At 42.8% G+C, this 144179-nt stretch overlaps 1 protein-coding gene across 1 annotated transcript; it reads left to right on the top strand.

The window, feature by feature from the left end:
- Positions 1-13527: 13527 nt before the first annotated feature.
- Positions 13528-78962, top strand: SPTLC1 (serine palmitoyltransferase long chain base subunit 1). Its single transcript, XM_040416939.1, has 15 exons — positions 13528-13789; positions 21401-21508; positions 23134-23228; positions 31728-31821; positions 34508-34580; positions 43055-43187; positions 47020-47149; positions 55025-55114; positions 57246-57353; positions 62638-62733; positions 64476-64572; positions 67767-67821; positions 71156-71273; positions 73957-74030; positions 77629-78962. The coding sequence occupies exons 1-15, from the start codon at positions 13736-13738 to the stop codon at positions 77720-77722; spliced, it is 1419 nt and encodes a 472-aa protein (XP_040272873.1). The 5' UTR covers positions 13528-13735; the 3' UTR covers positions 77723-78962.
- The last annotated feature ends 65217 nt before the right edge of the window (positions 78963-144179 follow it).

Genomic DNA, 144179 nt, shown 5'->3' on the forward strand with positions numbered 1-144179 from the left:
TGTGGAGGTGATCGCTGCATGTAAATACAGAGGTCTTCTTCACTGAACGAGCAGCCGACTGTCAGGAAGGAACGCTTCCTTCCTGACTCTTGGCTGTAACATCGTGCGGTGTAAACCTGCCTTTAGGGTCCATTTACATGTGCTGATGATTCGCTGAATCAACGTTCATAAGGTCCGAATATATGGATGTGGTATGTGTTGCATCCGCATTTTTTGCAGACCCACTTACTCCAATAGATCCGCAGTCTGTATTTTGTGGAAAAGTATAGGATTTATAGATGTGGAAAACACACGGATCATCTGTGAACTGCAAAACGGATATGGTCGTGTGCACAGGGCCCTAGTCGGCAGCACATCTCCTTGTCTGTGAAACTACACTAAACGAGTGCCAGTCAGCTTCCTATATTGGCGTTTCTTGCAGCAATTCATCTGCCCATGTAAAAGGACCCTTATAAATAGGCAAATCTCCTCCAGTAACTTCTTGTCCTTTGTGTTACTAAAATTTCAGTGGGATCATACGAACTGGGAAGCTCTGTTAGCACTCAGCATAATCCGTTATATGACACAAGTGTCATTTACATGAACTTGTATCACTAAATGACAACAATTACTGTCACCGTAACTGACGAAGTAAGCATTTACTGTAACGCTGTGAAATAATAAATAGTCTGCTATCAAAGGCAGAAGGCCAATAACAATGACTCATGACTCGCGTTGTAAAATTAGAAATTCCAGCGCCCTGTCACATTTCTCCAGACACATCCACAAATAGCTTGGTGACTTTCTAAAAGTCAAAGAAAACAACAGACAAAATAATTTTTTTTACGAGATATGAAGTTCAACCAACGAAATCACATTTATCAGCTAGTGTATACTGATACCTATTGACCCCTTTAGGACCAAGCCAATTCTGGTCTTAAAGCGCTGCAGGGTACACTAAATATGATTAGAGATGAGCGAATTTTATATTTTGAAATTCGTTCACCCTTCGTTTACTGGTAAAAGGTGAACTGCGTTATAACGCAATTTTATGACGGAATGCATAACGGAATGCCTTTAGAAGGCCATAAACTTCTATTATGGCGATTGAATAACGGAATGCCTTTAGAGGCATTTCGTTATGCATTCCGTCATAGAATTGCGTTATGGTCCGTGGTAACGGAATTCATAACGCAATTCACCTTTTACCAGTAAGCGAAGAGTGAACCAATTTAATAACCTGAAATTTGCTCATCTGTAAATATGATATAAGTTCTGAATAGCTGTATTCAGTCCTGACATCCCTTTTTCAGTAGGATGGCGGTGGCAAATCTCTATAGCAGTCATAGTAGCCAATGCAGTAATTTCACGCTATCATTTCCCCACAATGGAAATATGGGGAAGCACTACTCTGTGCCGCTCCTTACATTGTGAAACACCGGTAGATGTCAGGAGTCAGGACACTCTAAAGGTGGCCATGCACATCAGACAGAAGTAGGTTGATGGATGATCTGTTCGCAGACACAGCCAATACACATTTTAGTCCATATGGGTCATTACAGTTCATCAAACTCGCCATATATGCTCAATAACGTCAGGAGATGGACGAGAGACCAACAACCTGAAAGGTCATCGGTCGGCTAAATCGATCGTTCATTGTCAAACTTCACACAATTAATTATTTTTTTGGGTTGAAATTGTCCATTTTGATTGACTTTAGACAATGTGTATGGATATTTTAAGGTAGCCACACACTTTCAATAGCTGTCAGCTCACGGTTATATATTTTGACCCCTCCCCCCATACATACACGTTCAGATTTGCCAAAACGTGTATGTGTATTCAAAGGCGAGTAAGGAGAAAGCTGCTGCCAGACACCTCTGACAGCGGTTTATCTCCTAGGAGAACAAAAGGATTGGGCAAAAATATTTACTTTGCCCTATCCTTCTCTGCCCCAACATTATCTGTCGAGGAAGAGTTGGGAGCTCCCCACACACAAGACTGTTGGCTGAACCAGCAGTTTTTGGTGGGTTCGGATAAAATGCTAATGTATATGGGGGACTTTCGGTGAGCAGAGCTGGCAGGCACAGCCAGTGCATTCACATACACTATATGGACAACAGTGGAAATGTGTCTGGTGGAGTGACCAATCACACTTTTCTATCTGGAAGTCTTATAGATAAGTCTGGCTTTGGCAAATACCAGGATGAACGTTACCTCTATATCTGCATTGCAACTGTAAAGTTTGGGATTGTTTTTCAGGGGTTGGCTGAGGCCCCTAAGTTCCGATGAAGGGAAATCTCGATGCTGTAACATGCCAACACATTTTGGACCATTGCATACTTCCAACTTTGTGGAAACAGTTTGGAGAAGACCCTTTTCCATTCTGGCATGGCTGTGTCTCAGTGAACAAGGCAAGATCCATAAAGGAGTGGTTGGGTGAGTTTTTTGTGGAAGAACTTAACATCAGTGTCTGACCTCACAAATGGGCTTTTGGATGAATGGGCAAAAAAAACTCAAATCTTACAGAAAGCCTTCCCAGAAGAGTGGAAGCTGTTTTAGCTGCAAAGGGAGAACCAACTCCATAGCTATGGATTTAGAATGGGATGTCATAAAAGCTCCTGTAGGTGTAATGTGTAGTTGTCCCGATACTTTTGTCCATACGGTGTACTCATATCTGCCCACTCCTTTCTGATTCTGGGACCTGAAAAGATAGAAATTGGGTAGTAATAAATATAATCAATGGGGAAGTGGGTGGGAATAAAGTGAATCCTGTACTTGGACTGGACAGTTTTCCTTTTTTAAGTATCACACCATTTTTTTTTGTTTTCTATTTAGCATTCCAGGCTTTTTTATGGCAATGCAGCTGTATCAGGTCTTGTACAGTCTATAAATACGATTGGTATTTGGTGTTTTCTTTATTTCATTTAGGTTATTTACATTTGTCAATTACCTAAAATAAGTATAATTATTTATATGATATGTTGTATAGGGATAAGTAATATGTAAATTTTATTTTATATTATTTATATCTAAATTTTTTATTAAAAAAAATAAGAATTTCTCTTACCAGTAATTGTTCGACCCATCCCAAGAAAGGAAACCGAAGGAGGTAAAAAAAAAAATGTTCACACACCCTCCACACCTCATTCATAAAAAAAGGAAAAGATCCCACGGGGGGTGAAACAGATGAAAGATGAATAAAAAACATAAAAAGATAGGCTACAACCAACAGAGGGAACCAATTTGGAAAATTACTTCCCTACTCTATAGTAGGTTAATAATTACTCTGCCTTATAGTCCCCTTCCTAAGAAAATCTATGTCTCAAAGTCTAGGCAGTGAAATGGAGCTGTGGTAGATGAGGATGAAATAGGGGAGACTGAGAGTGAGGATCCTCCTTGAGGAGCAGCATTCCAGGAGGTTCCAGAGATGGGCCTGAAGCCCTCCTTTGCCAAACTAAAGCAAAATTATCATTGCTTTTTCCTGCCTGACGTTTCTGAACACTCTGGAAATCAGTACTATCAGTGGGAATGCATACCAAATATCTGACTCCAGTTCTGCGCTAAAGTTGAGTACAAGAATTTCTTCAGCTTCGTCTTATTTCTTGTTGCAAACAGATCTACTGATGGCATGCCCTGTCTGTTCACCAGAGACAAAAACACCTCTTTGTCTAGTGCCTGACTCTGCTAAGAAAATCTGCTGTAGATTTGTCTTAACCTTTCAAATGAACTACAGAAAAAAATGGTTACATTTAATTCGGACCAATGAAAAATGTCCATCGTTAGGCCAAGAAGGAAGGGAGATCTTGTTCCCCCTTATGGTTGACATAAGAAACTGCTGTTATATTGTCAAAATAAATATGTACGTATTTGTCTGTCAGTAATGGACCTGCCGTCATTAAAGATGTTTTTCTGGCTAGGAGTTCTTTGAAGTTTGATGAAGATCCACTTATTCTGCCAAAGGTAAGACCCTGAATGAGCACCCTAACCCCCAAGAACTGGCATCTACCATTACAATGAATGGACCATGAGAGAATTGAAATCAGATAATCTTCTCTTGTCCACCGTAGGAGAGACCGTCTTGTTAGGGAAGACAGGTGAAACTGATGGTCCAGGAGGTTGAAGAACCATCCCATTTTGTCAGAACCTCTTTTTGCAGTGGTTTTGTGTGATACTTGGCCCATTTTACCACTTGAATATGCCACTAAGCCAAGAAGTGACATCACGTTCCTGAAGGAGTAGAAGTAGGAGAAGAAAAGGTCTTGTGCTCTGTTCCTTATCACCTGAACTTTTGATGCCAAGAGGAAACACTTCTGGCAGCTGGAACCCAGGCTACCCCAATGGTGAAGTTGAGCAAGATGGGGGAAAGATGATGAATTATGTTTTATCCATGTTAAGTTTTAGAAAGTGAGAGGAGAAGAAGGAGGATATGGATGTTAGGCATTGTGGGATTCTGCATAGTAAGGTGGTGATGTCTGGACCAGAGAGGTAGATTTGTGTGTTAAAAATGATACTGAAAGCCATGGGACTCTATGAGCTGTCCCAGGCCGAAAGTGTAGATTGAGAAGAGCAGGGGTCCTAGGACAGAGCCTTGCGGGACACCAACAGAGAGGAATGAGACGAGGAGGTGGTATGAGAGTGGGAGATGCTAAATGTCTGCTCTGTGAGGTATGATGTGATCCAGGAGAGGGCCAGGTCAGTGATGCCAAGAGATGAGAGAGTTTGTAACAGAAAGGAGTGGTCAACAGTGTCAAAGGCAGAGGACAGGTCAAGGAGAAGGAGGACAGAATAATGTTTTTTGGTTTAGGCTGTTAGTAGGTCATTGGTGACTTTGGTAAGGGCAGTCTCAGTTGAGTGGTGGGGTCGGAAGCCAGATTGTAGCAGGTCAAAGAGTAAACAGGAGGAGAGGTGAGAGGACAGTTCAGAATGGACATGTTGCTCAAGTAGCTTTGAGGCATATGGAATAAGTGATGTGGGGCGATAACTGGATAAAGATGGGTCAAGTGAAGGTTATTTGGGGATGGGTGTAATGGTAGTATGTTTAAAACCAGAGGGGAATTCAGGTAAAATGGTGCTTGTATAGAGAGCTCTATTCGGCAGAGCAAAACACAGATAAAACTTTACAGAAATTGATGTCCAGATGGAAGAGTTTTATAGTTAATGTTTTAGATTCTACTGGAATTAAGAGGCTAATAGATCCCTTGAAACAAACATCCTGGTACTTACTGGAGCAAATGAAAGGCACTTTAGGTAAATTGGAGCAATAGGACTCTTATTTAGCGCTATATTGGGGGACCTAGGGGAGATTTGGATAGATAGGGATAGTTGGTACCTGATCTTCTTGAAGCTAGGGGGGGAAGAGGGAGGGTGGGAATTTTATGGATTATCTCTTGTTATGTGTATAATGAATCTTTGAACATTGGAATTGTACAATGTAACTGACTGATGAAACAGATTGTATCCGATGGAAATATGAATACTGAAACTATGTGATAAATCAAAATGAATAAAAATGTGGTTTAAAAAAAAAAAAAAAAAACAGAGGGGAAGACACCAGAGGTTAGTGATAGGTTGAAGAGATGAGTTTGGGCTGGGATAAACACTGTTGGTGAGGTTAGGGATGAGGTGGGATGGGATTGGGTCAAGTGCACAGGTGGTGAGATGTGATCTGAAGAGTAGAGTGGAGAGTTTTTCTTCTGTAATGGTGGAGAAGCGGGTTTTGGGAGAAGAGGACTGAGCAGTTGTGTAGAGGGTCTGTGGGGACTGTGCACTGAAGCTTTCTCTGATGTTGACTATCTTTTGTTTGAAGTATGTGGCAAAGTCCTCAGCTGAGAGGAGAGGGTGGGGGCGCTGGGGGACAGAGAAAGGAGTTAAAAGTGTTAAAAAGTTGTTTAGGGCTGTGGGACAGGGAAGATATGAGAGATGAGAAGTAGGCCTGTTTTGCATCAGCGAGTGAGGATTTGAAAATGAAGAGGGATTACTTGTATGTGGTGAAGTGATCTTTAGTCTACATGCACACGACCGTTGTTTTGGTCCGCATCTGTTGCTCCGTTCCGTGGTCCGCAAAAAAAATATAACCTGTACTATTCTTATCCGTTTCGTGGACAAGAATAGGCAGTTATATTAATGGCTGTCCGTGCCGTTCTGCATATTGCAGAACACACAAGGACGCCATCCGTGTTTTGCGGATCTGCAATTTGCGGACCGCAAAACACACAACGGTCGTGTACATGTAACCTTAGAATGGTATTTCTTCCATCTCCGCTCAGCAGCCCTGGAAGCTTGTCTGAGTTTTTTGGTCAGGTTGGTGTGCCAGGGTTGTCTGTTGATTTTTCATGTTTTGTTGTGTGTGAGGGGGCAACAATGTCCAGAGCTATACTTATTGTGGTGTTATTTAGGGTGGTGGCAGTATCTGGGTCTTGGAGGTATGGCTGCTTTCATACATCAGTGTTTTCGTTAGCAATTTTCACCAGTGATTTAGAGCTATAATTAAAAATGGCACCTTCAAACATATCATTATATAATGAAAACATCTGTACCTTCTCTTTTTTTTAACTCGCAACTGGCTTTGGCTCACAATCTCTGATGGAAATCACTGACGAAACACTGATTTGTGAATAAGGTCTTTGCTTGTTCAACAGGTGATTCACAGCACCTTTAAAGAGTCACTGTACTTTCACATAGTTTCATTTTATTTAATAGAGAAAGGTGTAACTAGAAAATGTCTAAATCACTTCATTAAAAAATCTGCATTGAAAATCTGCATTTGAAAAAAAGCTGGCAAGTCATGGCCATTAAGTTGCATGTCCCTGGTAAGAGACAAAAAAGATGACCAGCAAGTGGGGATGTGTTAGGGCTAGTTGAGTCAGCTTGATAAAACTGCTTCTGAACATCACATGAGCCTCCTTTCTGTAAGTGATTTATCCCTCTTATCTGTTCTGTGAGCTCTGGAACCAAAAATAAACATAGTAGGAAGTAAGGGAAAGGATGACACAGAAGTACAGTGCTGGCAAAATACACAGATGTGAGATGCTCCCAGCTTCTGAGTGAAATACATCTATCTGTGCAGCTAAAACAGAGAATAATATGGTTGAAAAAAGCATTAGGAAAGCCTAAATATAACTGTTCCTACAAACACTCACCCCTGATAAATGTACCGATTCTCTATATTTTAAACAGGATTAGTAAATCCCCAATGATGATAGAGTTTAGGTAGAATACAGCTGAAGTCATAAATTTGCATCACCTAAGTTCCTTAAAGTTTTTTTTAAATGATGATCTATCCTCATCAGCATCTGATCGGCGAGGGTCCAACACCCAGGACCCCTGCCGGTCAGCTGTTTGAGAAGGCAGTGGCGCTGGCAGTAGCGCCGCGGACTTCTCACTGTTTACCGCAGGCCCAGTGATGTCACGACTAGTATCAATGGCCTGGGCGGGGCTAAGCTCTGTTCACTTGAATGGAGCTTAGCCTTGCCCAGGCCATTGATACTAGTCGTAACGTCACTGGTCCTGCGGTAAACAGCAAAACGACCGTGGCACTACTGCCAGCGCCGCTGCCTTCTCAAACAGCTGATCGGCAGGGGTCCCGGGTGTCGGACCCCTGCCGATCAGATGCTGATGATCTATCCAGAGGATAGATCAGTTTAAAAAAACTGCAGAACCCCTTTAAAATCCAAGTTATTCACAGTTCCTAATAATTAATCATAGTACACATTCCTTCTCTTATGTCAATTAGGGTCACTACCATATTTCAAGAATATGAAATATGTACAGCTATATCCTGCTCTCATTGTATTTATTGGAAGCCATTTGGCACCAGGAGAAGTATAGAGTGGACTCAGCATGCATGTTGGTACCTGCATCCCTGGATTTAATGGAGGCCGTTATGGCACCTAAAATGGTAAAAAGCAGAGTGGACCCAGCATGCATGTGGAACCTGCACTCCCTAAATTTTATGGTGGCCATTATGGCGCATAACAGGTAGTATTTAGTGTTAGGTTCCCATCTTATAGAGACCGCCTTGACGTTTGGCAGACAGGCCCAAATTATTTTGTACAAAATGTTTTTGCCAAGAATCTCAAATTTGCAAAATAAGCATAGCATTAGCACCAGAATGTTTTCTATAATTATGGCATTATTGTACTTTACCTAGTTTGCAGAGTGCTGTTACATTGTCTTTTTTTCCTTGTGTTTCTAGCCATGGCAGCGCGCACCTGCGCATTGGGATGTGCTGACTGACCCACTTTTTTGGCAGTATTGAAAGTATGATAGAACACTGCACCTGCATAAGTGGGATGCAGGAGTACTCCATTACCATCAAGGAATAATTAGAATATCCCAGTGAAGCAATACTGTTATTATTTTTCATAACAATACAATCACTACAGCACCATCCTTGTATATCACAGTGATTCTAATACTGTGAGAAGTACTCATTTCTCCACTCTCTAGACACTTTCTTGGAGAATAATATTAGCAATACTATTCCAATTGTTCACTTGGGCTACTCAGTCAAACACTCACTACAGCACCACTCCTTAAAGGGGTTGTCTGAGTTATATAAATATATTCCCATATGCCTTTAAACCTATCAAATAGTACCTTTCTAATGTAGTTCTTTTATCTATATTATCTTGTTTCTGCGGCGCTGATGTGACCCGCGATATCATCCACCAGGCTCCCTGCTGTGACGTTTCGTGTACAGGCTTTATCCCTGCCTGAGGGAGTGGCCCGACTCCGTACACAAAACGTCAGGGCCTGTGTGCCGCCCCTCTCTCTGTGATCTGGCTGCCGGCCGGCTCCTGTGAGGGATTGCGCATGCAAATTGCTATTACCCCACAGGCCAGTGAAGACTCAGGGCACAATGAAGGGGGTGACTGCGGATCAGCTGCGAGATCTGCCTCGGAAACACCTACCACCTGGGGATGAGGCCGGAAAGAAATGCAAGGAGAGAGCAGGAGTCTGAACTGCGGCATATGTTAGTGTCTGCTGTTCCAGTCCCAGTCAGGTTTTTTTTTACTGTTTATCTGTCAATGAACTACAACTCCCAGCATTAAGTACAGAACAGGGGGGCTCCAGCCTTGTATAATACATTTTTGTTTTTCAATCCCCTTCCCTCTGGACCTGTGGAGAGAAGAGCAATTACCTGCTCCTCACTGCTCGGCTCCTTTGCTCCATCCAATTGGTTGATATTTTAATGGTTTGGACTATTATCGGCACAGTGATAATTTTTTTTTTTTTTAACGTAATAAAAGGATAAAGGGCTTATTATGAGCTACATAAAATTTTTTTTTTAAATGTATTAAAGGGGTTCTCTGGTGTTAAAGATGCCCCCAATCAGGGCTATTTATGTTTGCTCTACTGCTCCAAATTAGTAGTAATGGTAGGATTTTACATGCATGGAAGAAATAACACTGACACCAGGCAAGGGTCAAAGCATTTCTCCTTTATTAGTAGATCAGAGGGGGCATCCTCCCTGAGGCTCGTGGCATTGTTCCATTGGCTAGAATACAAAAATAAGGCCTCTTTCACACTTGCGTTGTTGGGATCCGGCATGCACTTCCGTTGCCGGAGGTGCCTGCCGGATCCGGAAAAACGCAAGTGTACTGAAAGCATTTGAAGACGGAACCGTCTTACAAATGCTTTCAGTGTTACTATGGCACCCAGGACGCTATTAAAGTCCTGGTTGCCATAGTAGGAGCGGGGAGCGGGGGAGCGGTATACTTACAGTCCGTGCGGCTCCCGGGGCGCTCCAGAATGACGTCAGAGCGCCCCATGCGCATGGATGACGTGATCACATGGATCACGTGATCCATGCGCTTGGGGCGCCCTGACGTCACTCTGGAGCGCCCGGGGAGCCGCACGGACGGTAAGTACACTGCTCCCCCGCTCCCCACTACACTTACCATGGCTGTCAGGACTTTAGCGTCCCGGCAGCCATGGTAACCACTCTGAAAAAGCTAAATGTCGGCTCCGGCAATGCGCCGAAACGACGTTTAGCTTAAGGCCGGATCCGGATCAATGCCTTCCAATGGGCATTAATTCCGGATCCGGCCTTGCGGCAAGTGTTCCGGATTTTTGGCCGGAGCAAAAAGCGCAGCATGCTGCGGTATTTTCTCCGGCCAACAAACGTTCCGTACCGGAACTGAAGACATCCTGATGCATCCTGAACGGATTACTCTCCATTCAGAATGCATTAGGATAATCCTGATCAGGATTCTTCCGGCATAGAGCCCCGACGACGGAACTCTATGCCGGGAAGACAAGAACGCAGGTGTGAAAGAGCCCTAAGAAAAGAGATAACACTTGGCATCTCCATTATTTTACTAACTTTGATATGTAAACATCTGAGTGCAAGCGCCATATTGCAATGGCTTCACATTACCATCAGTACAGCATACGTCATATATGACACATCAGGGAGGAGGGTCCTCTTGGATAAGGTGAAGTCTTCGTGCTTTCAGTCCCAACTTGAGTGAATAGGGCGTTGTCTCAGAGCTGGAGGATATAGTTGATCAAGAATGATATCCACATCTCTATCACCGGGATTTTAATATTGCCGACCTATCCTCCGGGCACCCGGCACCCCCGCCTATCAGCTGTATGGAGTGAGGCGTGCGCAGTTGCTGTACTTTACTGTACGTGTACTGTCTGCACGTCCGTTCCGCGGCCCCGCCACAAAGACAGAACATGTCCTATTCTTGTCCATTTTGTGGACAAGAATAGGACTGTACTATTGAAGTGAAAAAGAAAATGCTGCGTGTTTTGCGGATGCACGATTTGTGGACCCCTAAAGCCATACATTGGTTGTGTGCACGCTCTAAAGCAAATGTACAATGGATGCTACTAATACTACTGCTCACCATCTTTTGTTCCTCTGCGGAAGGTCTTCTATATTTCTTGGACTAAGTTTATTTTTAAGAGAAATATAAAAATTCATGTTTTGAATCTAATAGTGTGAACTAATGGGATATATAACTCTAAGGTAACGGTTATAAATTAGGTGCATCTCCGGCAGTCTGTGTGCCTAAACTGATATCTATGCCGGCGTACATCCCAGTCTTCTTTACTGGTCTAAAAGAAGATAAAGGTGCTGGGCCAGTTCCCCATTTTTTGAGAAAATCGGGAGGGGAGCGGGGGAAACACCACTTACCCCAATATTTTGGCACAAGGGCAGGAGAAGAGTTGCAAACACTGTGTTTGCAACTTTTTCCCCACAAGAAAACTGGAGTGGGGGAAAGATAAATTCCGCCCAAGTTTTTCCTTTCAACCAAACAAAAATGTTTTAAACGTTTCTAAATGTGTTAGACAGGACATTAAATGGTGCCATGAAAACAAAATTCTGCCTGTAAAAAATGAGCCCTCGTATAGCTGTATCGACAGAAAAATAAAAACATTATGGCCCTTGTAACTCAGGGAAGAAAAAACAACAACCCCCTCCCCCAAAGCTAGCTACAGCACCAAGGGGTTAATCTCCTTGCCCTGTAATCTCTACAATTGCAGTGTGTACCCCAAAGAAGCTTTATGTAGTTGCTCATGCAGGGATCTCAAGTCTCCCGGAGGTTCAGGGAGTCTCCCGCTATTAGATAGCGGCTCCCTGACACCCCATGTGAAACAATATATCCCGGAAAGGTTTACTGATAGCAGAGCAGAGAGATAAGAGAAGTGACAGATGACACAGAGTTTAGATTACAGGTTGAATTAACCCTTTAGGGTCAAATTGGCTTCTCAAGGAGATATATATGTTAAAGGCATCTTCTTCTGTCTCATTCAGTAGCTATATAACTATTGAGAGAGATGTATTTTTTTAAAATACATTTACACATTTAACCCTCCATTTTAGGCTACTTTCACACTAGCGTTCGGAGCGGGTCCGTCTGATGTTTCATCAGACGGATCCGCTCCTATAATGCAGACGTTCGCATCCGTTCAGAACGGATCCGTCTGCATTATAACTTAGAAAATTTTCTAAGTCTGAAAGTAGCCTGAGCGGATCCGTTCAGACTTTACATTGAAAGTCAATGGGGGACGGATCCGCTTGAAGATTGAGCCATATAGTGTCATCTTCAAGCGGATCCGTCCCCATTGACTTACATTGTAAGTCTGGACGGATCCGCTCGCCTCCGCATGGCCAGGCGGACACCCGAACGCTGCAAGCCGCCAGACTGATGCATTCTCAGCGGATCCGCCTCCATTGAGAATGCATCAGGGCTGGACGGCTGCGTTCAGGACCGCTCGTGAGCCCCTTCAAACGGAGCTCACGAGCGGACACCTGAACGCAGGTGTGAAAGTAGCCTAAATTATATTATTTACCCCAGTGTTAAATTCACCCCCCCCCCCTGGATGCTTTTTTTCCCCCTACAGTGGGGTAGATAATTACACACAGGGTTTTAAAGAATAAACTTCCTGACTCAGACCAAGAGCCGACTCAGCGAGTCAGCAAGTGAATGGAAGCATCCCCGCATGTGCATTGCGCAACCTAAGCTTCGGTTCATATGTTTCTTGTCAGCTCAGCGAATGAACCGATTCATGTGAAAGATCCGAACTTCCCATCTCTAGTTTACTCGCAGTAAACCTTTCCGACAACCTGTAGCAGTGTCCCCTTCTCGGCGCGTGCGCACAGTGCAAGAGGAAGCCGATGCCAGCAGACTGCAACGGCGCATCAGGCTGAGCCTGTGCGCAGGCGCGGGATCTCAAAGCGGGAGGAGGGGGAGGGAGAGGCGGCGCTGGGCACCATGCATCCACAGACCTCCCCTGCTTGGGCACCTTAATTCAATGATTGACAGGTTAGTAAAACCAGTTTTTCCGCAGAATAAAGCCACAAATAGCTTTTATAAGGCCACCTTAGAAATCAGAATGCTACCCTGGACATGAGCATATGTTTAGCTCGCAGGGCTTCTAGGTGGTGACAGAATCCCTTTAATCATATACATAAATAGGATAATTTGGGGCAGGGTAATGAGCCCCGTCCTCCACACCATAGAGCAAAGTGTGCAGATACTGCATATGTCTGGAAAATGTAGTAAAAAGTTTGTGAAAGAAAAAAAAAAGAAAACCTCCCTGAAATGAGAAGTGCACCTCCCTGAAATGAGTTTTTGCAGGTTGGGATGTCTGCTCATATAAGGCCTTGTTCACACATCAGTACATCGTGGACATGTTCTCCACGGTCATTTCCATTGATTTCAATGTGTTTATTCACACCCCCTTGTTTTTCTAATGACCAGAGGTAGAACAACGGAGACATGAACATATAACTTGTGGACCAAACGCTCACTGAAGTCTATGGGTATGTGAAAACCACTGACAGAATACTGAGGGCCTCCATCTTTGCTCTAGAAATTCCTGTGGCATAGGGTCAGCACACAGAGACCCTTCACAGACGTCATCAGCGACTTGTGAAGAGGCCTAGCTCCTGCCTGCCTAGTGCCTATAGCAAAGATTTCTATCTAACCGCCTGAATACGTCCTCCAATCAGCGCCTATTTCTGCTTCTTTCCGTTACCACAGCAACAACACACCCGACTCTCACGTCTTCCACTTCCGGCCTCTCCTCACAGCCAGCAGCAGCAGAGGCCCCGCCCTATTTCCTTTGGATACTGGGATTGTTGCCTAGTTTCTTCCGTGTGATGACGTCACTTAGTAACCGCCAATGTCCACGAAGCTTCTCCCAGAGCCCCGCCCACCGACCTCTGTCACTTTCAGTCCAGGAAGCGTCCGGCTTCTCGTAGCTACGCTACGGCCTCGGCCTCTCCGGAATCATGGCGGCGAGTCAGCAGTGGGTGTTGGTGGAGATGGTGCAGGCGTTCTATGAGGTGAGTGGGTCCAGCTGAGGAGGGGAGGCCACTACTTCTGCGGGTCGGCGTGCCCTGCTCTCCTCCTCGGTCAGGGCGCTGGTGATACTGCAGTGACTTCCGTGTCAGGTGAGCAGGGTGACGGGCAGTACCACCCTGAGGCAGCATGCGGGTGGCCACGTCTACCTCCATAGGGTTTCATTCAGTTACTCTTTAGGGCTATTCCAGTAATGTCAAGTCAGCCCCTGTCCTAATGCTGGGGCAGTGGCAGGTAGAGCATTCACCTCTATGGGACCTGCTGGGACTAGCTGCCATCTATAGCTATCCCCTGTCCTAACTTTTATATTACCTGGCTGAGTACCCTTTAAAGGGAACCTGTCACCAGGATTTTGTGTACAGAGCTGAGGACATGGGTTGCTAGATGGCCGCTAGCACATCCGCAATACCCAGTCCCCATAGCTCTGTGTGCTTTAATTATGTAAAAAAAAAAGATTTGATACATAAGAGTCATATCTTACTTGTGTGACCAGAGAAGAGTCATATTTTCAAGCTCTGACTCATCTCAGGTTAATTTGCATATGTATCAAATCGTTGTTTTTTTTCACAATAAAAGCACACAGAGCTATGGGGACTGGATATTGCGGATGTGCTAGCGGCCATCTAGCAACCCATGTCCTCAGCTCTATACCCAAAATCCCGGTGACATGGCGTTTATTTATTTAAGTGAGTTAGGGTCCATTCACACGACCGCAAAATGGGTCCTCATCCGTCCCGCAATTTTGCTGAACAGGTGTGGACCCATTCATTTTCAATGGGGCTGGAATGTGCTGTCCACATCCGGATCCGCACTTCTGTTCCGCCAAAAAATAGAACATGCCCTATTCTTGTCCGCAATTGCGGACAAGAAAAGGCTTTTTCTATGAGAGTGCCGGCGATGTGCGGTCAGCAAAATGCGGAATGCACATTGCCGGTGTCCGTGTTTTGTGGATCCGCAATTTGCGGGTACTTTCACACTAGCGTTATTCTTTTCCGGTATTGAAATCCGGTAAAGGCTCTCAATACAAGAAACGCATCAGTTTTGTCCTAATGCATTCTGATTGGATCAGGATGTCTTCTGTTCCGTCCCTTGTACAGTATTTTTTCTGGCCCAAATCCCGGAACACTACCGCACTTGCCGGATCCGGCATTTATTTCCATTGAAATTTATTAATGCCACATCCGGTACCAAGTGTTCCGGAAATTGCCGGATCCAGTTCTCCGGTCTGACATGCGCAGTTCTTTCTAGCTTTGAAAAAATTAAATACCGGATCCATTATTTCAGTTAATACCGGAAAGACGGATCCGGTATTTCAATGAATAAGTTTAACAGATCCGGAAAAAAAGATATGCGTTTGTCTATGGATTTCCGGATCCGGCAGGCAGTTCCGGATTCTTCTAACGCTAGTGTGGAAGTACCCTTAGTGCGGTCCACCAGAGCAGACGGCGCCCTATGCAGCAGCTCCCCCTGTGTTATCTGTGTGGCCCATGTAGGACACCGGCAAAATTCCAGTGTCTCTGATCGGTCAAGCCCCTTAGGCCACCTGCGCACCTTTTTCTGCGTGGATTCCCGTGTGCACAAACCGCAGGCTATTACAGTACCAGCGAAGTGTATGAGTTTACACTAACTTCATGTACACTTTGCAGATTTTTTCAGTGTGAAAATTGACTAGTATTGCGTTTTTCAAATTAAATATCTTGTCAGTTATGCATCCGGTTTTAGCCGCAGATTTTACCCTCTTCGATGGAAGGGTGAGATCTGCGGCTAAATCGCATCAAATCCGCCCCAGAAACCGCTGTTTGACATTGCGGATTTAGGTTCGTATGTGCTGCAGAAATGCAAATAAATCCGCACGGAAATTTGTGTGGATCATATGAGCATTCGCCCGCACCCGTGTGCAGGCGGCCTTAAAGGGGTCGTCTCATCACAGATGTCCCTTTCTGGGAACTGTGACCACGTGGCTCTGTCCCCTCGGTGATCTGCGGCCACTCCTGCGGTGAATCTTCCCATTGACGTGTACTTTGGTCTGTATACGGCGCAGTACTGCTTCTAGCTGGAGTCGTAGTCCTAATGGCTCAGTATGAAGGAAGGTTGTCCTATTGATTGGTCTTCAGGAGGATCAGCTCTTCTTCCAGTTATGGTATGATTTGATGATTGATCTGAGGAGCCGTGTAAACCTTTCTTCCCCAGTGACAGGGCGTCTACGTTTCAGCTTCCTAAAGGGGGCGATTTATTAAAAGTGTTGTAAAGGAAAATAGGCTCAGCTGCCCAGAGCAGCCAATCGGATTCCACCTTCCGTTTTCTGGAGCTTCTTTGCAAAATGAAAGGTGGGTTCTGATTGGTTGCTATGGAAAACGGCACCAGTTTTCCTTTAGACCACTTTTGATAAGTCACCCACATGCTTACGACCATGTCCACGTTGCAGATACCTTCAGTGTGCAATCCGCAGTTTTCTCCCTGTCAGGGCGAGTTCACACGTCAGTGGTTGGGAGCCAAAACCAGGATTGGAGCCTAAAGAGGGAAGGTATAAGGGAAAGATCTGCTCCTGGTTTTGGCTCACAATCACTGATGGAAATCACTGATCAAACGCTGACGTGAACTAGGCCTCATAAGCCGAAATGTCCATTCTTGTCACCAAAGCGGACAAGAATAGGGCATAAGCAATAATGTGCAGAACAGTTATACGGATGCGGACAGCACACGGACGCCATCCATGTGCTGTCTGTTTTCTTTTTTGCAGCCCCGTATAAATGAATTGGTCCGTGTCCGATCATTTTGCGGACCACAGAATGCATACAGTTGTGTGCGTGAGGCCTCATACCTAGGACTGAGTCTCCCCAGAAAAGTAAAAGTCCTGTCAGTTTGGTCCCAGGAATAAAGCCCGTATTACACTGCCCGATGTTTCTGCAGATAATCGCTAATGAGTGCTCGCATGAATGCACGTTAGTGTAGTACTGCCGCCAATTGCCAGATAATCGAGCAAACTTTCGATCATCAAGCAATCCAAATCTTTTGACATTTTAAAAGATCGCTCCATGTATTAGCAGCAGTCTCCTCCACTAGAGAGCAGGCAATTGCCGGGACAGAACGCTTCCGTCCGGACAATCATCTGCCACATCGGGCTGTATAATACATCTTAAAGGGGATATCCAAAGTCTAAAATATCTCCCAGTGCCCAGGCCCCTCGTATTCTTTATACCTACCTGCTCCCCAGCACTCACGTCGCTCCGGATACCTGCATGGCCGCTGCTAGGTAGGCTCATACTCGTTGCGGTCTGCTATTCGCTGCAAGAAATCCCCCCGCCTCCAACCAGTGCTGCTTTTAAGATCTGCTGCCAGCGGCAGACTGGGAACTTAAAGTGGCGTTGGGAAAAAAAAGAAAAGTGGCGCCATGTTGTTGTAGGTGGGTCCAAAGTGACAGAAGGTGGGGCAACAGAAGTAGACAGGCCCACAATACCATACAGCAGAACAAAATACTGCCCCAGCACAACCAAATACCACAGTGCAGCACAAAATACTGCCCCAGTACAACCAAATACCACAGTGCAGCACAAAATACTGCCCCAGCACAACCAAATACCACAGTGCAGCACAAAATACTGCCCCAGCACAACCAAATACCACAGTGCAGCACAAAATACTGCCCCAGCACAACCAAATACCACAGTGCAGCACAAAATACTGCCCCAGCAGAACCAAATACCACAGTGCAGCACAAAATACTGCCCCAGCACAACCAAATACCACAGTGCAGCACAAAATACTGCCCCAGCACAACCAAATACCACAGTGCAGCACAAAATACTGCCCCAGCACAACCAAATACCACAGTGCAGCACAAAATACTGCCCCAGCAGACACAAATACGATAGTGCAGCACAAAATACTGACCCAGCAGACACAAATACGATAGTGCATACTACTACCACCACAGCAGAACCAAATACCACAGTGCAGCAAAAAATATTGCCCCAGCAGAACCAAATACCACAGTGCATACCACTGCCCCAGCAGAACCAGATACCACAGTGCAGCACAATGTACAGCTGCCCACGCCACAGTATGAAACTAAAGATGGCAATACAGTAGAGTTCAGGAGGGCACCTCCTCCCACTTTACAGCTACATAAGTACTTGTTGCTCCAAAATAATTTATTCTTACTGCTGAGAGCATCAGATTGTTATGTACCAGACTGGCGGCCATGAGGAGGCCTTGAGTGGGCATTGGCCAACTGAGAAACTTCCCTGTAGGGTCTATGGCAAGTCCGCCCCTGTTCTCGGCATGCCTTGAATCTGCAGTAGATTTTTTTACCCTGTGAGTGAATGGGGCCTGTAAAACCAAATTCACTATTATTTTAATGTACTTTCCGTGTGAAAAAGGAGTGGAGAGACTAAGGCCTCTTTCACACGGGCATTGTGGGAAAAGGTGCGGGTGCGTTGCGGGAACATGCACGATTTTTCCGCGCGAGTGCAAAACATTGTAATGCGTTTTTCACGCGCGTGAGAAAAATCGGCATGTTTGGTACCCAAACCCGAACTTCTTCACAGAAGTTCGGGTTAGGTGTTCTGTAGATTGTATTATTTTCCCTTATAACATGGTTATAAGGTAAAATAATAGCATTCTGAATACAGAATGCATAGTACAATAGCGCTGGAGGGGTTAAAAAAATAAATAATTTAACTCGCCTTAATCTAATTGATCGCGCAGTCGGCATCTCTTCTGTCTTCTTCTTTGCTGTGCACAGGAATAGGACCTTTGATGACGTCACTGTGCTCATCACATGGTCCAATCACATGGTTCATCACCATGGTGAGGGACCATGTGATTGGATCATGTGATGTGACGTCACCACAGGTCCTTAGCTGGCAGCTGAACATTACAGAAGAAGACAGAGAACCGCAACTACGCGATCAAGTGGACTCGGTGAGTTAATTTTTTTAATATATTTTTAACCCCTCCATCACTATTTTACTTTGCATTCTGTATTCAGAATGCTATTATTTTCCCTTATAACCATGTTATAAGGGAAAATAATACAGATCGGGTCCCCAGCCCCATTGTCACCTAGCAACCATGCGTGAAAATCACACCGCATCCGCACTTGCTTGCGGATGCTTGCGATTTTCACGCGGCCCCATTCACTTCTATGAGGCCTGCGTTGCGTGAAAAACGATGAATATAGAGCTTGCTGCGATTTCCATGCAACGCACAAGTGATGCATGAAAATCACCGCTCATGTGCACAGCCCCATAGAAATGAATGGGTCAGGATTCAGTGCGGGTGCAATGCGTTCAACTCACGCCTCGCATCCGCGTGGAATACTCGCCCGTGTGAAAGGGGCCTAAGGGTTAGATTACTTATCTCCCTTGTGCCTGAAAAGTGGTGTTAAAAAGTTGCAAACTATGTGTTTGCAACTTTTAAAAAAAATATAGCATCTCTCGTATTTTACGCCACCTCGCCACTTTCCTTGAAATGGGGTGTGGCAAGGGTGGGGAAGGGGCATGGTCAGTCTCTCCAAACAAGAATAGGCATTTCTATAATCGGGACCAAGAAAACTGGGGGATGCACATGGCTGGTATCCATATTTTGCAGATCTGTGGTTTGTGAACCGCAAAACAGCAATGGTCGTGTGCTGAGGCCTAAAATGAAGTCAATAAGGCCTCTTTCACACGAGCGTGACGGATGCGTTCAGGGTGCGTTCAGTGAAACTCGCACCATTTTGCAAGCAAGTTCAGTCAGTTTTGTCTGCGATTGCGTTCAGTTGTTTCCGCGTGGGTGCACAGCGTTTTGATGCTTTTTTCATCAGTGAAAAATGCATTGCATCCGCAGAATATAGAACATGCTGTGATTTTCACGTAACGCAGTACTGATGCGTGAAAAACAAATGCTCATGTACACAGACCCATTGAAATGAATGGGTCAGGATTCAGTGCGGGGGCTATGCGTTCACGTCACGCATTGCACCCGTGCGGAAAACTCGCTCGTCTGAAAGAGCCCTAATATGAGCGCTGTACATGAGCGCTGTTTTTCCACGCATCACTTTTGCGTTGTGTAAAAATCGCAGCATGTTCTATATTCTGCGTTTTTCACGCAGCCCTTGCCTCATAGAAGTGAATGGGGCTTCAGTGAAAAACGCATTGCATCCGTAAGGAAGTGCGGATGCAATGCGTTTTTCACTGATGGTTGCTAAGAGATGTTGTTTGTAAACCTTCGGTTTTTTTTATCCCGGGTGTGAAAAACGCATCAAAACGCCTTGCACCTGCGTGGAAAAAAACTAAATGCTGAACGCAATCGCAGACGAAACTGACTGAACTTGCTTGCAAAATGGTGCGAGTTTCAATGAACGCATCCGGACCTAATCCGTCACGCTCTTGTGAAAGGGGCCTAAGACTCGGCTAAATGCTGGACTCAGTGTACAGTGTCATATACTATCTAGGAGCCCATGCACCGCTAGCTCTGCTTCTTCGAGGAGTCATCTGAAGCTAACCTGCAGTAAAACCGCACGCTGGCTCATTGTTTCTCCACACTGCAGTCGTTCTGTACCGGTGTCCGTATCCTGTCTGTAGAGTGCGGGTCCTACAACATGTGGAGTACATTTTTGGAGTTTCTTTGGTGATCTCACTACACAACTGTCAGGTCCTAAGTCATAGTGAGACGGTCCATTCAGTCTCATTCAGTAAGCAGGGATTTACGTCAAAAAAAAATTCATCCAAATAATTTATACTGAGTCTTTTCCCATAAAAAGCTCAATCTGCTGAGCTCCTCTGTAGCGTGCTCATTATGACAGTTCACTGCCCTTTGCCCTCGATTACAGTGAATTGCTTTATTGCTGTAGAATTCTGTACTGGGCTGGAGAGAGATTTGCTGTCTTTGGGCCCAGTGTTCGAGAATAATAGTTGATTAGGAAATGGCCACAGTCGAAAATGAGCTCCTTTATTTTAAAAGGGAACCTGTCTTCTGCTCTCGCTGAGGGCAACATAGTATAGTGACAGACCTGATTTCAGCAGTCCTTTAAAGTACCGACAGGGCGAGCCTCGCAGCACACTCCAGCGCTGCGAGGGAGATGGCCCGCTCCTGAGTGTGAGGCCAAGTTCAGATGAGTGTGTTCACTGCGCGCAGAGCGTGAATTCTTGTAGTGAACTCTGCTCCTTTGACTGGATGCCATTATAATGATTTATTATGCTGTGTGTCTCTGCCCGACCTCCACTGTAATGATTTGTAATTGCACAATGCTGTCAGTACAGATTATTACAGCTGAGGGTCCGGCAGAGACACACAGCAATATAAATCATTATAATGGCGTCCGGTCAAAAGCAGAATTCACTGTGTGAACACACTGATCTGAGACTGGCCTAACGTGAAAGAAACCTGCCAGTCAGGGGGACGGCGGAGCCATGAGTCTCATCAGTGCGCGCTCCGAGGTTCGTCCTGTCAGTACTGTAAAAGTACTGAATTGTAGCCCACAAATTGGTGAGTCTGTCACTATAATATGCCCTCAGCAAGGGCACCATCGTAGAGGTGACATGTACAGATATGGCAGTACTGGTTCCTGAGATGTGCTATTAACACTGCTTTTGCATTTTGGATTCTTTCAGGCACCTGCATATCACCTGATACTTGAAGGGTTTCTTATCTTGTGGATTATTCGTCTCATATTTTCCAAGACTTATAAACTCCAGCAACGATCTGACCTTACAGAAAAGGTAATGAAAAAAAGATCATGGCTTGTTAAAGAGGTTATCCGATTTCAGAAATAACCCCCCCCCCCCCCATCGGTAATCTACTTACCCCGCTCCCCGCGCCTCTCCTGGTCTCCACACCGCCGCTTCTCCCTGCACACCGATGAAAACATCCGGTGTCGGGGGGGGAGCGTCCAATGGCAGGCAGGAATTGGGAAGAGTCTCCCTAGCATCGCGGATGATGTTAGGGAGGCTCATCCCCGCCTGCCATTGGCTGCTCCCCCCGACACCAGATGTTTTCATCAGTGTGCAGGGAGAAGCAGCAGCGGCGGTGCAGAGACCAGGAGTGGCACGGGGAGTAGGGTAAGTATATTACCGATGGGGGAGGGGTTGTTTCTGAAATCGGATAACCCCTTTGTTGTGTAGATCGTTGCATTAATAGTTGATGTGTAAAATCTAAATTAAGCTCTCCTTAAGGGGGTTCTCCGGGAAACAAAAACCTGAAAATATAAAGAAAATGTGTCATTGTCTGGGGGGCGATCAGTAGAGAAATTAAAATGGTCGGTGTCAGATTCCTTCACATGGAATTCGTCCTAATGACAGCAGGATGCCTGAGCTAGAATGCAGAGCAGAGAGCAGTTTCTGTATGGAAGCTCCTCACAGTTGTCATCCGTTCCTGCCTCGGAGCTCACCTATCGCCCGTACTCATTGGAATGAAGGACCAGGAAAATGCCTCAAAATGTTTCTAATCTTTCTTGTTGGCTGCAGAAGCTATGAAAAGATGCATCAGAGTGATGAGCGAAAAATTTGATTTGGCTGCTTTGCCAAACTTTGACTTTGTCAATTTGTTACGAAGTACTTCGGCAGGAATCACATTCCAATGTATGTAACGGGCGATATGATGGGGACAGCGATCGTGCCACCCCTGGTTAGTGAACCCCTCAGTTCAATGCCGATAGTGGCCTCAGAGTCACATTGAGTCCTTTCAAGTGTTAATCAGGGTTTAAAATAAAAAATACATACTCGCCTCATCCATTTGATCGCGGAGAGGCCGTTGCGGCCATCTTGATTGAAGAAAATGTGCCAAATCTTGTGCGCTGACATGATGACGTCGCCACATCCTCAAAAGAGATTTGGCACGCTTCCTTCAATCGAGATGGCCGTGCGCTGCCTCTCTGTGATCAAATGGATGAGGTGAGTATGTTTTGTTAACCTCTATTTCAGATAAAAAATTTTAGTTACCATGAAGCATGAGGAAATTTCCTGAAATTAAATTCGTATCTAAGTTCGCTCAAACTAATTAGAGCAGTGGGGTCAGCTTTACCAGGGTGTTTTTTTAATTTTTTTTTTTTTTTTTTTTATAAAGTATTCAGGTCACAACAAAAATTCCCATACATATCAATTCTGCCATTGGTCACCTGACCATTGAGATTTGTTCAACCCTGGAATAAGTGCCTATTCACACACAGCAGATTTGTTGACGAAAATGTTGCTACTGAAAATACGTTCCACTCATCTGAATGGGGTTGTTTCTACAGCACCTGCATGGATTTCTGCAAATGGCCTGTAGATGAATAGGACAATTAAAGCATTTTCTGCAAAAAATCAAATGAGATTTTATAGACATCATTTTGTTATTGGTTTTGCAGGAGAAGGAAGAGTTAATTGACGATTGGCATCCTGACCCTCTTGTCCCTCCTGTCTCTAAAGATCACCCAGCCCTCAATTATAACATTGTTTCAGGGTAAGTGGCTCCTTAGTCTGTATTTTGAGCACAGTGGGGGAGATTTATCAAAAATGGTGCAAAATAGATAAAGTGGAGTAGTTGTTTATTGGAATCAGTCAGTTTTCACCTATTCCTTTTTAGAGGCTCTATTTAAAATGAAAGCTGCAATCTAATTGGTTGCCAGAGCGACTGCCCCACTTTTCCCTTTCAACAGTTTGGATAGATGTCTCCAGAATTCCTCAACGGGCGAGATCTACACACACCCTACTGTCTTACAAACATCAGGCCTCGTTAACTTAGGGCATCTATATTTGTATTTATTTTATGCACTTATATAGCGCTACTATATTCAGCAGCGCTTTTACATACATTAGCATCCAACTGTCCCCAATGGGGCTAACACTCTAAGGTCCCTATCAGTATGTCTTTGGAGTGTGGGAGGAAACCGGAGAACCCGGAGGAAACCCACGCAAACACGGGGAGAACATACAAACTCCATGAAACAACACCGAAAAAGCTGACCATTCATGATACAGGCTTGATCAGTATTGGCAGTGCCAAAGCCTGAGACCACTATAATATCGAAGTAACCATAGGAAAGTGATAGCTACTGACTTGTGGCCATCTAATAATCTTTAGCTGTTTGTCAGAAGAGTGAGTAGAGCTGAGCCCCTTGACATTTTACCAAGTTTTAAACTTGAAGTCAAGAGGTAGAGAGAGGACAACTCAACCTTAGTGACTGTAAACCAGACTTCGAACAATTCAATACCAGCTGAGTATTTAAGATTTTCAAAATAACATTTCCATGGTGCGGAAATTTTGTGGGTGAAAATTGACCTGCCATGTGAATTTTGCTATCTGCAAAATTGTTTGTGCGGATTTAGAGTGCAGGTTTAAACTCCGCTTATGAGGGGGCACCATAGCAGTCTGTTTTACACAGCAGACACTCGTAGACAATGTTCATGATCGGCGATGATGTCGATCACACACATTTAACCCCTCAGATAATGTAGTCAATTGCGACTATGGCACCTGAGCGGTGAAACTCCAGATGCGCTGCACTCCTGAAGCCTGAATGGCTCCCCCGTGCCAAGAACAAGAGAGCCGTTAAGTTGCTATGGCAGCCTCAGGCCTGGAGTCTGAGACTTGTCATAGCTGCAAAGCTCCATAGGAATCTCCCACAGGTTGCAGTGTTAAGTCATTGCAGTCGTTATGCAGTGTTAAATTAACCACCTCAGCCCCCAGTGCTTAAACACCCTGAAAGACCAGGCCACTTTTTACACTTCTGACCTACACTACTTTCACCGTTTATTGCTCGGTCATGCAACTTACCACCCAAATGAATTTTACCTCCTTTTCTTCTCACTAATAGAGCTTTCATTTGGTGGTATTTCATTGCTGCTGACATTTTTACTTTTTTTGTTATTAATCGAAATTTAACGATTTTTTTGCAAAAAAATGACATTTTTCACTTTCAGTAGTAAAATTTTGCAAAAAAAACGACATCCATATAGAAATTTTGCTCTAAATTTATAGTTCTACATGTCTTTGATAAAAAAAAAAATGTTTGGGTAAAAAAAAAATGGTTTGGGTAAAAGTTATAGCGTTTACAAACTATGGTACAAAAATGTGAATTTCCGCTTTTTGAAGCAGCTCTGACTTTCTGAGCACCTGTCATGTTTCCTGAGGTTCTACAATGCCCAGACAGTACAAACACCCCACAAATGACCCCATTTCTGAAAGTACACACCCTAAGGTATTCGCTGATGGGCATAGTGAGTTCATAGAACTTTTTATTTTTTGTCACAAGTTAGCGGAAAATTATGATTTTTTTTTTTTTTTTTTTTTTCTTACAAAGTCTCATATTCCACTAACTTGTGACAAAAAATAAAAAGTTTTATGAACTCACTATGCCCATCAGCGAATACCTTGGGGTCTCTTCTTTCCAAAATGGGGTCACTTGTGGGGTAGTTATACTGCCCTGGCATTCTAGGGGCCCAAATGTGTGGTAAGGAGTTTGAAATCAAATTCTGTAAAAAATGACCTGTGAAATCCGAAAGGTGCTCTTTGGAATATGGGCCCCTTTGCCCACCTAGGCTGCAAAAAAGTGTCACACATCTGGTATCTCCGTACTCAGGAGAAGGTGGGGAATGTGTTTTGGGGTGTCATTTTATATATACCCATGCTGGGTGAGAGAAATATCTTGGCAAAAGACAACTTTTCCCATTTTTTTATACAAAGTTGTCATTTGACCAAGATATTTATCTCACCCAGCATGGGTATATGTAAAAAGACACCCCAAAACACATTCCTCAACTTCTCCTGAGTACGGGGATACCAGATGTGTGACACTTTTTTGCAGCCTAGGTGGGCAAAGGGGCCCATATTCCAAAGAGCACCTTTCGGATTTCACTCCTCATTTTTTCCTGAATTTGATTTCAAACTCCTTACCACACATTTGGGCCCCTAGAATACCAGGGCAGTATAACTACCCCACAAGTGACCCCATTTTGGAAAGAAGACACCCCAAGGTATTCCGTGAGGGGCATGGCGAGTTCCTAGAATTTTTTATTTTTTGTCACAAGTTAGTGGAAAATGATGATTTTTTTTTAAATTTTTTTTTTCATACAAAGTCTCATATTCCACAAACTTGTGACAAAAAATAAAAAGTTTTATGAACTCACTATGCCCATCAGCGAATACCTTGGGGTCTCTTCTTTCCAAAATGGGGTCACTTGTGGGGTAGTTATACTGCCCTGGCATTCTAGGGGCCCAAATGTGTGGTAAGTAGGTAAATGACCTGTGAAATCCGAAAGGTGCTCTTTGGAATGTGGGCCCCTTTGCCCACCTAGGCTGCAAAAAAGTGTCACACATCTGGTATCTCTGTATTCAGGAGAAGTTGAGGAATGTGTTTTGGGGTGTCTTTTTACATATACCCATGCTGGGTGAGATAAATATCTTGGTCAAATGCCAACTTTGTATAAAAAAATGGGAAAAGTTGTCTTTTGCCAAGATATTTCTCTCACCCAGCATGGGTATATGTAAAATGACACCCCAAAACACATTCCCCAACTTCTCCCGATTACGGAGATACCAGATGTGTGACACTTTTTTGCAGCCTAGGTGGGCAAAGGGGCCCATATTCAAAAGAGCACCTTTCGGATTTCACAGGTCATTTTTTACAGAATTTGATTTCAAACTCCTTACCACACATTTGGGCCCCTAGAATGCCAGGGCAGTATAACTACCCCACAAGTGACCCCATTTTGGAAAGAAGAGACCCCAAGGTATTCGCTGATGGGCATAGTGAGTTCATGGAACTTTTTATTTTTTGTCACAAGTTAGTGGAATATGAGACTTTGTATGAAAAAAAAAATAAAAAAAAAAATAAGCATTTTCCACTAACTTGTGACAAAAAATAAAAAATTCTAGGAACTCGCCATGCCCCTCACGGAATACCTTGGGGTGTCTTCTTTCCAAAATGGGGTCACTTGTGGGGTAGTTATTCTGCCCTGGCATTTTCCAGGGGCCCTAATGTGTGGTAAGTAGGTAAATGACCTGTGAAATCCTAAAGGTGCTCTTTGGAATATGGGCCCCTTTGCCCACCTAGGCTGCAAAAAAGTGTCACACATGTGGTATCGCCGTATTCAGGAGAAGTTGGGGAATGTGTTTTGGGGTGTCATTTTACATATACCCATGCTGGGTGAGAGAAATATCTTGGCAAAAGACAACTTTTCCCATTTTTTTATACAAAGTTGGCATTTGACCAAGATATTTCTCTCACCCAGCATGGGTATATGTAAAATGACACCCCAAAACACATTCCCCAACTTCTCCTGAGTACGGCGATACCAGATGTGTGACACTTTTTTGCAGCCTAGATGCGCAAAGGTGCCCAAATTCCTTTTAGGAGGGCATTTTTAGACATTTGGATACCAGACTTCTTCTCACGCTTTGGGGCCCCTAGAATGCCAGAGCAGTATAAATACCCCACATGTGACCCCATTTTGGAAAGAAGACACCCCAAGGTATTCAATGAGGGGCATGGCGAGTTCATAGAAATTTTTTTTTTTTGGCACAAGTTAGCGGAAATTGATATTTTTAATTTTTTTCTCACAAAGTCTCCCGTTCCGCTAACTTGGGACAAAAAATTCAATCTTTCATGGACTCAATATGCCCCTCACGGAATACCTGGGGGTGTCTTCTTTCCGAAATGGGGTCACATGTGGGGTATTTATACTGCCCTGGCATTCTAGGGGCCCTAAAGCGTGAGAAGAAGTCTGGAATATAAATGTCTAAAAAATTTTACGCATTTGGATTCCGTGAGGGGTATGGTGAGTTCATGTGAGATTTTATTTTTTGACACAAGTTAGTGGAATATGAGACTTTGTAAGAAAAAAAAAAAAAAATTCTGCTAACTTGGGCCAAAAAAATATCTGAATGGAGCCTTACAGAGGGGGGGGATCAATGACAGGGGGGGTGATCAATGACAGGGGGGGTGATCAATGACAGGGGGGTTGATCAATGACAGGGGGGTTGATCAATGACAGGGGGGTGATCAATGACAGGGGGGTGATCAGGGAGTCTATATGGGGTGATCACCACAGTCATTGATCACGCCCCTGTAAGGCTTCATTCAGACGTCCGGATGCGTTTTGCGGATCCGATCCATCTATCAGTGCATCCGTAAAAATCATGCGGACATCTGAATGGAGCTTTACAGGGGGGTAATCAATGACAGGGGGGTGATCAGGGAGTCTATATGGGGTGATCACCACAGTCATTGATCATGCCCCTGTAAGGCTTCATTCAGACGTCCGGATGCGTTTTGCGGATCGGATCCATCTATCAGTGCATCCGTAAAAATCATGCGGACATCTGAATGGAGCTTTACAGGGGGGTGATCAATGACAGGGGGGTGATCAGGGAGTCTATATGGGGTGATCACCACAGTCATTGATCATGCCCCTGTAAGGCTTCATTCAGACGTCCGGATGCGTTTTGCGGATCGGATCCATCTATCAGTGCATCCGTAAAAATCATGCGGACATCTGAATGGAGCTTTACAGGGGGGTGATCAATGACAGGGGGGTGATCAGGGAGTCTATATGGGGTGATCACCACAGTCATTGATCATGCCCCTGTAAGGCTTCATTCAGACGTCCGGATGCGTTTTGCGGATCGGATCCATCTATCAGTGCATCCGTAAAAATCATGCGGACATCTGAATGGAGCTTTACAGGGGGGTGATCAGGGAGTCTATATGGGGTGATCACCACAGTCATTGATCATGCCCCTGTAAGGCTTCATTCAGACGTCCGGATGCGTTTTGCGGATCGGATCCATCTATCAGTGCATCCGTAAAAATCATGCGGACATCTGAATGGAGCTTTACAGGGGGGTGATCAATGACAGGGGGGGTGATCAGGGAGTCTATATGGGGTGATCACCACAGTCATTGATCATGCCCCTGTAAGGCTTCATTCAGACGTCCGGATGCGTTTTGCGGATCGGATCCATCTATCAGTGCATCCGTAAAAATCATGCGGACGTCTGAATGGAGCTTTACAGGGGGTTGATCAATGACAGGGGTGTAATCAATGACAGGGGGGTGATCAGGGAGTCTATATGGGCTGATAACCACAGTCATTGATCATGCCCCTGTAAGGCTTCATTCAGACGTCCGGATGCGTTTTGCGGATCTGATCCATCTATCAGTGGATCCGTAAAAATCATGCGGACATCTGAATGGAGCTTTACAGGGGGGTAATCAATGACAGGGGGGTGATCAATGACAGGGGGGTGATCAGGGAGTCTATATGGGGTGATCAGGGGTGATCAGGGGCTAATAAGGAGTTAATAAGTGACGGGGGGGGGGTGTAGTGTAGTGTAGTGGTGCTTGGTGGGACTTTACTGAGCTACCTGTGTCCTCTGGTGGTCGATCCAAACAAAAGGGACCACCAGAGGACCAGGTAGCAGGTATATTAGACGCTGTTATCAAAACAGCGTCTAATATACCTGTTAGGGGTTAAAAAAAACACATCTCCAGCCTGCCAGCGAACGATCGCCGCTGGCAGGCTGGAGATCAACTCTCTTACCTTCCGTTCCTGTGTGCGCGCGTTCACAGGAAATCTCGCCCATCGCGAGATGACGCATATATGCGTGACTCTGCGCAGGGCTGCCACCTCCGGAACGCGATCCTGCGTTAGGCGGTCCGGAGGTGGTTAAGGTGACTTAAAAAAAAAAAAAAAAAAAAAAGATTTTAAAAATAAAAATCAACCCCTTTCCCCATATTAAAAATAAACAATAAAAAAATGCCTAAACTACCTAATATAAGGATATTTATCCTGTACTGTGAATGCTGCAACAGAAAAAAAACAAATGGCTTATTAGCTGTTTTTTCTTCTGTTCGCCTCCCCCTAAAAAATAAAAAGTGATCAGAGGGTCATAAACAATTCAAAATGGTGTCACTGAAAGCTACAGATCGCCCTGCAAAAATTACCCCTGTAGACACAAGTATAAAAAAAAGTTATAGCAAAATTTTAAGCATTAAAACTACCAAAAAAACAATATAAATGTGATGTTCTGACTTGGAGAATGAAGCTAACCGGTCAATTTTACCACATGGGGAACGCCATAAAAAATTAAATCCATAATACTATGGCAGAATTTAATTATCCCCCCCCATCCCCAATTCCACCCCATTTTAAAAAAAAATTCCAGCTTTCGACTACATCATATGAAATAGTAATTTGTGCCATTAGAAAATAGAACTTCTCAGCAAAAACAATCTCTTATATAGCTATTTGAATGGAAATGTATGGCTACGGCCATAAGGGGCACGGAGGGGGGCGCTGTTACCTTGACTTGAAGCTCAACTGGAAAATAGTGTGTGCAGGGGATCATTAGAAACACACAGCTGGCTACTTTAAGGTACTGCTTGCGTTTGGGATGGTTTTTGGTGGTGACGGGTTCGCTTTATGGAATCATAGGTTTCTCTGACACTCAATTATGTGTATTGACGTAATCAAAGATTTGTGAAGTTCCCTATAAAAAATAAATAAAATAAAAAAGTAACAATTTTCAGAAAAGCAATATATTCTCATAAAAGCGTTGTGGCAAAAAATGTTGCAAAAAATACATCTCTATGGTATTGTTGCAATGCGGACAAGAATAAACATTTTCTATTAAAGGGAACCTGTCACCTGGATTTTGTGTATAGAGCTGAGGACATGGGTTGCTAGATGACCGCTAGCACATCCGCAATACCCAGTCCCCATAGCTCTGTGTGCTTTTATTGTGTAAAAAGCGATTTGATACATATGCAAATTAACATAAAAGAGTCCTATCTTACTTGTGTGACCAGAGAAGAGTCATATTTTCAAGCTCTGACTCATCTCAGGGTAATTTGCATATGTATCAAATCGGTTTTTTGACACAATAAAAGCACACAGAGCTATGGGGACTGGGTATTGCGGATGTGCTAGTGGCGATCTAGCAACCCATGTCCTCAGCTCTATACCCAAAATCCTGGTGACAGGTTCCCTTTAAGTGCCGGCGATGTGCGGTCCGCAAAATGCGGAACGCACATCACAGATGTCCGTGTTTTGCGGCTCCGTGGATCCGCAAAACACACACGGACGTGTGAATGGAGCCTTAGAGTGTTTGAAGACGAGCTCATATTCAAATTAGATCCCAATTTTCTCCCTAAGGTGGTTTCTACTTTCCACAGGTCACAAGACATTATTATTCCCTCGTTTTGTGCCAACCCCAAAAACGAGCAGGAGACAAGATTTCATCATTTTGATGTTAGAAGAAGTGTACTTCATTATCTAAATGTCACCAGAGATTGGAGGATAGATAAAAACGTATTTATTCAGTTTTCCGGCCCAAATAGGTGTAAAAAAGCGGCAAAAAGCTCTATATCCCGCTGGATTAGGTGTGCCATTTCTGAGGCCTATAGAGCCTCTGGTAAAGAAGCTCCTCCATCCCTCAGAGCCCATTCAGTAAGATCTGTGTCTGCTTCCTGGGCCAAGAGAGCCTCTGCGTCTTTAGAACAAATTTGCAGAGCAACCACTTGGAAGAGGGCTCACACCTTCACCAAGCATTATAGGGTTGATGTATTTGCCAATGAGGACATGGCCTTTGGACGCAAGGTCCCCTGAAGTTTACTTTGTTAGTTCTCAGTATGTGCTGTCATGGAGACGTCTGGGGAAATGAATATTACACTCACCAGTAATCGGGTTTCCTGGAAGTCTCCATGACGGCACATATATTCCCACCCTTTTGTTGATCATTTTACTTTAATTTATTTTCTACCCCTTTTTCCTGGTTCCGTTAAAATACACTGGCGATGAGGGGAAGGGGTGGGGTTTTTAAACCTCTTTGTGTTTTTTCCTGTCCTATCGGAGGAAGTCAATCTCAGTGTGTGCTGTCATGGAGACTTCCAGGAAACCGGATTACCGGTGAGTGTAATGCTCATATCTGTATTATTAATTTTTATTTTTTTTCCTACAGCCCACCAAGCCACAAGATTGTTGTCAATGGAAAAGAATGCATCAATTTTTCATCCTTCAATTTCCTTGGCCTTCTTGATAATGATAGGGTTAAGGTTGGTAAAATCCATGTTATGCTTCTGCAGTGTGTAAGATAGCTTTAAAGGGAGTCTGTCACCTCCCTATGGCCATATACAGCGCTTACATGGCTCTGTAGCACACCTATACAGGATTGTAACGGTACCTTTGTTCTTTTCTTTAGACTTGCACAAGCAGGAAAAACGAAGTTTAATTCATATGCAAATGAGCACTCACAAGTGCCGAGGGGCGGCGTTCAGTGTGTAGGTGCCCAGGCTGCCCTGCCTTCTTTTCACTTTACTCCTTCCCAGCCTCTTCCTATGCCCGCCCTCCAAGTCCTTTACGTCATCGCTAGGTCCGGCCAAGATCCCACGCCTGTGCACTGCTTTGCGGGGCTGGGGCATGTGCACGGTGATGCCCATTGTGGGCACTGCATCGCTTCACCTAGTGCGCATGCCCTCGGCCGGACCTATCGATGAGGCAAGAGACTTGGAGGGCGGGCAAAGGCAGAGGCTGGAGAGGAGTAAAGTGAAAAGAAGGCAGAGCAGCCTGGGCACCTACACACTGAACGCCGCCCCTCGGCACTTGCGAGTGTTTATTTGCATATTAATTAAACTTCGTTTTTCCTGCTGGTGCAAGTCTAACGACAAAGACAAACGTACCGTTACAATCCTGTATAGGTGTGCTACAGAGCCATGTAAGCGCTGTATATGGCCATAGGGAGGTGACAGACTCCCTTGAACATTATTGTTGTACCCGTGTTATTTGAAGTCACATCAGTACAGCTATAGTTCTTATTATGCAGAGTTTGAAACAGTTTTTTTCTTTCTTTACTAATTCTGAATATTAGACATTTTTGCACTACATTTTTTCCAGAAGATTCAAAATACTTCTCTTACCATTTTTGAGGAGTATTTTTAGCTGAGGAGAAGAACGAAAATTGCAGTAATTCAAATACCTAATACGTAGGCCTACATAATGTTAATGGCTTGTTCTCATCTGCTTTGGAGGCTCCGTTCGGGGCCTCTGTCGCATATTTTATCAAAAAGACTGGACAAAAAGCCTTGCATGCAGGACTTTTTTGTCTGGTAAAAAGACAGGATCCCGAACGGAAACTAAACGGACTCCATCATGGTCAATGGAGTCTGTTCAATTCTGTTTGGGTCAGTTATGTGCCCGATCCAGCACCTCCATTATTTTCGTTGTTCTGTCTGATTTAACGGCGCAGAAGAACAGAAATAAATAGTGATGGTGTGAACGCAGAGTTTGGTATTTATGCTCCATACACTCAAACATACAGTCCCATGTAAATAACCTCTGTCTCCACCTATCAGCTTCTCCAACATACAGTCCCATGTAAATAACATTTCTCCCTGCCCTCCAGCATAGGGTTAATAAGCTCCTTGTTAGGGGTCTGGAGTGAAAGCACCGCAGGCAGTTATCCACTTCTCCAGCCAGAATCCACTTTAGCGCCACTGCCGACATGTTAATCAGTGTCCCCCGGGCACAGCTCACCGCTCCCTCCTACTCTCCTGTTTGTTAGCCTGGGAGCTAACCCCTCCTTCCTTGTGAAGTACAGCTATTATTCCCCCACCAGCTGCTCCCTTCTGCAGGGCACAATTTCGCTCCATATCCAGCACCCCTCCCAAACCGTCCAATAACAAAACTCCTCACTGTACGGAGCTTTCTTATTGGGCATTTCAGACACCTCCAGCTTCACTTCTCCTAAACCTTATTGGTATCACCACATCCAAATAGGCCATATATATTCAAATATAACAATATTTATCCTGCATGATAAATACTGTAGTGGAAAGAAAACGAAATGCATGATTCACTTTTTTTTTTTTTTTGTCATCTTGTTCCCCCCCCAAAAAAAAAATTGAAGAAAAGGTCGCAAAAAAATTGTACCGATTTAAAAACTATAGTTATCCCTGCAAAAAAAAAAAGTCCTCACACTGCTGTAAATTAAAACATAAAAACAGTTAAAATTTGAAGTTCTGCCCAGATGAGCTGATGCAGAGAAGAGAGGAAGGGTTTTGGGACAGAATTATGCAGTTTTTAGGGTACAGAGTGAAGCTAAAAAATTCATTGAGACAGGACTCATCTCAGGTTAATTTGCATATGTATCAAATCGTTTTTTTTACACAATAAAAGCACACAGAGCTATGGGGACTGGGTATTGCGGATGTGCTAGCGGCCATCTAGCAACCCATGTCCTCAGCTCTATACACAAAATCCCGGTGACAGGTTCCCTTTAAATATCTCCTGCTGAGAGATGTTAGAAGATGTGATTGGTGGTAGTCTATATCCTGTTATCCCCTGGGCTCTCAACCTTATAGCATTTAGGTTGTCTTTATACTACTCCATTTTTTTTATTTCAGCCGAAAGCATTCGTAACTTTTTAATTTTTGTATGTAATGATTGATTGTAATGGTTTATTGTGAATAGAGATGAGCGAATTTCATATTTTCCCCTGCTTAACGGAAATGGGACGGATCCGTTATACAGGCCATAGACTTCTATTATGACGGAATGAATAACGGAATTCCTCCAAAGGCATTCCGTTATGCATTCCGTCATAGAATTGCGCTATGGTCCGTGGTAACGGAATCCATAACGCAATTCAGCTTATACCAGTAAATGAAGAGTGAACGTATTTCAAAATATGAAATTCGCTCCTCTCTAATTGTGAACGTATCTTTTTCTGCCTGTATCTTGCAGAGTGCTGCATTGGCATCGCTTAAAAAGTATGGTGTTGGAACATGTGGCCCAAGAGGTTTCTACGGTACATTTGGTAAGTAAAAATGAAAATTTGTTAAAATAAAAATGATTAATAAACTCTAATTGTCCATAGCAAATGTATATGATCTGTGTGAGCAGTGAGTGTACTTGAAGCCTCTGGACCACGGGGCAAAATCTGTGCAGCTGAATATCATGACATGGTAGCACATATTACTTCTGTACATGCACCCTGAAGTACCCTGGCAGCTTCTGCAATAGGTATGGCAGGGAATTAGGGTTGCAGCATTGATAAAGACATCAATTTAAATAACATTTCTGCTGTCAGTTGCGGTGATGATCTGTAGCTTCCATGGTAATAAAGCATACATGTATGCAGGGGCAGTCTGGCCATAGACCCTACAGGAAATTTCCCCAGTGGGCTGATGTCCATAGGGCCACCTGAGCCCTTCTCACTGTTGCTGGCCAGGTACATACTATTAGAGGAACTAGACTAGGTAGAGCTGGCCTGGTGTTTTGGCTTACATCTCACTGCCTAAGCCCATATCCATATTAGAAAACTGGTGGGGGAGAACAGAACATGGCAGCTGTGGGACAGCTTCTGGGGAGATATTCTGTGCTTTATTGTGGTATTTGGTTCTGAGGGATGGTATTCTGTGCTGCAATATGGTATTACTGACCCTGCCAACTTGTATTGGCCCCATCTACTTGTGTTGCCCCCACCTTCCCTCAATTTAGATCCCTCTATAACATTGGGGCCACTTTTATTTATTTATTTTTTCCAGGGCCACCTTAAATTCCCAATCTGCCCCTGCATGTATGCATTCAGTCTAAAATGTGTCATATGGCTAAAGTTAGCCTTTAAAGGGCTTCTGTCACCCCCAAAACACTTTTTTTTTTTTTTTTTGGGGGCTTGTTAAAATCCTTATTTAACGACTATTCCCTATATAGGGCTCTTACCTTTTGGCTGTGGCTTCTTTTCCTTAAAAATCGATCTTTTAAAATATGCAAATCACTTCACTACCAACAAGTAGGGCGTCTACTTGCTGGTAGTCACTGCAAAAAACCGCCCCCCTCCTCCAGTTGATTGACAGGGCCAGGGAGCGCTCTCCTCCTCCGGCTGGCCCTGTCAGCATTTCAAATCCCGCGCCTGTCTTCATTCGGCGCAGGCGCAATGAGAGGAGGACGCTCGCCTCCTCAGCACTCCCTCAGTGCGCCGGTGACGTCATCGGCGCAGGCGCACTGAGGGAGTACTGAGGAGGCGAGCGTCCTCCTCTCAGTGTGCCTGTGCCGAATGAAGACAGGCGCGGGATTTGAAATGCTGACAGGGCCAGCCGGAGGAGGAGAGCGCTCGCTGTCCCTGTCAATCAACAGGAGGAGGTGGCGGTTTTTTATAGGGAATAGTCGTTAAATAAAGATTTTAACAAGCCCCCCCCCAAAAAAAATGTGTGCCCTTTAACCCCTTAGTGACCAGCCTGTTTTTGTCCTCTGACCAAGTGTTTTTCTTTCTTTTTTCATTGTTGCGTTCCAAGAGCTATAATCTTTTTTTTATTTTTCCCTCTATATAGCGATTTTGGGGTACACATAACTTTCTGATTAACTTTTATTAAAGGGAACCTGTCACCTGGATTTTGTGTATAGAGCTGAGGACATGGGCGGCTAGATGGCTGCTAGCACATCCGCAATACCCAGTCCCCATAGCTCTGTGTGCTTTTATTGTGTAAAAAAAACTATTTGATACATATGCAAATTAACCTGAGATGAGTCCTGTCCCTGACTCATCTCACATACAGGACTCATCCCAGGTTAATTTGCATATGTATCAAATCTGTTTTTTCACACAATAAAAGCACACAGAGCTATGGGGACTGAATATTGCGGATGTGCTAGAGGCCATCTAGCAGCCCATATCCTCAGCTCTATACACAAAATCCCGATGACAGGTTCCCTTTAACTCTTTCTGGGACGGAGATGGGAAAAACGGCAATTCTGCCACTGCGTTTTTACGTTTTAAATTTTAGCGGCGTTCATTTTTCGGTATAAATAACATAATATCTTTATTCTTTGGGTCAGTACGATTACAGTGATACCAAATGCATATATTTATTTTTTTACGTTTTATTCCTTTTTTTCAATGAAACCCCTTTTTTTAAAAGGGGGAAAAAAAGTTTTTTGCATCCCAAGACCCATAACTTTTTTATATTTCTTTCTATAGAGTTGTGTAAGGGCTTGATTTTTGCAGGACAACTTGTATTTTTCATTGGTATCATTTTGGAGTAAATGACACTTTTTGATCTTGTTATTAATTTTTTAAAAAATTTTGTATGGGATAATTTATGTGATGTTTATGTAGTCTGGGTCGTTACGGGCGCAGCAATACCAAATATATGGGGGAGATTTTTTTATTTTTTTATTTTTTTCATTGAAAAGCATATTTTCATATTTTTTTAAAGGAATTTTTTTAAATTTTATTATTTAATGTCTTTTTTTTTTTTTTTTATATAACCACTTAGTCCCACAAGGGGATTATAACAGACAGTATTTTGGTTGCTTCTAAAATGCAATGCACTATCCCTATAGTGCATTGCATTTTAATAGCAATGCTATTCTCACATTGACCAGCAGGAAATTACTCAAGGCTGGTCTGGGGCCTAAATGAGACCCCAGCCAGCATTCACACACATCGGCACCCCGTGATCACATTTGCGAGGTGCCGTTGGGAGACAGAGGGAGTCCACTCCCTCTGTCAGCTCTTTACATGCGGCGGGCGCCATTGCCATGTGAGAGTCGGGCCCCTGCTCCCCGCTGCATGCAGGGACCCGTGGAGCGCTTAGACTGAGCAGCTTTTTTTACGGCAGCCCAGCTTAAGGCCCCTTAGTGACCGCCGTAAAAACATGTATGGGTGGTCACTAAGGGGTTAAAGGAGTTTACAGCCTCTTCTTGCAATTAAGCTGGTTTGGCTTCTCTCACCTCCATACATATGTATCATTAATATTAATTTATACTAGTGTCCATCTTGCTTCTAAGTTTAAATTTTTCTGGTCTGTGATACCTCTCTTTCCAGTTAGAGGGCAGTCTTTACCCATTTTTCTGTGGGAACAACCTCATTTTAAATAGTTTACAAATTCTCACAAAGTTAACTGATCAGCTATAATTTCACTAAATAATGTGACTTAATTACACTGCAATGTTACATAGATGATATTTAGCATCTCATAGTACAGAGAGTAATGTGAGAGCGTATTACTTACATTGTGCAATGGTATATTGGTTGAACCGTACTAGTGGTCCGTTGGACACTGTATTATAGAAGTGTCCCTCCATAGAAGCTCTGCTTCTAGGGGAGGATGAATCCCATCACTGTTTCATTTTTCATTCTTCTGATCCATGAAACAGGAAAAAAAAAAAAAGATTATGCATATTTGGCATTCGTCGTTCGAGCCATTTCCTTCTAAGATCCGTTTTTATTTTTTAGATGGGGGGGGAGTAGTGCATGCAGGGGAATACTTTAGTTTTGTTTTTTTTAACTTTAACTGCAACTTTTAGCCCCCTTAAGGGTCCATTCACACATCCGCAAAATGGGTCCGCATCCGTTCCGCAATTTTGCGGAACAGGTGCGTACCAATTCATTTTCAATTGGGCTGGAATGTGCTGTCCGCATCCGCACTTTCGGATCCGCAAAAAAATAGAACATGTCCTATTCTTTTCCGCAATTGCGGACAAGAAAAGGCATTTTCTATGAGAGTGCCGGCGATGTGCGGTCCGCAAAATGCAGAACTCACATTGCCGGTGGCTGTGTTTTGCGGATTCGCTAAACACGTACAGACGTGTGAATGGACCCTAAGGGAACCTGGGGTCTTTTGATCCCTTATCCCATTTGTTACAGTGAATAGGATTTCGACACAGGGAGCCTACCATGGCAGGTCTGGGAAGCATTAGCAGCGATAGTAACCAATCTGGGACTCTGATCAGAAGCGAGCCGCTTCCCTCTGCCTTACCTCACAGATGTGGCGATCACTGTTGATCGTGGCATCTGAGGGGTAAAATGTGATAATGGAAATGGAACGGATCCGTTTTGCAGTCTATAGATTTCTATTATGACGGAATGAATAAAGGCATTCCGTTATGCATTCCATCATAGAATTGCGTTATGGTCCATGGTAACGGAATCCATAACGCAATTCTGCTTTTACCACCAAACGAAAGGTGAGCGAATCTCATAACATGAAATTCGCTTATCTCTACTTTAGAGTTCTGAGAACAGCCAAACAAGTGTACATCTTGGGAGTCGTAGTTTTACCACAGCTGGAGTGTCGGAGGTTAGAGTCACAGTCCTATACAGAAATTGCTATATTACAGTGCTGCCACCTGCTGGCCTGAATTTTAATATACAAGTAATGGAGCCTGGAAACCTAGTACAGGCTCATTACGTGCATAGAACGCTTTCCCTGATCTCTGATTCCCTATTCCCTCGGATGCCGTGGTCACATTTGACCATGGTATCTGAGGGGTTAAATGGCTGTGGTCGGCATTACCGCCGATTGCGGACATTAGCTGCAGGTGTCTTCTGTATGAAACTGGAGGCACCCGCTAGCTATGGCGCTCGCAGTGGACCGGGCGCCATTTTTAAACACCCGTATTTCACATACAAACAATAAAACTTAAAAATAAGGATCATTCTAACTTGGTGGTATTAGGCCCCTTTCACACGGGCGAGTATTCCGCGCGGATGCGATGCGTGAGGTGAACGCATTGCACTTGCACTGAATACCAACCCATTCATTTCTATGGGGCTGTTCACATGAGCGGTGATTTTCACGCATCACTTGTGCGTTGTGTGAAAATCGCAGCATGCTCTATATTCTGCGTTTTTTCACGCAACACAGGCCCCATAGAAGTGAATGGGGTTGCGTGAAAATCACAAGCATCCGCAAGCAAGTGCGGATGCGGTGCGATTTTCACGCATGGTTGCTAGGTGACAGTCTATTCACTGTATTATTTTCCCTTATAACATGGTTATAAGGGAAAATAATAGCATTCTGAATACAGAATGCTTAGTAGGTGATCAATTGAGGGTTAAAAAAATAAAATAAAAATTAACTCACCTTCTCCTCTTGTTCGCGTAGTTCCCGGTCTCTTCTTTACTTCTTTAATGATGAGCTGTGGGCTAAAGGACCTTTGGTGACGTCAGATCACATGCTCCAATCACATGGTCCATTACCGTGGTGATGGACCATGTGATTGGAGCATGTGATCTGACGTCACCACAGGTCCTAGCCGGTAGTTCATCTTTTAAGAAGTAAAGAAGAGACCGGGAACTACGCGAACAAGAGGAGAAGGTGAGTTAATTTTATTTATTTTTTTAACCCTCAATTGATCACCTACTAAGCATTCTGTATTCAGAATGCTATTTTCCCTTATAACCATGTTATAAGGGAAAATAATAACATCTACACTACAACTAACCCAAGCCCGAACTTCTGTGAAGAAGTTCAGGTTTGGGTACCAAACATGCACGATTTTTCTCACGCGAGTGCAAAACGCATTACAATGTTTTGCACTCTCGTGGAAAAATCACGGGTGTTCCTGCAACGCACCCGCACATTTTCCCGCAACGCCCGTGTGAAAGAGGCCTTATACCTACTATAAATGAAAAAATAGAAGCTCTTTGCGCACATTTTTGATCAAACGTGTGTTGGGCCCATCTACCAGGTATCAAGGTGGCTTCTGCAGATGGGCCCCTAACACTAACAGAACTGCCTCTCCTGGGCTTGACTACGCCTACAATAATCAGGGCAGTGTAGGAACCAGCTACATATATACTCTGCTCCGAAGCAGAGTATATACTCAAGCCCAGGAGAGGCAGTTCTGTTAGGCCTCTTTCACATGGCCGTTGCGAGAAAAGGTGCGGGTGCGTTGCGGGAACATGCACGGTTTTTCAGCGCGAGTGCAAAACATTGTAATGCGTTTTGCACTCGCGTGAGAAAAATCGTGCATGTTTGGTACCCAAACTTCCTCACAGAAGTTCGGGCTTGGGATCGGTGTTCTGTAGATTGCTATTATTTTCCCTTATAACATGGTTATAAGGGAAAATAATAGCAATCTACAGAACACCGATCCCAAGCCCGAACTTCTGTGAAGAAGTTCGGGTTTGGGTACCAAACATGCGCGATTTTTCTCACGAGTGCAAAACGCATTACAATGTTTCCATCCCGATCGTCTCCTAGCAACCGTGCGTGAAAATCGGACCGCATCTGCACTTGCTTGCGGATGCTTGCGATTTTCACGCAGCCCCATTCACTGCTATAGGGCCTGCGTTGCGTGAAAAACGCACAAAATAGAGCTTGCTGCGATTTTCATGCAACGCACAAGTGAAATAAATGGGTCCTGATTCAGTGCCAGTGCAATGCGTTCACTCACGCATTGCACCCGCGCGGAAAACTCGCCCGCGTGAAAGGGGCCTTAGTGTTAGGCACCCATCTGCAGAAGCCACCTTGACACCAGTAGATGGGCCCGACACACGTTTGATCACAAATGTGTGCAAAGAGCTTCTATTTTTTCATTTATAGTAGGCATAATACCACTTTAAGTTAGAATGATCCTTATTTCTCAGTTTTATTGTTTGTATGTGAAATATTGTGCTGCCATACCTTTTTTTTTTTTTGTTTGCTTCGTGCATTTTAGTTTTATGGATATGCATCTGCGATTATGAATGTGCTAGTCTAAATTTTCTTGTAGTAATCAACATCTGCCACATGTACAGCGTGTGTCTAGAAGGGGTTAATACTTCTTCCTCTGCTAACTTGTGTTTAAAGGGGTTATCCCACAAAAAAGTATTCTAAGTTTTTCAAACTGCAGCCTGTATCTGAATACTTTTGTAAATGTATTTAATTACATTTTTTATATCTATATAGAGCCACCTGCTTTTTTCTGTCCCTTTCCTTATTTTTTTCTGTCCTCCTTAACATTGCTGAAATGCTTTGTTTCATTCTTCAACTGCTACGAGCTGTATCTACTGTTAGAAGCTGTGACAGTTACAGAAAGGACGCACTCTCTGAGCTCCAAGCTTGAAATAAATCTAGCAAAGGTTGGAGAAGTGCATGGATAGAGCTCCGGCTTCATGTGAGGTACAGGGCTGGTTCTAGCTTTAGTAAGTTATTGTCATGTACAGGGCCGTCTCTAGGCCGCGATAAAGTCTCAGTGGGCCCCCTTACACAGTGACTCTCCGAGTACAGATAATATAGTAGATATCACCTGCAGTCCTATGTAAAACCACAGATAACACTAGTGCTGATAATGTGGTAGTGTTACCTACATCCTTAGTTTGCCTCCCAGTGTCTCTCCCACGGACTCCATGCTGGCGGCGCTGCCTCCTCTTCCTTCTTCTTCTTGCCCCGCACAGAATGTCCTGATGCAGCTGTGTCAAGGCATAGGAACACTGTGGGCATGGTGATGGTCACACACAGGGACACACACACACAGGGACAGACACATACATATGGACAGACACCTGTGCGATGGTGCGATTGTCAACCAACTTCTATCTAATGTATGTGGCCACTTTTAGCTATGCTCTAACCTTTTGTTACCTTCTAATATGACTCCCACTGATTCTCAGTACTGAGGGGACATGGACTGGGGTTTAATAAGAAATTATCAAGATGTACCAGAAGGTGGTCTAAACTGTAACCCATTAGGCACTGGCTAGACTGTGGTATAGAGTCTAAGCAATGCCTTAGACACATACACACACGGAAAGACAGACAGCTAGGCATCACCACATTCCAGCCAGGCTCCTGTCTGTAAAGGAACACAGCTCTCTGCTCCTTCGGCTCCTCCCCCACTGGTCACATGGCGGATGACATCAGAAAGGTCCTTTAGCCCGGTAGGAAACTCCACCTACCCTGTTCTGAGTCCTGGGGTCGCCCACCCCAGCAGTGCACATGGCAAAAATTGTCTCCATTGCTGTGGTAAGCTGCCCTTGAATTCAGAACAGGCAGTTTAATGAAGACGAGGACACATTTGCAGGAGTGAGCGGGCGCAGTGGGCCTTGGCACTTGTCTGGGTGTGCCGGGTGCTGATGCCGGCCCTGGTCATGTACTATATGATGTCTGATTTTCATTTTTTAAATTAATCATGGAATAACCCCTTTAAGGAATGAACCCCAACAGTCTGTGTAGTCATGAACTCTGGTAAGCTAGAAGACTTGCACTTTGCTTAATAATGGTTGGTTTTGGTCATGCACGGGAACTTTTCTCCTTTTTGGTTTGTTTGCTCTTGTATAAAACTGTAGACAGGGTAGTGGCTAGGAAGACATCAAATCTCTTACGTGCAGTGGTTTGTGAGATTGGCGTCCAAATGTTTGCTCTCAATCAAAGGGAAGATTCTGTATACACCCATTTCAAAGCTGCTTCATCAGACTTGTTTAGTCCAGGTAGCTTTATAGAAGACCAACAGATGTTTGCCACATTTTTCTGTTGAAGAAGCAGCTGACCACAGTGCTTAACCCCTTCACAACCTTTCTTGCAGATGTACATTTGGAGCTAGAAGAAAGACTTGCTAAGTTCATGAGGACAGAAGAAGCAATCATCTATTCTTACGGATTTGCCACCATTGCAAGTGCTATTCCAGCTTACTCAAAACGTGGAGACATAGTATTTGTGTAAGTAGAGTGTCTTTGTGGTCTTTTATAGCTGTTCTACGTTTTACAATAATTTGATAATAGTACTTTATACGTTAAAAAAAAAAAAGTATTGTTATAGCTCATTTTAGCTCTGGAATATTTCCTGTGCTGTATATAAAGACTGAAATGGCTTTGGGCAACCACTTCGATGATGTGGGCCTTAGTCATGGAAGTAGGTTTTTAGATACCCACTGCTAAAAGTCCCTTCAATCTTCAGATTACCCATTAATATGAATGAGTGTTCTTGTTATGCTTTTCTTATAACGAGCATCCCTGTAATCCTGTAGCTAGCAGGGTCCCCCTTTATCCATGGCTGAACAAAACATCTAACATAGCGTTGTCTTACAGCGCTCAGACCCTTAAAAGGGGGTTGTCTCATGATAGACATTGGTGGCGGATCGCTGGGATCATCAAGCCACTCAATAGTTCCATCAAAGGGAATCTGTCACTTGGTTTTACCCTTATAAACTACTCCCACCATGCATACCTTTACAGACGTGTGGACGCTTGAGGCCTATGCAGCACTTTACATAACTTGGTAGAAATGGTCTGTAGGAGTAAAACTTGGCTACAGGTTCTCTTTAATTTCTGTGAGTAGTGGTTGCTTAGCTGTGGTCAAATTTGTGGATGAGAATGGGGACTCATTCTGTGTAACACTGGAGGTCTACAAGCCACAAGAGTAATCTATTGTCTGACCTCAATATCTTCAAGAGTGGACATAGTGACAGAAATCAGTCAGGTGCCCAGGTGAGAATGGTAAAAGCTGGTAGACACCCTGGTTTTCTTTTTACTGTCTGCCTTGTTCCTGTTAGTATTATGTTTAGTGTTTGATTTACTGCTCCTGGAAGGATGGTATCACTGGGTGATCTGACTGATGGTGCTAACCTGCATTTTCACTTTGTAACTCAATACGTTTTCTCCTCTTTGCTAAATCATTTGGAGAGATCACGATTGCTCTTACGACATTTAATGCATCTTAAAGGATCATTTGAAGACTTCTGTGTTCCTCATCAGTATACTTCCAGACAATCCAAGTGATGTCATACTACTTTTTTTTAAATACAGTTGGTAATAAAATTCTAGGAATAGTGCCTTTCATTCCTTATTTCACTGCTATTAGAATATGTACAGTAATATGCGTACTTTGTATAATATTCAGTAGTTCTGTATTGTATGTGCATATTTATATATGTTCAGGTATAGCTATAAATATGTAATACACCCAAAGCCCCATTGATTTTCCATCCATACTCCATTATCACATGGCACACAGTCAAATCATTGCAGTCCACATAGCTGTAAAGTTGTGTTTGAAAAGAGCAGAGTTCAATGGGAAATACATTAAGTACGGTAAATGACCAGATATATTCGGACTCTGACTGTATAGAAAATGGATAGTTCTTGTTCCAGGATGGTGAGTGTAATCTATAGATAGAAAAGTCCATGCTCACAAAAAGTACTTAGGAGTCATGGTTGTAATGCAAAGGCATCAGCTATTTCAAATACACAACATACCCAGACAAAACCAAAGTCATGGTCCTTTGCGTGTTGCCCAAATGGTGGAACCCATATTTAATAGGCTTGGGCAGCAGGAACTGCTTGCAACCGGAACTACTTAGCATGGGACCCCTTGTGCTTGCTAGTGCCCACCTCATGCTGATTATTCCTATATAGCGCTTCAATTTGAACGCTGTTCACAGAAGCTGGTAAGCTTGGTGCCGCCACATCCCACTGGACATCCCTGTACAGCTCTTCCATGTGGGCGCTGAATGCAGATGGGTGTTACCAGTTGGGGGCGGTGTCCCTGCACAGTCTGAAACTATCCAGTCATTTCTCCCAGGGTCACACCCAGCTGAACCTTTAGGCCTCTTTCACACGAGCGTGTCCGGATGCGTTGCGGCAAGCCCGCGCGAGTAGGTACCCAATTGCAGTCAGTTTTGACTGATTGCGTTCCGTTGTTCAGTTTTTATCGCGCGGGTGCAATGTGTTTTGCACGCGCGTGATAAAAAACTGAATGTGGTACCCAGAAACAAACTTCTTCACAGAAGTTCAGGTTTGGGTTCAAGGTTGTGTAGATTGTATTATTTCCCCTTATAACATGGTTATAAGGGGAAATAATAGCATTCTGAATGCAGAATGCATAGTACAATAGGGCTGGAGGGGTTAAAAAACATTATAATTTAGCTCACCTTAATCCACTTGTTCGTGCAGCCGGCATCTCTTCTGTCTTCTTCTTTGAGGAATAGGACCCTTGATGACGTCACTGCGCTCATCACATGGTCCATCACAGGATCTTTTACCATGGTGATGGCTCATGTGACGGACCATGTGATGAGCGTAGTGACGTCATCAAAGGTTTCATTCCTCAAAGATGAAGACAGAAGAGATGCCGGCTGCGCGAACAAGTAGATTAAGGTGAGTTAAATTCTTTTTTTTTTTTTTTTTTTTTTTTTTTTTTTAACCCCTCCAGCCCTATTGTACTATGTATTCTGTATTCAGAATGCTATTATTTTCCCTTATAACCATGTTATAAAGGAAAATAATAAAGATCGGGTCCCCATCCCGATCGTCTCCTAGCAACCGTGCGTGAAAATCGCACCGCATCCGCACTTGCTTGCGGATGCTTGTGATTTTCATGCAGCCCCATTCACTTCTATGGGGCCTGCGTTGCGTGAAAAACGCACAATATAGAACATGCTGCGATTTTCACGTAACGCAAAAGTGATGCGTGAAAATCACCGCTCATGTGCACAGCCCCATAGAAATGAATGGGTCCGGATTCAGTGCAGGTGCAATGCGTTCACCTCACCCATTGCACCCGCGTGGAAATCTCGCCGGTGTGAAAGAGGCCTTATTGCTAACTTCTAGTCATTCATTCATGACCAGTTAAAGGTCCTTTTACAGATTTTGCATCAGGGCCCTATAGTTTGTTTCTCCGTTGTTGGTTTTTGGAGACTATATCCATTTAAATACAGATGCTGTGATGTTCATGGAATAAATGCAAAAGGGAAAAAAAATCCTAAGACTTTCACAAGAACTTGGTGGGGGTCAAGATAATTTGCTTGAACATAAAGTACGTTTCTCCAGTACTAAAGTGTTGCTGTGATGGACAAGGCTGAAGGGTGTCTGTCGCACGGTTAATGTTGAAGATCTGCTCGTTGCGTTTTTTGAAGATTTGTTTGAAGTCGATTCTACAAGTTCCTTTTCTCTGGAGTCAGGGTTGTAATTGTGCTGACTTTTCCCTTTGGTATTTCATGTTGGACAGACGGCTGGCTGTCTATGTCAGCATGTACTTGAGGTCATTGCTCAGAGCCTGCCTCCTCTTCCTCACGCTCCCTTCTCCCACTCTACCCCTTTAGAACTCATGTGCAGCTGTGTTGCTCTGGGGCAAAGTTATTATTTTATTTATACATGACTAAAACCATGTGTGCAGATCCGTTCAGCCTAAACCCCCAAATATATTTTAATATAGACTGATACTTATCCAGTGCAGAGAGAGAAGTGAATCAGGGGGAGCCGTAAGCTGCCAAAAAACGTTATATTCTAAAGCTTTAATATAGAGGTTTATTGGACTAGAAGAAGCGCAAGTTCCAGGTGTAAGTTTGGATCTCTGTGTTTTCAGATCACTTTGCACTTTTGTTTCTGACATCACCATTAGCATTGTTTATTGTAGGTTATACGAGGCTTGATTAATGAGTGACCTGATGAAAGTTACACAGGGGCAGTACTACGTTAGGATTTAAATGCATGGCAAGGTTGGGAAACCGTGGTACGGCCTAATCGTTAACAGCGTTCTGCTTTCTGTTCCCAGGGATGAAGCTGCATGTTTCGCCATTCAGAAGGGGCTACAAGCATCAAGAAGCAACATCAAGTACTTCAGACATAATGATATGTGTGACTTGGAGCGATTGTTAAAGGAACAGGAAGTAGAAGATCAAAAGGTGAATAATTCATTGAAATGAGCAACGATAAGTAGATCTGCTTGTGCTGCAATGTTTGTGTAATCATCCAAATGAATGAAAAAAACCTATTCCAATAAGTATTTCCCAATGGATAAGGGCCAACTTATTGGTCGAGGTCCCACCAATGAGACTCTGACAGATGCCAAGAACAGGGAGCCTCTCCCCCGTCCTGATTGAGTGGTAGCTCGCGCATGCGCCCTGCTGCTCCATTTATGCTCAGTGGGACTGCCAGAGGTAACTGAGTGCTGTACTCGGCTGTTTCTGGCAGTCCCATAGAAATGACACAGTATTAAGGGGTGAAATGCTGTTTATTTGACCCAAAGGATTAGCATGCGGCAAATTTACAGTACCAGCAGAGTGGATAAAATTTTAAGAAATGTCATCCACATGGTAAAAAAAAATAAAAATTGCAACCTAATTTAGTAAAATGCCAGTAGCAAAAAACATTTGTGTGGCCTGCATTTCTGATTTCCCATAGACCTTCTGGAACTAGTGCTTTTTACCGCAAATATCGCAACAAAAACCTGACTAATTATACCTTACAGCGCACCCTATGTGTCTAGATATGTTTAGCGCTTATTAGCATAGGTATTGACAGCAAAAATACTATGTTTGTCTGAAATCCATGACCTATAATGATAATAGCAAGCTGCTCTAAATAACTGAAAATAACGTTACCAATACTGTGGTCCACAATGTTGTGTTGTACATGGACATGTAAGGGCTCTTTCGCATGAGCGAGTTTTCCATTCGGATGCGATGTGTACCACACGCATTGCATCTTGACTGAATCCTGACCCATTTGTTTTCAATGAGTTTGTCACATGAGTGTTGTTTTTCACACATAGTCTCTGTTCTATAGTCTACTTTTTTCACACAGTCCTGGCTCCATAAAAGTGAATGGTGCTGAGGATAGGTCATCAACATTATTTCCAGGATAACCCCTTTAAATATGGTGCCTGGTTAGTTGGTGCCAAAGCCCCGGGTGCCTGCTGTTTTAACCCCTTAGAGACCCATGACGTACCGGTACGGCATGGTTCCCGAATCCTTAAGGACCCATGACGTACCGGTACATCATGTATAGTTCCGATCACCACCGCCCAGCAGGCGGTGATCGGAACCCGGTGCCTGCTCAAATCATTGAGCAGGCACCTCGGCTAAATGCGCGGGGGGGGGGGGGGAGACCCGATGGCATGGAAGGCAGCGCGATGCCTTCCTGAAGCATCGCGCTGCCTTCCGGTGAAGAGCCTGTGAGATCCAGCCCCCTGGATCTCACAGGCCGGAAGCTGTATGAGTAATACACACAGTATTACTCATACAGCCAATGCATTCCAATACAGAAGTATTGGAATGCATTGTAAAGGATTAGACCCCCAAAAGTTGAAGTCCCAAAGTGGAACAAAAAAAAAAGAAAAAAAAAAGTTTAAAAAATAAAGTTTCCCCCCAAAAATTTAAAGTTTCAAGTAAAAATAAACAAAAACTTCATTTTCCCCAAATAAAGTAAAAGAAAATTGGTAAAAAATAGGCGGTAAAAAAAAGTATACATATTAGGTATCGCCGCGTCCATATTGACTGGCTCTATAAACATATCACATGACCTAACCCCTCAGATGAACACCATAAAAAATAAAAACTGTGCTAAATAAACAATTTTTTTGTCACCTTACATCACAAAAAGTACAACAGCAAGCGATCAAAAAGGCGTTTACCCACCAAAATAGTACTCATCTAACCGTCACCTCATCCCGCAAAAAATGAGCCCCTACCTTAGACAATCGCCCAAAAAATAAAAAAAACTATGGCTCAGAATATGGAGACACTATAAAACATCATTTTTTTTGTTTTAAAAAAGCTGTTATTGTGTAAAACTTACATAAATAAATAAATAAAGTATACATATTTGGGATCGCCGCGTCCGTGACAACCTGGTCTATAAAAATATCACATGATAAAAACTGTCAGATGAATGTTGTAAATAACAAAAAATAAAAACTGTGCCAAAACAGCTCTTTCTTGTTATCTTGCCTCACAAAAAGTGTAATATAGAGCAACCAAAAATCATATGTACACTAAACTAGTACCAACAATACTGCCACCCTATCCCGTAGTTTCTAAAATGGGGCCACTTTTTTGGAGTTTCTACTGTAGGGGTGCATCAGGGGGGCTTCAAATGGGACATGGTGTCAAAAAAAACAGTCCAGCAAAATCTGCCTTCCAAAAACCGTATGGCATTCCTTTCCTTCTGCGCCCTGCCGTGTGCCCGTACAATAGTTTACGACCACATATGGGGTGTTTCTGTAAACTACAGAATCAGGGCCATAAATATTGAGTTTGGTTTGGCTGTTAACCCTTGCTTTTTAACTGGAAAAAAATTATTAAAATGGAAAATCTGCCAAAAAAGTGAAATTTGGAAATTGTATCTCTATTTTCCATTAAAGGGTTTCTGTCACCCCATTAAACCGTTTTTTCTTTTTTTTCTTTACTAATAATCCCTATAGTGCGATCTCATGATACATAAGCAAATTAATAATTTTGGTTCAGTAGAATTTGCTAAAAATCGATTTTTAAAATATGCTAATTACCTTGCTACCAGCAAGTAGGGCGGCTACTTGCTGGTAGCAGCCGCATCCTCCGATGGTAATGACGCCCCCTCGGCATGCTGATTGACAGGGCCAGGGAAGGGAATCGTTCTCTGCTGGCGCTGTTAGAATTTGAAATCTCGCGCCTGCGCCGTACCTGTCTTCAATCGGCGCAGGCGCACTGAGAGGCGGCCGCTCTCTCGACCGCTCCATCCTCAATGCGCCTGCGTCGATGACGTCCTCAAGTACACCCGGAAGAGATTTATTATTAATAATCGTTGGTGGTATAGTGTTAATAACTGTCATTTTTATAAAATTATTTATTCCCATTTCGTTGGTGGTTTTTGTGGCAGCATGCTTATTATGTACATACTTACCTGATTCGAGCATCCAGCGACGTCACCAGACTCTCCGCCTCCTTCCAGCGATGCCGGCGTCTTCTCTTCCGGGTGTACTTGATGACGTCATCGACGCAGGCGCATTGAGGATGGAGCGGTCGAGAGAGCGGCCGCCTCTCAGTGCGCCTGCGCCGATTGAAGACAGGTACGGCGCAGGCGCGAGATTTCAAATTCTAACAGCGCCAGCAGAGAACGATTCCCTTCCCTGGCCCTGTCAATCAGCATGCCGAGGGGGCGTCATTACCATCGGAGGATGCGGCTGCTACCAGCAAGTAGCCGCCCTACTTGCTGGTAGCAAGGTAATTAGCATATTTAAAAAATAGATTTTTAGCAAATTCTACTGAACCAAAATGATTAATTTGCTTATGTATCATGAGATCGCACTATAGGGATTATTAGTAAAGAAAAAAAAACAAAAAACGGTTTAATGGGGTGACAGAAACCCTTTAATTCTTGTGGAACACCTAAAGGGTTAACGACGTTTTGTAAAATCAGTTTTGAATACCTTGAGGGGTGTAGTTTATAGAATGGGGTGATTTTTGGGTGGTTTCTATTATTATGTAAGCCTCGCAAAGTGACTTCAGACCTTAACTGGTCCCTAAAAATCGGGTTTTTGAAAACTTCTGAAAAATTTCAAGATTTGCTTCTAAACTTTTAAGCCTTGTAACATCCCCAAAAAATAAAATATCATTCCCAAAATGATCCAAACATGAAGTGGACATATGGGGAATGTAAAGTAATAACTATTTTTGGAGGTATTACTATGTATTAACTCATCACTACAGCTAATTTTGACAGAGGATGACACTGGTTGACTGTGTCCTTGCCGCAACAGGTTCTTTAACTTTGAACTCCCGCGGAAATCCAATTTATTATTTTCTTATGCCTTTGTTATTTTCTTATACCTTAATTTTTCATTTATGTATTTATTTTTACTTGTATTTTTCCTATATACAAATGTACATTGAATATCCGCTGTCATATTAAATGATATAGATACTATATTTATTTTTTGCTGCAGTCTGATGTAGGCACAGAGTTGCCGAAACGGTACCTCGCCGCAGCAACCAACTCTGAACACAAAATAAACAAGTTGCATCCAATACGCTCTAACTGGAGTTTTTGTATTAATTGTTAAAAGGGGTGGGAACCCTACTCCAGACAAATATCCACTGAGTGCTACAAGGGCTCTGCTTATGTATTATAGAAGTAGAGAAATTGAAACTTGGAAATTAGCAATTTTTTGGTAAATTTTGGTATATTTTTATAAATAAAAAAGAATTTTTTTTTACTTCACTTTACCAGTGTCTTGAAGTACAATATGTGACGAAAAAACAATCTCAGAATGGCCTGGATAAGTCAGAGTTTTAAAGTTATCAGCACTTAAAGTGACACTGGTCAGATTTGCAAAAAATGGCCAATTCTTTAAGGTGAAATAGGGCCGAGTCCTTAAGGGGTTAAACAGCAGACACCCGGTGATGGTCTTTTCCCAGGAGTGCTGCGCACCCGGAGACCGAACATCTACCCTGCGCCGAGATCATGGGAGCTGTTCGGTTGCTATGGCAGCCATGGGCCTTTTGAAGCGTCCGAGGTCAATCATAGCTAAGTTCCCATCAAGCCTTGCCTGTGGCAGGGCTTGGTAAGAACATAGCAATTCTCCCATAGGCTGCAGTGGTAAATCATTGCAGTCTATAGGATAAGCAATAAGTGGAAAAAATGTTTTTAAAAATAGAGCTATAAAAATTCAAATCACCCTCTTACCCCATTTTAGAAAAAAACAATAAAAAATATTAAGACCATTAGTGTTGTCGTTTTCCAAAATGCCTGTACTATTAAAAAAAAGATTATTAAAAAATTCTAAAAGCCATTTTTTTCCCCGATTGCCCCCCCCCCCCCCCAAAAAAAAATCTAATAAGTAGTCAAAAAGTCATACATACTCCAACATGATATCGATAAAAAGTACACATCGCCTGCAAAAATTAGCCCTCACACAGCTCCGTAGACATAAATAGAAAAAGTTATGGGGTTCAGAATATGGCAATGCAAAAGAAACTATATAATGTGCAATCACTGTAATCATACTGACCTGCAAAATTAAGTTAACATGTCCATTTTACTGCATAGGGAACATCATGAAAATGAAACCTATGGCGGAATTGTTTTTCCCCCCCAACTTTTTAGATTTTTTTTTTTCCTGCTTCCGACTACAGCATATGCAGTATTTTAAATGGCACCTTAAAAAGTACAACTTGTTCTGCAAAAAACAAGCCCTCGTTTGGCTATGTAAGCCCCCATTTAACACAATGGGGGTGCAAACTGAAACTGAAAAAGAAGCAACAGAAAATGGCTGCATCAGGAAGGGGTTGAAAATGTATGTAGCCCCACAGATTTACTGTAATTTACACCTGAACCTTTCCTATGCCTGCTCATAACTGGTATAGATTTGCTTCTCTGGTATGTGGACTGCAGGAACATGTGCCAGATTCATTAAGAGGCTTGTGCAGGTGTTACTCTGACTTTTTATTTAAGAAAAAAAAAAAAAGACTGGGGTATGAAATGCCAGCCTTAAAAGATATATATATTTTTATTTTTTTTTTGAGTATTGGACTGTGGTGATTAATATCACCTTGGTGGCCCTATTTCAACTTTTCACAGTGTATTCAATTACCCCTTAATTCCACAGTTTTGTTCCCTGTACTGCCTACTTTTACCTGTGCTTAAAATAGGGTTGCTAGGCATGGTCCGTCTATCTGTTGAAGGACGGAGCACGCTGCGTGCAGGCTCACATTACTGACAGCCAGGGACTGTAAGTAAATTATTAAAGCCAGGTCCTCCCCAGCAGCTGATAACAGTGCCTGTGCTGTGTGCACTTCTCCCTGTCCCTGCGCTTGGCAGACGCTCCCTCACTCAGCAGAGCTGGATAATGCAGAGTTGAAGCAGCGCAGACCAGGGAAGGGAGATCTGCCATCTGCTCAGTGTATAAATGAAAGCAACATGTGGTAAGAGGACCCCTTTGTGCTGCAGGAGATTAACCCTTTAGGGTGGAGGGCTCTGGTTACTGACACTTTTGGGGGGCTATTGTTACTGGCTAGTGAGGGCAGGTGGGATTAGCCTCAGGGTGAGGGCAGTGGCGGCCATCTTAACTGAATAGTGAAATTGCAGTTTTATGCAGACTGGTTGTTAAGGGCTGAATCTTATTAAATATGGGGTAAGTCAGTCTAATAGTAACAGATTCTGGAATATCATGTTATTAGTAACTACATATATGAAAATTGAAATTGGGGTCTAAATGTGACAGTTATCCTTTTAAGGGGTTATCCCATGACTAATATAAAAAAAGAAAATCGGCCATCATATAGTACATGACAACCTCTTTCTAACAAAGCTAGGACCAGCCCTGTATCTCACATGGATCCAGAGATCTCCCCAATTCATTTCTCTGCTAGATTAAGCTGACCGCTCAAGGGGAGTTTTATGTTCTGTTGCAGCTAAGGGGGCGTGTCCATACTCTCCCTATCACAGCTCAGGAGGCAGTTGGAGAATAAAACTGAGCATGTGCGGCCTTCTCAGTGAACAGGTCAAAGAAATAAGAAAAAAACAAGCAGCAGGTGGCGCTGTACAGATACATTTTATTGAATAACTCGGTGGCTATGCAAAATTTTTAATTACATGCAATTATAAAAGTATTCAGATGCAGGTGCTGGTTTGAAAACTGCAGAATATTTTCCTTTAATATATTTCTCCCAGGACTTCAAAGGCTTTCCGTAACTAGAATATAAGGGCTAGAGTTTAGTTTAGTTTAGTTTACAGTCATAGACCTCCAGGGGTGCTTATCCCAGGAAACCATCCCTGCAGATTAGTATATAGTCATTCATTAAATCCCATAATAAAGCTTTCTTCTCTATTGCCTCATGCACTGAAAGCCTGAGTTCACAGTCCGCCTTTATAAATGCAATAGACTTTGTATCGGAAAGATGTTAATGAAAGGAATCTTTCCGAAACAATCTAGAATGCTACAGAGTTGTTCCACCGGGGAAAATTCTCTTTTATGGAAACCTCTATATTAAACACACTTTTACTGATGTCCGTTTATAGCAAATCTTTCACCTAAATCGTGTATCCATGTAAATCTCACTTGTGGCAATATATGATAATTATTTGACTACTTTACAACAGGAGAAAAATGAGGCCCGGTAACCTCAACTGGCCAATAAAAGTAGAAGTAATAATAACTTCTTGGGATTCCGGGTCAGTCTCTTTTAATGTGGTGTAACAAATTGCATACAAATGTAACATGAGGATTTAATGTACACAGCTCCAGTAAAGAAGTAAATTATCCCACTAGGCATATCGCTCATGCACCAAGTAGATTGATAGATATAATAGATAAAACAGGGTCATTTTTACTTGTTTCTTTTTTTTTTTTCCTGTGCAGAAATAGGAGCAGAAAAAACCAAAGTGATGATAACATCGCCCACACTGAAAGGGATCACACACGTGGTCTTGTAAATTTTATGGATAATATGCTTGTATAATTTGAGGAATTCCTATGTACAGGCCCGTGCCCAGGGGGTCAATATGTATATTTAAAAAAAAAAAGTAACAAACCTTGATTTATGACTATTTTTGCACTCCATTTTCTTCGCCTTTGCAGCCTTCTGCCAAGAACTGAACAGTGATGTATAACATTAGGCAAATGTCACATTGTGGCCAGGAAGAAAACCCAGCATGGGAATAGTAATCCTTGAAAGGAAAATTAGTCAACAGGCTAGAAAACAAACCTTTTGGAGATCCGCACTATACGCACACACGTATAAATTTGTGATTTTCGTTATATATAATGTGCATAAATATTATTAATTTTTTTGTTCCGATAGATTCCACGTAAAGCCAGAGTGACCAGAAGGTTTATCGTTGCTGAAGGACTGTATATGAACACTGGAGGCATCTGTCCTCTTCCTCAACTGGTACTTGAGCTTTTCAGCAGTAATTTGTTTCATATCTGAATGTGGCCAAAGACTGGACACTATTCGACAAACAACTGTCTCTCTTGACTCCAAAATATAAGGATACCCTTTTATGTCACCCAAATGGTGTGGTATTTTTATGGCTAGAGCAGGATTAGCAGCCACTCTGCTGCCTTTTATCTTGGGCAAAACTATATAAGCCAAGCAGGGTCAGACTGGCCGAGCCCTCCTGACAGCCGCTGGCTGGGTATATAACGATCTGACGCTCTCAGTATTAATGCTAGGAGCATCAGGTACTTATGTCGCTGGCCGGCATCCACAGGTGCACTCGTGAATTCAACTGTATCACCGTCCTCAGGACAGTGATGCAGTTGAATACTGCAACCCTGGCGGCAATATATTATGCTGCACTGTGGTGTTTGGTTCTGTTGGGACAGTATTTTGTGCTGGTACTGCTTGCCCCACCTTCTTCTGTTGGCCCTTCCTACTTGTGTTGTCCTGCCTTCTGTCAATCTGGATCCGCATACAACATGGCCACTTTTAGTTCTTTTTTCCAGGTCCTCTTTAAGTTCCTAGCTCACCCCTGAAGCCAAGTTAAAATGTACAATTTAGTGATTCTTGTTTACCCCAAAGCAAATGTCAGTGGTGGCCATAAACCTCATTGCATGTCTGGAGTTTGGATGTCTCCATCCACTATATAGTTTCCGGCACCAGCTGCTGCCCGAAACAGCTGATCACCGATCTGCTGTTGAGGACAGGCCATCTGTATCCAAGTACCAGAGAACCCCTTTAAGGTAATATATTTTGTATGTAGAAATGGATCATGGCAATGTGCGGTACACTTCATGTGGTGGCTATTTAAAAATAATGACTGGGTGCAAACTGCTTTTTTATATGCCTTAGGCCTCTTGTACACGACCGTATGCAAAAAACGGATCCGCAAAAAATACGGATGACGTCCGTGTGCATTACGTTTTTTACGGAACAGCTGGCCCCTGATAGAACAGTACTATCCTTGTCCGTTAGGCGGACAATAATAGGACATGTTCTATCTTTGAATGGAACGGTAATATGAAAACGGAAGGCATACGGATTACCTTCAGTTTTTTATTGCGGATCCATTGAAAAGAATGGTTCCGTATACGGAACGCAAAAACGGAACGTAAACGGGGAAAAAAAAAACTGTTCGTGTGCATCAGTTCTGCGTTGCGTGAAAAAACGCAGCATGTTCTATATTCTGCGTTTTTTCACGCAGCCCCATAGAAGTGAATGGGGCTTCAATGAAAAACGCATTGCATCCGGAAGCAAGTGCGGATACAGTGCGTTTTTTACTGTTGGTTGTTAAGAGATGTTTGTAAACCGTCAGGTTTTTTTTATCACGCGCATGAAAAACGTATCAAAACGCATTGCACCCACGCGGAAAAAACTGAACGTGATCGCAGACAAAACTGACTGAACTTGCTTGCAAAATGGTGCAAGAGTCACTGAACGCATCCCGAACGCATCCGGACCTAATCCGTCACGCCCGTGTGAAAGAGGCCTTAGTCCAGAGATGCCATACCTGTGGCTCTCCAGCTGTTGCAAAACTACAACTCTCAGCATGCCAAGACAGCCTACAGCAGGGCATGATGGGAGTTGTAGTTTTACAACAGCTGGAGAGCCGCAGGTTGAGCATCTCTGCGTTCGTATAATTCAGCGCCAAGAGTTTATTAGAAGAACTTTGCTGCGTCCTGCAATTCAGCCATGTTTTCTTTAGGCTACATGCACACGAAGGTTGTTTGTTTCCGTGTCCGTTCCGTTTTTTTTTTGGCGGATAGGATGCAGACCCATTCATTTTAATGGGTCCGCAAAAAATGTGGACAGCACACCATCAGTATGTCCGTTCCGTAGCCCCGCAAAAAAAATAGAACATGTCCTATTCTTGTCCGTTTTAGGCATTGTTACAATGGATCCGCAAAAAAAAAAAACGGATGGCATACGGATGTCATCCGTTTTTTATTTTATTTATTTTTTACGGACCGCAAAACACATACGGTTGTGTGCATGTAGCCTTAATCTTTTTTTTATTTTTTTTATTTATGCATTTCATTTCTGTAGAAACTTTAGCTTTTGATGTCTTTGGAAATTGCAGGTTGAGTTAAAATACAAATACAAAGTAAGAATATTCCTGGAGGAAAGCCTCTCGTTTGGCGTTTTAGGGGAACATGGCCGAGGAGTTACCGAACACTTTGGAATAAATGTAAGTTTATGTATTTTATGTAGTGTTGTATCATAGAATGGAAAAAGTGAATTTAATGTGTTTTGTGTTCTGGCAATCAGCTAAGATATGCTTTCAAATGATGCAGTATGAATGTTACCTGCATAGTTTCTTAAAGGGGTTGTTTCATCTTGGATATCCATTCGAGGCCCTCTCAGCTCACTTCAGGGGTCCCATTGGCTGGTTCTTATATCATAGAACAATTGAAGTAAATTTCTATGCTAGAGCAGATGTACAGTTCCTTGTAGAAATGTTTAGGGCGTCCTGTTTAGAAAAATTAATTGCTTCGGCTTACAATATTTTCACCATAAAGTTTTTATATATATATTTTTTTTTTTTCCCCTCCTCGACTGTTGCAACTTGAAACCACACTTAACATGCAATGCCAAAGACACTACTGGTCTGCAGCAGGTGTGATCAGCATAGGCATTTCACTGGTAAAATGCAGTTACAGAAGTGCACTGATTGGCTGTGTAGTAGCGCCTCCCTACAGTACAAGGTGGTACTACATTTTCTGGACACTGAAGAAGTTTCTGTCTTCACCATATGTAGTCATTTACTGGTATTGATTTTGTGCTTCTTTGTCTTTTTAAAATCCATTTTCATTTTGATTAGTCATTTTGGGGACCAATTACGAGTTTTCCATAGTTACGGTCTTAATTTACAATGGATTACAGTGGTTGTCCTAGAACCAATTAGTAATGTAACTTGTTGGGCCACTGTATATGTGTGTGTGTGTGTGTGTGTGTATATGTATATGTATATGTATATATATGTGTGTATGTGTGTGTGTGTGTATGTGTATATATATATATATATATATATATATATATATATATATATATATATATATATATTTTATACACACACACACACACACACACACACACACACACACACACACACACACACAGTATGTATATTTCCCCTCGAGCTAAGCCCACCTTTTTTGCAGTGCAGTGATTGCCTACATGGTTTTTATGGGCGATACAGTGTAACATGTTTCACCTGTACAACCACGTGGGCAATTACTGCATCACAGACTCTGACAATCGCTGTCAGTTTTTCCGATGCAGTTTTTGTTGTACCGTTTGTAGACACGGCCTAACTCTATTCTAGTCCCTTTTTGAGGCTCAGAACATTTTAAGAATTTAGAGCAATGAAACTCTGCTGACGTATTACCTAAACCATAGTCTCAGCCTATGGCCTCATGCACACGGCCGTTGTTTTGGCGGCTCAGATGCGGACCCATTCACTTCAATGGGGCCGCATAAGATGCGGACAGCACTCCGTGTGCTGTCCGCATACGTTGCTCCGTTCCGAGGACCCGCAAAAAAAATATAACCAGTCCTATTCTTGTCTGCGCTTTGCGGACAAGAATAGGCAGTTATATGTAGAGGCTGTCCATGCCGTTCTGCAAATTGCGGAACGCGAACGGACGCCATCCGTGTTTTGAGGATCCGAGATTTGCGGACTGCAAAACACACCACGGTCGGGTGCATGCGGCCTATGTCATATGAACTGGGCTGTTGGATATAGTTTGCATAAAATATATATATTTTTTTTATACTTTTGTATTGCTCTCTTGTAATGATGTGGGATTACCATGAGTAGTATAAAAGTATTTGACAATACACAGTGGGGCTTCATTCTGCTTTCAGCAGAGGAAATTGAAGTTAATTTTATAGCTAGTAAATTACTTTTCAGTCCATATACCTTATCATATAAAAACCGCCTGCAGAAGAGCCTCATGGAGGCTGGTGTTGAGCGTTTTTTGGCTATTTAGAACCTCTGCACAAAAACGTCATTATTTAACATATGAACCCCGGTTATAAATCCTTGATGTGTGGTTAAGTAATGATGTCTCAGAAAAGCGTTCTGTAAATCTGTAGTGCAAGGCTGTCTGCATTCATCCCTAGCCAATTAAAACTGATTTATAGAGTTACTCTATGTAATACCAAACTTCCGGTAAAGGGCAATTGGCACAAATTAAGAAGTGCTGAAAGAGCTGCTTTTGAACCATTGCGCTTGAGTCCAGAATTCCATTTGCCCACTTGATTTGTCATCATCTGGATGTGATGCTAAGTATTAATGTCACACTCCATAGTTTTAGAATCTACTCTCTTTCGGGGTTTTCCCACAATGGACAGGATGGATGATACAACGTCTGATTGTTGGAGGCTCCTTTGCTGGAGGAGGATGCGGTGAGGAGGAGTTTGACTGTCACAGTGGTTAGCCACGCATGGTGCCACTCCATTTAAAGTCGGTGGGACTGACTGACCCTAGGTTCTCATTAGCATTAGGAGATCTGGCAGCCTGTTCTAGCATAAATGCCAGCTGTTGGCCAGACAAAAATAGCTGCATGCAGTGGTATTTGGCCGACACCTGGCATTCATGCTGGAAAGCGGCCGGGTCCCATTATAGTCAATTGGGATTGGGTGGTTCCTGGCGTTATCCAGCTGTGCTGTTCCTTTGCCGGAATGGCCGGCTGGTTTTCGAACTCTGAAGTGAATGTACCCTTAGACAGCGTAGTACAAAGATCTGCTGTTTCCACCATCCCTGTAGACATTGAATGGAGTGGCAGGACGCATGCTTGACTGCCGCTCCATTTGAAGGCGTTTGTAACCTGCTCCTATCTGTAGAATGGGCCGCCACTGTGAATGGAGAGGACATTGCACATACTTGCCATTTGCTATTCAGTACTTTCAGGACTTTTGAAAATGGCTAAGCCAGCACGTGTGTGTGTGTAGTGTCCCATCCATTTACTGCAGGTCTCTTTTCTTGAGGTTGGAGCTGGTCCCATAGGTGGGACTTGCATCTATCGGACATTTTAAGACATATCCTATCAATACACCAAGTCTACAGATGAGACAACTCTTTCAAACTCTATCAGTGGTGGACCCAGCAATTTATCACTTACTCAGTGGGGAAGACCCCATTATTCATCAAACTGCTCTCTTCCTGAACTAAGTTTTTTTTTTGTACGGGGTCACACTACATTTTTGTCATTGCTGACAACAACTCATCAGATGTCTATGACCCTGGGGTGAGTTGTGCTATGTCTCATGTGTACCATGCAGAAATAAGTGTGAATGAGTAGGTGGTAGCAGTCTTTAGGTATGTATACTTCCACTTAGGCTTCATGCACACGACCATATTTTTCATCATTGTGCTAGCTGCATTTTTTGTGGTTAGCACACTGGCCCATTCATTTCTATGGTACCATGCACACATCTGCATGTCAAAAATGCAGAATGCACATGGAACGTATCCCTATTTTGTGTATTCATGCTTTGCAGGCCAAAAAATGGACGCATGAGGCATTTTTCTGTTCTTTCACGAAGAGCAACTTCAAAGGCCTATTTTTAATTGTATCAAGTTATCCTCTATCCACGGGATAGGGGATAAACTATTAGATCGGTGGGAGCCCTACCTCTGCGACCCCCAGTGATTGACAGATAATGACTATGCAGGAACATGGCCCTGCCATTCAATCAGGTGATGGGGAGGCTGGCAGAGGATGCAGGCGGAGTAAGGGTGCACAGAGTGGCTTGGGCCCACCCGTGATGCACTTAACTGCTCATTTGCATATAGATTAAGTCTTAAGCCTCATGCAGACATCCATGGAACGCGGTCCGTTAAATACCGGACTGGCATTGCAGGAGCACACGGCGTCATTGGTTGCTATGACGCCATGCGCTCCTGCAATTTCCTTCCGGTATCTCGCGGACAGTGTTCCACGGACGTCTGCATGAGGCTTTAATAGTTTTTCTTTAGAATGAAGCAACGGAACACTATGTGAAAGGGATCATTACATTCAGCTGAGCTGGCCCTACAAGGCATTCTACCTTCCCTCTAGGCCTCATACAAATGGCCGTATCTGTACTTCAGTCGGCAACAAAAAAAAAATATAACATTCTCCAAATCGCTTCCATTTACATTCCATATATTTCCCACTTCCATCAGTAGAAAGGGCTATTTGCATCCACAGAATCTGACAAGAGTAGGACCTGGACTGAGATTTAGCAGATCAAGCTCACTGATCCGCAAGGCCCTATGGAAATGACCGGTTCAGATAAATAACGCACTGAAGAAAAGTATGCACGTGACCCTTCACACACAGATTCATGACTGTTTGTTTCTGCCACATGAGTGACAGCTTCTCTCCTTATGATGCCTTCTGATAGCTGCAGGGCCCAACAGTCTCTGGCAGGCAGTTTGCTTCCCCACACTGCTTGATGCTGAGCGCAAATCCAGGAAAGAAAATAAAATCAAGAACATAGGACAACACTCGGGAGGAAGCACAATGCATTTTGGAAACCCATCATTTTTATAAACTGTACTAAAAAAATGAGTCTTTAGGAGGATTACTGTTTTTTACATCATGGTGGAACCTAATGGATCCCATTATAAGTTGGTGGGGTCCAGAGGGCCGTGTCCATCATGTGACCGATAAGGTAATATTTTGTGGCTTATGTTATAAAGCAGAGCTACAATACTCAAGTAAGCAGAATCTGACTTTAAATGGTCAACAAAATCATGCTGACAGGACATGATGTAGTAGGGCATGCTACAGATTTGCGTAAGCTTACCTATAATCGGCTGCAAAGCTTTTGTTACTGTTTTTAAGTATGAAATGACATTTTGCAGGAACTGTGTAATGGGAAAGCTCAGCCTCCGCTTTAAGGGGGAGTTCTGGATTGTTCCCATAGCGGATTTTGCTGAAGATTTTTCCATTTTCAAATCATGGGGTAAAATGTGTGCTGAAAAAGCACACCGTAAATTCTCAGCATAAGGCTACATTCACACGAACAGATTTTGTTTCCTTGTCCGTCCGTTTTTTTTTTTTGTTTTTTTTTTGCGGATTGGATGTGGACCCATTCATTTCAGTGGTTCCACAAAAAATGCGGACAGCACACCGTGTCCATTGCGTAGCCCCGCAAAAAATATAGAGCATGTCCTATTGTTCGTTTTGCAGACAAGGGTAGGTATTGTTACAATGCATCCGCAAAAAAAAAATGATGAAACACGGATGTCATCTGTATTTTCTGCGGACAGCAAAATACATACGGTCGTGTGAATGTAGCCTAAAAGGCATAAGCTCAAATAAAGGCACAGCGGAGAATGCTTTGCATGTAAGTGGAGTTTTAATCGTATAACTAAATAGTGGGGCTCATTTTCAGTCTACCACATGTAACTATATCATACCTGTTCTAAAACCATGAACGAAATGGTTGCATAATGTTTTTCTCATCTTTTTCTTTAGATTGATGACATTGACTTGATAAGTGCAAATATGGAGAACGCTCTGGCTTCCATCGGAGGTTTTTGCTGTGGCCGATCATTTGTCATTGATCATCAAGTATGTACTTCTTTTGTTTCTGATTTAGAAAGCTATTTAAACTATTTTTTGTACTTCACCTTTTTAGCCTTACTTATTGTTGGGCTACTTTCACACTAGCGTTCGGGGCTCCACTTGTGAGTTCCGTTTGAAGGCTCTCACAAGCGGCCCCGAACGGATCCGTCCAGCCCTAATGCATTCTGAGTGGATGCGGATCCGCTCAGAATGCATCAGTTTGGCACCGTTTGTCCTCCGCTCCGCTCAGCAGGCGGACACCCGAACACTGCTTGCAGCGTTCGGGTGTCCGCCTGGCCGTGCGGAGGCAAACGGATCCGTCCAGACTTACAATGTAAGTCAATGGGGACGGATCCGTTTGAAGTTGACACAATATGGCTCAATTTTCAAACGGATCCGTCCCCCATTGACTTTCAATGTAAAGTCAAAACGGATCCGTTTGCATTATCATGAACAAAAAAATAAAAAAAATTTTTTTTTTTTTTTGTTCATGGTAATGCAAACGGATCCGTTCTGAACGGATCTAAGCGTTTGCATTATAGGTGCGGATCCGTCTGTGCAGATACCAGACGGATCCGCACCTAACGCAGGTGTGAAAGTAGCCTTAGAGATCCAGAAATCATGTAATAAGCCGTGTGGTCTACAGTGAGGTTATTGGCTGCACCTAGCTAAGTGGGGGGTATTTAAGGCATTGTTCACATTGTATTTCAGCCTTCCATTGGTAAGGAAAGGGGGCGCAGTGTGTAAGACAGGAAAAAAAAGCACACCTACAGGACATTATACATTTTTGTTACTGGATACTACTGTATGGAATAATGCAGTTGGCTACACAATTTCATACAATAAGTAAAATGGTCTGGCAAGACATACTGGTCTCAGAATTGCCAAAAGGGCAGTGTGGCCTACGAATATGTCTGGTGTATGCACCACAGACCTTTCTGGTGTAAACGCAGAGCAGACAGTTCATAGTCTGTGGGGTTCTGGCCTAAAGATGGCCGTACACATTGGACTGAAGTTTGCCGAACCTACTGATGCTGTGTTTCCATGGGAAATAAGCTGATATTAGATGCCTGCAGCTGCTTTTTTTCCCCCACTCTCCGTGCACGCGCACGCTTGGCTTAATTTGGGTTAATGGAGTTGTCTGGCCCCAAGACCAGTATTTATGTCCCTGAAAGTGCATAAATTAAAGGAAAAAAAGCCACTCTCCTGTTCACTGCTCCCGTTCAGCACCGAGGCTCCTGTCTCTGCTCATTTGGGGTCTCTAGTGGACCAAAAATGTGGTTTCCTGTCCGCATGCACATTTTGCAGCCATTCACTGGCCTGAGCAGTGATGTGCTCCCAAGTGGCACTTAACACTTGTGTCTGTGGTCACGTGCCCGCTATCAGACAATGGGGGCATATCCTAGCAATATGCCCCCATTCTCTCTCAGCTGGGAATACCCCTTTACATCTGTAAATGGCTGCAGCAGTGCACATGACCGTGGAATGGGCATCACACTTCTGGTCAGCCAGGGACCAGTAAGAGCAGGGTTGGGAGGCTTTGTGCAGGAACAGAGTGGTGGTAAATAGGTTAATGGCTTTTTTTTTTTTTTCTTTCACACTTTCAGGGCCATAACTAAAAAAAAAAATTGGGCACCTGACATCCCATTAAAAAGTGTACTGGCACCTTAAGCTTGCTAGCAGTCAAATGTATGTGACTTAAAAAGTTTGTCTTTATTTTATAATAACGTGTTCTATATTTCTTATAGAGACTATCTGGTCAAGGTTACTGTTTTTCAGCATCTCTTCCCCCTTTACTGGCTTCTGCAGCTATTGAAGGTCTTAACATTATGGAGGATTCCTCAGGTATTGCTTTATTTTAAAGGCTTGATTTTGGCATTGTTTGTGGCTCATAAAAAGGATATTTGTTCCCTTAAAGTGTTAAACTTTTGACTGCCAATTTACATGTAGAAAAAATCTACACAAACCACTGTAAGTGGTTAGTAGTGTACAGGACAGCATGGCTGTTTCCTAAACTAATTTGCAGTGTTGTGTGCAGATCTACGTCTTAGGCCAGAAGGTTTTTTTTCAGGGGTGTATAGGCGGCCATATACCTTAGATAGCTGTCGGCTGAACACTATTCCTCACTACTTCCTGTGTACATATGATGTGCATGTGTTCTTAAAGTGGTTGGGCAACTGTATTAGTTTAGCAAAGCTCTCCTCCTGGCCAGACCTGCAAAATGGAAGGATACTTACCTGCTCCCTCCCTCTCAGTCCCAGATCCTTTGCTCCCCATCCTCGGCTGCCTTGCTCGGGTCCCTCACTATCCGCATCCCATTTCATGGCGCTGCAGACAATCTCTCGCCACATCGGTGACCTGCTCCCCTTGTGTCAGGTCAATTGGTCACGTGAAGCAAAGCTGATGTTGGCAGCTGAGGACGGAGAGCGAAGAAGCTGGGACTCAGCGGCAGGAAGCTGGTATGTATGCTTCTATTTTGTAGGTCTGGACAGGAGGGGAGTTTGCCAAAAAACAAAACAAAATGTGGCCAAACCCTTTAATGGGGAATAAGTTGCTGGCAGACACCTCTCTAATCCCTGTGAGAATAAAAAATCTGGCATGTTGAAATCCAGAATGCCTGACCCTTCTTCCCCTTGAAGACATCCTATGCGCGTTAGATGGTCTGCCAGCCTAGCCAGTGTATATAGGCACCTTTTACTGACTGTGCAGACTGCCAAAGACCATATTAACATTTTGTATTCAGGACTGTTTTTGCTGCTGCCATGGATTTCCTGTAGCAGTCAATTAGGGATTTAGCAAAGAATCTATTAGCTCCCAATTATAGCTGCACAATTCTTAGGGCCCCAATTATAACTACACAATTCTTAGGGCCCCAATTGTAACTGCACAATTCTTAGGGCCAAAATTATAACTGCACAATTCTTAGGACTTGCTTTACTATAATTTCTGTTCAATCAACAATGTACAGTGTTGTGGAAAAGTCATTGTTCAGTCCTAATTTCTTCCATATTTCTTTCCATATTTGTCACACTTAAATGTTTCATCAAACCACTTTTAAAATCAGACAGAGATAATCCAAGTAAACAAAAAATGCATTTTTTTGTTAGTTTTTTTTTAATTGAATTTTTCAAATAAACATGGTGGACTAGCATTTTTCCATCTCAACAAACTGAAAGATATACAAAGATGACATAAGTTATCACAATGATCTGTGAAAATGACATAAACACCAAAAACCAACCCATCCCTTACCACAACTCCCAAAGCATTAGTCCAGCTGATCTTCATAAGAGAATAACCTATGTCAAATACAATTATACAATATGTACCCCCCCATTCTGCTGAGATACACTTGGGGAAGGAGAAAAAATAAATAAATCGTCTTATGGTATGTGCAAAGTTCCCAGCGTGCCATTTAGATCCGCTGACCGATACTAAGTGGTATATCTGAATGGAGACCCCAAATTCCAATCTAGAGTAAGACACCAAAATGAACTTCCAAAGCCGTTCTGGAGTTTTTGTGCTGGAGAGCATCTAGTTGATCCAAAGATGGGACCTTTTTGAGTTGGACAATTACCTCCTCCCTAGAAAGATGTTGTTTTTAAATGATGTTTTAATTTGGTGAAGGAAATGCTGTTTTGGCCTACCTGGTCCTGTGTGAAAAATTTCCCCCTTAGCTACTAAATAAACCAGTCAATGAAATTCAGTTGGTTCAGTTTCACTAGTTTACAGGCATACCTGTTGAATCTAAACATCACAAGGTCTCGGGAAGCAGAACATGATGCCATATTCTGAAGAGATTCAAATACAGTTGTGAAACTAAGTCATTGAAATCTGCCAGTCTGCAAAGGGTTACAAAGCCATTGCCAAGTCTCTGGGACTTCAACAAAATACAGTGAGTCATTATTCACAAATGAAGCAAACTTGGAACAGTGGTAAACCTTCCCAGAAGTGTCAGGCTTATCAAAATTTCTCCAAGACCACGACTCATCCAGGAGGTCATAAAAGAACTCAAATGAACATCTAAAGAACTGCAGGCCTCCATTAAGGTCAGTGTACCTGATTTCACAATAGGAAAAATACTGTACAAAAATGTCATCCATGGGAGAGATGCAAGGCACAAACAACTGCTGACCAGAAAGTCTTGCCTTGTATTTGTCTGAAAACATTTAGATGACCCCAAAAGACCTTTCAGATAGAACTCTGTAGACTGATGAATCAGCATTTTGGAAGATGTGGCTCCTGTTAAATCTGTTATAAAACTAACGCCGAATTTCATCATAAGGACATCTTAAGAACAGTTAAACATGGTGGCGGTAGTGTGATAGTCTGGTGCTGCTTTACTTCTCCAATACCTGAATGACTTGTCATAGTTGATAGAACCACGAATTCTGCTCCCTATCCGAAAATCCTAAATTTGCAATGTCCACCCGTCAGTTTGTGATGCAAACCTCTGAATAGCTCAAAAGAAATAAAATTTTAGAATGACAAAATCAAAGTCCTGGCTTGATTCCTATTGAGATACTGTGCCAAGACTTTATCCAAGCTGTTCATACCCGTAAACCCACCAAAGTAGCTGCATTAAAACAGACCTTCAAGGGTGAGACAACCAAGTATTAGGTTTAGAGAGGGGCAATTACTTTTTCACATGGGTGATACATATTGAGTAAATCTTTTATCTCAATAAATGGAATGATCAGTTCATTATATGTTTACTCTGCTATTTTTATGTTATATTAAAATTAGTTGAGCCATCTAAAAAAAACATTTAAATGTGACAAAATGCCCAAAAGAGAAGTAATCTGGTAAGGATCAAATACATTTTCAAAGCCCCACATGCTTGCTTTTGTTTAAGGCTCTGTACTTGATTTCACGTGGTTTAGAATGATTATTTATTAAAATCCGTAGAAAAAGAAATGTATTCTCATACATCGCGTACCCATAAGTGCTATAATATATGATTTCTTACATCTTCTGCTACTGCCGCAGCCCTCGCTTGCTTTTTTGGAGACTAACATTTTGTATTAATTTCTTAATAGAAATATTCTACACCTTAAAAGAAAAGTGCCAAAGAATCCATAAAGGTTTGCAAGGGTATGTATATTCCTTTTGTCTTTACCCCCTCCTCTCCCGGATGATCTTCATGTGAAAGTTCTCTCTAAATACAACAGTAACTCTAGGACCATGATTCAAGAACTTGCTTCAAATTTTTCTGAGCAAAAAGATTATTGAGGTACATCAGAGGTTGTCCAATAGTCTGAAGAATGTTTCTGTGATGATTTACTGGTATTCCTCACTTGAAAGGGTTGTTCACCCCATGGGACCTTTTCTGCAGACCCCACCAGCATGATCCCCACTAATGACTAGCCCCAGTGGCCACATTACCCGTGTGAATTCGGATGTTGATGCTGGGAATACAGAGACCTGTATGCCCAAGGGAGAGCGGTGGAGCTGGGGCCAGGATCAGCCAAGTATGCAGACATCCCAACCTGCAAAAACTAATTTCAGGGAGGTGCACTTCTCATTTCAGGGAGGTTTTCTTTTTTTTTTCTTTAACAAACTTTTATAACATTTTCCAAACATATGCAGTATCTGCACACTTTGCTCTATGGTGTGGAGGACTGGGCTCATTACCCTGCCCCAAATTATCATATTTATGTATATGATTAAAGGGATTCTGTCACCACCTGTGAGCTAAACATATGCTTATGTCCAGGGTAGCATTCTGATTTCTAAAGTGGCCTTATAAAAGCTATTTGTGGCTTTATTCTGCGGAAAAACAGGTTTTACTAACCTGTCAATCATTGAATTAAGGTGCCCAAGCAGGGGAGGTCTGTGGATGCATGGTGCCCGGCCGCACGCATCGCCGTTCATGCCCAGCACCGCCTTCTACTCCTCAGTGCTGCCTCTCCCTCCCTCCCCCTCCTCCCGCTTTGAGATCCCGCTCGTGCGCACAGGCTCAGCCTGGTGCGCCGTTGCGGACTGCTGGCATCGGCTTCTTCTTGCACTGTGCGCACGTGCCGAGAAGGGGACACTGCTACAGGTTGCCGGAAAGGTTTACTGCGAGTAAACTAGAGATGGGAAGTTCGGATCTTTCACATGAATCGGTTCTTTTGAATCAGTTCATTCAAATGAACCGATTCATGAATCGAATCTTCGGTTCATTCACTGAGCTGACAAGAAGCAAGTGAACCCGAAGCTTAGGTTGCGCAATGCGCATGCGCGGATGCTTGGATTCACTTGCTGACTCGCTGAGTCTGCTCTTGGTCTGAGTCAGGAAGTTTATTCTTTAAAACCCTGTGTGTAATTATCTACCCCACTGTAGGAAAAAAACAAGCATTTAGGGGGGGTGAATTTAACACTGGGCTAAATAATATAATTAAAATGAAGGGTTAAATATGTAAATATATTTTTAAAAAAATACATCTGTCTCAATAGTTCTATAGCTACTGAATGAGACAGAAGGAGGGATGCCTTTAACATATATATCTCCTTGAGAAGCCAATTTGACCCTAAAGGGTTAATTCAACCTGTAATCTAAACTCTGTCCTGTCACTTCTCTTATCTCTCTGCTCTGCTATCAGTAGGGAGGGTGTCAGGGAGCCGCTAGATAGCGGGAGACTCCTTGAACATCCGGGAGACTTGAGATCCCTGAGTATGATTCCCACTGCCAGTCCAGCCACACTGGGAGGGTCTGCAAAAAAGGTCCCTAAGGGTGAAAAACCCCTTTTAAATTGTAACTGTCATTTCAGTTTATTTTATATATTATGTAGGGAGAGGAAATTTAAACATATTTGTAATGTACTTTATTAGGGAAAGATGTTTCTTTGTAGTAGAACTTAGGGTGTAAACAGCTTTGCTAAGGATAATCTGTCTGCAGAAGATGTCTGTGTGTGACATGCAGAGGCTTCAAGGCATCTTATTACCTCAGTCCCTGAATATGGACATGTGGCCTAACTATCACTGCCTATCTGACTTGTTACATACAGACCTCTTCAGTGCTCAGTAAAATGCTTAGGACTGAAGACAGACCCTCCTTAGTAACGCTCAGGTACAGCCTTGATAGAAGACTCTAAACTGAAAGGACAGTTACACTTTCATAGATGCTAGTAAGATGGCCTCTTTCTACTGAGCCAGGTCACACAACTCAGAAGAAATAATAGCGTGAAAATGTCACATGCAGAAACAGACCACTGCATGAAACACTACACACACAAAGGTCACATATGCCTTTGAGAAGATCAACTGTACAAGTGGTGGTTTTTGTATTCTGTGTCAAGCCCTTGGGCAATCTTAAACTTCACAAGAAATGTGGCAGATGTCTTCAATCCCTTTCTACAGCACCAAAGACACACAGCAGTGTTTTTGTGCGGTCTGTACAAATTCTTTTATTTTTATTTTTTTATCCATTTAATGAAAATTCTTTGAAGAATCTATTTGACTGTCTATAGCACACAAAACTCAATTAAATATCAAATTAACATAATCCTTATGCACTAGTGATCCATAATCTAGGACTATTGTTCCAAAGATGCCATCATTAACTGGCAGCACAGTGACCCAGTGGTTAGCACTTGCATCACTGGGGTCCTGGGCTCAAATCTAACCAAAGGGAACATCTGTATGGAGTTTATATGCTCTTCCTGTGTTTGCATGGGTTTCCTCCAGGTACTCCAGTCCCCTCCAACACTCCAAAAACATACAGATACATTAAGAATTTAAATTGTGAGCCTCGGTGGAGACAGGGACACAATCTCTGTACAGCCTTCCACATATGCAGCACAGCAATCTGTCTGGCTGTTATGGCATAGCCTGCCTGATTTCTCTGGATCTGGCATAGCCTGATAGTGCCTTGTGCCTGCCGGACCCCATTGACTAGGGAATTGGCCCGGATCTGGCCACTTCCCATCATAAATGCCAGTATTCGGCTAGACAAAAAAAAGTTGCATTCAGCGAAATGCTTGCCATACTGCTGTGCCATGTGTGAAACTTGAAAATATAAACGAGTCCCAATACGTATGACAAGATTGTCGCAGCGGTTCCCAATTGTGAAGTGGGTATAGATCACAGTCAAAAACGCATGTGGGAAACTTGCCTATGATGTCAGTTACTCCAAAGTCATGGAAGTACACATTGGGTGATTACTTCAATGCAACAGGTTCTCAGCCGGAAATATGTCACTCAGTATATTACTATTTATGTAGCAATGATACATTGTTCCCATTTATTAGAAGTTTATGCCACATGTGCCTTAGGTTATATATATATACTGGTAAACATACGTCATCATTTTCTTAGTAAGAAATCCTTAGCCAGGGAGTATGTTGTATTTAAATAAGGGGGATTACTTTTTCTTCTTTTTCTCGTCCTAACTTTAGGGTTGTCTGAAATGTTTTACTCCTACTAATCATGTATTTGTTTTATGTAGTGTTGAAGGTTTAAAGGTTGTTGGTGAGAACTTCTCCCCTGCCTTTCATCTGCAGTTAGAAAAAAGCATTGGATGCCGAGAAAAAGACACAAAACTGCTACAAGATATCATAGATTTTGTAAGTGCTGCAAATGACCACTGATTTATTCTTGGACTGACTTTTAAACTCCTGCATACCTGAAAACCTAGAGTATTAGAATAAATGACAATAATCATTGCCAGATTCAGCAGTGTTCTCCTTGACCCTTTCAACCATTTCCTTGGAATCTAAAGTTATGATTTTACACATAAATAGGCACTGCATACATTGGTGAAATATGAACCGTTTCTCATGACACAAGACCTCATTTTTAAGGCATGGTGTGGTTTTGGTTAAATCCTCAAATTATAACAACAAGGACTTAAAGGGGTTGTCTCATCATGGACAATGGGGGCATATCGCTAGGATATGCCCCCATTGTCTTATAGGTGCGGGTCCCACAGCTGGGACCCGCACCTATATCGAGAACGGTGCCTCGCAAGGTGGTGGCTGGAGGACTCCGGTCCGGCCACCACCAAGCCGGCTCCCCATAGACGTGAATGGGAGCGTACCACACATGCGCGGCTCCTGCTCCCATTAATTTCTATCGAGCCGACGGAAATAGCCGAGCCAGTGTTCGGCTATTTTCGCCGGCCCCATAAAAAATGAATGGAGGGCTGCTGCGCATGCACAGTGCGCCCTCCTTCATATGCGGGGCTCCGTTCTCGATATAGGTGTGGGTCCCTGCGGTGGGACCCGCACCTATAAGACAATGGGGGCATATCCTAGCGACATGCCCCCATTGTCTGTGATGAGACAACCCCTTTAAAGTAAAACTTTCCTTTTCCCTGCACCTCTTTTACAGCTCCACCAGCAGGCTTCCTTTCCTTTTCAGGCAAAGGAAAGCCGTGGAGAACTTTAAATTCTTCTTCTCCTACTCACCTTTTTCTATTCTTCACTCCCTCATGGAACATGCTAGACAGGAGATCTCTGGACATTTGGACACTATCTATAGAGGATTCCCTTTTTGTATCTCGGTAAGCTTCTACAGTTGGAGTGGATGGTCAGTGTTCAGGCCTGAATCTGTAAGGCCTCTTTCACACGGGCGCTCCGGACTTGCCCTGGATGCGTCGCGTGTGCATTGCGGGAAAACCGTGTGAGAAAAAACTGAATGTGATACCCAGACCCGAATCCTGACTTTTTCACTTTATTATTTTCCCTTATAACATGGTTATAAGGAGAAAATAATAGCATTCTTAATACAGAATGCTTACTAAAATGTGGTTTAAGGGGTTAAAAAATAAAAAAAAAATTAACTCACCTCATCCACTTGATCGCGCAGCCGGCATCGTCTTCTTTCTTCTTCTTTGAGGACCTGCAAAAGGACCTTTGACGTAATTGCGCTCACCACGTGGTGAGAGCGCTGACGTCAGCACAGGTTCTGTTGAATGAAGATCTTCTGTCTTCATTCAGCAGGACCTGCGCTGACGTACGTGGTGATCGCGATTACGTCATCAAAGGTAATTTTGCAGGTCCTGAAAGAAGAAGCAAGAAGACTATGCCAGCTGCGTGATCAATTGGATGAGGTGAGGTTAATTTATTTTTATTTTTTAACCCCTCAAACCACATTTTAGTAAGCATTCTGTATTAAGAATGCTATTATTTTCCCTTATAACTATGTTATAAGGGAAAATAATAAAATGAATACAATTTAATGGGGTCCAGGGTTGCTTTCATCCCTATCATCTCCTAGCAACCATGCATGAAAATCGCACCGCATCTGCACTTGGTTGCGGATGCTTGCGGTTTTCACGCAGACCCATTTATTTCTATGGGGCCTGCGTTGCATGAAAAACGCAGAATATAGAACATGCTGCGATTTTCACGCAACGCACAAGTGAGTGAAAATCACCGCTCATCTGAACAGCCCCATTGAAGTGAATGGGTCCGGATTCAGTGCGGCTGCAATGCGCTCACCTCACGCATTGCACCCCCACGGAATTCTTGCCCATGTGAAAGGGGCCTAAGGCAAGCAAGCCCTAACTCCCAGCATACAGTAGGCTTCATTTAAATGTAGCTCCACTGCCACTTGTCCAGATTTTTCTAAATATTCAGCCAGATAAACTGGATGATTGCGATCAAAAGGACATTTGACAGTTCTCAGGAAAATGACTTTATTTCAGATGCATGAGCAGGCAAAGTGCCTGTGTCTCAAATGTTGCCCACATAGCTATTGGATTTAGATTTGTGATCAGGATGCAAGACCAAAATCCTGACTGTTATATTCTCTATGAGGACCCCTTTCTGGGCTTGATGATATCCTTGTTCATCTGTGTTCTTTTCTGAATTTTCTCTGGTCAAAAATATAACAGGGCCCAGGAATAAAGACCTCCTTGGTGGACTGCAGTTCCCTATCTGCAGAGGAAAACAAATCTTTTAATTGTAATCCTTTTAAGAATAGCTAAAGAGCAGTGCAGTATCACAAAGATTCCAATAAATGAAAAGCTAAACTTCATACTTACAGACTGATCCAGAAATATTTCCAGGTTTTAGGCTCTGGATATTGTGACTCCCATCTAAAGTCCAAATCACCTCTAGTTGGCCCTAAACCATTAGAAAATCTTAAAAGCGCCCAGGTAATAGCACCTAAGTATTGGTTTTATGTAGTTCAGTTTTTGATAGTACAGCAGAGCATTCCATAACATCAATTCTAGCTTTGACTTGACTGTTTAAACGCAGAACATCTGGGGCTTATATTAAACCCAATTTATTCATGTTTCAGTGCATGAATAGGAAAATTGCATTAACTCAAGCTCGTTATTTGGAGAAAGAGGAGAAAAATCTCCCACCACCAAGGTCAGTAACCCAGTATTTTTCTTTTGGAAATGTGTAATAGGAGTATCTTGTTTTACTGTATATTAGCTTTTCTTAGTACTGATTTTATTACCCGTTTCATATATTCATGGTCCAGTTCACAAAATGCACTTTATAGGAGTCCATAATGGTGTTGCAGGGTTGTCATTTTATCTGATGTTTTCACAAGATTCTTGATGAAACATTTGGTATGGTGAAAAAAATTGGCGCCACATGATGCAAGACAAGTCTCAAAACTGCACAATAACCTAATTGAAGATCTGACCTGATGCATAAACGGATCAGTTACTAGATTTGTAAAAAAATAAAAAATCTTTAAATCGTACGTAAATGTTTATTTTATTTTGTATAATTTAATAGTATAAGTGATACTAGTGAACTTTGTAATATATTTTATTAACGGGCTTGTCCCTCAAAAATATTCAACATTTTTCCAAGCAGCACCTGGATCTGAACACATTTGTACTTGTGTGTAATTAAAAATGTACTATAGCCACGGAGTTATGCAATAAAATATATTTGTATATATATTAGTATTTCTCTGTCCATGTCACTGAGGCGGACGCACATGCTCAATACTATCCTTCATAGCCCTGCACAGTCTGATACTGGCATTACTGACTTGACACTGTTGATTGTGCTGGGACGCACCCCAACTACTATTACCCAGTTATACCTTTATTCATCAACTTAGTAGGAATAATAGAGGGACATCTGCATATACAGTTATATAAAATAGATGTTCTAGAATAGTTATTTCATGTGGAGTTCAGTTAGTTGCTAATACAGACCTTTCAGGAGATGTGACAAGTTCTCTTTAAAGGGAATTGGTCTCCAGTTTTATGGGCAACATAAACTAGTGACAGATCCCCTTAGCAAATTGCTGGGTCACTTTCTATAATTGACTCTTTTTGCTAAAATCTTGTATTGAACAGCTCCAGCACATGCCGATGAGTCCTAAATATTCATGAGCTCCTGATTTTCTCCGCCCCCTTGCTGCTAATTAAGTTGGAAAAAACTAAAACTGTCAGTCAGTGGCAGAAGGGTGAATATCAGGACTCATTTGCATGCACTGGAGCTGTTAGAACCTGGCGGCATAAAACTGGTGACGGATTCCCTTTTAAAGGGGTTATCCAACCCCCAATAATGCCCCCCAAAATTCCCAGGCACCACATACAGGTTATACTTACCCGCTCCCCAGCACCCGCATAGTTTCTGATGCCTGCAGGGCCGCCGCTGCATCTCTCCGTCGCACAGGTCAAAACATCCGGCGAGAGGGGGGTCATCCAATAGCAGGTCGTGTCAGGAACGTAACTCCCTATTGGAAGTATAACCTGTATGCGGTGTAGGCTTGTAGGGTGTTTCATTCTGTAATGGAAAAAAATGTAATGTTAAATTTGTGCAGACTTTGCTTACGCCCCGAGTCTCAGTGATGTAAGATATATATATATATATATATATATATATATATATATATATATATATATATATATATATATATATATATATATATATGCCAAATTTCAAGAAGATTGGATAATATTTAGAGGTTGCACACTTTGATCAGTTTTGTAAAAGTAGGCAAAAAATAAGATTTTTCCATGTTAATTACTTTTATTGGGAAAACTAGAAATTAATAGCTTAAAATAATATTAAAACTAAACACTAAGATTAATAGGTAGTATGATAGGCAAAACATGTGTTATATTAATCAACTTTGAACGATGCAATCCCTTCTTTTGTTAGCTTGGTGACGACTTTTCTGTGATGCTAGACTACCCTCAACAAGAATTGTTTTTGTTGTTCGCCCCTGACCGATTCGTTAAACTTTTTTATCAGAGCAATTGCTCTTTCTGCTGTATCATTGAAAGGGCTTCTGTCACCCCACTAAGGTAATTTTTTTTTTTTTGGGCTAGTTAAATTCCTTATACTGCAATATATGAAAATATAATGGTCTTACTTTCCTTCAGCAGTTTCTTATAAAAACGAACTTTTATAATATGTAAATTAGGTATCTACCAGCAAGTAGGGCGTCTACTTGCTGGTAGCCGCTGCAAAAAAACGCCCCCTCGTCGTGTTGATTGACAGGGCCAGCCGCGATCTCCTCCGGCCGGCCGGCCCTGTCAGCATTTTAAAAATCGCGCGCCTGTGTTCATTCGGCGCAGGCGCTCTGAGATAAGGAGGCTCGCCTCCTCAGCACTCCCTCAGTGCGCCTGCGCCGATGACGTCTTCTCTTTCGGTGATGTCATCGGCGCAGGCGCACTGAGGAAGTTCTGAGGAGGCGAGCCTCCTCATCTCAGAGCGCCTGTGCCGAATCAACACAGGCGCACGATTTTTTAAATGCTGACAGGGCCGGCCGGAGGAGGAGATCGCGGCTGGCCCTGTCAATCAACACGACGAGGGGGCGGTTTTTTGCGGCGGCTACCAGCAAGTAGACGCCCTACTTGCTGGTAGAGACCTAATTTACATATTATAAGTTTGTTTTTATAAGAAACTGCTGAAGGAAAGTAAGTAAGACCATTATATTTTCATATATCGCAGGATAAGGAATTTTAATAGCCCAAAAAAAAAATGACTTTAGTGGGGTGACAGAAGCCCTTTAAGAGCGTTCACATAGCTTCTTAGAGAATCACTGCAGTTTTCTGTCACATCGTGGATCCCAAACAATTCAAAGAACGTCTTTGTTTTGTTAGTAACAAAATGGCTCAGGGCTTTTCCTTCAAAAACTTTTCCTTTTTCTTTGCAGGTTTAAATTCTACATTTTTAGTCATATTTTCATTAATAGCCTGAGTAATACGTTCGTCCAAAAAAGTCAATCCTACGTTTGTTTCTGACAGATACTAAAGGTGTCTTAGCAACTGTGAGAGCACTTTTTTTTACGTCTGCATCTGGGTAAGTGCTCAGGAGCTGTAGCATATCCAAATCATTCTTTGGAGCCCATCGACTTACAATTGCCTCGTGCAAAAAGCGAACATATATGAGGCTGACAAAATGTGCAACCCGTTTCATTCCTTTCAATTGTCGTTGAGGAATATTCAACTGTTTAGTGAAGAGGACAATTTTAAGTGCATATATTGCCTTTGCCCACCCACCTTGCTTGATGCAGAGCCACTGGGATCCTGAAACTGAAGTCTTTTTTTTAGACCAACGTCCTAGGTTGATAAAGTAGTGATAAAAGTGATCAATGTGTGCAACCCCTAAATATCCAATCTTCTTGAAATTTGGCATATATATCTTTTACATCACTGAGACTCTGGGCGTAAGCAAAGTCATATGATAATCACATCTTTGGAAAAATGAAACACCCTAATGCGGTGCCTGGGCATTTTGGGGAGCATTACAGAGGTTATCTATAAGCTGATGTCTGACACTGGTCATAGACTCCATGTACACCACTGTTCAGATCACAAAAGTTTTTGCTGCCTGCATATGAACTGTGAAATCCCTCCTTCTCTTTGACATCTTCATTTTCTCTTTACGCATGGTTACCATTGGCATTTGATGAAGTAACGGCCACTGAAAGGGGACATAAGAAATGCAGTTGCTGTTACTAACCTGCTGTCTGTCCTGTATTTTACAGCATAAGAGTGATAGTGACTGTCGAGCAAACAGATGAAGAACTAGACATGGCTGCCTCAGTGATCAAGCAAGCAGCCTCTTTGATACTCCATTAATGTTTTTGAGTTGATACACTTGTAATAAATTACGGACATGATCGTGCTGGGAAGCTCTTTTTAATGTGAGGAATGCAGAGAGAAGATACTACATGTAGCTTTATAGCAGCGTACATACCGGGTCTGAGAGAGTGAAAAGAATGAACTGGTGAGGGGGTAGGAACTAGCAGAAAACCAAATAACGTTTATGCACAGATTATGCCATGGACCTTTTTAGTACTGTTACGCTGTGATTTTTTAAAAAGAATTCTGTTTACTTGCAAATAAATGCAAAGAAGTTATTCCCTACAAAGAAGTGAATGGAAACCCATTTTATTAGTCTTTTTTATGCTAAGTGGGACAAAAGCATTACATCTTCCATCATATTTATTGCATTAAAGAAGCCTCCTGCAGCTTTCTAGAAGACCTGTATATTTCTAGTTACAGCTTATGTGCTTATTATTTTGATGGGTGCATGCATCTATATAAATGTACACTTATAGGCAGAGGAGTACATGAGTACCGTTTTTTTTTAAGAGACGTGACTGTCACTATTTTATATTCCTAACTGGATAAAAGTATATAGAATAACTGAATTTTTTTATAGACTAAAATGCCTATTTCTTACAACTCTGACCTGTCATATTGGCATCATTTCATTTTTTATAACATTCATACCTCTAAAGCTACACTGATGACACTCCTGTATATGAATTTAACACTTAATTTTCAGCATTCATGTACATAGAGCCATAAGATCTTGTTTTAGTGTTGTGATGGGGCTGTGCCTATCTGTAACATATATGCTTCTATCCGAAACATAGAAGTACTATGCTCTTTGTATATGCGAGATGTGAATGGATGCAAGTTCGCCATCGTAGAACTTGGCAGTGCCATAAGCGAGGGCTGTATTTCTCATGATTCCTGCAATCACATTAGCTACCTAAAGGCATCTATCCGTTTTACAAATATTATTGAAACATGTCACCTTAAGGGCAAGAAATCAAGTTTTGCTACTTTCTGACCATTTTTAAAGGGGTTGTCCCACAAAAAATATTCTACAGTTTTTAAACAAGCACTTGGATCTGAATACTTTTATATATGCATGTAATTACAAATTTAGCATAGCCACGGAGTTATTCAGTCAAATGTTTCTGTATGGCTCCACCTGCTGTTTTTTTTCTTATTTCTTTGACCTGCTCACTGAGAAGGCCGCACATGCTCAGTTTTGTCCTCCTGAGCTGTGATAGGGAGAGCTGAGACACGCCCCCTTAGCTGCAGCAGAACAGACACTCCCCTTGAGCTGTCAGCTTGATATGAATCTAGCAGAGCAATGACTGTGGAGATCTCTGGATCCATGTGAGGTACAGGACAGGTTCTAGCTTTGTTAGAAAGGTGGTATCATGTACTATATGATGGCTATTTTTGACATTAGTAATGGGATAACCCCTTTAAGTTACTTTATGACTTGAAAGTGAATGATGGAAGTAGCAGCCACATTTCTGTCTGACAAGCACTCACAAAGGTATGGTGAAAACCCTATCACCTGCAGAAGTGACATGTGAACATCTTGCCATCAAATGACTTCTTTTGCCATAAATTAACCATTTGACAATTATCTGATCTCTACCCAGTTAAATATTATAATGGTAAGCGGCACATTACTATGTGCATGGTTGCTTCATGCCATCCTGTTCCATATAAGCTGTTGTCTACCTGCAATGTCTATTTTTATATTAAACACATTCATACACGATGACTTGTGTAACCAGAGCTTTATATTTGCTACTTAAACCTGCCTTGTCATTTTTAGTTCTTTCTTGTTATGTAATTTAAAAAAAAAGTGCTGCCTGTATTTGTCATTAATACAGTGATATATTTTTATTATCAAGCCCTGTTGTAAAATAAATTGTCGTTCAGAAGTGGACTTTTCAAATTTGAGTAATTATTATTATTTTTTGTTGTTGCTTATGCTTTTTTATGCTTTGGAAAGCTAAATTCAAACATTTGCAGTATTCCTTTTAACAGAAAGTAGTGCACAAAGGAAGCTGAGATGACAGTTAAAATTGGCAGCTGTACCACCCAACATAATGTCCACCGTCCCACTGTCACTTGGGGTATGAGAACAGGGCAGATAAAATGATAGTGACCTTTTAAAGATGTTTCCAAGATTAAGGAAAAAAGCACGGAGCAGGGGGCTGTATAAAATTAGCAAAAAACCTTACCTTTCAAATGTTCCACTGTTCCAGCACTACTGCTCTGGACCCATCTGGTGCCATTCATCATTCACGTAACCACTACAGCCAGCCAGTGGCTTCAGTGGGTATGTGTCTGATAGTTGGGGAGTGGAAACTTAGATTTTTGACTTCATAAATGTATAAAATGCTCCAACTGTTGGCACAAATTAAGCCAGCTTTCAGGCACAGCCACAACAGTAAGTGTGGGCCGGTAACGGCAAAGTTGTTCAACTTTGTATTTAGATTTACAGGGGGTTATCCTGTTAAATATAATGATTACCTATCCTCGGGATAGGTCATTATTGCATCGGTGGAGGATCGAATCCCGGCGCCACAGCGCTCAACGGAGCTCTGATGAGCACAGCTTTCGAAGCACAGCATTCTACACTGTACCCATTCACTTCAATGGGGCTGTGCTGCAACTAGGCCATGTGATCGATGTATGATGGCATCGCAGGTCCTAGGAAGAGTGCTGGCCTCTTAACAGCTAATCAGCAGGGATGTCGGACCCCCACCGATCTGATATTGATGACCTATCTAGAGGATAGGTGATCAATATAATTTACGGATTCCCCTTTTAAACGTTTTGTTCCATTTTGTTGCACTTGAAAGATGTAGGATAGTATTTTCCACATGGTTTTCACAGGTGCAATGGTCTGTCCGAAAGTCTCATAATCAGAATGTTAAAATGGACATTTATTTGGTAGCTATAGTAACTGACAATAATGAGTATTTTAGTACCATCCTAAATCTATGGAAAATAAGCTTTTAAACAATCATGTAATTACTGATATTTTGTACTAAATTTTCTTTTGGATTTTTTTTTTTAATGTGCCTTTTTGCTGCTAAGAATAAAAATGAACTGCTAGAGTTGGTATAGAATTTTGTTTAAATAAAACAATACAAAAATGTTTTGTGTCTGTCTTTTATTTGCAGCTGCAAGTTTTTTTAAATTCTGTTGACAGCTGTGTGAGAGCTTGTTTTTTTTTTTTTATTAACACTTTTTATTCCATATTTTTGGCAGTTGAGGTGACCGATACTTTTCTTTAAACCTTTACCATACATCTGTAGACCCTGGCCATCATGTCATGACAACCTTTTCTCTCTAACTGCTCAGATGCTGCTGTTATTAATAACTGCAGTACCTGAGCAGTTAAATGGCTGATGCTGAAGTTATCTTTTTATTTTTTCCCCTCCATAGGTTTTATTTTTCATATGTTGAAGTTATCTCTGGCTACTGCAGTAGTGTCTCAACTGGCATCTGCTGCATATGAAGCAGGCACAACTTCTGAACCTGCAGCGTATTTTCCCTTCGCACATCCACCATACATGTTGTGGCAGATTTTGATTGGCACCATTTGGGTTCATCTAATATATTTTTTTAAATCAAATCATTTATTGATTTTATAGTAAGTTAAAGTAAACATTATAATGCAAGACTCCCCATCCCAATCTTGCAGCCAGTATAATGTCCAGGAGTCAAGAGTAAATTTTTACGTCTTCTTGTTCACAAAGCGTCCATGAAAGCAGAAGTCTATCCTTTACTGGCCCTCCCAAACACTGTCATCATAACATAAATTACCCTCTCATGCACACAATGCAACCATCCAGAGGAATTTTATACAGTATAATGACATTAAGCACCCAAACGTCCGGAATCTTGCATTTCCATTATACCCGAGTCACTAAACTAGGATATCATAATGGTTTATCCACATAGACCATATTTTATCAAATTTTTTGTTGTTCCCTCTTTTCCGATATACATAGCTTTCCAGTGTAAGATGTGTAATTTATTTATCAATTTTGGTAGGAGTGGGGGATCAGGTGCAATCCAGTGGAAAGCTATTAATTTTCTGGCTTGGTAGAGAACAGAATATCGCGTTAACAGTGTAAAAGGTTTTTAGCGGTATCCAAGTCGGTGCATTATGAAGGATATATAAGAGCTGCGGCAATAGGATAATTTTTAAGAGATTAGTGCGACCAATTAAAGTCTAGGGCAATTTGGACCAGACCTGAACATTCTTCCTAAATTTGTCTAGGAGTGGCAATATATTAATGTTTAACAAAATCATTAATCTGCGCTGATACTTGAATGCCCAGGTATTTAAACGTTGACACCACTTGTAAACCTGCTGCATGACAGGGGTCAATCTCTAAATTTGGAGACAGGGCCATAATCACCGACTTTGACCAATTAATGGTCAAGCCCGATAGCTTCCCAAAGCTGTTAATGATCGACATGGCTGCTGGGAGGGATGAACGCCAGTCCTCTAGAAAAAGTAACAGATCATCGGCATAAAGAGCGACTTTTTCAGTTAGTGTGCCATATGTCATACCTTTCACCTCACTTGCCTTTCTAAGGGCAGCAGCCAGCGGTTCCACCGCCACTGAGAGGACATCCCTGCCTAGTCCCCCTATATAATCTAAAGGAGGCCGATAGCCTTCCATTCACTTGGATTTTGGCGGTAGGACAGGCATACAGTAGCCAAACCCAGTGAATGAATCCTGGCCCAATTCCCATAGCCTTAAGTACCAATATTAAGTATAACCATTCCACGCTGTCGAATGCTTTGGCCGCATCTAAAGATGCGACCGCCGCACTCGAGGAGTGGACCTGGCCTGCCTGGATATTAAAGTATAATCTTCCGCTGTCGACATATTGGGCATAAACCCAGCTTGATCGGTATGTATTAGTGAAGTTATTACTGAGTTCAGGCGATTGGCCAGAATTTTCGCCAAAATCTTAACGTCCACCTGCAATAGAGAAATAGGACGGTAAGACTCGGCTTCTAGGACATCTTTTGCCGGCTTTGGGATTACCGCTATGATCGCTTCATTCATAGTGGCAGGGAGTCTGCCTAGCTGCTGGGCTTCTTTGAACACCTCTAATAGCTGAGGTAGTAGCACAGAAGAGAATGTTTTATAAACCTCAACAGGTAGACCGTCACCCCCTGGTGACTTGTTATTAGTCATATCCCCTACAGCTATTTCTAATTCCCGTAGGGAAATAGGAGCATCTAATAGGGTTTGTTGCTCAGCTGTGAGAGTGGGGAGATGTAACGGTTGAAGTAAGTCTTCTATCTCTGACTCAAGGGCAATAGATTTAGATGTATATAAGGTGGAGTAAAACGTGTGCATGATCCGAATGACATGCTCCGGGGAGGTATGTAACTTCCCATCAGAATCACGCAATGCCGCTATGAAATTGGTCTGGTGTTGAGTCTTGGTCAGCAGGGCAAGTAGTCTCCCCGCTCTTTCCCCTTCCTCATAATATTTCTGTTTTTGAAAGAACCTCTTATTTTGCATATTTAAGAGTAACCTCTCATTGTTTCTTATGTTCTACAGATGGGGTTTTTACTACCTGTAACAGTTTCTGTACTTTAGCCCTACTTTCATTCCTCTTCCCATTAACCTTTGCTATCAGTATGCCCCTTAAAAAGGCTTTCATGGTGTCCCACACCACAAGTCGGGAAGACGTGGGCGAGTTGAATTTGAAGAATTCAGCCAATTCCTCCCGAATATGAGACGTATCAGCCAGGACATTTAGCCAGTATGGGTTGAATTTCCAGCATCTTTCTCACAGTGCTAAAGGGGGCATTAAGCGAATAGTTAGGAGAATAGGAGAATGATCGGAGAGTCGTCTAGGGAGATACGTAATATCATGAAGAAGTCAGCCCATTTCCTCATTACCCAGGATCATATCAATCCTAGATAATGATCCATATGTATTGGAATAACACGAGTATAGTAGTGCATCTGGGTTTCTAAGTCTCCAAAAATCAAGTAAGGAAGCTTCCTGTAGTAGCCACCCAAAGGGAATTATTTCATTACTGATCGCTAGTGTGGGAGTATTAAATTTGTCTAGTATTGGATTGATCATATTATTGAAGTCTCCAAGTAAAACCGTGGCAATGCTCGGGAAATCCACAATAAGCGATATACATTTTTTAAGCACTATTGGGGAATAGGGTGGGGTTATGTACACACCAATAATAATGCATTCAGTAGCGTATAATTTAACATGTAAAAATATATAATGCCCTTCCGCATCTACCCGTTTTGTCATGCACTCAAATGGGATGGCTCTATGAATAAGAATGCTCACTCCCCTGTCGTACATAGAATACGTAGCATGAAAGCATTGCCTGGCCCACTGAGGAGTAAGCAGTCGGGTCTGGTCTAATGTTAAATGGGTTTCTTGGAGGCAACAAACTAACGGTTGGTATTGTTTTAGGGTGTCTATGACCGCCTTCCTTTTGGTTGCGTCCTTAATCCCCCTGACATTCGAACTCAAGAGATTACCTGAACTAGTCATATCCGCTTTTTTGTAGAAGATAGGCATGTCGCAAACCCAGTCAAGGACCTCGCCCTAACAATGTCAGTTTTAGAAGACCGTACACGGTTCCAAACAGGATTCCCCGCAAATGTCACTCTCATGGCTGCAAAGATTAAAAGAACATCCCAAAACAACCTGCATCCAACATAAACTCTCTCAGGGGGGTTACTGGCCTCACCGACTAGTCCCCTCCATGTACTCCCATAGCGGGACCGGAGGTATAAAGAAAGACAGAACCCGTCGGTGACACCAGGCCCAAGGGTAACAAACATTACCCAGAGGAGGGGTGGCAAGCACGTAGTTAACCGTACTACTGTGCACAATAGACTGGTGAATAACAAAGCACAAACATTTAAACCATTAGTATCTGAGCTCCTGCCCAACTCCCGGACAGAATATACTCAGAATAATGCTATCGTGGACATTAACAACTTAATTGGATCTTAGTAGAAATATAACTGAAACCAATATCACCTAGGATTACATTACAGTGAGACTCTATGAGGTATATAATAAACACACACTCATACATACACACTGCCCATGTATACTTATACATCTAGGGACCCCAAGAAGAGCAGCAGCTCAGTCTCCATCCGCATTCTGTCTTGCTTCGTGTAGCTGGCGTTCATGACAGTCCAACCATCTCAAAGCTTCCTTGGGGTCATCAAAGAAGGTGGTATTTCCCAACGCTGGCAATCTGTTTTGCCGGATAAATCATGGAATAGGAGACATCAAGTCCTCTCAGTCGACATTTAATATCAAGGAATCTCGCCCTTCTCTTTTGGACTTCCATAGAGTAGTCAGGAAAGAATGACACCTTGTGCCCATTAATAGATATTTCTGGAAGGTCTCTAGCTTTTCTGAGAATGATGTCACGGTCTCTGTAGTGGAGAACTTTCATAAGTACAGGCCTAGGCGGAGCACCTGGAGGCAGGGGGCGGGTAGGGGCCCTGTGGGCCCTCTCAATAGCAAAGAGAGGGGTTAACGTCTCGGGTCCAAACTGATCTTTCACCCATTTCTCAAAGAATTCAGTGGGGTTTGCCCCTTCCACTTTTTCCGGTACCCCTACCATTCTGATATTTCTAAGCAGGCGATTTTCCAGATTGTCTTGCTTGGCCATGAGGGTATCCAGCGCTTGGTCACTGGTCTCTCTTTTTAGAGGCAGGATAGCATCCTCCACATCCCCCATACGATCTTCCAGGGCAGTAGTTTGTTCCGCCAAACGCTTTAAATCATGCCTGACAATAGACACATCTTTTATAGTTCCTACTTGCATATTAAGAGCAGTTAGTGACTTTCCACATTTTGCAATCGCTCTCATAACATCCTTAAGAGTGGGCTCCTCAGTGTCTGAATCAGGAGCTTCTATTTCCGTATCTGTGTCACAGGTCTGCAGAGGGCCATATCTGCAGACTTCTCTTAAGCCGGCCCCTGCCCCTTCCTCCTCAGTAACTCGGCCAGCGGCGGTGGAAGGCCGCTGATTTCTGTCCTCTACAGCTTGTGGGAGGGTAGTGTCCCGGGCATACTTGCCGAGTTTAGCTGCAGCCTCCCTCTGTATCGTTCCTGTGCGCTCCCGGTGGTTCGGTGTGTCTTGCCTGGCACCATCTTGAAAATCTCTGCCGGGACCTCGTCCCTCTCTCCTCCTAGACATAGTGGCGGGATCGGTGTTCCTGGGTGGCGGAATGAGTCTCCCTAGCTTCTGGGTGTTATTAGCGGCCGTTTGGCTCGAAAATTTAAGCGTCCACAGGATAAATGGTCGGGTTGATGCGGGAGCTCACCGAACTTGCTGCCGCTTACATGCCTGGCTAGCCACGCCCCGGGTTCATCTAATATATTTAATAACTTTAAATTTTTTTGGGTGGGAAAAAACTGCTCAGTTCAGCATTTTTAGAGGTTTACAATGTTCTCTGTGGTAAATACACTATATAGATAAAAGTATTAGGACGCCTATAGGAGCTTTTATGACATCCCATTCTAAATCCATAGGCATAAAAGGGCATCTGTAAATTTGTATTTATGAAGTGGCTGACCTATTGCATGTGTGCTTGGCAGCTGAAGACATCTGTGTTGATGCCATGTGGCTGAGAAAAATGTTTTAATATACGCAAATGAGCCTTTAGGAGCAATGAGGGTATTGCCGTTACACCTAGAGGCTCAGCTTTCTCTGAAACTCCCGCTCCCTCTGCACTTTGACAGGGCCAGGCATTGTAAATGTGATCCCGCCTGGCACTGACCTTCTAAAGTCTGCGCTTTAGTATCCGGTGCAAGCACAGTACAGGAAAGAGGCTTGCTGGCAGTTCTGTACTGCGAGACTCTTTCCTGCAGTGTGCATGCAATGGATACTGAAATGCGCAGCGTGATGGTTTAGTAGAAGCCCGAGTCATACGTTATCACGTTTAAAATGCCTGGCCCTATCAATCGAAGTACAGAAGGTGTGGCACTTGCAGAGAGAACGTAGCTTCTAGGAGTAAAGGCAACTCCCCCATTGCTTCTATAGTCTCATTTGCATTTACGAAACCATCATTTTCTCAGCAATGTGGGCACATATGAACATGGGACCAACACAAATGCCATCAGCTGCCAAGCGCACATGCAACAGGTCAGCCAGTGTCATAGGTACAAAGCTGTTCACAAATGCCTTTTAATACGGAGCCCCATTGCAGCTAAAACAGCTTCCACTCTTCTGTACAAGATTTTGGAGTTTGTTTATGGGGATTTTTACGAATTTATCTAGAAGAACATTTCTGAGGTCAGACACTGATGTCGGATGAGAGAGCCTGGCTCACAATCTCCGGTTCTAGTTCACCCCCAAAGGTTGAGGTCAGGACTCTGTGGGCCAGTCAAGTTCTTTAACACGAAATGTATTCAACCATGCCTTTGTGATCTAGTGCACAAAGCAAAGGACCATACTCATGCTGGAACAGAAAAGGGTGTTCCCCAAACTATTCTTACAATTGGATGCATACAATTGTCCAAAATGTCTGGGTTTGTGGAAGCAGTAACCCCTTCAGGACCCTGCCATTTTTCACCCTAAAGACAAGGCCATTTATTTTGACATGTCAGTTTATGTGGTAATAACTTTGGAGAACTTTTACTTATCCAAACCATTCTGAGGTTTTCTCGGGACACATTCTACTTCATTATACTGGTAAATTTGAGTCGATGTGTTTCACCTTTACCTATAAAAAAATAAATAATCAAAACCGTACAGAAAATTTGCTACCGCACTTACTCTACTATATTATACTATATTCCAGTATAGATTTTTATTGTTATAGGAGCAGTGCAGGCAAGTATATTATTTCAAACTTTGATTTAAAGGAAGATGACTTACTTCTAGACTATTTCTGACTGATTGTACAGGCTTTTAACCCTTTAGATGTTCCACAACAGTTAAAGGAAAATGGAGGTATTGTTGCAAAATTTTAACTTTTTTTTTTTTTTGCAGATTTTTCATTTTAATCAAGTTTTCCAGTAATGCAGAAAGGGTTAACAGCCAAACAAAACTCCATTTTTATTGCCCTAATTCTGCAGTTTACAGAAACACCCCATCCGGGGTCATAAACTGTTGTATGGGCACATGGCAGAGGTCAGAAGGGAAGGAGCGCCATATGTTTTTTAAAAGGCAGATTTTTCAGGAATGGTTTTTGAGAGCCATGTCAAATTTTAGACACTGAGGTACCCCTACAGTGGAAACCCCCAAAATGTGATCCCATTTTGGAAACTACACCCCTCCTGTACGTTTTTTTTAGGGGTGTAGTGAGAGCTTTGATCCCACATTTTTTTTTTATAGAATTTAGAAAACCATAGCTGTGAAAATGAAAAATTTAATTTTTTTTCAACTAAAGTGTTTGTTTAGCTCCAGATTTTTTATTTTCACAAGAGGTAATGGGAAGAAAATCACTCCAAAATTTCCCCATTACCCATTTTCTCCTAAATACAGCAACACCCCATATTGCATTTGAAGACCCCTACAGTAGAACCCCCCCCCCAAAAAAAAGTTACCCCATTTTGGAAACTACATCCCCTATGGAATTTTTCATGGGACATAGCAAGCATTTTGGCCTCACAGGTGTTTTATCAAATTTAGCAGCACTTGGCCATGAAAATTAAAAAAATATACATATTTTATATGAAAATGTTGCTTTAGGTCCAATTTTTTTATTTTCAAAAGGGGTCACAGGAGAATAAGCACACCACATTTTGTTACCCATTTTCTCCTGAAGATAGCAACATCCCACATGTGATATTAAACTGCTTTTTCCGTTACGCCCCATGACAGCACCTGTGAGAGATCCTCCACCTTCCGGACAGGAAACAGGAACTTCACAGATCTTTAAATAGGGTTCTCCACAGTCCATCCTCAGTTTCTTCCTGTTTCCTGTCCTTATAACAGGGGGATGGATCTTTCCCGGATTGTTCAGGGGGCTGCCGGGCTTCTAGGGTTTACATCCCATACCTATTAGAGGTCCCTTGCGCCGTAAGTCTCCACTAGGAGTCGCTGTTAAAGTCCGGTATATCGTGGTCCTATTTTTGTTGCCATGGGCGGATGCCTGGCGGCCACCTTGTTACCGTCATGCCTGCGGCCGGGCGAAGTTCCGGAGGGAGGAGGAAGGCGTCCTCTCCCTGCCTCGCCGGTACGGCGCGCTCCCGCAGGTCCTGTTCCCGGCGCACATCCACAGGCCCCCTGGAAGTGACGTGTGCGTTCCACACTGGACAGGGAGGGGCTGAAAACATGGCAGGCGGTGAAGCATCTACATCTTACTTTAAGCCAAATATTGCTACAACTTCAGTCGCTAGGTCACTTAGAGGAGTTAGAGTCACACATTGCTAACAGACCTCCGAGGGTGCAACTACTAGAAGCAATTCCGACAATGATAAAAGCGGTAGATTTTATTTCGGATGCATCGGAAGATGCTCTAAGGTTATCTGCCAGAGCAGCCGCATTGTCAAACTTGATTTTGGAAGGTTTGTGGATAGCTCACCACCCTCCTCAATAAGGTAAGGGTGCTCTAGCCGAAAAACTGCTCACTCAGTCAGTCCGGAAAAGATAAATGAAATAGAAAAAACGGCTGGCACTCACTATGTGGTTCACATCAAACAACTATTTATTAACTGCTAATTCAACAATGGAATAATAGCAGCAATGCATACAATTTATGATTAAAACATTAATGTTAAAAAACCCCTAAAAAAATAAAATACAATGCACTGATTGTCTCAATATATGCAGAAACGCAGCAAAATAGAGTCTCCTAAAAGTGTATTGGACTCTATATATTGCAACAATGTTCCTTTGCCTGATGGCAGTATGTATCCAAATCAATCGTGTTAGGGATACTGTCTCTTTAAATAGAGAATGTAGCCAAGTCCACAGGCTGCAATAGCTTATACTATTGAATGCTGCTGGGGGATGCCGTTTCCCCTCTATATGTTTGTCTTCAGCAGTCCTTTCGCCGGCTTATATTACGGCCTTCAATAGTTAGGTATGTTGTATATTGCAGGGAAGTATTGCTTACCCATATAGACGAGTCTTCAGCAGTCTGGTTTAGCCGCTCGTTGCACCGCTCACTCTCGGCGTCCTCGCTCTCTGGTGTTTGTCACGTGGTATACCAGAGATATCGCGGGACTTGGAAGTTTCAGTCCGATATTCCTATGAGAGGTGCTTAGGTAAGATGAAAAAATGTAGCGCTCCACTTGTGAAGAATGATTTAGATTTCATCAATCATATCCAAAATCTTGTTGTAAACAGGGATATAACGCTAAACGCGTTTCGAGGACTTCAATCCTCTTCCTCAGTAGCTATATCCCTGTTGATACGTCATCTCCTTTTATATTGCCACAGGCAGTCCACAAAATCTGGGCTGGAATCTCTTTTTCGTATGGTGCGGTTTTGGTGCGTTTTTGATGTGGTTTTAAAATCGCATGTGCGTTTTTTGTAGTATTAGAACCGCAACCTCTTAATCAGTACTAATATATCAAAACACAATAATGATACAATATAAAATATAGAAATATTCTACAATATATATAAAAATATGTTAAAAACATTGTAAAATGATGGAACAGGGAATCAGTGCTAATTTATAAATAAATGAGGACTATATGGTAATTCATAAACAGACATTCGTGCATAAAAGGGCCTCATCCTATACACCTTATGTTCTTATATTTCTTCTAATACTGATGTATATATTGTCAAACTTGGCCAGAAGATCTCTTTGGCTGAAGGGTTGGAAAGGAGATGTTACTTCCAAGTCAAAGTTGTGTGCCATTCCTTGCCAGGGAAATTTTTTATTTGGCCCAGTACTGGACGAACTATTAGACAAAGCATCTGATAGGAAAAAGGTATTTCCGGTAGCTAGTTTTCCGAAACAGAGAAGACCATTTCGTTTCAGAGACAAAAAGAACGAAGATAGGTTTCAAAAGAAAGGCAATGATTGGAGGAGGGACAAATCAAAAGGCCTTTTATTCAAGTCCAAGCCCCTTCCTCCGAAGCTCCTCAACAATGACGCCAGGGCTCAGGTGGGGGGTCGTCTGTCTTCTTATATTCAAGCCTGGTAAAGTATAACATCAAGTACATGGGTAAAGGATATTATAAAAGAAGACTACCATCTGGAATCCAAAAGACTCCCACCCAAAAGGTTAAAAATGACGGCCTTAAATCAGCACTCTCCAAAACAAACGGAATTATTAGGCGAATTAAGAAGCCTCATGGACAAATCGGTTCTAGTCCCAGTTCCAACAGAAGAAATAGGAGAAGGGTTTTATTCAACGCTCTTTTAGTCCCGAAACCGAATGGGCCCTATCGGACTATAATAAGCCTAAAGGAACTGAATTTATATCTGACATACCAAAAATTTTGCATGGAATCGGTATGATCAACAATTCTATATTTGTTTCCCAACTGTGTCGTGTGTCATGGCATTAATAGATATAAAGGACGCCTATTACCATGTACCCATTCACCCCTCGTCTCAGAAATATCTCAGGGTGGCATTACAGGTGAAAGAATCAGTTGTCCACCTTCAATTTAGGGCCCTCCCCTTTGGAATATCGCAGGCACCCAGAATTTTTACAAAATTGATAGGGGAAGTGATGGCACAAATAAGGAGGTCAGACATTATAATTATTCCTTATCTAGATGACCTGCTAGTGGTGGGGCAATCTCCAGAATCCCTTTCAGCTCAAGTTCAGGAAGTATTGAAGACCTTAATGAACTTGGGCTGGATTATAAATTGGGAAAAATCTTGTCTGACGCAGAGTTTCCAATGCACCTTCCTGGGAATTCAACTAGATTCCTTATCCCAAAAGTCATACCTCCCGAGGGAGAAGCTTCTGTCAATTCAACAAAGGATAGAGGAATTCAGCAGGTCCAGAATGACCACTCTAAAGGAGGCCATGTCAATCCTAGGCTCAATGACATCCTGTATACCGGCGGTAAAATGGGCACAGTTCAGATCCAGAATTCTTCAGATGCACATCCTTTCTCTCTGGGACAAGGACCTAGTTTCTCTAGATCTCAAAGTTCCGCTACCCTTGTCGGTAAGAGACTCCCTGATATGATGGACAAGGTTAGAGAGTGGGAGTGGTATTTTTTAAGGGAGGTATTTATTGTCTCACTTTAGCATCAACCTGTGTTACGACTAAGGACTTTGTCCGAAACGGGTCAATGAAATACCGCTTGTGTCTGCATTGTCTGTATGTGGATTTATGTTGCTTCAATAAATGGAAGATTTCTACTGCAAAGCATCTACAGTGCCGGATTCTTTCTCTTTTTTCCTAAGTCAAGGGGTGGAATGGATAACGGACAATCCTCTAATCATCACAACTGACGCCAGCCCCCAAGGGTGGGGGCTCACACAGTTTGGGGGTTTTCCCAGGGGCAGTGGTCAGTGTTCCAAAGCCAACAATCCCAAAACTACAGAGAGCTAAGGGCGATATACTGTGCCCTGATGGAATAGTTTCCCTCCCTAAAAAGCAGACATGTCAGGATTCTGTCAGACGGCGGTAGCCTACATCAACAGGCGGGGGGAGGGGGGGGGGATCTCAACTTCTAAAATTGTCATCCAAGATCTTCCAGTTGCTAGAAGGGGAAGTCTGTTCTCTTTTAGCAGTTCATCAGGAGGTGTTCGATCTGGGGGTCCCCATCAATAGACCTATTTGCTTCCCAGACAAACAAGAAATGCAAAAAGTTTTTTCCCTCAACCCAAGGGATCATGCCCAAGGGATGGATGCGCTGTCACAACCTTGAGGCAAGGATCTAGTGTACGCATTCCAACCTCTCACACTTTTAGCCAGAGTGATCCAGAAAATATGGAGGGAGGAGGCAACGGTAATCTTAATAGCCCCCTATTGGCCGAAGAAGTATGGTTTACTTGGTTAAGGAAGCTGTCTCTTGCGGATCCCTGGATACTTTCAGACAGGGAGGATTTTTGTTTCAGGGGCCCCTTCATCATCCCGAGATTGGGAATCTACACTTAACAGCATGGATATTGAAAGGAAATTCCTTAGAGCCAGGGAATTATCAGATCAGGTAGTAGAGACACTACTAGCCAGTAGGAAAAAAGTTACAACTGACACTTATTTTAGAATTTGGAAAACCTTTATTAGGTTTACGGGCACGAGTTTGGATCTGTCAGCCCCACCAGAGATCCCTCTGATTTTAAATTTCTTGCTGGAAGGTCTAAATATGAAATTAAGGTCGAGTACACTTAAAGTTTAGGTCTCTGCCCTTAGTGTATTGTTCGACTATACTTTTGGCTTCTCATCCTTGAATCAAAAGATTCATAAAGGCGTCAATTAGATTAAATCCATTCCCTAAACCCAGATCATCTCCCTGGGATTTAAATATTGTCCTTTCCATGCTCACACAAAGTCCTTTTGAACCATTGGACTCAATCTCCCTGAAGATGCTATCTTACAAGACGGCCTTTCTTGTAGCTATTACATCAGCCAGGCGAGTAGGGGACATTTCGGCCTTATCTGCCTCCCCTCCTCATACCTTGATTTTGGAGGACAGAATTGTGTTGAGACCGGACCCGGCCTTTCTCCCTAAAGTAGTTTCGGATTTCCACAGGTCCCAAGAAATCAATTTGTCCTACTTCTGCCATAATCCCAAAAATGAAGGGGAGGAAAAATTCCATGCGCTAGATGTAAGGAGATGCGTGTGTAAATACTTAACGCAAAAAAAGGGTGGAGAAAAGCCCCTCAATTATTTGTTCAATTCCAGGGCCCAAACAAAGGTCTAAAAGTTACTAGCCATACGATTTCCAGATGGATAATGAGAACTATAAGTCTAGCCTACTCTTCTGCAGATCTTCAGGTAACTTCAGGATTCTCGGCCCCTTCTACAAGGGCTATAGCAGCTTCCTGGGCAGAAAAAGGCTGTGTCGCAATTGACCAAATTTGTAGAGCAGCTACGTGGAGCTCTCCAAGCACGTTTTATAGACATTATAGATTAGATCTATCTTCTGCTCAGGACTTGGCCTTTGGGAGAAAAGTCATGCAGGCAGTAATCCCACTCTAAAGTTATCTAGTCTCTCTCACAGGTGCTGTCATGGGGCATAATGAAAATACATTTATTACTCTTACCGGTAATCTGTTTTCCATGAGCCCATGACATCACCTACTTTATTCCTACCCTGTGTATATATATATATATATATATATATATCGTATTTTTCGCCCTTTAAGACGCACCTGCCCATAAGACACACCTAGGTTTTTGAGGAGGAAAATGAGAAAAAAAATATTTTGAACCAAAAGGTGTGCTTTTGGTGGGTTTTGGACTAATGGTGGTGTGTGGATGACACTATTATGGGGGATCTGTGGATGACACTGTTATGGGGGATCTCTGGATGGCACTGTTATGGGGATCTCTGGATGGCACTGTGATGGGGGGGGATCCGTGGATGACACTGCTATGGGGGATCTGTGGATGACACATATATAGCATCTTATGCTATGTGCCATCCACAGATCCCCCCCATAACAGTGTCCCTGCAGTGTGAATGACCCCCAATACAGGGGCTGCGGGGCCGGCATCTGGATTAGGAATGACGGCGGGGACCAGTGCAGTCCCTGTATTCTAATGCACCGGCCCCGCTCACTGTAGTATAATCTTATCTAACCTGCATTGTTAAAATATAATAATCATGTGTTATCTATCTGTATTACTTACAACATTAAGTTCCATAGCAGAGAGGAGGGAGAAGGCAGGCCGGGAGGGAGGGCGGGCGGGCGGCGCATCACTCACTACGTCACGCGCTCGTGCCGCCTGCTTCATTCATAAAGCCTGCCTCCTCCCTCCTCTCTGCTACGGAACTTAATGTTGTAAGTAATACAGATGGATTACACATGATTATTATATCTTAAAGGGGTTCTGCACTTTCATTTAATTGATGATCTATCCTCTGGATAGATCATCAGCTTCTGATCGGTGGTGGTCCGACACCCGGGACCCTCGCCGATCAGCTGTTTGAGAAGGCAGCGGCGCTCCAGCAGCGCCGCAGCCTTCTCACTGTTTACCGCTGGCCCACTGACGTCACGACTAGTATCAACTAGCGTGGGCGCTGCTAAGCTCTGTTCACTTGAATGGAGCTTAGCCGCGCCCACACTAGTTGATACTAGTCGTGACGTCAGCGGCCCGGCGGTAAACAGTGAGAAGGCCGCGGCGCTGCTGGAACACCGCTGCCTTCTGAAACAGCTGATCGGCAGGGGTCCCGGGTGTCGGACCCCCACCGATCAGAAGCTGATGATCTATCCAGAGGATAGATCATCAGTTAAATGAAAGTGCAGAACCCCTTTAACAATGCAGGTTAGATAAGATTATACTACAGTGAGCGGGACCGGTGCAATAGAATACAGGGACTGCACTGGTCCCCGCTGTCATTCCTAATCCAGACACCGGCCCCCAGCCCCTCCTCCCTCTTAGTTGATACACCCGCTGACCGCGGTGGCCACGTATCATTGTAAATTGCAGCACCACTTTTGGGGGGAAAAAAGTGCGTCTTATAGGGTGAAAAATACGGTATATATAATAATAAAAATATATATATAGATGTACATAGTGTTAGGGTCCATTCACACATCCGTGTGTGTTTTGCGGATCCATGGATCCGCAAAACACGGACAGCGGCAATGTGCGTTCCGCATTTTGCTGGCACTAAGAGAATATGCCTATTCTTGTCCGCTATTGCGGACAAGAATAGGACATGTTCTATTTTTTTCAGGATCGGAATTGCGGCCCCATAGAAATGTATGGGTCCGCAAAATGCGGAATGGAATTGCGGATGTGTGAATGGAGCCTTAAAAGTAGTCTTTTAACAAATTTCCTTTTTTTGAGTTACTTATATGCAATTTACAATCACATAAAAAGGAGAAACGAAGAACAGATAAGCATATGCAGATGTTCATTATTTAACATTTCTTCAATAAAAGTACGAAAATACCCTGTTGAACAACCAGAATTGACCATTTATATGTCTCATATGCCTATGTATATTTATAGTACAATTATTTGACTCCTTTAGAGTCGGTAGGTCTGTCCTGGGATCTCTCTAAAGCAAGAAGTATTGTTGAGTGTTATTTTGTTAATCTTCTTAAGTGGGAGTGATTGACAGAGGACTACAACAAACAGATGGTCGTGATCTGTAAGGATAGCAATGCAGACAACCACTCTCATGTGTTCAGAACGGTGTATCTAAAAGCCTTCCAAGGAGACCAAACACGCTGGAATTTGGAATGAGATCTGTTTGCCCAACTAGCTAGTTCCTCCATGAGGCAAATCTGATCTACCTTCTCCCGCCATGGGTTATGAGACGGAGGTACAGTACTGAGCCAGTGGAGAGGTATCAGCAGTCTAGCTGTCTGAACCAACCATGTTGGGAGGTCATTAGCCCTTAGGGTCCAGCTCTCTGAAGGAAGCCATAACAGTAGTGAAGAAGGAGACATATGGATATAGGCGTGTCATATAGTATTTATTGCGCACTCTATCTGTTCCCAAAAGCCCTTAATCAGAGGGCAGGACCAAAATATATGATACAATAATCCCTCCTCGTCTAGGCATCTTCAACATGTATTTGTCTCCCTAAGTCCAATGTAAAAAAGCTTACTGGGGTCGTTATACCATCTGGTCATGGTCTTGTAGGAATGTTCCTGTATTTTAATGCACCTTGAAAAGCCATGGGACCTCCGATGTATCTGGTCAATTTCTGCTATAGTAAAGGATTTCCCCAAGTCTTAATATAGGCAGGTGTACCCCATCGCTCTCAGATTTTAAAGTCTTATAAAAGAGGGAGATGACATGCCCAGGTATATTAGTGGTGCATATTAGTTTCTCAAACCAGGTCACTCCTGACTCTGCTGCAAATCTAGAACGTAGGGCTCGAAAGGATCTTTTGAAATCTGACTGACTAATGAAATTGCCCTCTTTTATATATTGGTCGCTCAGACTGTCTGTATCCTGCAATGTTTTTGTACGCTCTACTAATTCAAAAATAGTCATATCTTTGAAAAGGCGCCAGTAAGAAGGATGGTTAGCGATGTTGGGATAAAGTAGGAAAGGGGTCAAAGATGAGGGTAGTTGCCTTGGGAAGCCAGAGAAGAGAGTTCTGCTGGTGTGCAAAGCATTTATGGTATTGTAAACCCCCTCTGTCAGGCCCTCCAATTTTCGATGAAAGACTGAGATTACCCAAAGCCCAGCCAAAGTCTCAGCTTTTAATATCTGCTTGTATGACTAGCTAGTATAGTCACTGGCATATCCGTTTGGTGCATTTTTTCTGTGATTTATATAATTATATTTTCATCCGCACAATGCTCAGTTTTGTGTAGGATGCCTTTGTGGTGCATGTGGACCGGGACCGGCATGCTCCATTGTACTCATTTTTTTGCTGGGGATAGTCGTTTGCTGCGGTCCACATGTGGTGGGACTGCTCCCCCATATTTGCCACTATATTTCTGTGATTTTGTTTTACACTCCAAAAGAGTGTGAAATATCCAAAATACAAGAATGAGCAATTGTGCTGCAGTATAACAATGGCTGATTAAGGCCGGTATACATGTCTATTCTGCACAAGGTACGAACAAGTCCTGTGGGATCCATGCCTGGTTCATTTTAATAAACGTGAGCTTGTCCACATTGGCTGTGGACAGGCGGATGCGCTTGTCTGTGATGACCCCCTCCTGCCATGCTAAACACACGTTCAGATAATACACTGGCAGCAGGGCAGGCCAGCACCTCCAAGGCGTAAAGGGCAAGCTCAGGCCATGTGCCCAATTTGGAGACCCAGAAGTTGAAGGGGGCAGACCGGTCATTCAGTACGTGTAGGCGTGTGCACACATACTGCTCCACCATGTTGGTGAAATGCTGCCTCTTGCTAAGACGTTCCATATCAGCTGGTGGTGCTGGTTGTTGTGGTGTGCTGACAAAGCTTTTCCACATTTCGGCCATGCTAACCCTGCCTTCTGAGGTGCTGGCGGTGCCCCAGCTGCGTTGGCGACCTCTTCCTCTGCCTTCGCCTTGTGCTTCCACTGTGCCCCCGCTGTCAGGTGGGAATGCCACCAGCAGCGCGTCTACCAGCGTGCGCTTGTACTCGCGCAACTTATGATCACGCTCCATTGACGGAATTAAGGACGGTACGTTGTCCTTGTAACGGGGATCCAGCAGCGTGGCCACCCAGTAATCAGCACGAGTTAGAATGTGGGCAACTTGGCGGTCGTTGCGGAGACACTGCAGCATGTAATCGCTCATGTGTGCCAGGCTGCCCAGAGGCAACGAAAAGCTGTCCTCTGTGGGAGGTGTATCGTCTGTGTCCTCTGTATCCCCCCAGCCATGCACCAGTGATGGCCATGAGCTGGTCTGGGTGCCACACTGCTGTGAACATGGTTCCTCCTCCTCCATCTCCTCATCCTCCACCTCGTCATCCTCCAGAACTGTGCCCTGGCTGGACAATTGTGTACCTGGCGTTTGTGGGTGCAGGAACCCACCCTCTGAGCCACTTGTGAATGACTGTCCGGAAACCCTACGAAATGATCCCTCTTCCTCCTCCTCCTGTGCCACATCCTCTTCCATCATCGTCAGCAGCGTATTTTCAAGGAGGCATAGAAGTGGGCTAGTTATGCTGAGAACGGCGTTATCGGCACTGGCCATGTTGGTGGAGTACTCGAAACAGTGCAACAAGGAACACAGGTCTCGCATGGAGGCCAGTCATTGGTGGTGAGTGGTGCTGTTCCGCCGAGCGACTCACCTGTGCGTGCTGCAGCTGAAACTCCACTATCGACTGCTGCTGCTCGCACAGTCTGGCCAGCATGTGCAAGGTGGAGTTCCACCTTGTGGGCACGTCACATATGAGGCGGTGAGCGGGAAGGCCGAAGTTACGCTGCAGCGCTGCCAGGCGAGCAGCAGCAGGGTGAGAACGCAGAAAGCGTGCACAGATGGCCTGCACTTTATGCAGCAGCTCTGACATATCGGGGTAATTTTTAAGGAATCTCTGCACCACCAAATTCAGCACATGCCCCAGGCAAGGGATGTGCGTCAAACCGGCTAGTCCTAGAGCTGCTACGAGATTTTGCCCATTATCGCACACCACCAGGACGGGCTTGAGGCTGACTGGCACAAACCACTCATCGGTCTGTTGTTCAAGGCCCGTACACAGCTCCTGCGCGGTGTGGGGTTTGTCCCCCAAACAGATAAGTTTTTAAATTGCCTGCTGTCGTTTACCCCTGGCTGTGCTGAAGTTGGTGGTGAAGGTGTTACGCTGACCGGATGAGGAGCTGGTAGAGGATGAGGAAGCAGAGTAGGAAGAGGAAGCAACAGGAGGCAAACTGAAGCACCCTTCAATCCTCGGTGGTGAAAGAACATGCGCCAAACTGCTATACGCCTCAGGCCCAGCCGCCACTGCATTTACCCAGTGTGCCGTGCTTACTGGTCCACGTATCCGTAGTGAGGTGCACCTTGCCACAGATGGCATTGCGCAGTGCACACCTGATTTTGTCCCCAACTTGGTTGTGCAGGGAAGGGATGGCTCGCCTGGAAAAGTAGTGGCGGCTGGGCACGAGGTACTGTGGGACAGCCACCGCCATAAGGCCTTTAAAACTATCCGTCTCCATCAGACGGAATGACAGCATTTTAAAGGCCAGTTAATTTAGAAATGCTGGCATTCAGGGCTAGGGATCGCGGGTGGGTAGGGGGGTACTTCCTCTTCCTCTCCAGTTTTTGGAGACTGCAGCAGAAGAGGAAGCAGGAGGAGCCAGAGACCTTTTTTTGGTTTTTGAGGTGTCTACTCCACTGCAGCTCGTGCTTAGCACTTAAATGCCTGGTCATGCAGGTTGTGCTCAGGTTGAGAACGTTTATGCCTCGCTTCAGGCTCTGATTGCACAGCGTGCAAACCACTCGTGTCTTGTCGTCAGCACATTGTCTGAAGAACTGCCACGCCAGGGAATTCCTTGGAGCTGGCTTTGGTGTGCTCGGTCCCTTGCTGCGGTGGGCAGTAGCAGGTGTACTGTCTAGAGGACGGCCGCACCGCTTTTGTACCCTGCTCCCTCTTCTGCTGTGCTGGTGGCTCTGTGCGACCACCACCTCTTCCTCCAAACTACATGGGTCACTCGCATAACCTTGATTCCATGTGGGGTCGAGGACCTCATAGTCCTCCACATCATCTTCCACCCAGTCTTCACCCCTGCCCTCCTTGTCGGTTTGCACACTTTCGAAAGCCCCAGCAGTTGGCAGCTGTGTTTCGTCATCATCCGAGACGTGCTGCGATGGTCCTCCCATGTACTCATCTTGAAAGATAAGTGAAGAAAGAGAAGAGAAGCTCAAAGTACCAAAAAATAAATAAATATTTTATGAAATAATGTCAAAACATGATTAAAAATACATGCAAGTGATGCCATGGACAAGGTAAGGAGCAGGGAAAAGGAAAGAACAAGCGCCACCCTGGGAGAACACACAGGTCACAGAAAACATAATGCAAGTTGGTAAAGGTCATGGGGAAATGCTAGATACAGTGACGAAGGCACGCCGAAACGCGCGTTGAGGTAGCGCCATCCTGGGTTGTCATCCACACACGGTCCTTTTCAGGTGAGCTCTAGGTCACAGCTATACCTCCATGGCTTATTGTTGCCGGTGTTGAGATTCCACACCTGGCTCTGTACCTTAGTTGCTGGTTATCCACCATTCTTTACCCTTTCGTTCAGCATACTATGCATGACTACCGTGGTTGTTTTTCCAGCTGACCTTCCTCTCATTTTACATTATTTTTACATCTTTTTGATACATTTGGTCTATGGGCTGGTTACTGTATCTAGCATTTCCCCATGACCTTTACCAACTTGCATTATGTTTTCTGTTACCTGTGTGTTCTCCCAGGGTGGCGCTTGTTCTTTCCTTTTCCCTGCTCCTTACCTTGTCCATGGCATCACTTGCATGTATTTTTAATCATGTTTTGACATTATTTCAAAAATATTTATTTATTTTTTGGTACTTTGAGCTTCTCTTCTCTTTCTTCATTATTGCACTCGGAGCTTGTACCGAGTTACCTTTCTACGGGTGCCCCACTGTGGTCACATTGGGTAGGCACTGTCCTCCATCCCTCTTTGGGACACTCAGGGTCTCCCTCTCTTTTTTTTGAAAGATAAGTGGTTGGGCATCGGTGCACTCAATCTCTTCCACTTCTGGGGCAGGGATAGGTGGATGGCCCTGGGAAACCCTGCTAACAGAGTCATCAAAAAGCAGAAGAGACTGCTGCATGACTTGGAGCTCAGACTGCTTGGCTGATTTGCAAGGGGGTGAGGTGAAAGACTGATGGACATCGGCTGCAGGTGCCAACTCTGATCTTTCAGCAGTAGACTGGGTAGGAGACAATGTGAAGGAACTGGAGCCACTGTCAGCAACCCAATCTACTATCGCCTGTACTTGTTCAGGCCTCACAATTGGTAGAGCCGCATTAGGCCCGACCAAATACCGCTGCAGGTTCTGTCGCCTACTCGCACCTGAGGAAGGGGTTTCACTTGTGTGTGTAGCTGGCACAGATCGACCACGTCCTCTCCCTGCAACAGGAGCTCCACCAGCAGCACCACGACCTGGGCCACATCCCTTATTTGACGCTCTCCTCATATTTCTCGAATTTAGGATCTTGTCCTAAATGGGTGTTTAATTAATAGTAGAATATAACCCCTGTATATACAGGGTGTATCTCACACGCCCTGAACCAGACTAAGCCTCAATTAAATTTGTTTGCCCAAAATGGCTGTATTTCAAATACCTGAATAGAACCCCTGTATTTAAAGGGTGTATCTCACACGCCCTTACCCACACTCGGCCCAAAAAAGGGTGTATTATTAATAGAAGAATATAACCCCTGTATATATAGGGTGTATCTCACATGCCCTGACCCACACTAGGCCGCAATTAAAGATTTGTGCACTAAATGGCTGTATTTCAAATATCTGAATAGAACCCCTGTATTTAAAGGGTGTATCTCACACGCACTGACCCACACTCGGCTGCAATTAAAGATTTGTGCACAAAAGGGCTGTATTTCAAATATCTGAATATAACCCAAATATATAAAGGGTGTGTCTCACAATGACATCTGCAGCAAAGGCTGCCAAATTTTATTTTTTTGCCCAAACAGGTGTTTGTTTAATAACTGATTATGACAGCAGTAGATAACCCTGGAATTTCAAACGTCTTGATGCTGCAAGGGCGCAACAATTGTGTATTTTGCCCCAATAAAGGGTGTTTTATTAATAGAAGAATATAACCCCTGTATATACAGGGTGTATCTCACATGCCCTGACCCACACTAGGCCGCAATTAAAGATTTGTGCCCAAAATGGCTGTATTTCAAATACCTGAATAGAACCCCTGTATTTAAAGGGTGTATCTCACACGCCCTGACCCACATTAGGCCGCAATTAAAGATTTGTGCACTAAATGGCTGTATTTCAAATACCTGAATAGAACCCCTGTATTTAAAGGGTGTATCTCACACGCCCTGACCCACACTAGGCTGCAATTAATTGTGCCAAAAATGGGTATTTGTTTAATAACTGAATATGACAGCAGTATATAACCCTGGAATTTCACACGTGATGATGGTGCAAGGCCAGGAAAATTGTGTATTTTGCCAAAAAAAGGGTGTTTTATTAATAGAACAATATAACCCCAGTATATAAAGGGTGTATCTCACACGCCCAGACCCACACTAGGCTGCAATTAAAGATTTGTGCCAAAAATGGGTATTTGATTAATAACTGAATATGACAGCAGTATATAACCCTGGAATTTCAAACGTCTTGATGCTGCCAGAAAAATTGTGTATTTTGGCAAAAAAGTGTGTTTTTAAAAACCCAGAAAATTATGGCTGTATTTCTAGCTTAAATTGCACACTGACTGATCCTGCAAATGCACCAGATGTTGTATATTGCCAAAAAAGGGTGATTTTTTACAACCAGATTATTAGTGCTGTTTTTCAAGCTTGGATTTCAATGTCACAAAAGCTCAGATGCAGTGCTGGTGCACTGAGCTTGCATAAAATGGCCGCCGCCGCCCACCTAACTGACTTATAAAAGTTATTTTTTTCGTTCACTGGGCTCAGGGCAGGATAAAAAATATTGTGCCCTGCACCCACACAACAAAATGTATGTAGATCGCTGAGTTAGATTCACGTTGTGAACAAAGATTTAGTCCTATTCTTTCCCTGAAATCACCAGCCGCATCCTCTCCCTACACTAGTAACAGCAGAGTGACGTGCAGCGCTACCTGACTCCAGCTTATATAGAGGCTGGGTCACATGCTACACTGGCCAATCACAGCCATGCCATTAGATGGCTTCTAAGGGCACACAGTTAAACGCTTGTTGATTGTCTGTTCTGCAGCCTTTCAAAAAGCGCCAAGAAAGCGCCGAACACCAAACCCCAAATTTTACTGAAATGTTCGGGTCCGGGGTCCAAAAATCCTAAAGTTCAGTACGAACCTGAACTTTACAGTTCGGGTTCGCTCAACCCTAGTCAGGATCAATCACTGATCATATAATATTATATATTTTTATTCTTTATTTATGTGTTTTCAGAAATATGGTTAAGGTTACATCATGTTAATCCACATATAACAGGATAGATATGTTGGCACCTGGCCAACAACAAATCATAAGTAACACATTTACATCCTGTCATCAAGGTCTCAATGTATGCAAGATATGACAGCCGTCATATTAAATGACTAGCATGAGAAAGAAATTAACTTAATCCAACTGAAAAACAAAACAAAAAAGGGGGGGAATAATAATAATGACTGAACAGATCAAGGGGGATAACAAGACTAACACACACGAGGAAAGGTAGGTCACATAAGGTAAAAGAGAACAATAATAGGACGAAGCAGGTAACAGTGGTAAAAATAACCTCTTCAAGCCAGTAAGGATTGGTATTCCAAGGAGGCTTCGGAAGACAAACCAAGGGGTCCAAGTAGTAACAAAAGCTTTATGATTATTCTTCAAGAGCGCCGTTAGTTCCTCCATTCTCCGGATCTCTTCCACTTTCTGTACCCAAAGCTTAGTGGATAGTGGAACAGGAGATTTCCACTTCGCTGGGATGCAGGACCTAGCCGCAATGACCAAATGGCGCAAGCAGGACTGACGGAGTAATCTCAGGGGTAAGTCCGAAACAAATAATAAGAAAAAACCTGTTGTGTTTTGTACGGAAAAAGAAAAAATAGTTGTCTTATGGATTGATTCCCAGAAACGTTTGATTTTGCCACATTGCCAGAAAATATGAAGCAACGAGCCTTGAGATGTTTCGCAACGCCAGCATAGTGGGGACATTGTCGGAAACATTTTCTGGAGACGGGTCGGAACATAATACCATCTAGCTAGCTTTTTGGCACTTACTGGCAATGGAGGATTTATGAGCCAATTGAAACAGTTTAGACCATTGGTCGGAGGAGATATCAACTTGCAGGATCAATCACTAATAATATGAATTCCCTAAGACGCCTAGCCAGAAGTTTAGCTAAAATTTTTCAACATTCAAAAGGGAGATCGGAGCTGCACTGGTCCGAAGGTTTCCCAGGTTTGTGGATTACCACAATAGTGGTAGCGCCGTTAGTTCCTCCATTCTCCGGATCTCTTCCACTTTCTGTACCCAAAGCTTAGTGGATAGTGGAACAGGAGATTTCCACTTCGCTGGGATGCAGGACCTAGCCGCAATGACCAAATGGCGCAAGCAGGACTGACGGAGTAATCTCAGGGGTAAGTCCGAAACAAATAATAAGAAAAAACCTGTTGTGTTTTGTACGGAAAAAGAAAAAATAGTTGTCTTATGGATTGATTCCCAGAAACGTTTGATTTTGCCACATTGCCAGAAAATATGAAGCAACGAGCCTTGAGATGTTTCGCAACGCCAGCATAGTGGGGACATTGTCGGAAACATTTTCTGGAGACGGGTCGGAACATAATACCATCTAGCTAGCTTTTTGGTACTTACTGGCAATGGAGGATTTATGAGCCAATTGAAACAGTTTAGACCATTGGTCGGAGGAGATATCAACTTGCAGGATCAATCACTGATAATATGAATTCCCTAAGACGCCTAGCCAGAAGTTTAGCTAAAATTTTTCAACATTCAAAAGGGAGATCGGAGCTGCACTGGTCCGAAGGTTTCCCAGGTTTGTGGATTACCACAATAGTCGCCTCCATAAATGACGGGGGCAATCTGTTGCACTCAAAGGCGTAGTTAAAGAGTTTCAACAACCACGCACTTTGTTTGTTCACATCCACCTTGTACCATTCTAACAGGAAACCATCTGGACCAGGAGACTTCCCCACCATCATGCTTTCTATTGCTGCCCTGACTTCCCCCACCTCAATGGGAGAGTCCAGAAAAGATCTATCTGACCGAGAAAGTGGCGTAAGCGGGATGTTCTTCAAAAACCCCTGCATATCTCCGGCTGCATAGGGCGTTTTAGAGGCATAGAGGTCAGAATAATAGCGGGAAAATTGAGCACATATGTCTCCTGGTTGAGAGAACTGAACACCCTCCGCATTAGTAATGTGGGAGACCACTGTCTGAGGATTTTCCGTTTTCGCTAAATAAGCCAAAGCCCTCCCGTTTTTGTCTCCCTCCGAAAACACCACTTGTTTCTGATACAATAGCTTCTTCTGAGTATACCAAATGAAGCTAAAATCTCTGCTGGGCTTCCTCCCACACCTCTTGGGTCTCTGCACTGGGGTTCTGAGTATATTCATATTCTTTGTTTGGTCCTCTTCTTCCAGTTTGGTCCTACTACTCACTAGTTCTTTCCTATGCGAGGCAATGGCGTGTATAAATGTGCCACGCAACACCGCCTTGATGGCCTCCCATTCAACGGTAGGATTAGACGACCCCTCATTAGACGCCCAATAATCCGCTGCACCTTCTAGAGCTGCACAGGCCACTGGCAAAACCTCCAGCCATCTAGCATTAAGACTCCACTGCCTATCAGGGGGTGCCAGCGGCATAGCCAAGATCACAAGTAACGGGGCGTGGTCGGAGATACCCCGCGGGAGGTATTCCACCTTAGACAGCCACGGCAATAACTCCCTGTTAACAAACACCAAATCTATACGGGATAAAGTATCAAAAGATGCCGAGTGACAGGAATATTGGCGGTCACTTGGGTGGAGAAATCTCCATCCTTTAGTCAGAGCATGCGCTTCAGCCCAATTGACAAGTGATCTATTATGCGAGGCCTGGGGATGTAGTCTATCTGCAATCGGATCCAAAACCGCATTATAGTCACCCATCATGATTAGAGGGTCAGTCGGCAAAGTCGATACCTTCCCCATAATGTCATCTAGTACCCTTCTCTGAAAGGGGGGGGAATGTATAAGCCAACCACTATGTAATCTCTTCCCCGTATAGCAGCATGTACAATAACATAACGACCAGACAAATCAGTCTGCACAGAATGCAACTGAAAAGGGATTGATTTAGATACGAGGACAGAGACTCCCCTAGTGTAATTACTGTATACAGCGTGGAACGATGATCCGACCCATTGACGCTTCAATGCTAGTAGTTTTTGGCCTCTCAAGTGAGTCCCCTGCAGCAATACCATGTCTGGGGAGAATTTCTTTAAGTAATTGAATACAAGAGATCTTTTCACTCTATCATTGAGTCCCCTGACGTTCCAGGAGATAAAATTACAGCTCGCCATCATGTTATAAAGCCGACCGCATAGGTCGCAGAAATCCCAGGACATCCAGGACATTCACTCACCCACACACACCATAAGACAAAGAACGGACACATGTAACACATAATAACCCAGAACAATAGAAGTAGCAGGCATAACCCCCCACCCTGCCCAGACCACCCCAGCCTATCTGAGCCTATCATCCCAAACTTCGAAACTAGCAATTTCCCTGCTAAATTGGAGAGTCCCAGAAAGAGTAGACTGAACAGTCCCCAATTTTAAAATATGAGAACACAAGAATCTAAAATGAGTGAAGCTGTTCGAGCTATCCTCAGCTCCCGCTTATAACGTGGACATCCGTAGGGTGCTCAGAAGCATTGAAACCTGGGGGGCCATGGATGCTCAGCCTCTCCCGTCAAGCCAGTCCGAGGCTTCTTCCGGAGTAGAGAAGAATTTAACAGATTCACCATCCTGGATCCTGAGACGAGCTGGATACAACATGGCATATCGGAAACCCTTTTCCCGCAGGCGAGCCCTCACTGCAGTAAATTGGCGTTGCAGCTTTTGGACCTCCGAGGAAAAGTCCGGGTAGAACGAGATCCTGGAGTTTTCAAATCTGATATCCTGTAACTGACGGGCCGCCGCCAGGATAGTATTACGGTCCGGATAATTCAGAACTCTCAATATGAAAGGAATATTCTGTGTGCTCTCTCAACAACAAAGGTGGTGGAAAGATTAATGGGATCCAGACATTTTTTAATAAGTTGCTCCGCAAAGACCTCAGGCGACTGACCCTCAGCCCTCTCCGGTAGGCCCATAATATGTATGTTATTTCGCCTATTTAGATTTTCGGCATCCTCCACTTTTGCCTGCAAGGCCCTCACCTGCTTCTGCAGGGCTCTAACATGGTTTTCTCCCACATGAGCAACGTCCTCCACCTCGCCCAATCTCCGTTCCACCTCAGTGGTCCTGTCACAAATTTTATCAATGTCATGCCTAAGACAGGTGAGGTCAGACTGTAGGTGATCTATTTTGACTGTGAGAGCAGACTGCGTGATAGCTGACATTATTTTACTCAAGTCGATCGCCTCTTGGTCAGGAGGACCGTCAAGACCCTTATCTTCCGTTTGGCTCATGACGTCCACCATTAATTTAGGAGGAAGGGGGCCACCAGAAACTCCCGTCTTGCGGCCCATGTATGTAAGGCTTATGGCAGGACACCAAAAGAGGGTTGTCACCCCCCCGTCCCGAATGAAACAGGTGATCCCAGGGGCAAGTAGAATGAGTCCCTTATGTAGAGCAGTGTGGAAGGAACCTCTCAGCTGTGCCCCAGCGGTAGTATACCACCAAGAGCCGAGCAGACCCCAGATGACCAGGACAGTCTATGGGGTGCGGCACCAGGGATAGTAGTTGCAGGGCCACAGCTCAGCCCCGCTGCTCGTCCGCACCGTCCGTGGTCAGGGAGTCGGCAGCACAGTTCTCGCCACTCACAGATACAGCGCAGACGGGTCCCGGCGCTCAGGCCTGAGACTCCTCAGGCACATGTGCGTCCGCGCCAAGCACTGGAGGGCCGCGAGTCAGAGTCACAGGAGCGCCACAGGGAGAGAGCAAGGGAGCCAGACCCACCAGCACACCACCGGTCGCAGGTCCACAGGCACAGGCCAGCAGTGGGAGCAGACAGCCAGGAGATCCGGGATCCAAGATGGCGATGCGGATGCACGGATCGGAGCCAGGTAGGAGGCCTCACAGAGGATATAGTCCCTAGATAGTGAGGACAGGACCCCCAGGTCGCACAGTTAACTCTGTCCCACATGTAGAGTCTAGCTCCACTGTCTCAAAGCGAGTGGAATCGCGGATGGCCAGGGTGTTGCGCGGATTCTAGAGGAGCTGAAGCAAGAAGCGTCCTCACTCCATGACAGTTAGGCCATGCCCCCTGTCTGAGATATTTGCTAGTTTATACTGGAACCAGTGGCGTAGCGTGGGTTGCCAGCACCAGGGGCAAGCCAAAAATTGCGCCCCCCCCCCCCCTCCAGCCTGTGGGCACGCCACTTTTAACAGATAATGTAGTAGATCACTTTCAGTCCTATGTAACACCACAGATAAGTGATAACTCTCCGTGTACAGATAATGTAGTAGATTCAACTGCAGTCCTATGTAACACCATAGATAACAGACAGTAATTACTCTCTGAGTTCATATAATGTAGTAGATGGGTGTGAGCCCCCAGAATTCTGAACACGCACAGTGTGACCTGAAGTCTGGGGCCAGGATGCAGCAGGATGGGCCAAATTCTCAATCTCCTCCCCCAACCCAACCGTGAAACAGATATGTGGATGGAGATTATTATATACAGTACAATACAGCACCATACCTGTTACATCCAGTGACGTCTCCTGTGATGTAGACTCTCCTCAACGTCTTCATTCAGAGATAAGACCGCCATGACACCTTCTTTCAGCTGCTTCTCATCTCTGCAAAGTTTCACAGAAACAAATTTTGGCTCATCACTTTACTATCATCCTATCTTTAGTGGTGTCTCAACACTGTCATCCTGCTGCCCCCGTGGGCTCCCGTGGCCCCCATTGAAATTCCTGCTGCCTGGCGCGCTCTGCAATTTGGCGCCCGGGGCAACGCCCCCCCCCCCCTCACGCTACCCCACTGACTGGAACCAAGGATCCTAAATTGTGGAACACATAATTGAAGCCATCTTTTCATCTGCACTGCTTTATAGTATGTTTTTATATCTGGAAGATTACAGCCACCATGAAGACGATCCCTGATCATTCTATCATATGCTAATCTTTGTTTTTTACCCCTCCATAGGAAAGTGGTAAACAGGCTGCGCACCCTTGTGATAGAAACGCAACTGTATAACCAAATAGAGCGGGCGGCACAGGTTGGTACAGTAGTCATAATGGGAGATTTTAACTTCCCAGACATTGACTGGGGTCATGGTTCTGCCTCAACTGCAAAGGGGAGAAAATTCCTCAACTTGCTGCAGGACCACTTTATGGGCCAGTTTGTAGAAGCTCCCACTAGGGGCAATGCTCTGTTGGATCTGGTAATTTCTAATGATGCAGAGCTTGTTGGTAATGTTACTGTTCGAGAAACACTAGGTAATAGTGACCATAATATAATTATATTCCCCCTAAACTATAGGAAGCATACTCTGTCAGGCAGAGCAAAGTCACTGAATTTCAAAAAGGCTAATTTCTTTGAGTTGAGGGCAGAATTTCAGGGCATAGACTGGGAGCAGCTACTGTCACATAATAATACAGAGGATAAATGGGAGAGCTTCAAATCCACATTGAGTAATTGCACAAAAAAATTTATCCCTTTAGGTAACAAGTATAAACGGCTAAAATTAAACACCCCCGATGGCTTACAGCTACTGTAAAAAGAGCAATAAAAGACAAAAAGAGGGCATTTAAAAAATACAAATCTGAGGGGTCAGCTGTAGTGTTGAAGATTACAAAGGGCTTAATAAAATCTGCAAAAAGGAGATAAAATTATCAAAGATACAAAACGAACAGCAGGTAGCAAACGAAAGCAAAGCAAATCCCAAAAAGTTTTTTAAATATATAAATGCTAAAAAACCTAGGTTTGAGCAGGTAGGTCCCCTAAATAATGGTAAAGGGGGGTAGTCACCGAAGATAAGGAAAAGGCAGAGTTCCTAAATAGGTTTTTTAGCTCTGTATATACAAAAGAAGAGAAAGGAGCTGATATCTGTGGCGCCGGGGTTGTTAGTACATCCAGTGATATACTCAATTGGCTAACTGTAGATATGGTCCAAGAGAAGTTAAATAGGGTAAATGTGAACAAAACTCCAGGTCCAGATGGATTACACCCAAAAGTGCTTAAAGAGCTCTGTTCAGTCATTGCTGTGCCCCTGTTTATAATTTTTAATGATTCTCTAGGGACTGGTACAGTGCCAAGTGATTAGCGCAAGGCAAACGTGGTGCCCATATTAAAAAAAAGGATCAAGGTCCACCACAGGTAATTATAGACCAGTTAGTTTAACTTCTGTTGTGGGAAAAATGTTTGAAGGAATCTTAAGGGACTACGGTATATACAGCCCTCCCGTTTTTGTCTCCCTCCGAAAACACCACTTGTTTCTGATACAATAGCTTCTTCTGAGTATACCAAATGAAGATGAAATCTCTGCTGGGTCCTCCCACACCTCTTGGGTCTCTGCACTGGGGTTCTGAGTATATTCATATTCTTTGTTTGGTCCTCTTCTTCCAGTTTGGTCCTACTACTCACTAGTTCTTTCCTATGCGAGGCAATGGCGTGTATAAATGTGCCACACAACACCACCTTGAAGGCCTCCCATTCAACGGTAGGATTAGACAACCCCTCATTAGACACCCAATAATCCGCTGCACCCTCTAGAGCTGCACAGGCCACTGGCAAAACCTCCAGCCATCTAGCATTAAGACTCCACTGCCTATCAGGGGGTGCCAGCGGCATAGCCAAGATCACAAGTAACGGGGCGTGGTCGGCGATACCCCGCGGGAGGTATTCCACCTTAGACAGCCACGGCAATAACTCCCTGTTAACAAACACCAAATCTATACGGGATAAAGTATCAAAAGATGCCGAGTGACAGGAATATTGGCGGTCACTTGGGTGGAGAAATCTCCATCCTTTAGTCAGAGCATGCGCTTCAGCCCAATTGACAAGTGATCTTTTATGCGAGGCCTGGGGATGAAGTCTATCTGCAATCAGATCCAAAACCGCATTATAGTCACCCATCATGATTAGAGGGTCAGTCGGCATAGTCGATACCTTCCCCATAATGTCATCTAGTACCCTTCTCTGAAAGGGGGGGGGGGGGAATGTATAAGCCAACCACTATGTAATCTCTTCCCCGTATAGCAGCATGTACAATAACATAACGACCAGACAAATCAGTCTGCACAGAATGCAACTGAAAAGGGATTGATTTAGATACGAGGACAGAGACTCCCCTAGTGTAATTACTGTATACAGCGTGGAACGATGATCCGACCCATTGACGCTTCAATGCTAGCAGTTTTTGGCCTCTCAAGTGAGTCTCCTGCAGCAGTACCATGTCTGGGGAGAATTTCTTTAAGTAATTGAATACAAGAGATCTTTTCACTCTATCATTGAGTCCCCTGACGTTCCAGGAGATAAAATTACAGCTCGCCATCATGTTATAAAGCCGACCGCATAGGTCGCAGAAATCCCAGGACATCCAAGACATTCACTCACCCACACACACCACAAGACAAAGAACGGACACATGTAATACATAATAACCCAGAACAATAGAAGTAGTAGGCATAACCCCCCACCCTGCCCAGACCACCCCAGCCTATCTGAGCCTATCATTCCAAACTTCGAAACTAGCAATTTCCCTGCTAAATTGGAGAGCCCCAGAAAGAGTAGACTGAACAGTCCCCAATTTTAAAATATGAGAACACAAGAATCTAAAATGAGTGAAGCTGTTCGAGCTATCCTCAGCTCCCGCTTATAACGTGGACATCCGTAGGGTGCTCAGAAGCATTGAAACCTGGGGGGCCATAGATGCTCAGCCTCTCCCGTCAAGCCAGTCCGAGGCTTCTTCCGGAGTAGGGAAGAATTTAACAGATTCACCATCCTGGATCCTGAGACGAGCTGGATACAACATGGCATATCGGAAACCCTTTTCCCGCAGGCGAGCCCTCACCGCAGTAAATTGGCGTTGCAGCTTTTGGACCTCCGAGGAAAAGTCCAGGTAGAACGAGATCCTGGAGTTTTCAAATCTGATATCCTGTAACTGACGGACCACTTTATGGGCCAGTTTGTAGAAGCTCCCACTAGGGGCGATGCTCTGTTGGATCTGGTAATTTCTAATGATGCAGAGCTTGTTTGTAATGTTACTGTTCGAGAAACACTAGGTAATAGTGACCATAATATAATTATATTCCCCCTAAACTATAGGAAGCATACTCTGTCAGGCAGAGCAAAGACACTGAATTTCAAAAAGGCTAATTTCCCTGAGTTGCATTTTAAGGGTATAGACTGGGAGCAGCTACTACAGAGGATAAATGGGAGAGCTTCAAATCCACATTGAGTAATTGCACAATTTTTTTTTATCCCTTTAGGTAACAAGTATAAACGGCTAAAATTAAACACCCCCGATGGCTTACAGCTACTGTAAAAAGAGCAATAAAAGACAAAAAGAGGGCATTTAAAAAATACAAATCTGAGGGGTCAGCTGTAGTGTTTGAAGATTACAAAGGGCTTAATAAAATCTGCAAAAAGGAGATAAAATTATCAAAGATACAAAACGAACAGCAGGTAGCAAAAGAAAGCAAAGCAAATCCCAAAAAGTTTTTTAAATATATAAATGCTAAAAAACCTAGGTCTGAGCAGGTAGGTCCCCTAAATAATGGTAAAGGGGGGTAGTCACTGAAGATAAGGAAAAGGCAGAGTTCCTAAATAGGTTTTTTAGCTCTGTATATACAAAAGAAGAGAAAGGAGCTGATATCTGTGGCGCCGGGGTTGTTAGTACATCCAGTGATATACTCAATTGGCTAACTGTAGATATGGTCCAAGAGAAGTTAAATGGGGTAAATGTGAACAAAGCTCCAGGTCCAGATGGATTAAACCCAAAAGTGCTTAAAGAGGACCTGGCTATGAGCTGTGCGCTACGATTGGCCAGCGCTGCAGCAAGGGACAACCCTAATACAAAAACTCTGCCCAGTACAACAGAGGGAGCTGCAGACACTGGAGCCTATTCCGGGCGAACGGAGCGGCGCCCAGACATACTAGTAAGTGCAGGGGGACCCCTGGGCGCCGCTCTGCCCACTGATATAGTTAGTTTTTAGTTTTTAAACTAGTGAAAGGTCCTCTTTAAAGAGCTCTGTTCAGTCATTGCTGTGCCCCTGTTTATAATTTTTAATGATTCTCTAGGGACTGGTAGAGTGCCAAGTGATTGGCGCAAGGCAAACGTGGTGCCCATATAAAAAAAAAGGATCAAGGTCCTCCACAGGTATTTATAGACCAGTTAGTTTAACTTCTGTTGTGGGAAAAATGTTTGAAGGAATCTTAAGGGACTACGGTATATACAGGAGTATATGACTATAAATAATATTATAAGTAATAACCAGCATGGGTTTATCAAGGACAGAAGTTGTCAGACTAACCTGATTTGTTTTTATGAGGAGGTGAGTAGTAGCCTGGACAGAGGGGCGGCTGTGGATGTAGTGTTTCTGGATTTTGAAAAGGCTTTTGATACTGTCCCTCATAGACGCTTAATAAGTAAAGTAAGGTCTATGGCTTGGAAAGCATAGTTTGTAATTGGATTGAAAACTGGCTGAAGGACCGTGTCCAGAGAGTTGTGGTCAATGATTCCTATTCAGAATGGTCCCAGGTTATAAGTGGTGTACTCCAAGGTTCAGTGCTGGGCCCTTTATTATTTAATTTATTTATTAATGATATTGAGAACGGGATTAATAGCACCATATCTATTTTTGCAGATGACGCTAAAATGTTTAGAACTGTACGGTCTATGGAAGATGTCCACAAACTACAAGCTGACTTGAACACTCTGAGTGATTGGGCATCAACTTGGCAAATGAGGTTCAATGTGGACAAATGTAAAGTTATGCATCTTGGTAGTAATAATCTCTGTGCTTCATATGTCCTAGGTGATGTAGCACTGGGAGAGTCACTTATAGAGAAGGATTTGGGTGTCCTTGTGGATGGTAGATTAAAGTATAGTATACAATTTCAATCAGCTGCTTCTAAGGCCACCGGGATATTGTCATGCATTAAACAAGGCATGGACTCGCGGGGCAGGGATGTAATACTACCACTTTACAAAGTGCTGGTGCGGCCTCATCTGGAATACGCAGTCCAGTTCTGGGCACCAGTACATAGAAAGGATGCACTGCAGCTAGAAAAAGTACAGAGGAGAGCGACTAAAATGATAAGGGGCATGGAGGGTCTTAGTTATGAAGAAAGATTATAAGAATTTAATTTATTTAGTCTTGAGAAGAGACGTCTAAGGGGGGACATGATTAACCTGTACAAGTATATAAATGGGCCATACAAAAAATACGGCGAAAAGCTGTTCCATGTAAAATGTGCTCAAAAGACAAGGGGACACTGCCTCCGACCGAAGAAGAAAAAGTTCAGTCTCCAGAAGCGTCAAAGCTTCTTTACTGTAAGAACTGTGAATCTGTGGATTAGACTTCCTCAGGACGTGGTCACAGCAGGAACAGTGGACAGTTTCAAAAAGGGTTTAGACGAATTCTTAAAAGTAAAAAACATAAATGCTTACGAAAACGTGTAGAAATCTGAGTCTCACTTCCTTCTGGGATTCGCGTCCCCACCTATCCCTTGGTTGAACTTGATGGACGTTTGTCTTTTTTCAACCGTATCAACTATGTAACTATGTAACAACGAATACAGCTGATCTTTGACCTGTTTTAAAAAAGCTGTGAAATTGGCAGAGCATTTTCTGGTAAGAAAGATCCCAAGGTATTTGAGTTTTTCCGGCTGCCATTTGAAGGGGAAGGAGGAACTCAAATGCTTTATCTGCTGTGTTGGGAGAATTATATTCAATGCCTCAGTCTTGGCATAGTTAATTTTAAAATTAGCTAATGTTCCAAAGTTCTCAAAAATATTCATGAGCAATGGGAAGACTTGAATGGGATTTGTAAACATTAATAGCAAGTCATCAGTGAACGCAGCACATTTATGCTCCTCCGCCCCAATCTTTAGACAACGTTTCCATGATAATAATAAAGAGTGTCGGTGAAAGGGGGCAACCCTGCCTGGTTCCATTACTAATGACAAAGGGTTCTGAAAGCGCACCATTGACACAGACTCTCACACTGGGGTTGTGTTAAAAGTAGTCTTAAAGAAGAAATATGCAGTCAGTCATATATTTAAGATGCTTTCTTTATGTATAGTATGTTAGTTTCTTTGTATTCAGAAAATGGAAGGTCCTAGGAATCTTATCACAAACTGAGGATGGACTGTGGAGAACCCTATTTAAAGATCTGGGAAGTTCCTGTTTCCTGTCCGGAGGGGGGAGGCTCTCTCACAGGTGCTGTCATGGGCTCATGGAAAACAGATTACCGGTAAGAGTAATAAATGTATTTTTGGCACACGGCAGGGCTCAGAAGTGAAGGAGCACCATATAGCTTTTGGAGGGCAGCTTTCACTAATTTTTTGGCACCATGCCGCATTTGAAGACTCCCTGATGCAACCCTATATTAGAAACCCCTAAAAAGTGACCCCATTTTGGAAACTACACTCCCATGGAATTTGTCAAGGGGTATAGTGAGCACTTTATCCCCACAGGCGTTTCATAGAATAGAAACACTTGGCTGTGAAAATGAAAAATTACATATTTTTACAAGAAAATGTCACTTTAGGTCCAATTATTTTTTTCCCCAAGGGTTAACATTTTCTATTTTTTTTTTACAGCATTCATCTGACACAGTGGATCATATAATATTTATAGAGCAGGTCGTTACGATCGCGGCGATATCTAATATGTCTATTAGTATTGTACAGATAGGCACGCTACATCCGGTTTCGCGCAGAGAAGGGGAATAGTAAAAATTGCTATTTAATTGTAACTAAAATAGAACACAGATTAAAATACAAATATCACAATGCAATAAAATTCATAAAAGAAAAAGACGAATATGGAAAATTCCAATAAAGTTCCAATAAAATAGCCCTTAGGCGAAGAGTCTCTCGTTTGAATATATCTATCTCAAAACGAACAAATAAAATCTTAAAAGCAATGAGCAGTTATATCGACATCTGGGGACATCCACAAAAAATATTTTATATCCCTTGGATTTTACCAAGGAAGATAAGGGTTTCACACAAAATGTTGGTTCAAAGTGCTGGTAGAGCAGTGATGGCGAACCTATGGCACGGGTGCCAGAGGAGGCACTCAGAGGCCTCTCTGTGGGCACCCGTACCCTGGAAAAAGTCTATGGTGTGCCAATATGCCTTAGACCATCCTGCCATTCATCAGCGCAGGACGCACTATGAACAGCACAGGCAGTGCATTGAATGCAGGCAGGCTATTATAGCTAAATGATCAAGTACATGGAAGATATACTATATTGGACTGTAGTATTCAGGTTAAATTGCCGTGTTGGCACTTTGCAGTAAATAAGTGGGTTTTGGGTTGCAGTTTGGGCACTCAGTCTCTAAAAGGTTTGCCATCACTGCCCTAGAGCAACGTGATTTGGTGTAAGTGAACACCAGAACTTGTATCATAAAAGATTGTAACTTCCTTTATCAGCACTGTTCCCAGATATTGATTCCTATGAGTGACTAATGGGTTCTCACATAGACAGCTGTGGTCCCTTTTATCTATTTGAGTACACAGGAACTACTGTGATTGATTGCCCCACAGCAAGTTTATTTTACTCCTCGTAGTAAATGAGATGCATCTATAAAATTCTGTGAGGTTCTTATGGCAGTCTGTACAAACGCATATACATGTCTCTTACAAGCAGATGGGTATTGCGCCAATCGTGGCGTCCCACGTGGCAGTGCACTTAATACTCCAAATGCTCGTTACCTGTATCCTATGGAATCTTCGCGGGTTGCTGCCGCTCATGTGGGCACTGGTTTCCCTTCTGGGATTTCCTTGCCGGGTTGTCACGTGGGTGGGGCTGGTTGCCAAGGAGATGGTAGAGTTGTTAGAAGCGCTTCTATATGAAAATAGTTATTTAGTGTTCGCTGTTAACATGGGGTATGCGGGTATATGTTCTTTCCACCAGACGCGTTTCGAGGTCCCAAACTGACCCCTTCCTCAATGGTTACCCGCTTTTACCCATGGATCTCTTTTTATACCATTCATTCAGTATGATCAAAGATCTGGAATTGATACTGGATTATTTTCTGCCATATTTGCAGTACTCCTCCTTTGTAGAGTTGTATGAGCCCATCTAGGGTTAAATATGTTACAGTTCTAGGTCAATAACATTCAGGGTAGGCTATGCCTTATGGCTGTGCAATCCAGATTTCAAAGCGTCTAATTGCGTTTTTATCGCGGTACCGCTGCCTTTTTTCTCTATTGTGCTTTTTCTTATTCAGATTATATAAAAGGTTACAAATTGATGGTCATATGTACATAAAAATAAACGAATAAAATACAAAAAGGAAATATATCCAAGAAGTGGAGAAATCCAAACGTGCCCTAAATAATTTCAGTCTTCAGATCTTTGATTATTCGGTCCTGTATAAGTATATTGATTGTAGATAAGGGTCCAGGGGACTTCCACCTAGAGGGGGATCGGAGTGCTGATAAACAGCCAGACGCTGATTTCCCATCGGTCAGGAGGCGTCTGTCCCAGATAATTACAAGAAACCGAATAATTCAAAGTCTGTATTAAGTCCTTCTGGTACCAGTGTATTAAATTCAAAGATGTACCTTGACGCAATTAGACGCTTTGAAATCTGGATTGCACAACCAAGAGGCATAGCCTACCCTGAATGTTATTGACCTAGAACTATAACATATTTAACCCTAGATGAGCTCATACAACTCTACAAAGGAGGAGTACTGCAAATATGGTGGAAAATAATCCAGAATCCATTCCAGATCTTTGATCATACCGCCTTGTTGTTGGGAGACAGGCACAAATAATTTTGTACAAAATGTATTTGCCAAGAATCACACATTTATAACAGCAGCACTCTGCAAACACAAATAATAAATGCAATACAATAGAGCCATACTCACTAGAAAATATACTAATGCCACATTAGTACATTTTCTAGTGAGTATGGCTCTATTGTATTGCATTTATTATTTGTGTTTGCAGAGTGCTGCTGTTGCGTTGATTGTTTTTTGCTTTTGTGCATTCAGCCATGGCGACGTGCACCTGCGCACTAAGATGTGCTGATTAACCCCCATTTGCGAATATTCGCCCAAATATTAGCGTAATATCAGAAATTAGAATATTGCCCCTGCCGCTCATCACTAGTGACCAAACAAAGGCTGTATTGGCACAGTTTTTACTTTTATTTTTTACAGCGTTCACCTAACAGGGTGAATCATGTGATATTTTTATTAAGCCGGTCGTTATGGACACGACGATATCTAATATGTCAAATTTTTTATATATATTTTTTTTTTACAATTTTATATGTCTTTATTATGGGAAAGGTTCTTTTTTTTTACTTGAAACTTTTATTTTTTATTATGTAAAACACTTTATTAATTTTTTATTTTTGTCCCACTATGGGACTTCAACTTTTGGGGTCTAATCCCCTCTACAATGCATTACAATACATTGTATATTGTATTATAATGCAACAGCACTCTGCAAACACAAATAATAAAGTAAATAAAATACTCGCTATAGAAAATGTACTAATGCTACGTTATAAATGTGAGATTCTTGCCAAATACATTTTGTACAAAATTATTTGTGCCTGTCTGACACCAGCAAGGCAATCTCTTTAGGACAGGAACCTACACTAAATCCTACCTCTGCTGGTGCCATACTGGCCTCCATTAAATTCAGGAAATGCATGTTCCTCATGCCTGCTGAGCCCATAATATATTATAACTTTTTTGGTGCCATAATGGGCTCCATTAAATTCAGGGAATGCAGGGAATCTCACATTTATAACATGGTGTACATTTTCTATAGTTAGTATGGCACCATTGTATTTACTTTATTATTTGTGTTTGCAGAGTGCTGTAGAATTGTGTTTGTCTTTTTCCAGTCTGCAATGGAGGTATGGTTGACTCCATTGGTTGTGCACTCCTATCTAATCTGTCCTTTCCATAGGCTGATTTTAATTTGTGCACGTATAAAGCTGTAGCCTGCTCTCCCTGCATTTAGTGGAGGCCATTTGGCACCAGGAGAGGTAAAATATAGAGTAGGCTCAGCAGGCATGTGGAACCTGCATTCCCTGAATTTAATGGAGGCCGGTATGGCCAGTGAAGGTACTAATTAGGGTAAGTTCCTGTCCTAAAGAGATCGCCTTGTTGTTGGGAGACAGGCACAAATAATGTTGTACAAAATTCATTTGCCAAGAATCGCACATTTATAACGTGGCATTAGTACATTTTCTAGTGAGTATGGCTCTATTGTAGTGCATTTATTATTTGTGTTTGCAGAGTGCTGTTGCGTTGATTGTTTTTTGCTTTTGTGTATTCAGCCATGGCGATGTGCACCTGCGCACTAAGATGTGCTGATTAACCCCCATTTCGTTATTTGCATTGTATTGTAATGCATTGACTGTCAGTATTACCCTGACAAAGTGCCTTTGAGACTCGGGCTGGGTCTCATAGGCTTCCGTAGGAGGCAAGTCCAGATGCCTGCGTAAGGCATCAGGGTACCGTTCCAGTTATTGGATCCCCGTTATGGCATTTTGGGGACCTGCTGTGGTGGGGGAGGGTTTTCCGTACCCTCCGCAAACCCTGTGCATGCCGTTGTCAGCTTTGACTGTGGCATCCATTAGTACCATTTTAGGGTATATAGGGTTTATTCATTACATTTTATTCTTTTTCTTTGGAGTTGGGATGAGCAAAACCCAGCATTGTTGCCAGTGTTCAATGTAGGATAAATAACATGTTTATTTTGTAGTACTGGTTAACGTTGGAGCAATACCAATTATGTGTAGTTTTTCTAATACTTATGTTGTTCTGTAATAAAATATTTTATTAAGGCAAATTATTTTTCCTCCTCGTTTCTAATTTTAGCCTTTTTTGTGCTTTTACAAGTGCTACTCCTTGCTTTGAAACTACATCAAAAAGGCATGTGTGAAAGCACAATTTTACATTTTTGGTTTCTTAGCACTATGGTACTTGGAAATCCAATCATTTGGTCTGTTACATAATATACTGCAATGCTTCTGACAATCCTTTAGGCTAATAGGCTCATGAACATGACTGACCCCTTGGGTGTCTACTGGCTGCTATAACAAGCCATTGGCATACTACAGTCTTGTTGTAAGGGCACTAATGTGTAACCATATACAGTAAATGTTGCTGTCGGCTGCACCAATATCTATGATTTTGGGTATAATTTTTATATATCTGCATTTTATTCAGTTGACCTCATATGCAAATGAATTCGCAAAATTAAGCAGTAACCAGCTCTGTCCACTACAGAACAGACAGAGCTATGTAGCTTCGGGTGCCAACTTCGGGTGCCAGTGCTACTGCAAAAAAGCTGATTGGCAGAACAGTGTCTGACCCCTGCCAATCAGATATTGATGGCCTGTCCTGAGGATAGGCCATCATTATTAAGATCCCAGTGAACCCATTTAAGGGTCCTACACAGTACAGTGTACAGATGGTGTCCAAAGGAGCGGCTCATTTTTGCAATAGTAGAAAGCAGTTTAGAACATATGGCACTGTGCTGTGGAGAGGCATTATTAGACAGACAGCATCTGCACTCAAAGAACTGTTTCAATATTTTTTATAAATAGATAGTGCAAGCAAAAAAGTTTTTAGTTTTTTTATCACAGAAGTTGCCACTTTCTCCACTTATCAAAATCCTCTCCTGCTTCCTGCCACTGCTGCCTCCTGCACTGGTTACTCATTCTCATTTCATTGTTAAAAATCTTTTGTGAGTGAAAATGAGTTAGCAGTTAGCTGAGAGATTAAAATAACCGCTACAACTCATAAATGTCTATGAGCTGAGCAGTTTGATCTTTAGTTTTGTAGGTAACGTTTTAGTATAACCTGTATTTTGTTCATAAAAATCTCTGCTTGTTTTGGGCTTAGAAGTCCAATTTGCACAGTCATAGAGGGAAACTTGTCAATCACGGAGTAGGAAAGACCACTGGATAAAGAAAATTTGTACTGTTAAAATTAGTTTTTCTAGTTACGAGTTGTTAATTCCCCAAACTAACTTTCTTGCTGACATTTGTGATGGGCTGCCAGCTCACTGAAGGATTAGATTACATTATACCATGGAACTCTATGGAGAGGATCAGTCAGCAGCAGAATCAGATAAGCAGGCATGACACAGCAGCCAATAGTAAGTGTTATATCTCACCCCAAGTTCTTTATTCACATCTGTACTGTTCAGTACTTCTCTGCAATGTCCTACATGCTGCTTCTGAGTGAGGAAACAGAATCTATTGTCTCCATGTGTACTCTATGAGCAGACATTATTAGAGATTGTCTCTACCCACCAGCTCAGAGATCAATGAGAATAAGAGATATAGCAAGCAGAGGAGAAAACTGCTAAAATGCCAAAGACAGAAGTCATATTATTGTAAGATATACTGCTATCACTCATGTACAGTATACACATGACAGCTTATTCTGAAAAGTCATTTTTACGGTACGCTTAGAAATGCTTAGGTACAGTACCCATTGATTAGCTATACATGCCCCTAATGTAATGCACTGCTTGGTTGTATAATTTTTTTATCAATTAAATGTATGTTTTAGGGTCCATTCACATGTCTGCAAAATGGGTCCGCATCCGTTCCGCAATTTTGCGGAACAGGTGCGGACCCATTCATTTTCAATGGGGCCAGAATGTGCTGTCCAGATCCACACTTCCGTTCGGCAAAAAAATAGAACATGTCCTATTCTTGTCTGCAATTGCGGACAACAAAAGGCATTTTCTATGAGAGTGCCGGCGATGTGCGGTCCGCAAAATGCGGAACGCACATTGCCGATGTCCGTTTTTGCGTATCCGCAAAACACATACGGACGTGTGAATGGACCCTTAAGCTGAATGTTGTTTTAAGTTACACTACTCCAAAAAAGGCCATTGTAAAGTGAAAAAAATGTAACCTGAGCCCTCTCTATTTCAAAAGACCTCTGTATATCATGTTTGAATAATGTGCTTTTCAGAACATATTTAGCAAAAATCTTCCAAAGGAAATGTTTTCTTTATCCCTACTGATGGGAACAAATCCTGTTTTTGAATGAAGAGGAAGGCATAAATGGAACTGGGAGTCTTTGTTATGAATGACCTCTTAGAACAAAGTAATGCATAGTGAAATGTTCTAAGTTGTAAGAGTTGTTAATAAAACCTAATGATGGCACTTGGAATATGAGATTAACTTTACCTTGTGTATACTTCCCTCCTTTAGTGGCTCAAACCTCCTTAAAATCTCATTCTAGGAATGCAATATTAAAAAGTGCTCTTCCATATCTTTAAGGGCTCATGCACACGACCGTATGTGTTTTGCGGTCCGTGTTGCATCTGTTTTTTTGCAGATCCATTGTAACAATGCCTGTCCTTGTCTGCAAAACAGACAAGAATATGACATGTTCTATTTTTTTTGCAGAACAGACATGCGGACATACAGAAACGGAATGCACACGGAGTCATTTCAGGTTTGTTTTAAGCCCTATGGAAATTAATGATCCTATGTACCAGTAAAAAAAGGGAACGGAAACGGAAGAAAAATACGTTCGTGTGCATGAACCCTAAAAGTGGTTAAAGGGGATTTCCGGGATTGTACTACTGATGACCTATCGTCAGGACAGTATAAGGTAAAAGTTGAAGAGCAGCTCCCACGACCGCAGATCCTCAGCGGTCCACAGATCAGCAATCAAAACACGGTCACGGCAGCATCTCCGGTTCCATCTTTATTTCTTGTACTTAAAAAGGAATGTGTACATAATAGCAGCAACGTTTCGGCTACATAGTAGCCTTTTTTTAAGCTCAAGCTTTTCAAGCTTGACAAAGGCTACCATGTAGCCGAAATGTTGCTGCTGTTGTGTACACATTCCTTTTTAAGTACGAGAAATAAATATGGAACTGGAGATGCTGCCGTGACCGTGTTTTGATTGCTATCGTCAGGACAGGTCATCAGTATCTGATCGGTGGGGGCCTGACACCCGGAACTCTTGGCGATGTTTGAGAAGGCACCGGAGCTCCTGTGAGTGCTCACCAAGCACAGCGCCGTACATTGTATAGTGGCCATGCTTGGTATCACAGCTCAGCCCCATTAAGTTGAATGGGACTGAGAACGGGGGGTCCCATGCATCGGACCCCCACGGATGAGACACTGAGTACCTATCCTAAGGATAGATCATCAGTAGTAAAATCCCGGAAAGCCTCTTTTATAAAGTGGTCAATAACTTGATGGCTTATAGCAGGGATACCCAACCTGCGGCCCTCCAGCTGTTGCAAAACTACAACTCCCAGCATGCCTGGACAGCCTACAGCTATCAGCCTGCAGCAGGGCATGGTGGGAGTTGTAGTCTTACAACAACTGTAGGGCCGCAGGTTGAGCATCCCAGGCTTATAGGTATTGCTTCATCACCAGAAACACTAACTCAGCATAACAAGACGTTAAAGACCCCAAATTATGATCAATTGTTTCAGTTCAGTTAATATGATGCATTTCCCCAAGTCTCTGCATGTAGTTTGAAGCAGTTTTCAGTGGGAGACATCATTATTTGTATGAAATACATGAGGTATTTATTAAAAAGGAACAGTTGTTGGAGCTTTGATTTTACACTTTTGAAATCTGATCTGGGTCCAATCACAAAAGAGTGTATTGTCTCTCCTTATGTCACTGCATCTGGACATGATTACTCTGCTCGCAAGGAATTGGCATCTAGTGATCTATGAAGTGTCGAGTCTCCTAATTTACTAACATAACTTTAGAAATCCGTAGAAAAGTATTATAAATGCTGCTTAAAGCAAGGACACTATTGGTGAAATAAAAAAGAATGTTCGTGCCCACAAGTCTGAATAAGGCCTGAGAGCTATGAGGAATGCATTGCCATTGTTGGCTAACTTTAACAAACACGGTGCATTGGAATGGTGAAATTAATAAAATTATATTTTCCAGAATTCTTATTCTTTGCGGTATGCTTCTGACATAACAAACAGATTGTGTGTTAAAACCAAGGTTCTGGAGATTTTTGATGTTAGCTGCTTACATGGGTTACTATTACCTGTCACATGGAGGCACTTGCAAACAATCATCCCATACTGCTGAGGCTATTGAAGGCCAAGACTCAGCCAAGGGCAGAAAATGGATTTAAACTCATTTTACCCCTGGATAAATTTTTCTGTAACCAGTCGATAAAAGTTTGTATTAAAAATTATTCTTTATAAAGGATCAAGTTAACAATAAAATTAGATTGGATTGGCCATAGACCCTACAGGGAAATTTCCCAATGGGCCGATGCCTAGGAGGGCCACCCAAGCCATAATGAATTGATTTTCTCTTATGCACCTGACCAGCAGCCACAGGTGCCCGTCGGAATTCAACTGTATCGACGTCCTCAGGATAGTGATACAGTTGAATACTGTGGAGCAGATGGCAGTATATTGTGCTGCATTGTGGTATTTGGTTCAGCTGGGGTGGTATATTGCTCTGCACTATGGTATTGCTGGCCCTGCCTACTTCTGTTGTCCCTGCCTACATATGTTGGCCCTACCTAATTATGTTGCCCCATCTTCTGTCAGTTTGGACCCACCTGCAACATGGGGCCACTTTTACTTCCCAGTCCTCCCCTGAATAAAATTAATGCATTACATTTCTGTAGTGCAATGGAACAAGAATTCACCTAAGGCTACTGCCCATCAGAACCCCATTGACTACAATGGTGTCCGACAGAGATCCAGGTACTATTCAGAAAATATGTTGGGTATCAGTCGGGAGCCTCAATTCCCACCTGTCATGAAATAAAAGATATAAAACAAAGAAAAGCAGCAGACCTGCTAAACATGTCTTGTCTACCATCTACAAACACTAAGCTAAAACTGACTAGCCAAGTGTCTGTGGGTAGGGTATGGCCTGCATAGGCAGCACCAACATTTTTTCATCCCTAATGTCATCCTACTTGGGACACGGCTTGTATCCCTTTGTGCTGTGTCCCTTCAGTGATATTAGCAAGAATAATCTTTACCATTCAAAGAGATGATCAATACTCAAAAGTCAGATCCACACACAAAATCTTTGTGACATTTTGCTGCATGTGATATGCTTGAAGCATGTGCTAGGCCGATTTCACATGCCCTTAACACACTGTATTTTAGGGTCTACAGTCGTGGCCAAAAGTTTTGAGAATTACATAAATATTGGAAATTGGAAAAGTTGCTGCTTAAGTTTTTATAATAGCAATTTGCATATACTCCAGAATGTTATGAAGAGTGATCAGATGAATTGCATAGTCCTTCTTTGCCATGAAAATTAACTTAATCCCAAAAAAACCTTTCCACTGCATTTCATTGCTGTCATTAAAGGACCTGCTGAGATCATTTCAGTAATCGTCTTGTTAACTCAGGTGAGAATGTTGACGAGAACAAGGCTGGAGATCATTATGTCAGGCTGATTGGGTTAAAATGGCAGACTTGACATGTTAAAAGGAGGGTGATGCTTGAAATCATTGTTTTTCCATGGTTAACCATGGTGACCTGCAAAGAAACGCGTGCAGCCATCATTGCGTTGCATAAAAATGGCTTCACAGGCAAGGATATTGTGGCTACTAAGATTGCACCTCAATCAACAATTTATAGGATCATCAAGAACTTCAAGGAAAGAGGTTCAATTCTTGTTAAGAAGGCTTTAGGGCGTCCAAGAAAGTCCAGCAAGCGCCAGGATCGTCCCCTAAAGAGGATTAAGCTGCGGGATCGGAGTGCCACCAGTGCAGAGCTTGCTCAGGAATGGCAGCAGGCAGGTGTGAGCGCATCTGCACGCACAGTGAGGCGAAGACTTTTGGAATATGGCCTGGTGTCAAGAAGGGCAGCAAAGAAGCCACTTCTCTCCAAAAAAAACATCAGGGACAGATTGATCTTCTGCAGAAAGTATGGTGAATGGACTGCTGAGGACTGGGGCAAAGTCATATTCTCCGATGAAGCCTCTTTCCGATTGTTTGGAGCATCTGGAAAAAGGCTTGTCCGGAGAAGAAAAGGTGAGCGCTACCATCAGTCCTGTGTCAAGCCAACAGTAAAGCATCCTGAGACCATTCATGTATGGGGTTGCTTCTCATCCAAGGGAGTGGGCTCACTCACAATTTTGCCAAAAAACACAGACATGAATAAAGAATGGTACCAAAACACCCTCCAACAGCAACTTCTTCCAACAATCCAACAACAGTTTGGTGAAGAATAATGCATTTTCCAGCACGATGGAGCACCGTGCCATAAGGCAAAAGTGATAACTAAGTGGCTCGGGGACCAAAACGTTGACATTTTGGGTCCATGGCCTGGAAACTCCCCAGATCTTAATCCCATTGAGAACTTGTGGTCAATCCTCAAGAGGCGGGTGGACAAACAAAAACCCACTAATTCTGACAAACTCCAAGAAGTTATTATGAAAGAATGTGTTGCTATCAGTCAGGAATTGGCCCAGAAGTTGATTGAGAGCATGCCCAGTCGAATTGCAGAGGTCCTGAAAAAGAAGGGCCAACACTGCAAATACTGACTCTTTGCATAAATGTCATGTAATTGTCGATAAAAGCCTTTGAAACGTATGAAGTGTGTGTAATTATATTTTACTACATCACAGAAACAACTGAAACAAAGATCTAAAAGCAGTTTAGCAGCAAACTTTGGGAAAACTAATATTTGTGTCATTCTCAAAACTTTTGGCCACGACTGTATATTACAGCTGCAGCACAACGTTGTTCAAGTGAAGTGAATTAAGATCACCATATGGTACTATGGTAAACTACATGTGGAGTTCAGGGCTTTGCATGTTACATGTTAAAATGGTTGTAAGACTATACATACATTTTTCAATGGGTAAAATGTTCTACAAACACTATGGACCATTTGGAAACTGGGCCTAAACAAAAATAAATATGACATTCATTGCTTATCTTAGGTGGATAACTGAAGACACTCAGAATAGAGAATGGAAGAATGGGAAGCTACTAAATAGAACTACATACTTAAAGGGAACCTGTGACCTAGTTTGGGTCTACTAAAACCACCAGGATCCTGCTATGCACCTGGTGTTTAGGGTCCCAAGCCTGCCTATAGCAAACTCCATCCCTGCAAAGGATAGTAAATGAAATGACTTCTCCAGTGGCATTGGGCACATGCGCACTGTGCCAATGAGGCCAAGAACGGTACACCTTGCTTCACTACACATGTGCCCAATATGCACATATCTGCCATGAAGAGATGTCTACCATCTGGGGCTTTATTGGCACCATGTGAACTTGCCTGATGCAGACTTTTCTCCCGGTAAGATTGAATTTTATTTACTTTCCTTTGCAAGAATGGATGGGTTTGCTAAGGGCAGGTTGGAGACCCTGAACTCCATCTGTGTAATGCCACTCTGGCGGTTTAGTAGCCCCAAACCAGCAGATATATTCTCTTTAAAAGTGGTTTACTACTAACAATTTCACCTAAAATATAAATTGATGTTATTGAGGCTGTATATAACATTTTATGTACTGATTTATTGCTGTCACTTTGGTAGTTTACTACCCTGAGGGACCAAGATATCCTGGGACTAAAGATAAGTAAAATATCATTACATTTAACACTACAGTTAGACTACAGTACTGAAGAGGACAATGCTATGTATTCCAAGAGGCCTCCAGATGGAGACTGAACCCATGACCTTTTTACATAAAACCCATCTATGATACCAATTATACCATCTGTTGGTCATAAAACCCTGTACATTATCTTTCTTTGGCTCTTTTGCTACACAAGAAGCTGAAGGGTGATACGCAGGACTGTTTTGCTTTATATGTTCTCTTTAATGCAGAACATATTTCCACAGCAAAAGAACAAAGGACAATAGCATTAAAGTTCAATTTACATTCTTAGTCGGCACAAAATAAATTGAAAATAGAAAACAGTTGTCAGCAAAAAAAAAAAGAGGAAAACAAGAATACAGAATATTAACTTGAAATGGGAGTTTTTCTGAGGAATTGGAAAAGGAAATTTATAAATAGCAATTATTAGAGGACCATAAAATTACTGAAGAGGCATTCCCTATAACTAACAAAACCATGAAATACTCTGCTGAGACCTGGCAACATACAGGGCTCCAGATCTGCAGAGCAGTACATGATGAAGGCCGGGGAGTTAGCACATGGGTTATGAGGTATTATGAATTGGAAGAAGACGTTTCCAGCAGATCTGTCCTTTATCCTCTCATCTGTTTAATAATTGTATCATTTGTAGTTTAGATGAAAACTCAGTGGTTTGGGTATTCTCTTCACTGGTGCTTAATATTAAGCTTATTTTGTGTTGTATGATATCCCGGACAGGTCCACCAGAGTGAAAGCTGCTCTATGTTAAGAAACAACCCCTCTGATTGGGTAATTGTCATCTGCCTCATGGGGGTTTTGCCTTCTTCTGGATCAACAGAGTAGGATCCTAGGTTGGACTTAGGACCTGTGTCTTTTTTTTCCCAACCTCATCAACTATGAGTGCATCTTACTATGAATAATGATCAGACACTACTTAGTATTTTACTGAACATACAGGTTTCAATTGCCATAGCATTTTTATTTTCAGGATATTAATGTTTCTCTTTCTGCTTTTTTTTTTTTTTTTACCAGTGTGGCTTGTGCCTTAACCCTTTTTATTATTTTTCCACAGGGTCACAAAATATGTTTGAACAACATTATGATTATTATTTATATATTTTTTTTGTTTTTTTACATTACATTTTCCGCAGAATTGGAACTACCATAGCACACACAATCAAGACAGTCTTTGGTATAGTTAGACCCAACAGTTCCATGGCACTGTACTAGAAATTACGATACCAAATATATGTTTTAGAATTTTTGTTGATTTTTTCTTATTTTCCATGTCACTATATTTTAAAAAAATCCTACAGCTGGAGCTACACAGCGATCTTGGCTGTGACACCTGGCAAATGACCAAAGATTGTTGTGTAGCAGTGTAGCCATTGAACTGAATATGGTCACAGTGGAACTCACAAGTTGCTATGACTGGGACCCCAGAGTTGCAAAAAATCAAACACTGCTGGAATTTTTGCGATTCTGGGGTTGCAGCAGTGGCAGATTGCGAGATCAGTAACTGCTACACAATGATCTTTGGTTGTGTGACAGGTGTCACAGCCAGGACCGCCATGAAGCCCAAGCAATAAATCCAGCACATATCACTTAGCCTAATAATATGTTAAGATGTTGTTTCTGTAGATATCACTTTTCAGAAGTCATCTCATTATCATCACAGGCAGGATTACAGTGAAATATATAGATATTATAGATAATGCAGGATCCACCATTCACAGCATGTGATGGTCACAATCTCAAACTACTAGTATACCACAGCTTATTTACTCTCCATCCCTGCAAAATGACCTCTGTAGAGCATGCCTAGAAAACTCTCCCATAGGAGTCAGTAAGTCCCCTCTAATCTATTATGTCCATGGCCCATGTGGCTGCTGTAAAGCATATCTATTAACTATTAACAGCAGTTCAGGTAAGATGTCTGTCTCCATAATCATATTCAGGAAATAGAATAAAAAATCTACAATCAGAAAATAAAAACAGATTAGAAAAAAAGATATGTGTTGTTATCTAGTTTTAACTGACGAAGAATTAAGATCCCCATTAAAATCACTTTATAGTTAATTTAAAGGTATACATGAAGAGTTGAGTAATTTTGTAACTACTTTGCTTCTCTTTTACGTGAGTTAATTTGATATTATACAGTTCTAGGTGTAAATGTTACACTTTAAAGGGCCAATTCATATGGAGTTTTCTTTCCAAAAACTTTGTGCTGAAAATGCAGCTTTGTATTAAAGTAAATACCCATTGGTTACAGAAAAAAAGACGCACCAAAAACTGCACGAAAAAAACACACAAAAAAATGTGCTGAAAAAAAACATGTGGATTTTCAAAATCCATCGTGTGAACATCCCCTTAGAATGCAACTAATAGCAAGCTTTGATTACCCACTGAACAAGCACTGAATTTTGAGTTGGGCTTCCAGAATTGTACAGTATATGTGGCTTTAGAAGATAATTGGTCATCCTCTGCACTCAAGCATTATGAGTTCAAAAAGTCATAAAAGTAGGCTCTGCAACTTCTGGGCTTATTTGAGCAAAAAATTTGCCAGTTTTGAAAAGTGGATAGGATGTGGGTATAGTTAGCTACATCATTGCGATTTTTTTAAAAAGTCACAAAAATTTTCCAAATCCTATTCCACGAAAGAGATGGTGTAATAAGCAGAGCAACATCTCAAGATGTTTCAAGACCTGTTGCATGTGCACTTGGCAGCTGAAGTCATCTGTGTTGGTCTCATTTTCAATATTGGATTGACATGCGTGGGACTCCCAACAATCCCTGACGATCAGTTTGCTCTCGTGCCAGTGCTGCATCCTCTTCAGTGTCGGACTCTCACCAATTAAATTTTGATGGCCTACCCTGAGGATAGGTCATCAATATCCAGACACTGCACAACCCCTTTAATGTCCTGGCTGATGGTGATGGTGTACATACAGGTGCATCTCAATAAATTAAAATATCATCGAAAAATACATTTATTTCAGTAATTCAATTGAGAAAGTGAAACTCATATTATATAGATCCATTACACAGAGAGTGATCTATTTCAAGCGTGTATTTCTTTTAATGTTGATTATGGCTTACAGCTAATGAAAACCCAAAAGTCAGTATCTCAGAAAATTAGAATATTGTGAATAGATTCAATATTGTAGACTCATGGTGTCACACTCTAATCAGCTATTTAACACAAAACACCTGAGAAGGTTTCCCAAGCCTTTGAATGGCCCCTCAGTCTGGTTCAGTAGGCTACATAATCATGGGGAAGACTGCTGACTTGACAGTTGTCCAGAAGGCAGTCACTGACACCCTCCACATGGAGGGTAAGCCACAAAACATCACTGCTAAAGATGTTGGCTGTTCACAGAGTGCTGTATCCAAACATATTAATAGAAAGTTGAGTGTTAGGAAAAAGTGTAGTAGAAAAAAGGTGTACAAGCAACAGGGATAACTGGAGCCTTGAAAGAATTGTCAAGAGAATGCCACCCAAGAATTTGGAGGGGATTTACAAGGAGTGGACTGTGGCTGGAGTCAGTGCTTCAGGAACCACCACACATAGATGTATCCAGAACATGGGCTACAAATGTCGCATTCCTTTTGTCAAGCCACTCATGACCCAGAGACAACTTCAGAAGCGTCTTACCTGGGCTAAGGAGAAAAAGGACTGGACTGTTGCTCAGTGGTCCAAAGTCTTGTTTTCAGAAGTAAAAAAAATAAGTACATTTTACATATCATTTGGAAATCAAGGTCCTAGAGTCTGGAGGAAGAGTGGAGAGGCACACAATCCAAGTTGCATGAGGTGTTAAGTTTCCACAGTCAGTGATGGTCAGGAGCCATGCCATCTGCTGGTGTTAGTCCACTGTGCAGTGGTGTACATAGAGAAGTAAGGGCCCCATAGCAAGGATCAAACACAGGACAGAAGGGTTTCTGCCTAAACCCTTTTCAATGACCCTTGGGCCATTTTCCCACTGCTTCATTTGCTAAAAGTTGTTTCTTTAGAGGGTAGAGTCCTGACCAAGTTTTCACCTCCAGTAGAAGAGGAGATAATCCCAACTAAGACTGGGCCCCCTCTTACCCTGGGCCCCATAGCAGTCGCATGGTCTGCCGCTATGGTAGTTACGCCCCTGCCACTGTGTTATATCAAGTCCAAAGTCAGCGTAACCTCCTACTAGGAAATTTTGTAGCACTTCATTCTTCCCTCTGCTGACAAGTTTAAAGGAAACCTGTCGTCAACTGTATTCTGACTATAAAGAAAAATTTTTGGGAATTGAGTCAGCACAACCTGTATATAGGTGCAGATCACTATGGCGAAATACATATACAAACAAAGAATACAAATGTGATCGCACTCTATATCCAGCATTCTGCCCTGCCTCCATGCTGGATGAGACATTGGTGTACATTTTGGCCAAAGCGTAATAAGCCACTCACCGCGTCAAGGTTGCCTCCATTTGAGTGGTCCCTATCACTAGTTCCTACCTGTTTATGGGCCATGACAGCCACACAAAATCCAGGGAATGCAGGTCAGCGTGCACGCCAAGCACACTCTGCTTTTAACCCCGTCCGGTGCCATTACAGTTTTCATCGGATCCAGGGATGCAAGTACCAACATGCACGCTGAGCCCACCATATACTTCTCCTGGAGCCAAATGGCCACTGGTAGGTTCTATATAAGCAGACTCAGTTTTATACTGACTTTAAAACCAGCCTCCAGGACAGATTAACTGGTCAGGTGTGCATGACTCAAAGGAGATCGCCACGCCTCCAATACATACTACAAAGAAAAATTTTGGGGAATTGAGTCAGCACAACCTGTATATAGGTGCAGATCACTATGGCGAAATACATATACAAACGGAGAATACAAATGTGATCGCACTCTATATCCAGCATTCTGCCCTGCCTCCATGCTGGATGAGACATTGGTGTACATTTTGGCCAAAGCGTAATAAGCCACTCACCGCGTCAAGGTTGCCTCCATTTGAGTGGTCCCTATCACTAGTTCCTACCTGTTCATGGGCCATGACAGCCACACAAAATCCAGGGAATGCAGGTCAGCGTGCACGCCAAGCACACTCTGCTTTTAACCCCGTCCGGTGCCATTACAGCTTTCATCGGATCCAGGGATGCAAGTACCAACATGCACGCTGAGCCCACCATATACTTCTCCTGGAGCCAAATGGCCACTGGTAGGTTCTATATAAGCAGACTCAGTTTTATACTGACTTTAAAACCAGCTTCCAGGACAGATTAACTGGTCAGGTGTGCATGACTCAAAGGAGATCGCCACGCCTCCAATACATACTACAAAGAAAGAAATTTGGGAATTGAGTCAGCACAACCTGTATATAGGTGCAGATCACTATGGCGAAATACATATACAAACGGAGAATACAAATGTAATCGCACTCTATATCCAGCATTCTGCCCTGCCTCCATGCTGGATGAGACATTGGTGTACATTTTGGCCAAAGCGTAATAAGCCACTCACCGCGTCAAGGTTGCCTCCATTTGAGTGGTCCCTATCACTAGTTCCTACCTGTTCATGGGCCATGACAGCCACACAAAATCCAGGGAATGCAGGTCAGCGTGCACGCCAAGCACACTCTGCTTTTAACCCCGTCCGGTGCCATTACAGCTTTCATCGGATCCAGGGATGCAAGTACCAACATGCACGCTGAGCCCACCATATACTTCTCCTGGACCTGCATTCCCTGGATTTTGTGTGGCTGTCATGGCCCATGAACAGGTAGGAACTAGTGATAGGGACCACTCAAATGGAGGCAACCTTGACGCGGTGAGTGGCTTATTACGCTTTGGCCAAAATGTACACCAATGTCTCATCCAGCATGGAGGCAGGGCAGAATGCTGGATATAGAGTGCGATCACATTTGTATTCTCCGTTTGTATTCTGACTATACTGAGGGCAGTATAAAGTAGTGACAGAAATGCTGATTTCAGTGGTGTGTCACACATCCATCAGCTAATGAATCCAGCCAGCAAAGGAAGCTATATGGATAATAACAATACATTAGAAAGTGCCTAGTATTAACTCTTACTATACATGATAAATGCCACTTACTGAAGTGAGAAAACCCCTGTAATGGAGATGCTGATTTCATTTTCCAGCAGGACTTGGCACCTGCCCACACTGCCAAAAGTACCAATCCCTTGTTTAATAACTGTGTTACCACTGTGTTTTATTGGCAAGCAAACTCGCCTGACAAAAACACCATAGAGAATCAAATAGGAAGATGAGAGACACAAGACCCAACAATGCAGACAAGCAGAAAGCAACCTGGGCTTCCATAACACCTCAGCAGTGCCATGGCTGATCGCCTCCATGCCACACCACATTGATGCAGTAATTCATGCAAAAGGAGCCCCGACCAAGTATTAAGTGCATATACTGTACATCATTTTCAGTAGGCCAACATTTTTGTATTAAAACATCATTTTTTTAATTGGTGTACTATAATATTGTAATTTTCTGAGATACTGACATTTGGGTTTTCATTAGCTGTAATCCATAATCATCAACATTAAAACAAATAAATGCTTGAAATACATCACTCTGTGTGTAAAGAATCTATATAATATATGAGGCTCACTTTTTGAATAAATTAACTTTTTGATGATATTCTGATTTATTGAGATGCACCTGTATTATACAGTCAGGTCCATAAATATTGGGACATAGACACAATTCTAACATTTTTGGCTCTATACACCACCACAATGGATTTCAAATGAAACGAACAAGACGTGCTTTAACTGCAGACTGTCAGCTTTAATTTGAGGGTATTTACATCCAAATCAGGTGAACGGTGTAGGAATTACAACAGTTTGCATATGTGTCTCCCACTTGTTAAGGGACCAAAAGTAATGGGACATAATAATAATCATAAATCAAACTTTCACTTTTTAATACTTGGTTGCAAATCCTTTGCAGTCAATTACAGCCTAAAGTCTGGAACGCATAGACATCACCAGAGCATCATCCCTGCTGATGCTCTGCCAGGCCTCTACTGCAACTGTCTTCAGTTCCTGCTTGTTCTTGGGGCATTTTCCCTTCAGTTTTGTCTTCAGCAAGTGAAATGCATGCTCAATTGGATTCATATAATAAAGAATAGAAGTGGGGCACTCTCTACAAGTAAAGGGATCTTTTATTAAACATAACAATATTGAACAATAAAATTGGCAATAAAAGTCACAATAAAATATCAACAATATAATAGAAAAACAGCAGCGGATAAGATGTTAATACTGGTGGAGGAATAATTCAATGGTAAGCTAAAATAATAAAATCAGACAATGTGAGTCAATATAAATGTGGATCCCAATATATAAATAAAAGGCAAAAAAATTCAGATATTCGAAGATAAAATATTCGGATATTCGATGATGGTGGTCATACGAATATTGTTCACTGGTAATGCTTTAGTACATTATTTCATACGAAATTTTCAGTAATGTAGGTAATCCCTTACTGCCGAATATGAAAATCGGCTTGTAACCAGTCCTTTGACAAATATTGGTTATGATACCGGAGTTCCAAGCGTATGCAGCATTAAGAGGTTTATTCGGACAATGGTTCAGCCTCTCATACGCACAGCGGCGTCCCGCTGTATTGGTTTAGAAAGCGATCGCTTGAATAGGATATGCAAAATCTTACCCGAAGATCTTTATGCTGGACAATAAGCCCTCGACTCGGCGTGTTTTCCTTTCTGATTCCGGTCTCAAGGGCTGATGTTCAAATTCGAATTTGGCGCCAATGGAGTTGTTTGCTACACGTGGTCTTGATACCTTTCGTATGGTAGCGTTTTTTCGCTTTGGCAATTCGCTGATTATATGGTGGTCTCCAGGCTTCCTCAGTCTTGCAATATCCTTTTTCTTGGTGGGGGGGATTAATACCAGACGCGTTTCGGGGATTTAAGACAATGACCCCTTCCTCAGTGGTTGGATTGGATTCATGTCAGGTGATTGACTCGGCCATTGCATAAAATTCCACTTCTTTCCCTTAAAAATCTGTCACGGATGATGTTGCAGATAGCTGGAACTTATAAATAAACATCTGACTGGCTTGATCCCAAAATAAGGAGCATATAAAACCCTAAGAGCTCTCCCTGACTTCTATGCCCATGCAAGGGTCTCAATGGTAGAGGATTGCATGCCCACGTACCTAAGACTATGTGACACCTGAAAACCCTATAATAGTGAGGGGACACGACCACCGGCTCCCTGCACTTAATACAGACGGAGTCAGGGTCACCTAGAATCAAGCCAGCAAGGAAACACAAATAAAGGAAAGGACTTATCTGAGCAAACAGCAGCAGCAGCCTCCAGCAGTGAACACCTCATCCAGGACGTAGTATAAACCGCAAAGTGAGGCAGCATGGGAGGGAATATAAAGGGAGAAAATTAGTCTAAATAGGTGACACCTGGGAGAAGGAAAGGAGATGAGAAAGTGAAACGTCATGCAAGAGGTAGAGAAGAACGTCTGCCAGACCTTCTCACAGAACTGGCGGTGACAAAAACTCTTTGGTTGCTTTTGCAGTATGTTTTGGGTCATTGTCCATCTGCAATGTGAAGCGCCGTCCAATGAGTTCTGAAGCATTTGGCTGAATATGAGCAGATAATATTGCCCGAAACACTTCAGAATTCATCCTGCTGCTTTTGTCAGCAGTCACATCATCAATAAATACGAGAACCAGTTCCATTGGCAGCAATACATGCCCACGCCATGACACTACCACCACCATGCTTCACTGATGAGGTGGTATGCTTAGGATCATGAGCAGTTCCTTTCCTTCTCCATGCTCTTCTCTTCCCATCACTCTGGTACAAGTTGATCTTGGTCTCATCTGTCCATAGGATGTTGTTCCAGAACTGTGAAGGCTTTTTTAGATGTCGTTTGGCAAACTCTAATCTGGCCTTCCATTTTTTGAGGCTTACCAATGGTTTACATCTTGTGGTGAACCCTCTGTATTCACTCTGGTAAAGTCTTCTCTTGATTGTTGACTTTGACACACATACACCTACATCCTGGAGAGTGTTCTTCATCTGGCCAACTGTTGTGAAGGGTGTTTTCTTCACCAGGGAAAGAATTCTTCGGTCATCCACCACAGTTGTTTTCCATGGTCTTCCGGGTCTTTTAGTGTTGCTGAGCTCACTGATGCGTTCCTTCTTTTTAAGAATGTTCCAAACAGTTGTTTTGGCCACGCCTAATGTTTTTGCTATCTCTCTGATGGGTTTGTTTTGTTTTTTCAGCCTAATGAAGCTTGCTTCACTGATAGTGACAGCTCTTTGGATCTCATCTTGAGAGTTGACAGCAACAGTTTCCAAATGCAAATAGCACACTTGAAATGAACTCTGGACCATTTATCTGCTCATCGTAATTGGGATAATGAGGGAATAACACACACCTGGCCATGGAACAGCTGAGAAGCCAATTGTCCCATTACTTTTGGTTCCTTAACAAGTGGGATGCACATATGCAAACTGTTGTAATTCCTACGCCGTTCACCTGATTTGGATGTAAATACCCTCAAATTAAAGCTGACAGTCTGCAGTTAAAGCACGTCTTGTTTGTTTCATTTCAAATCCATTGTGATGGTGTATAGAGCCAAAAATGTTAGAATTGTGTCAATGTCCCAATATTTATGGACCTGACTGTATGTCATGCAACTAGTGTATACGCTGTATTTTTCTTCCCAAGTCTTTCACTATGCTTTACTGATTAGTAAGGTGCTTATCAACTTCACCATCTGTTACCTCTAGAACTGACAAAGCAGGTTTAGTCCTTGGTGATATTCTACTGTATATTATGCATCCATTCCTCAACCTCCTTTATTCATACATTGCAATCCATTTTAGTTTTACAATTCACATTCAATGTTAAATAGCACCTCACCATATGCATAAAGGTTCCTTCCATCTGTTTGGTAATACAATATCGCCACCCAACCCAGCACCAATGTACAGAGAAATATGCACATTGCCTGAAGTCTAGAATGCCTCCTGCTGCCCTTTATCTTACCAATCTGGACAATCTGGATGGAGAAAGTGCTATCTGTTTGAAATTATTACAATTTCCTTACAATCATAGGTAACATGTAAGCTATTTTTGAGGTCTGGAAAAGAAAACAAAAAGCATTTAACGAAAAAGTCAATAGAAGTAAATAGGAAATTCTCCCCAGAACACAATGAAGTCACTTTTTCTAGCTTTCATTTGTTTTGGCAGTAAGTAAAGTACATGATCTACTTACATCTGTTACTGATCTCAGAAGTGGGGTGGTTCAACCATGGAAACTAAATATAAAATAATGATGAAATAATTATCAGCTACCTGCCTTCATGACATTCATGAGTGTCCACATCCCATAAGGCTAAGGCACACGGCTGTATTAAAAGGGTTGTCCACCTTCGGCAGGCTTTCAAACAGACCTCCCCAAGTCTCGAGACCCATAGAGGGAAGCATACTTATCTACTCCCCACTACTAGGTGTGAGGGCTCTTTTTTTTTTTTTTTTTTTTTACTGATGATTTGTAACCTTTATTTATATAATTTTGTATACATGTGACTTTTTGGTAAATTTTTTTTATAATATTTTTTTTCCTAGGCAAACTGCCATTGCTTTTTGTTATGGCATTCACCGTTTGGGTTAAATAATGGGATAATTTTATAGATTGGAATTGGGTTGTTATGGATATGGCAATATCAATTATGTTTATCCTTTTTTTTTTTTTTTACATATGTGATCTTTTAAGAACTATTTTGACTTTTTTTTTGTCATGTTAAGGGACTTCATAATTGCTGCACTATACTACTGTAATAGTTCTGTATTCCATCTGTATTACAGTGTGTAGGGCAGGGGTCTCAAACTATGGGCTGCACATAGAAAACATTTCCATTCTGGGAATGTCCTGTGATTGTGCCCTTCTGGAGAATGGTGGAGTCTGTCTTTTTTCAACTCCTCGCAATTCGTTTTCCTTTTACACCTTTTTTTTACTTATTGAATATGCCAAAAATGTCATTAAAAAAACAATTCCTCCTATTAGTCCTTCAGGTGTTAACGGCGGCCAGACGCCTAATTGCGAGGTTTTGGTTGAGGGCAGACGCGCCTACCCGAATGGACCTCATACATAGTGTAAGGGAAGTTAGGAAAATGGAATACTTAACTGCATGTATTACTAACTCAGTCGATAGATTTACAAAGATCTGGCAAACATGGGATGACGCTTTTGATCACTTACAATAAAAGACCTTTGATTACCAGTTAGATTGTTATTTTTCCCCCTTCCTCTAATTTCCCCCATGTGTCGTGTCATTGTAATTGTCTTATGTCCTTTTGTGGTTTCAGCCCTTAGTGCGTTTATTGGCCTCAGATGCAAAATGTATGTTTTGTATACTAATGTACATTTGTTGATATTGACGTTATGCAACATAGTATTGTACCTGTATTGCCTCTTACGATTGTGCTATGAGACAATGTACCTGTATTATTTTTTCATTGATAAAAAAATCAATAAAATAAACAATTTTAAAAAAAGAAAACATTTCCATTTAAAGGACACATTCATTTCAAATACAATAAAGTACAAAATTATTGCTAATCAGTTATTTATTTAAACTACTGCAACAATACGTTACTACCATTATACCCCTAGGTTTACTGGAAATTTTACAAGTTTACCCAACATATTTTAACAATCCAGTTTTCCAGTTCAAATGTCGCTACATGCAGTCTGGCTGCTCAGTTGCCAACATTTGGCAGACACAAGAATGTCAAAACTGGGTTTGATATCATGCACCGTAGCCAATCACAATGTTGCATGGAGACAGGGGCAGAGAGGCCATAGACCCAACAGGGAAATTTCCCGGTGGGCCAATGCCTAAGGGGCCGACCAGAGCCCTCCTCACGGCCGCCAGCCGGGTACATAACTATCTGATCCTCTCAGCATTAATTAATGATAGCAGCATCAGGTACTTGGGCATTTGGCCAGTGGCCGTAGACACCCTCCTACCACTGAGGAAGAAGTCAGTCACCTATAGGACTTCGAAACGCGTCTGGCAGGAATCTGGACTTTGCAACACCATTGTCTCTGCGTATGCTGAAGATCGCTTACTTATCTGCCGCCTGCCGATTAGGAAACTGATCCGTCCCCTCGTAAACAACTGCTCCAAAGAACACTTGGAGTCTGGCGAATCTACTCTCACGTTACTGGAGCAAGCCAGGATTGAAGCACGAGGGACGCTGACGCGGCCGAGTTCAGAGGAGCAAGCCGCACACTGACTTGGAGGTAAGGGAATAATATAGCTCCAAACAGGTGGGACTCCACCTAGAGCTTAATTCCCCCACTGTTAAGCATCTGTGAACTATACCTTACACAGAGATGATAACGGCAACGTGACTTTTTGAAACATATGGTGCGGCTATATCCTATACTTACCATTCAAATTGACTACCTGAACTTAATCCTATGTGAAGCTGATTGATCTATGGAGTATGCAATAGTATGCAATATTTGCAACCCGGTATAACTGAGTTAATTATGGTGGCTACTATTTAGTCCTATTTTAAACTATATATTCCTAATTAAGTCATTTTAGTGGTGTTATAATATATTATATTATATTATTTTATTTTATTGTATGTTTTTATGGATGAAATTTATGGATGAAATTTATGGTTATTACTTACTGTTATGATATATGAATTTATAATAAATCAATAATTGTTGAAGCCGACTCTTCAGATATATGAGTGCCATATCACAAGCTGCTATTATCTAATCATTTTCTGGTGTTTGGAGCTAACACCTTTAAGATATTGAGCACCTTCCCATCCTACCTGTAGGTAGAGCCACCTCATTTAATTACTTTTTCACCCTCCTAAATTAAACTATATTGCTTTCCTCAGTACAGTGATACAGTTAATACTGCAACATGGATGGCAGTATATTGTACTGCAGTGCGGTATTGGGTTCTGCTGAGGCAGTATATGGTGCAGCACTATGGTATTTGGTTCTGCTGGGGCTACAGTTTGTGCTGCACTAAGGTATTGCTGACCCTGCCTACTTCTGTTGTCCTAGCCTACATACTGCCCTGCCTTCTATCAATTTTAACCTACAACATGAGGCCACTTTTAGGTTTTTCCAGGGCCACTTTAAGTTCCCAGTGCGCCCGTGCATGGAAATGTTCATCTATTAGTCTTGATGTAATGCTGATGTGTTAATCTTCATTGAAGAGAAGAACTGTTTACATACGTACAGTGCTGCCCATAATTATTCATACCCCTACTTTTATTCTACCAGCAAGTAATTTTTTGACGGGAAATGACATAGATGTCTCCCAAAAGATAATAAGACGATGTACAAGAGGTATTATTGTGGGAAAGAAAACATTTCTCAGCTTTTATTTACATTTGAGCAAAAAGTGTCCAATCCAAAATTATTCATACCCTTCACAAACTGTCACAGTCTGTGGGAAAATCAAAAGTTCTATACCATTCCAAATAGTCCAAGCTGTTCTAAAGCATCCTAATTACCCTGATTAATTGGGAACAGCTGTTTTAATCAACTCAACAGGTGAAAAACAGCAGCTCTCTGCAGTTGGTTTGTGCACTGTCATGGCTTAGGGCTCTTTCACACTTGCGTTGTTGTGTTCCCCATGCATTCTGAATGGAGATAAATCCGTTCAGGATGCATCAGGATGTCTTCAGTTCCGGAACGGAACGTTTTTTGGCCGGAGAAAATACCGCAGCATGCTGCGCTTTTTGCTCCTGCCAAAAATCCTGAACACTTGCCGCAAGGCCGGATCCGGAATTAATGCCCATTGAAAGGCATTAATCCGGATCCGGCCTTAAGCTAAACGTCGTTTCGGCGCATTACCGGATCCGACGTTTAGCTTTTCCTGAATGGTTACCATGGCTGCCAGGACGCTAAAGTCCTGGTTCCCATGGTAAAGTGTAGTGGGGAGCGGGGGAGCAGTATACTTACCGTCCGTGCGGCTCCCGGGGCTCTTCAGAGTGACGTCAGGACGCCCCACGCGCATGGATGACGTGTCACATGGCTCACGTCATCCATGCGCATGGGGCGCTCTGACGTCATTCTGGAGCGCCCCGGGAGCCGCACGGACTGTAAGTATACTGCTCCCCCGCTCCCCACTACTACTATGGCAACCAGGACTTTAATAGCGTCCTGGGTGCCATAGTAACACTGAACGCATTTTGAAGACGGATCTGTCTTCAAATGCTTTCAGTTCACTTGCGGTGTTATGGATCCGGCGGGCACTTCCGGCAGATGGAGTGCACGATGGATCCGGACAACGCAAGTGTGAAAGAGGCCTAAGACAAAGGAGCTCAGTGAGGACCTGCGGCTGCGCATCGTCGCTGCTCACAAGTCAAGAAAGGGCTACAAGGCCATTTCTAAATGTTTTCAAGTTCCAGTGGCTACAGTGCAAAGTATTATTAAAAAATACAAGATGTTCCGCACTATGGAAAATCTCAGAGGACGTGGTCGGAAGCCAAAAGTGACACCTGTGCTGGCCAGGAGGATAGTTAGAGAGGTGGAAAAGAATCCAAGGATCACCACCAAGGCTATCCTGGTGAATCTGGGCTCTGCTGGTGGCAATGTCTCAAGGCAGACAATCCAACGGACACTGCACACTGCTGGGTTCCACGGATGCAGACCAAGGACGACGCCACTTCTCCAGATAAGGCACATAAAAGCTTGCTTGGCCTTTGCAAAAGCTCATCTGGACAAAGAAGAAGACTTCTGGTCTTCTGTGTTACGGTCAGATGAAACAAAAATTTAATTGTTTGGTCACAATGATGTTTCCTTCATTTGGCGTAAAAAAGGAGAAGCCTTCAACCCAAAGAACACCATCCCCACTGTCAAACATGGTGGTGGGAACCTAATGCTTTGGGGGTGTTTTTCAGCCAATGGACCAGGGAACCTAATCACAGTAAACGGCACCATGAAAAAAGAGCAATACATGAGGATTTTCAACAACAACATCGGGAAGTCTGCAGAGAAACTTGGACTTGGGCACCAGTGGATATTTCAGCATGACAATGACCCAAAACACACAGCAAAAGTGGTGAAGAAATGGTTAGCAGACAACATTAACGTTTTGGAGTGTCCCAGCCAGAGTCCAGACTTGAATCCAATTGAGAATCTGTGGAGGGAGCTAAAGATCAGGGTGATGGCAAGAAGACCCTCCAACCTGAAAGATTTGGAGCTCATTGCTAAAGATGAATGGGCAAAAATACCTGTGGAGACATGCAAAAAGCTGGTCTGCAATTATAGGAAGCGTTTGATTGCTGTAATAGCCAATAAAGGCTTTTCTATTGATTATTGAGAAGGGTATGAATAATTTTGGACTGGACACTTTTTTCTCAAATGTAAATAAAAGCTGAGAAATGTTTTTTTTTTTCCACAATAATGCTTCTTGTACATCGTCTTATTATCTTTTGGGAGACACCTATGTCATTTCCTGTCAAAAAATTACTTGCTGTTTGAATAAAAGTAACTTTAAGTCAAAATTTGCCAGGGGTATGAATAATTATGGGCAGCACTGTATGTACTACCAAACATGGATTGGCCATGATTCTGGAAGCAGTTTTAACAAGTTTCAAAACCTTATTCGTGAGACAAACTTGAAGAAATTCGGAACACCAATGTCCATATACTTCTCTTTAAATACAGTGTCACACTGCAAGTCAACAATCTCCATCTGCAAATCTTCTGAAATGCAAGCAATGTCCACCACAAACGCAATGGCAAAGTGTGCACGTTGAGAATCAAGGCTCTAGAATTCATGGAAACATAGATCCGAGTCTCCCAGTAATTGAAAAATGATAACTAAAATCTCAAGCGTTCTGGCTCAATGAGCCAAATTGCCAGACTACAGCTGTTTGGCCTGCAAAGACAGCTTACAGCTAAATGAATTGACACAGTCATAAATCATCGTAATCACCTGCTTTGGGCCCTGGAGTTTCAAGTTGAGTGAGTAGAGGTGTTCTGTGACATCGGTTAGAAAAGCTAAATGAAATAGAAAAGCTGGGTCAGAGCAGTAAAAAACTTTATCCTTCAGTACCATAAAAAGCGCTATCTCCTGTCTAAAAGCAAAAAAATCTCTTTAATACCCTTCCCTGACTCAACCATCTGACCTCAGTATAATACAGGAACTCTCCATATTTAATCTCCATATCAGACAAGAATGAAATTACCTACCTATGGTTAAAACTAGAGATGAGCAAAACGAAGTTGACG

This window comes from Bufo bufo, chromosome 2, assembly GCF_905171765.1.
Source record: "Bufo bufo chromosome 2, aBufBuf1.1, whole genome shotgun sequence".
Lineage (NCBI taxonomy): Eukaryota > Metazoa > Chordata > Amphibia > Anura > Bufonidae > Bufo > Bufo bufo.

Coding starts and splice junctions, on each gene's coding strand:
- SPTLC1 (XM_040416939.1), top strand. CDS start 13,736: ATGGCGGCGAGTCAGCAGTGGGTGTTGGTGGAGATGGTGCAGGCGTTC. Junction 31,822..34,507: donor TTGATAATGATAGGGTTAAG/GTTGGTAAAATC, acceptor TGTATCTTGCAG/AGTGCTGCATTGGCATCGCT. Junction 74,031..77,628: donor AAAAATCTCCCACCACCAAG/GTCAGTAACCCA, acceptor TGTATTTTACAG/CATAAGAGTGATAGTGACTG.